Source organism: Monocercomonoides exilis (genome assembly GCF_001643675.1).
Source record: "Monocercomonoides exilis strain PA203 chromosome Unknown scaffold5-2102611, whole genome shotgun sequence".
Classification (NCBI taxonomy): domain Eukaryota; phylum Preaxostyla; order Oxymonadida; family Polymastigidae; genus Monocercomonoides; species Monocercomonoides exilis.
This window is the reverse complement of record NW_027150550.1, coordinates 1,757,944-1,879,839: the sequence shown is the minus strand read 5'-3', so window position 1 is coordinate 1,879,839 and position 121,896 is coordinate 1,757,944. Positions and strand designations below refer to the sequence as shown.

Sequence of the window (121,896 nt, the reverse complement as noted above, 5' to 3'; positions counted from 1 at the left end):
GAGGAGAATATTTTTTTGTGTTATTCGCCCCTGGGTATTGCAATGAAACATTGAATGTTGAGGGGATAATATTCTTCGCAATATCAATTTGAGCATAGGAAGAATTAAACGAATCAAAATCAAGAATTGTAATTTCAGAACTTTTCCCATAAATGCATAACTTCACTTCACATGGCAACAAATTTTTAATTAAAACAAGTAAATTGTACTTATTTGAATCACTTGAATTACTAGCTATTACATTCGTTATTATTGGTGAAAAAAATGGTTCTCTTTTCCCTGTTAATGATGGTCCAGCAGCTCTACATTTTCTCAAATCAAAATAATTCCCTTTGTCGTCTGCTCCATTATGTTCATAAGTTCCAGATGCATACACAATTCCATCGCCCACACATCTTAAAGGTCTTCTTGAAAAAAAACTGTTCTCATAACAATTTGTCGAAAACTGAACATCATTCAATTCAAGTGAACCTTTATCCATGAATAACGCTCCAGAAATCCCAGATAACTTAGAACTATATATCTTTGACGTACAGTTATTGAGTTCAATGAGACCATGACTCCAATCGCAAGCCTCATTGGAACTCAATTTTTGACTATTATCCCAATACAAAATATCAGAAAGATTAACGTTTCCGATTGAAACATTTGAGATATGTGCACTGATCATCTGATGAACTTCATTCAGCATTTTCCCTACATATTCGAACTGGACAGCAAGTCGTGTGCAACTCAGTGAAAAAGAGGCGTTATTCAAAATGAAACCAACAGGAAATACACTCTGCTTCCAATCCAACATAAAATCAACTTTCTCCATTGACAAAGCAGCACTTTCAACTTTGAAACAGTAATCATCATTATTATTGCGAATAAGGCAACCTTTATCCGAACTTTCGGAATTGAAAATACTAACTTCCCCTTTAAGAATATCAATCTTTCCTTCGGAATAATTCCCTAACCCTATTGTTATATTTCGATTTAAAATACTATCAGTCTTCTTTAACAAATACTGAAGCTCTCTGCATGGTATTTGCTCCGTTCCACAATCTTCGTTATTGGAACCATCTTTTGAGTTTACATAAAAAGAAGTTGAATTATCATCGCAAAAGACATGCAAAAAAAGTGTGAAAAATACAATATTACAAAAATGGAGAGAAAACATAAAGCTGATAATTAGTTACGGGTTAATAATGGCTTCAAAAAACTGATTCAGAAATTTGAAAAACACGAAAATTTGAAACAAAACAGATAACATCATGAAATCATCGTTTTTAAAGGACAAATTCTATTTGTTTCGGAGGAGATGTTGATTTGCTAACACACTAATCAATGATGTCATGAATCATCTTGTAGATATTTTCCGATGAATGGATGTGCCTTCAATAAATAAAACTTTCGAATGTGCATCAGTCGAATAGACACATGTTAAATTAAGTCTCATCAAAATAAACTTCTAAATACCTTTTGACAAACCCTCTGGTCAAAACATTCACAAAAGACAATCATTTTATTATCCAATGCAGAAAATATTGAAAAAGTTTGTTCCAGAAATAAATGAAAATAATTACAAAAAATGTTTTTAACTGATTTTTGATTTTTGAGAGTTCACACTTATAACGTTGAAACGAATGAACGCATTGGTGTGTAAATTGAAAAATGAAAACATTTATTTTTTTTCGAAATCAATTCTGAAAGAGAGATTCCAAACATCTCAACATATAAGCTCTATGCAAGTTCAAACAGATATAATTCAAATTATTATGAGAACATTTTTTTAATTGCACAAAGTTTATTCGCCTCCTTTAAAATCAACGACAATGACTGAATCTTTTTGAATGAACGAAACACTCAAATATATTTTTAAGTTCGAATGAATGCTTCTGCATTATTGACACGTCATGTGCGTAAAGAGAAGATCAAAATGCTTTCAAAATTGCAATTGCTTTCTAATATATATTGCAACTATCAATGCTTCATAAAATACAAATCTTATTCTTCGATTTTTGAAAAAATTTGACACGTTTTTCGGAAAACAATGAAGAGTTTCTGAAACTTTTCTGAAAGCTGAAAAAGAAGATCTTTTTGAATTTTCTCCGATAACTTTCGCTTTTAATTGTTTTCTCCCAGTTCCCAATCCATTATGAAATGAAAATTCTTTCAAGACTTCATTACAGAATTGCAGAAATGATATTTAACATCAAAAATAAACGAATTATCATTCTTCTTTTTCTGTAAACAATTCAAAAATGATTCACCACTTCCATTTGCAAACATTCAAATAAAATATGAAATGCACAAGAGTTTTGAGCTTTCATGAAAACAAATTTGGAAACATGAATTCATAAAGGAATAATACTAACTAGCATCAAAGGATTATCAACATCATTTCCTTTCTTTTCAATAAAGTGACGTTTTAACATCTTTCTTAAAACTTTCTAAAAATTTTTTGAAATCCCTTACTTTATTTGTTTTGGAGTTGAAAATTTGTTCATTTCGTAATTTGACAGAAAATAAGAATGACAACGGAACTGATAAAAGTTTATATTCAATATACATTCCATGTTCATTTGAAACAATTAATATATGTGAATCTCCTTTTATGATTGTTTTGCAATTCTTTGAACATACCAAAACCGCAAAAATGTCTGTTTCCAATGTATTTCTTTAATTACTGAAGGAGAACTTTTCAACGGAGTTTTGGGGTTTATTAACCATTCTCTTTTGTGCTTTCTGAGGTATCATTTTTTATTGAAAAGAAACTTTTTTTCAATTAAGACTTTGCAATTCCGATGATCAAAAACAGAAAATAGTAGAAATAAATGGGATGCTGGATGAAATGTGTAGAAAAGAGCAGGGATCAACATTCACGAATGAACTGTACAATGATATCGACAAAATGATTGTTGAAAAGAAAATATCAATGGAAAATGCCATTTTGATATTGAAACACATTGGATATTTCAAAATGATAAAAAATATATGGATGTGTGGATTTAACTATTCTTCATTGAGCAATATGATTCGGCTGATGATCATCGAAGAAGAAGAAAAGAAAGAAGAAATGAATGAAAAGCGACTTGTTGATCTTTGTGAATGTTATCTTTTGCATGGAGGAAGCAATTCATTTGTAATTGCTTCAATTTGCGTGCCTTGCCTTCTGAAAGTTGCATCGAACAAAGACGAAAACGAGGAAGTTCAAAAAGAAGTGGAAATGGAATTATTGGCATTGAGTTGTGTTCCTAAATATTATGTCTGAGCACTTCTATTTCACTTTTGAAGTCATTGTATCTTTTTTGTATTTTTTTTTTTAAAAAATCAGAAAGTTGAGCAAAGGCTTCATTTGCGTGAGATCAAAGATATCATAAAGCATCACCAGGAGCATCATAACCTTACACGACTTGCCTATCAATCCGTCTGGTTGTTTCTTGTGCGCCGTTTTGTTTTGAACGAAAAATTTGAAATGATCATTACTGATGAGTTGCATTTTTTGAGAGAAGCAAGAGGGGAGTTGGAAGATCTTGAAAAATGTGTGGATTGGAAGAGAAAGGAAATATTAAAGGAAAACGAGGAAAGAAAGAAAGACATGAAAAACGTATCAATGTTGATCAGATGGTTTGATGTGCTTGAAACATTTTTGATTTCTCAAAAAAAATCAACCAGAAAATGTGATAGATTGATTATGGGCATGGATCTATTGTGCAGAGCAGCAAAATATAATTTCAGAGATTTTCATGAAAAATGCATTGGAACATTTCAGAAAATGATAGAAAAAAGAACAGTTTACGTTGATGAACTTGTGAGGAGTGGAGTCGGTGACAGCTTTTTGGAGTGGATGATGCAGTCCACTTTGGACGACGGACTTATGAAATGCTATTTGAGATTCGTTGCGAAACTATTCAAACGACTTAATCAAAGAACAGATGACGATTTCAAAGAAGCAAGACAGAGATTCAAGAAAAGAAGAATGCTCGAAAGGATGGAAGAAGAAGGATTTGAAGATGAGATCTTTAGCATTTCTTGTGTTTTATTTTATTTTAAAGATTATTACGATCCGCCAAATAATCTTTTCGATTATATGCTATTCTGGTGAGCATCATTGATATGAGGGAATAAGTTATATTGTTTTCTTTCAATCTTTTTTTTTAACACATCATAATGCCGAAAGCAAATAGCAATTTATTTTCAAACCTTTTTATTCGGAAAAGGATAGTGAATGATATTAAACAAACAAGTTCCTGTCTGTTTAAATCATCTTTTCTTGACCGTCTTTTTCTTGCAGGATTGATCTTTGATATTGCAAACCCTTGGGGAAAAAATGATCATTGCTAAGTTGAAAGTTTTTATCAAATTCGTTTTTATCTGTGTCGAATGAATTTCTTGAAGCTTGAATTGCTCAAATGGTCCCATTCGTTCAATACTTGAACTGAAAACCAATCTTCTTTGTAACGATCTATCTTTTTGAAAGATTGCTAAGCTTTTTTTTCATTTTTAATTATCTTTTTTTGAGGAAACAATTTTCAAGTTTTTAACCAAAGAATTGCATCAATATTTTCATGTGAAAGTTCAAAATAAAGAATAGCTTTTGCAAATGCGTATGGTACAATAAAATACAAGAGCTAATATTTATCATTGCTTATGTTTTCATTCAATAGAATGAATGAAATGGACATATTCATTTCTGAAATAAAAATACATACTTTTAAAATGCAAAACACAAAACCATGAACAATTTTGAGACTTTAGAAGGTGATTAGTTATTAAAAAACTGCACGTTTTTAATGTTTCATTCGCAACAGTAATAAAATTCAAAAATAAAAGCAATATATTGAAAAAGACAACTTTAAAAAAGTGAAATAATAATATATTGGGAAAAAAAAAGAAGAAAAGAAAATGAAAAAAGTGAAAAAAAGCAACTATATTCTTATTGTTTGAAAGAAAAATAAATCATGATTCTTTTTCCAAGAAATACAAAGAAATGAGAACCAGCAGATTTAAAGAGAAAGAAATATATGATTATTTGCAACAGTAACATATAAATAGCATTAACACTAAGAGCCAATACTTTACATATCAACGAAAATGACACATATATTGAGAGAGAGAAAGAGAAGCAGAAAGAGAGAGGGAGATGGGGAAAGAGGAATAGGCACAAAAATGGGTAAAAAAGAAGCAAACATACACAAAGCTAAAAAGAGAGGCACTTTCACATATGTTTGAAGTGTGTAAATATACATTCTTTTAAGAAATCAAGAAATAAAATTAAAAAAAAAAGAGAGAGAGAAAAGAAAAATGAAAAAGAAAAATGAAAAGAAGACAATCTTTTCAAACATATACCCATTTAATTTTCTCAAAAACGGCAATGCAATAAATTGCAGCCAAAATCTGGGTAAAGCAAATATTATATGCATATAAAACGTACATAGTCTAAAGCCTTTACAGATTAATGTTGTTTTCTTCTTCATCAATTTTTTGCTCTCCCACATTCAATCCATAAACAGCTTCGGCACAGGTGATATCTTCGTCAGTAAAGTGCATATCAAATAACGAAATAACCTTTCTTCTTCCAACTGCTTTCACCGCATCGTTCTTTGAACAAAGCTGGTCTCCTATCAATGTCAACCTCTGCCTTATGAGAATGTGTTCTTTCTTGTGCTTTTCGATTCCAACGTAATTCTTAGCAGCCATTTCTTTTTCTTCTTCCGTAAATACAGCCAGCACTGTTGATGAAAGCTGGAAAAATGTTGCCATTATAGTTTCAATGTGCTCATTTCGCTTCACAGAAGCAAGAAGTTGCTGAGCGGCATCGAGAATTGATTCTCTTCCTTTGTCAAATGAAGCATGCCCAGTAACCATTGATGGTAACATCTCAATCTCTTTCTCGCCTTCTTTCATTGGCAACAGGTTAAACAACTTCTCTGATACATTCTCAATAAATTTGATTTCCTCAATCCATGTCAATCCGTTTCCAAACATCGATATGATGAACAGCAAACAAAAGCACACAATAACCACAATCAAAATCGTGATCGATTCCTGCACTTCTTCTTTTCCAGTAGCCAAAATCATGTTTGTCATTTTGTTTAAGCCCTGAACAATATCACTTCGAAGAGCGGTCATAACAAAACGCGCTTCCGTGTTCATAATCGTAACTTCACTCACATCCATCTTTGAAATCCTCTCAAGATTCACTCTCAGTCGTGCCAAAAGTGTTGTCAGGCCATAAATAGTTCCTTTCACCCCATACATCCGATACTCATCTGCTTGCGAACAGTCATCCGAATCAGCCAAGTAGCACTGTGCCTCCTTCAGCAGCATCTGGTGGTTAATCGCCGTCTTCATGCGTGTGACAGAAACTGTATCATAGGTGAAATCATCCGTCTGCGTATAATCTGAATCGCCAAAATGGCAGTCAAGATGCACAGCTTCGAAATATCTCGACATCGGAACCAGCAAGTCGCGTGCAACCGCTGGAGAGCCCGAGCAATGAGACGAGTTGTACAAAATGGGATTACGCGATGAAGGAAATGTGATTGACTGATCTGTTTTCAGAATTGGAATCGGCTGAAGTATTGTTGACAGTAAATATTGTATCTGAAAGAGAATCGATGCGCGCATTCCTGATAAGATGATGTTTGCAGATGTTGGTTTGAAGCTTTCAACATAAAATATCACCAGCACAACTGTAGATGCGATCGTAGCAACACCCAGAAGCACTGAAAGAACACTCGTAACAATGATTACTCCTGTAACCGGACTTGGCAGCTGTTTGTATGCTGCTTCGAGCTTCTCGATCTCCTTTTCCATTCCTTCTTCCCAAGCTGTATCGTCAACTGCATTTCTAACAAATCCCATCTGCTTGTATTTTTCAGATTCTTCGGAATCTTCATCATCAAATTGAAATTTTGTATCAGAAATTTTATTCTGTATTTGCTGATTATGAACAAGTGGTTCACTATCATCGGATACTTTTTGCATTATGTTCGATAATTTATTTACTTTAGGAGCCGCATATTGCTTTTCAAATTGTGAAACATGCGTATTCTGGCTATTCGGCAACGAGAAGCTCTTCCGATATAAATTTGAAGAAGCAGCAGGAGATATCACCCGCGCTGGACTGAAAACAGGGTTTGTGCCGCACTCAGAGATCGATTGCTGCGAATAAACAGAATATGAGGGAACTATCCCGGAATACAATTGACTCCCATTCCCAGGAAATAGCTTTGACAAAAGTGATGGCGACTGTGCAACGTTTGTCAGATCAATACCCTGATTGTTGGTCAGTTGCTTGTTCGACTGCATCGCAGAATTCACGTTCCCACCAAACGACGGAGACTGTTGAGTCTTTAAACTACTTCCAGTCTGTGCTGGAGTTATTCCGGTTGTTCCAACTGTCCCAGAATCTTCTGAAGCTCTTTTGTGATTAGCAGCATCTTGGGTTACACTTTCAATCTCAGATGTCTTAAAGACCACATGATCAGCAGTTGAACCATCGTTCCTCGAGCGATAAGATTGAATTTCTGATGCTGCGACTTCAGTTTCATGTTTTTGCTTGACTGAAAAGAGATCATCCAATGGAGATGTTCGTGCTGATTTACCAGATCCAGAATTCTGTTCAGATATTTGTGCCACTCTCATATTCTCTTCATCGATTCTGGGAGATTGAAAATGGAATCCTGGAGTCGAAGAGGTCGACATAATCTGTTCTCCAAACAGCAATTTCGGAGAAGGAAGCGAAAGTAATGCTTCCGATATTGACACAACTGAAGGCTCAGGCCCAGCAAGCAGAGGAGAATTCGATTCTTCAGAGTCAAGTTCCAACGCAGACGAGTTAAATGCCAGCGGTGTCTTTCTATGCGACAATTCTTTTGATGCACGTCTTGTGGAAGAAGAACTTGTGCTATTGTCAGTCAGCTTCTCTTCGATACACTTTCCACTGCGAGGAGTCCGAGTGCTTTTCTTTGGATGAGGACTTGGCGAGCTTTCGTCTGTGCCTTCATCCATAAACTGTGCTTCACCATCTTCCCAACGCTCATACTTGTCGCTGGAGCAGCTATCAGGTGCCTTTGCATCTTGATTCTCGTTCAACGCAGCTGACATAGAAAAATCATCATCGTTATCCTCGTCTCTCAGAAGTCGGCGTATCACGCCTTGCATCTTGTTCTTTGGCACATCCAGCATCGCATGGAAAGCCATTATCCGATTCTTCACAGCTGCTCTCGTCACTCTGACGAAGAGAATTAGCTGGATAGCAGTTAGAGGAGCAAGGCATATGGTTATTATGAGTACAACTACAGTTATAATTTCATTGCACCCTGAGTTAATAATATCAAAATATGACATAATCACTCTTTTCGCTCCGTCCAAGATCGGAACAGGGCAGTTGAACACCAAATACTGAATATTTGGCAGATAATCAGGGTTTTCAGGGCGCGCAGCCATGTCTGAAATTGAGAGGTGGTATATCATTTGTGACACTGTTGCAATCACCTCCAACATTGACGACGGATGGAGCACCTGTTGTTTGATGTCCACCACTTCCTCCACACTGCCATCTGACTGTGTCTCGTTCTTAGTGGTGAATATAAACGAGTACGTATCGATGCTTGCTGTCTCCCACGGCTCCATATTTGTGGTAGACTCGTGCACTCTGCCAAGCATCGATGCCAGGCTCTCTGACGTCTCCTTTAGCATCTTCAGCAGCTCTGTCTTCCGCACCATCGTCGACATCCACTCATCTACAATCGTCTGATTCACAAACTTGTACTTGATATCGTACACAAAGAAGTTATAGCTGATTGCAGCAGAACGAGCAGTGTGGTATGATAAGTCGCACACATTCCTCAATGTGTCCAAGTCTTTCTGGTATATATTCGACATCACAACATATACAACAAGCGCAATTATAAGTGCAGTTACATCAACTAAATGCAAACATATCACTGTGAACCTCAACAAGGAGATATTATTTGCTTGGCTCCCGCTTTCACCGCGCCCTCCCATCATCAGATCTACAATCATTGCATCTTTCTTCTTCTTCTTCTTCTTCTTTCTCTTTTTTTTATTGTATTTTTGATGTCTTCTGTCGTCATTCGAAGAATGCTGCCATTGCATCTCGCTTCTTGCAAGGGCATCTTGTTCCCCATCCAAATTCTGCAGGTCAGAAGAAGAAGGGCTCGCGATGGCCCCGCCTTCAGCCCCTTTACCCGAATCAGGGTTCTCATAAACACTCCCAGCTGTCACTTCCAAACTTCCGCATCTAACTGTACGAACATAATTCGCTTCGCTCTCAGTGCTATCTTCGCCTCTTGCGCTCGTTTTCACATTTCCCCCGGGTTTTCTATCTCCAGCGTCGTCTGTTTCGCCCACGGCAAGCAAAGCATCAGCAGATGTTGTTGCCTGCGTGTGCGTCAACGAATCGCCAGAGCTGGTAGACTCTTCTTCGATCCTGTCTGCTCGATTCAGAATCATCTCTGCCTCGTCCTCGTCGTCGTAGATGTCCAACAGCAGGCGCGCATAGCTCCTCAACACCGCTGTGTTCTGCCCGTGCGACGCAATCAGTTCTTCGTAGCTCTTTCGAGCAATGTCTTCATTCTTCACAATCGAATTCAGAAGTACTGGAATCGATTTGTAATCAGGCTGGATCGCTGTCGCATTCTCGAAAAAGTCCTTCATCGCACTCACTGCCAGCTCGTGGTGCTTCTCTGCTTTTGCTAATAGAGAAGTAAAGGCAAACGAATTCATGTCACTCGTCCCGTTCCCGCCGCTGTCTCCGTTGACTCTTCCGCCATTCTCCTTCGCCTTGCAGAACAGCACAAAGTTCAAAAACAAGTTAGGAGACAGTGTTCGTGCTTTCCTCAAAAGCGTGTTGGCCTTCACGTAGTTTTTGCGATACGATGCCAGAAAAGTCGCATATTGGAAGTACAGCATGCAGTTGCTCTTGTTCGTCTTCAGCGCTTGCGTGTACACATAGTCTGCAAATGTTAAATAAATCATTGTACGATACTCTTTCTTTTGGATAAAGCGCAGCGACGGCTCAATTCGATCTGGCTTCTTTAATGGAGGCAGGGCCAAAGACGAACTTTCAGAACAAATATCAGAAAGCTGGTTCCCAAAAGCAGTTAAGAGATACTTCTTCTCTCTCGATTTTCGACCAATCCTAGGCAAAAGCACGATACACATAACAATTCCAGAAATCACTCCAACGACTTGAAGAACAACTGTAACAATCCAATTGTGTGCTGCCCCTTCAATTGCATACCCAACTTCGCCAAACAGTCTTAAACACCCGAACATGCACCATTTGCATGCCATAAGCAAATTTCCATTCAGTTTGTATATTGGCTGAATATACACAAAATACATTGTCAAGACAAGAGAAGATCCAACAGTTACAACTCCGCGCCAGAAAGGCCAGCCATACAGCATTCTCATTGCAAACACACATCCATACACAAGTGATGAATCCAATGCTTGCCATAATCCGCAAGGAGATGACCATAATCCTCCATATTTCGGATTATGGTTGTAAATCATATTGTTAACAAAAAAAGAAGATAACAAAATATAAGCGAGAATAACAACGGAGATAACAAATCCAGAAATAGACATTGAATCGTTAAAGCAAATGCTTTCGAATCCGTGCTGAATCATTTGCCCTCCTGATTCATAGCAATCAAAAGAAGTTATGCAAAATGAAATTAACGGGATAAACAAGATCGTATATGTTACTCGCACAATCCAACGAAGTAATGATATTATCCATGGCTGTGAGCCAGAAATAGAACCTTGAAAAACGGCCACAGCCAGTAAGTACACAACAAGCAAAATGAAATAGCACATGAATCCCATTATTACAACTGAAACAGATTTTCCCACAAGATATCCAAGATATGTTCCATCAAGATAGCATAAATACTGCGAAGTTTTGTTGTGCATGTTCCATAAAAAATTGATAAGCATTTTGCAAAACATAGAAAAAGCATTTTTGTTTGTTAATTCAATTAATAAAAAATTAAACCAGCAAACCTGTGAAATCTTATTCACGTCTTGCGTCAAGATGTCGATTCGAAAGAAACTAATCGTAACCATTTGCAGCATTGTTATTGACCATATGAAAATTTCCCATTTCATGTTCGGATGTTTCGGTTGATCGTAAAGAGGAGAAAAAACAGAAAAGCCGACTGTTTCTATTTTGCTGAGCCCTTCTGACTGAGCATATCCGACTGAAACTCCACTTGTTATCGAACTCATTGATTTGTTGTCCTCTTTTATCATTTTAAATATCCTCCCAAAAGTATATCAAAGTTATCTGCAAAGGATGGTAAAAGATAAACCGATGATCTGTTGCCATTTTGTATTTTCAAAAAGGAAATGTTTGTTACATAATTATTTGTTTTATGAATTTTGTTCCACTTAATTGTTCCTTTTATTTTTTTCAATTTCTTTATTTGACTAAATTATTTTTCCTTGAGAATGCTACACTTTTTATGAAAAGAATGCAGAAAAAAATTGGTATAAATCGTTGCTTTTTTCATAAATTCAATTTCACCCCATTTGGGACTGAATTTTCGTATTCATGAAATAATCAATTACCTGTTCCAAACTTTTTCTGTAATCGTATAATTATAATTCTGACATTCTCGTGCATTATAATATGAAGAAATATTTAAAAGTTGTGGAAAATCTTTGAAAGCACTGTGTGGAACTAAATTCCTAAATAAAAAATATTTTCCAAAATTTTAATCACGATGTCGAAATTGGACCTTTGTTACAAGGAAAAATAAAGCGATGGTTGTCGGTCGAAAGATTAAACCCAAGTCGAGAAGTTTTTTTTTTTTTTTTTTTTTTTTTTTTTTTTTTTTTTTTGAAGTTTTGAACGACGAACCGGGTCATTGCACAGAAACTGAACAGAAACAGAAAATTGCAAAGATGAATTCAACAATAGATGAAATGGACAATGAAAGATTGCAGTCCTTTTCCAATATATTTTTATTTGACAGAATATCTATGATGACTGGAGAGAAGAGAACGCAATGGGGAAAAAATGTTTTATTGTTGAAGCATTTGGGATATCGTCGAGCATTAAAAGAATTGGCAGAATCAAGCTTTTCTTTTTCTGTGTTATGTGAAAGATATGAAAAGAAGATTGCTTTTTGAAAATGAGAAGAAAGAAGAAAAGGATGAATGGCTTCTGGTTGATCTTCGCGAATGCTATTATCATTAAGCCGTAGATTTTCACCTAAATTGATTTCAACTTTTGTGCTTTGTTTTATAAAAGTTGCATTGAGGAAAGATGAAAGCGAAGAGACACGAAAAGAGGTGGAAATGGCTTTGCTCGCATTGAACGGCTTTGGATATAGTGGACGTGATTTTTGTCCATTTTTATTTTATTGACTGGCTTTTATTTTCTTTTTTTAAAAGAAAATGTCAGAGGAAGTATATTTGAAAGAGTTCAGAGGCACAATCCAGAATCATCAAGAACATCACAATCTGACACGACTTGCTTATCAGTCTGCATGGCAGTTTTTGGTGTATGGATTGTTTAACAATTATTCACCTGTTGAAGTAATCGCAAATGAACTGCATTTAGCGAGAGAAGCAGAAAGAGAATTGGAAGAGCTGACAAGAAATGTGGATTGGATGAGAAAAATGGTGGGGAATAGAGAAAATGAAATGAAAGAAGAGCTTTTTATTTTGAGGTGGATGCGAATAATGAAACGTTATTTTCACGATTTCACAATGTGGAAAGAAGGAAATGTCGAACTTATCAACAGCCTTGTTCAGATATATCGAGCAGCAAATGATAATTGCAGAGATATTAGCTCTGAATGCGCTTATCCCTTGAGAAATGCATCAGAAAATAGAGTTGTGAACGTTCAAGACTTGTTTGAAGGAGGAGCTGTTGATACTGTTTTGGAGGGGATGCAGCGGCCAACGTTGGATGACAATGTGATGAGAAATTGCTTGTATTTCTTTTTGAATGTTTCAAAAAGACAAAAACACGAGGAGAAAGATGAAACGGACGAAGCTAAGCGAAATGCAACAAAAATGGAGTTGTTTGAAAAGATGGAAGAAGAAGGATACGAAGATATCATCACAGGCTTTTGTGAATTGATTCCATATTATTTAAGCCTTTCAGAAAATGACCTTCCGTTTGAAGACTCGTCTTATTATTTTGTGTATTTGTGAAGCGAATTCTCTATCCGCTTATATTCCTTTTGTTGAAGTCTCGGAAAAGAAGAAAAAAAACGGAATGAAATGGAAATAGAGATTCAAAAGATGCAGGTTGCGGAAAACGAACAAAGGGGAACATAATGCAATGAGAATAGAAGAAAAGAGATTTCATTCAGAAGCAAAGTCTTCTGCTTAACAATTAGCTATTCAACACAAATTGAAGATTTTTCATCCTTATGAATCATTCTTCTCATTATTACCTTCTTCATCTGCTTCGGTCTCACTTTTCGTTCACATTTTCTTTCATGCAGCATCAATCGACATTTCATCAATCAATTCATCATCTTTTTCTTGAGTTTATCTGTGAAACCACACTTTGCGTTGCATTCCATCAAATATCAATGTGTTTTGAAAGGACTCTTTGCAACTTCACTTTGTATTCAGCATCGTAACAATGTTCGTTATATAATATCATCATTATCATCTTCTTCTTCTTCTTAATGTTTTTTGTTTCAATAATCAATGTCATCATCATCACTTTCCACTTTCTCTTCTTCATCTTCAAATTCTTCTTCTGCATTTTGAAGAAGTGACTGCATCCTTTTGAAATGCTTCAAATAAAATGATGGAATCCAATGAAACTGGGCTATCAAAAAAGGATTCAAAAAAATAGAAAGAAAGCCTTTTGACAGAAAATATAAGCCAGTTTTTTGGAATATTGTTTCTTTGTCTTTTTTGTTCCTTGTGAAGTGTTCTTTTCTTTTACTCTTTCAGAATTGGTTGTTGATATTTTATTCTTGAAGACTGTTTGCAGAGGAGCATTGGAAGTAGAAACAGAGAGAGAAAATGCGAAAGAGAATGTTGGTATTTGGGTGTTGAAGTGAAAATCTACACTTCAATTACAGAAAAAATAACATAATTTTCTTTCAATTCGCACTCATCTCAAAAAATCCATTTTCGTTCACTGAGTTTTGGTTTCTCTCTTCAACTCTCTGAAATTACAATCAATTCGAGAAATTAGGAAAGAAGCTGGAAGGACACAAGACTGCTCAAAAGAGCAGGACCGAGACTTTTAAAGCTGATGAGTGAACAAGTTGATATTGATTCTTCTGCTTGAAACTGATGGGCAGACAAGTCAAGAGAGGAAGGCTATTGAAGAAGAAAAGACAAAAATGAAAAATGTGGTTCATACTATTTTAAGGATGATCATTTTCTTCACTTTGTTAAAATAAAGTCTTATAAAAAAATCTAATTCTTATTGAATAAGTTTCAAATGAATGTTTGCTTTCGTTTTTATGAATGATTTTCAAAAAAAGAAAATAAAAATTTTTGTTTCAAAATAAAAGCATTTCATTTCATCAAATATTCACAAAATAATCAGAACTATTAAATGGTAATATAGAACCAAATTGAAATCTTATGACAACAAGTATTTCACATAGACTTTCGATGATGTCTTCGAATCCTTCTTCCTCAATCTTTTCTATCGCTTTCCTTTTCATCTCTTTTCTTTTCGCTTCCTCCATTTTATTTTTTTCCTTTTTTTCCAATCGCCATGAAAGATTCAATAAGAACAATAAACAATTTGATACCGTTTCGTTATCTAGTGTTGTTTGCTGAAGTTCTTCCAAAGCAATATCAACTGTTCCACTTTTCAACAAATCGTCGGTCTTAACAGCTCCATTTTCTACTAATTTTATCAAGAAATAAGTGCTCCAGCTGTTAGCATCTCCGTTATTCTCTTTTGTTGCTCGAAGCACTTGAACAATGCTCCCAATAAGCCCCACAAATTCTTCGTCCCCAATTTTGTACGGGTCTAAGAAATTTTCCAGTGATTGGATCCATCCCTTAAAAGCAAAAGTGTCTTTTGTTTCTTTTTCCTCTTTTTCCTCTTCTTTTCTCTTCCAATCCACGCATTTAATCAGCTCGTTCAATTCTCTTGTTGCTTCTCTCGCATAATGCAATTCATACGCAATTACATATTCCAAACTTCTTTTACAATGGTACCTGTTGAACAAAAACTGCCAAGCCGATAGATATGCAAGATGAGTGAGATTTCGGTGTTTCTGATGATACTTGATAATCTCTGTGATCTCATTCAAATATAGTTCTCTATCTATTTTCTATTTTTCAATTTGCAAAATTTCCAATAAACCAAACAAAACAACTCAAGAAATCAAGTTATAAATAAATCAAACCTCCCATATACCAACGAAACTCAAAGCCAGCAAAGCTATTTCTACTTCTTTTTGAACTTCTTCGCTTTCCTCTTTATTCGATGCAGCTTTCACAAGACAAGGCACACATATTAAAATTAATTCTGAAGATGATCCATTGCCAAGCAAAAGATAGTATTCGCAAAGATCGACCAAAAGCTTTTCGTTCTTTTCATCCTTTTTGCTTTCTTCTTTAGCAATCATCTTCTCGAATCTTTTTCTCAATGAAGCTTGCTAAACCCATAAATACATATTTTTTTCAGAGCTTTGCAACATCCCAAATTTATTAACAGAGCAAGTGCATTTTCAAATGGCATTATCTTTTCTTTAATCATTTTATCCATTTTTTTGAAATTTTCAACAGTGAATACAGAATTGACTTCTTTGTTGTCCATTTTATCCATTAGTCTGTTCATTTCCTCGATTTTCTGCTTCTGTTCAATTTTGGAGCAATTTTCCAGTTCTTCGAACAATTCTTCAAAAAATTAAACATCAAGAAAGAAAGGAAGGAGAAACAGTAATCATTAATTCAAAAATAACATTTCTTGCGAACCATTGAACTTTTCGGTGATATTCAACGCCTATGCTTTTAAAAGTGAATTACCCAAAATGCATTCAACATTTTCATCGCACACAGAGATAAAGCAAAATCATTTGACAAAAAAAAATGAACGAAAAGGGTGTACATCCATCAATGCATCAGCGCTAATACCATCTTTTTTTGCATTTGCATTTGTGAGAATCAATTTTGGAGAGAAACAAAGATATTTCTTTCAGATCTGTTGTTATGGCTGTTATGATCATTGTCATTTCTTTTTTCAGAAATAAAATTATCATCCACAAAATGAGAGAACATCGGATAGAAATCATCTCTGAATTGTGAGAATAATTTCCGATGATGGCAGGAGAAAATGGAAGGAAATGAACAAATATGGAATTATTGTCAAGTATCTCACATGAAATAGTCTCGATGGAATCGCAGCAGACAAAAATGCATTGAATTCAAAATTTTGGATGAAAAATACTTGCATGTTCATTTTCATCTGGAAAAAAATCCAGCATATTTTTTTTCTTAAAAAACACATACGAAATAACGCAAAATCATTTTTTAAAAACCATTCAATTGGGTTGAAAAATTCTAAATAGAGAAACAATTGCTGATCAATTTCATTTTTTTTTTTCTTATGGAGCACGACTGTGCAATAAACACCCCACATTAAAAAAAAAATACTAAATGGCTATTCCTTTTCAAAATCAAATTTTCATTCGAGTTTTGATCAAAATTATTATCTCAATGAAATAAAGAGAAAATGAACGAAATCGGAAAATACACACATATTTTGACGATATAAAAAAGAATCATAATTTTTTTCTTTATCCCCTTGAGATTAAATTTTTGGTCAAAACTCGAACGAAAGCATGTTTGCAAAAAGGATCAGCTAAATGATGTTGTTTTGTTAAATTTATAAAAAAGAAAAAAACTGACAATTTTCTTCGAAATATATTTCTTCATTACAAACTCATTTGGAATTTGAGACATTCGTTTCCACAAAAACTGGATTTTGTGCAATTTTTTGATTAAAAATGAGGATATAGTTTGTGTCAATAATGGTGGTCACTTTCGATAACTGTGGACAGTTGCATTATCTTAACAATCGTTGACAGTTGCTTTTCGACAATCAACCCAATCATTCTTTCAACAAATATGAACTAATGTGAATTGCAAAAATCACTTATCCAACTCTGTGAAATTTTATAATAATTATTTTTTTCCCGGAGAAACTCGAAGAATCTTATTTTCCCGAGTTTCTCCGAGAATTGAATCTGTTAAGTTCTTGATTCTTGGGAGTGAGTTGTAACATTTCTGTATGTCTTATAAGTTCATATTCATTGAGGGAATAGTTGGGTCTATTGTCAAAAAGGAACAATCAATAGTTGTTGAGATAATGCCAATATCCACAGTTATTGAAAGTGTCCACCATTATTGACACAAACTATACATGAGATACCGAGTTATTTTTTTTAAGAATTTCTCTAATCACAGTCTATCCGAAATAGAATAAAAACGAGAAAAAAAAAAGCGAACTATTCTTTGCAAAGCACAGAAAAATGAAGCAATCTTTCAATTCATGTCAAACTTTTTCATTTTTGAATGCTAAGAAGACAGAAAAATTCAGAATCTGTTCCCCATTCTTTTCCAAATTCAACTGAATTGATAGAAATCAATAATCAATAAGGTTTTTTTTTTTTTCACAATAAAGATTGAAAATAAATCATTGTTTAAACAACAGAAAATATTAAATAACACATTTGAACGCATATGATCAATTTAAGCTTTGATTTTTAGAATTTTTTCATGCAGTTGAACCCATAATATATTTAGTGAACCATTTTGGAGACAAAATTTGCATATCCTACATTATGCACATTTTCCTAATGGTTATTCTTTTCTCACTTGAAAATGCAAGTGATAGCCTCGGAGAAGAATTTTTGATACGTCCAATATCTTCCTCAAAAGTTATTGTTCATTATCATATTGTTCAGGAAACTGAATACAGCACAATACATTCTTGTACGCAATCATATTTCTTTTAAATCATTAACTTATTTTATTTTTTTGAAGTGCAAGAATCATGGATATTTTCGCGGATGCTGAAATTTGATTTTGCACGTTCGAAGTCAACTTTTTTCCTTCAACATCACACAAAAGGAAAATGGAAAAAAGATTTCGGAAGCCTTATAAATCCTATTTCACCCATTGGGGCTGAACAAGTAATTACATTCCCTATGAAAAGGTATTTTGATATAATTATCAATTATGCAATTTTTTGATATTTAGAACGTATTGCGAAACTTCAAAAGTGAACAACTTGCTTGGCCAAGTTTTTGGATTTTCTTTTCCATCATTATTTTCTGACACAATAAAAACGGAGCACTTTTGCATGTCTAATTCACCACATTATGGTTAAAAAGATTATTTATTTAACTCGACAATATTAATATTATGATTTACAAAAGGGCATTCACATATTTTTCAAAATCCACGAGAAGTCATATCAACTGATGATTTTGCGACTTTTTTTTCATTTATACCAGGGCGTTCACTTTTACGTGAGAATAATTTACACAAAACATTTTTGAGCTTTTTATCGGTAAAAAAGTTGAATTCTGCACAATTCTTAGAAATGAATTATCATCTTTCTGTGAGGAAGGACCAGCATTTGCGCACAAATGGAGACAAAAATTCAACAAATAACTCAGATGGACCGATAAGAGATCAATCAAAGCAGCAACATATTCTTCACTTTGTTCAAACGCTCACGGCTGTTGTGGATGTGGGAGAAGAATCACTCAGATTCAATGCATCTTTGCTGCACAATCCATTTTCTACAACTGACACGCACGTCTATCTTGATCTGTCATTGCTGAGCTGTGCACATGGGCAAGAGAGTGAGGCAATGGAAGAGGAAAATAGAGAGAAGATTAGAAATTATTCCAATGATGACAAAGAGAATGAAGGAAAAGCGGCAACAGAAAATCAGAATACTATTAGCTGCTTGAAGCATTTGTGCAAAACACCGGGGGAATGCGAAAGAATATCATCTTTGGCAGAAATCAATCCATTTTCTCTAATACATCCTGTTGAGGCAAGTCAAGGCGATCATTCAGAAAACAAAGACAAGACAGCTTCTGGCGCAAAGCTATTGTATTCACTTATTGACATACCAGTTGGTGCGAATTCAACGCACACATCATCAGCCTCTCAGCAGGATCATCCATTTTTTTCGAATAACACTCATTTCATCAGCCTCCGTGACCTCCCAACAGAAAGCCAGGTGCCGCTCCACTTGCAGTCTCCGTCTCTTCCGCTGGTTGCACGCCGTTTTCTGACAGGAAAGCCGACGGGGCAGGAAATGCAAGTTGTCCATTCATTCACAAACACGAAAGCTCACTTCATTCAAGAACACTTCAAGCAAAATTCTTTGAAAGGGATGAAAGAGGACAGATCTTCAAGTTATGAATCCAAACATACATCACAAAAGACAAGTGGAAATTATGTCTTTTCCAATTCGATAAGCTCTTTTCGCAATGAAACTGCTGAAAATGAAGACGAAGCACTTCATTTTGTGTATGTGGCTGAATATCCAAAGTTTATGGACTTGTTTCTGCACAGAAGCGAATGCGTTCTTATCAAACACAACTCTTCTTCTCCAAACAGACTGAGGCAAACGCTGCAGGTCAACTGGACTCACGGAACGCAGGTGAACTGCGATGAATGTGTGAAATTTTGTTGTTCAGAATCATTTTTTAATGATTTTCTTTCTTTCTTTCTTTCTTTCTTTTTTGAATTATTTATTTCTCACTGTTATTTACAGACATTCGTGTAGCCTATGGCCAGCCAGACGAGAAAGATCTTTCTTTCTTCCGCACAAAAACAAACAAGCAGAACCAATCTCTTCTGAAGCTTGCACACACACGTCACACCCAAAAATTGCATCATTTGCATTCAGCTACACAGCAACCGTCTTCTTCTTCTTCTCCTCCTCCTCCTTCTCCTTCTTCTTCTTCATCCGCATCGCATCATTCCTCCACTTCAGCCTCTGCCCCTGTTTCGGCTCTTCCTTTCTCCCTCGATGAGTCACTTCCTTCAAGCACAATTCATTCCCATCCCCCAAACACAACTGCGTTTCCACAGAAGCCTCTTCCTTTGAAGCTCCACGTGGCACTTCCTCCTTCTTCAACGCTGCTTTTTTCTGTTCCCTTTCGCAAAGGCGGCATCAAATGCAAAGACCTGCCGTATGACCCGTATCGAGGCGTTGATGTTCCGCGCGGAGAAATATGGCTGGCAGACGACGGCTCATATTACTCGAAGCTGCTTCAGTTGCAGAATGGTTAGACAATGATTTTTTGAATATATTTGTTGTTTCTATTTATTATTTATTTATTTATTTATTTATTTATTTATTTCAATGCATTTTTATTCTTTTTAAAAATGCAATTTAAACTTTCATCTTCACAACTATTTCAACAGACATGCAGACGGAGTCAATTCGAGAAGCACTTGACAGATTTCATTCCACTTCACTCGACAGCACAAGCACTGAACATTCAGATTCACTTCAGCCACAAAAGCTCTTCCGCATTGTCGATGATGCATTGCTGGTGTTCAACATGCCGTGTGATCAGCCAATGTACTACAACGTGCCGATCATTGTGAGCTGCATTCTTTCTCTCCTCTTCGGAGCTTTCCTCGGGGCGCTTCAGACAACCGACCCGAATGCTAAATTCGCTGAGAGACGGCCACTGAAAGAAAGGATACGATGTTGGATCGATTCGAAAAAGAAAAAGAAAACTGAATGAAGCATGTTGCTTGGAAATCCAACGATAATTATTTCATTTTTTTTTTAAAAAAAAAATAATGCATTTATCATTAATGATTTGAGTTTATAAATTTTGTAATGTTTTGACGAAATGATCAACAGAAGTGAATTTTGATTTACAAAAACTAAAATCACTTTTCGCATTCTTGTTACTTTGTCAGAAGGCTTTACGTGCTTGATTTTGGTGACATGCTGGAAGTAGGAAAATTACATTGTTATATCTGAATCCTTCAACTGTTATTTGAAGTCAATCCAGAACAAGGAAATTAATGAAGTAATGTTGTTGTTTTCACAAAAAAGTTAGAAAAATTCAATTGGAACAATAAAATAATACGAATAATTATGACAACAACAGCAATAAAAAAACAAACCCCGTATTTTTCCTTCAAATAATCTTGTAAGTCAATGACAAAATCTCCTTGCATCACAAGCATCTCATTTCCAGTTCCTTCTTGCTTCACCACTGCGCATGAACAACTGAAACGCTTGCCCATCTGCTTTGCTGCTTCTGATAATTTCACTCCAAATCCTTCTAATCCGCTCACTTGAGTTAAATGCTTCCTTTTTGTTCTGTTCACAACACTTAGCTTAACTTTAGGTGCGATCTTTGTAAAAAAAATATCATTTGTATTTCAACATCAATTAACAGCAACAACAACAATAATAATAATAAAAGGGAAAGAATTTCACAAAAAATGTTTTTTAAAATTAAGCAACTTTTAATAATTTTTCATAAATACAAACTGCTTCTTTCCTTGCCTTTTTCCCAGTTGCTTTTGGAGCTGGTTTTGGATCGTCTTCTTTCTTTTCATCCTCCTTTTCTTCACCTTCATCATGTTTTCCTTCAGATGTTGAAGAACTTGGAGTTTTTGATGACGAAGCCTTTTCATCGTTCGCTGGGGATGTACTTGATGAATTGGATGATGGGGTTGAAGAAGAAGAAGCTGAACCAAATATTTCTGGATAAAGTTCTGGATGATGGTCCTTAAGCCACTCTTTGCATTGTTCGAATTTTGGAGAAAATTCGCAATATTCAGGTGGATAGCCACAAACTAATAGTTATTTTAAAAATATAAATAATCAACTTCAAATTTACAAAAAAGAACAAACCAGGGCAATATTCAATTTCCTCGAATGTTGCGGCTTTGGTTGCTTCGGTATCTGCAGATGCATCGCCTTCCTCCTTTTTTCCGCCTGCCTTTTTCTTATTCTTTTTTGATGGTTTTTTCTTTTCTCCTTCATCATCGCCCTGACTCATCATAGCCATAAGAGCAGCCATTTTTGCCCTCTTTTCTGCTCCGACATCTTCTTCATCGTCTGAAATATCAACGACTGTTCTCGACATTCTTTTCTTGTGGGTATACCCATAATAAGTATAGTCAACATGACGCTTCTTCTTCTTCCGACTCCTTTGGATGTTGCATCTGCTTTTATAAGAAAGTGCGTAATACGACTTACAGATGCTCTGCCCCTTACGGATTACAATGACTCAAAACTTCGGATGCTTTTGAAAAGTTCTGAATCTCAACAATTTTTTGCCTATCATTTCAGAGCTTGCTCCAGAAAATTAATAACAAGTAAAGCACGGTCAGATACGTTGGCATATGTACAACTTGCATCATTTATTTCTTTTGTGCTTGATGAAACAAAACGTCAAAGCACATTTTCTGTTGCGTTTGTGATTAAAATTATTTTATTTCAAAAAATGTTCAATATCATATATTTTATTCATAGAGCTGCTATTCTTGAATCTACAATTGACACTGATACAGATAGATCAAATGGGCCAGAATATGCAATGTATTGTTTAAATGTTTGTTCACTTTAATATAATATTTTTTAATAGTATAATGAAAACGGAATGAATTAATTAGCATCTAGTTAGAGAGCATTCCGTTTGGTCCGACGATCGCCTTTGGATGGATGCTTTTTATCAACTCAAAACACTCGAAGCTCGAAGCGCTGAAAGTAAAACCAGATTGGCTCAAATGTCACGAGATCCATTGGCCCTTGCTGCTGATTTCGAGGATCCGTCTATTCCATTAATTATTCACAGCCGAGATCTTCCTTATAACGAAGAAAACAAGGAGAAATTTTGGAATACGCTTGTGGCAGAACGTCTTGTATATGCAATGACGATGCTTGAAGTTTCGCCTGATGTGATAAGAGCGTTCATTAAGTACGTTGTTGCTATGGAAATTCTAGAAAAGCCTTATCAGGACTTTTTAGAGCAGTATTTGAAAGTGGTCAGAGTGAAAAGTCAGGAAGAAGGAGATGGAAAAGACGGGAAAGGTGAAACAGATCAAATTGATTTTAAAAAGGGATTTGAATGAAATAGAAATAAAGAGATTTTCAAATAGAGTATGATTTATTTCAACAGAAAATAGAAGATTGGTCGATACCACTTGATATAATTGAATAAATAAATAAGATGCTTTGAGATCATGTTCATTGGTACACTGCGATTTTGCTATTGAAGGATTGAACTGAGAAATTATTTATTTGTGACTTGTTTGTTTCATTTCAATTTTTTTGTGGATGAATACCATGAAAGTATTCAATTTCTGCCAGAGGCAGATATGATAATCCGAGTGTCAATTCGTTATTTACAAATTTAAAAAAAAAAATATCAGGTCATACAGGCATAACTTGATTCTTTCTTTTTCTTTTCTTTTCTTTTTTTTTTTTTTTACACAATCCAATAAAAGGAATACTTTTCATTATAGGGTCAGTAATTTATCATTCCCCCTTTTTTTATCGGGAACTTAAATTTCTGGCTCACAGGAGCACTTCTGTGTGAAGTATAACTTATTGGTTACGAAAGTTTTCATAGAAATCATCTAGAATTATTTCTAAAATATACTTCATTGTTGAAAATTCTATTAACAAATGTGTAATTAAGTTTCAACAATTTACAAATTGGTTGTGAATTTCAGTTTCATTACCAAAAAAAAAAAAATCAGAATTTTCAAATATTTATGAAAACATAAAATTTTTTTTCTTTCTCTTGTATTTTCTTCAATATTTAACTAAATTCATAAAATCCTCTAAAAAATAGTTGCTACAAACAGAACCTGAAGATTTTTCATCATCTTTTTAATTTTCTTTTCGTAATTAACAAATAATTTTTTAATAAATCTGTTCCACCTATTGAGTGTGAAGATTTAAAAATATAGTTCTGAAAGGATTTTTCGATAAAAATCTCAAATTTTTTTCACGAAAAACATCACTCTTCGAATGAAAAAATTCTGGCGTGATAAATTTGGTGAAATATTGATAATAATTCACAGTTAAAATCGTAACACAATATGTGAGATCTTTCCCTCTTCTGTTAGAAATGAAATAACAGGAAACCTTCAAAATGTTAATGTGTGCTATTCCAGAAAATATTTTTGATTTTTAAATTTTTGTGAAGAGATCTGGAGTTTTTTTGTTTTATTTTTGCGATCAAAGACTTGCTCATATTTCAACGAGCTTTTTGTTATGAATGTTATGAGTATTGTTATTGTTATAAGACTTCACTATTATATGTTTTTGGATATTTTTTTATATTAATCACTTCATTTTTATATGACTTTTTCCATTTCACAAAATTTCGATAAAGTTAAAAAAAATTGTGAAATTAGAGTTACCATGTTTTTATTCATTGAAAAATATTAAAAAAACTGATAGTTATGTGTGTAATTCTTTTTGAAAAGTCGCAAACGTTGAATTTTCAAATAGAATTTTTTTTTCATGTTTAGCTCACATTTTTGTTGACATCAACCAAACTATACTAATATGGAATCTATTTCCGAACAATGCTATTTCACACATTCTTGAGAAGATTCGTGAGTGGAAACAGAAATTTGAGCTAAACATGAAAAAAAATTCTATTTGAAAATTCAACGTTTGCGACTTTTCAAAAAGAATTACACACATAACTATCAGTTTTTTTAATATTTTTCAATGAATAAAAACATGGTAACTCTAATTTCACAATTTTTTTTAACTTTATCGAAATTTTGTGAAATGGAAAAAGTCATATAAAAATGAAGTGATTAATATCAAAAAATATCCAAAAACATATAATAGTGAAGTCTTATAACAATAACAACATTCAGAACATTCATAACAAAAAGTTCGTGAAAATATGAGCAAGTATTTGATCGCAAAAATAAAACAAAAAATGCCAGATCTTTTCACTGAAATTAAAAACAATATATATATATATATATATATTCATTCCGGAATAGCACATATGGGGGAAAATATGGACTTTCAAGTTTTTTGTGCACAAAACATGAAAAAATTGTTTCACTTATAACATTTTTTAACTTGATAAGATTTCAAAACAGATTTGATTTTCATATCCTTAAACAAACATCATTGAAATCAAAACAGAAAGTTTTCCAACATTTCACGAATGTTTGAAATGGACCTATTATTATTGTGTTTTTTGATCTCAAAAAGTTTATCAAAAGTGCATCATTTTTCAATGAAAATGCCTGCAGCCAAATATTTTGTCCCATATTAACATTTTGAAGGTTTCCTTTAATTTATTTTTTCTTAAAGAGCTCTGGAGATCCAAATATTTGATGTCCAGATTTATTTTTTAGTCACCAAAAAATTACAGATCCTAACAGAATTTGAATGATTTGACTACGTCAAGTATCATAATATCAATCAGCAACCAATAAGATCGATCTTGTGTCATTAAGATGGAGTTTAATTGGATGTGACTCTAAAGATTTTTCTTTCATTTGAAAAAAAAAAAAAAAACAACGATTTGCTCCAAACATTTTTTTTACGACATGTTCATAATAAGATTTTCATTCACATGTCAAAAAAATAAATTGAAAATTTAGAAAAATAAGAAAAACAACTCAAAGTTAAGAATGGAACTACAGTCAAAACCGGATATAATCACATCGGTTTTTGCACGACTTTTTGTGACTATATCCGATTGTGATTATACACGATGATGCTTTTCACAGAAGATAATAAAAATTAATAAATAAATTAACAAATTTTGGGTCAAATTTTTTATTTTTGAAAATTCTTTTCAAAAACACATTTTTCAATAGAAAAAACAATTATTTTTGTTTTATTATGTTATTCAGACTTATTTTAACATAATTTTGAAAAATCAAAAAATTGAGATTTCTGATCAAAAAGTCAATTTTTCAATGAAAAATCCACCCATAATGAAACAAAATGTGATTATATATTTTCATCCCTGTGATTATATTCGATGGAAAATGAATGAAAAATGAGCTAAAAATGTCGGTGCATGGAAAAATGTGACTATAAACGAATGTGATTGTATTCGATGTGATTATATCCGGTTTAGACTGTATATTCATGAATGAAAAACTTCGCACCATTCAGTCACATCCGATCATTTTCATTCTGGTTGTGATGTTCAGAAAGCTTTTAATATTTAATTCTTTTGGAAATAGATAATTTTCATATAATTTCAATTCAATATGTTTTTATTTATTTGTTTTTCGTGATTTTTTGTAACAAAAAATAAAAATATTGAAAAAAGAAAAAAAATTTGATATGAAAATGTTAATAATATATCATATAAACAATTTCATTTCAATTTTAGTGGAAAAGTTCGTTGCAGAATCGCAATGAAAATAAATCGTTTTCAAAAAACTGAAACAAACAAAGAAAACAACAAAAAAATCAAACAAATATCAAAAAAACGTATTTTAAACAATAATATATTGTAAATTCAACGTTTATGAACTTGTAATAATAAAAATATTAACAAAACAAAAAATTGTTCAATCACATGTTGTGATTATAAAAATCACAGTTTCGATCATAGAGAAATTGAATGAAATTCAATTAAAAATTGAGAAATTCGATAAATGTGACAAAAATTGATTTGGGTGAGTCGCGAAAACCGTGACTCAGTCAAATCAACCAAGTTCCAATGGTGACAATTAAAATAAAGATCAACAGAACCAAAGCTCTCAAACTTTAATTGTAAAAATTAAAAGATAGATATTTCAAATCTTAAATATTCAATTTATAAGTGTACGAGTTTTTGTTCCTTCCTTTGGCAGCATTATTTATTAGCAACCTGATAAATAAGCAGAAGCATTCTGCTAAAGGCTTCAACCACCATCTCGAGAAGCGCCTGCTTTGTTTCCCCAGCAACGTTGCCTTCAATGGCATTGCATTCAACCCACAGTTGCTCAAACACACACGCCAAAAGCACAAAGTCTCCAAGAGTGAAAAGATGTGCTTTGTCCAAAAACAGACTTGCACTTTTTTCTGTGTTGGCACCTTCATTCGTTCTTGAAGACAAATAATCAATCTCCGATTGAGATGCTCCTTTCTTCTTTTCTCCTTCTTTTTCTTCTCCAGGAACAAACAAAGGATTCAAATAAAACAACCCTGCCCCTCCATAAGACCCTCTTGCTTTGCCCTTTCCAATCTTCTGCAGCAGCTTTGAATAGCTCAGCTGGCCATCTTCAGCTTTCTCCTCCTCACTTCCACCTTCTCCCAGAACCTCCACGTGCTTTCCGTCCCATCCAAGCAATGTGTGCTCTTCAATCGCTGTCAGTTCTGGAATTGGCAGGAACGTCGGCTCGTTTTGCGAAGGTTTCGTCTGGTGCGTGTTCAGACCAAAGCGGAGGAGGAAAGGAGAAAGGAGCGTCGTCTGTTGCGGAAGAGGAAGCGACAAGAAGAGATTTATTTGGTTCAGAAGGTGCGAAGAAAAGACGGATTTTTGAGATGCAAGCGTTATCAACAAACAATTCAAGGGGGTGCAATTAGATGGCTGTTTAGACAACTCTGTAGATTCTCCAGCAGAACAAGAGCAATTTTTAACGCATTGAGATTCGCTTCCTTTTCCTTTCACATTGCAACTTGCTTGTCTGTGCGCAAATATCGAACTCTCAAAGACCCTCTCATTGACCGAATCGTGAATACATGCATGCAAATTCTCCTCCACAGAAAACTTAGGAGAATAAAGCAGTTCTGAACGGGATCGCTCGAGGGATGTGATGCAGATGGGAATGTCACCTGGAGGCGGTTTCACTGAAGCAACATATTCGCGCTCGAGAAGATATTGGAGCAAACTTAAAAAAAAAAAAGAAAAAAAGAAAAAAATCAGATATACATTTCAAAAAATGAAAAAAATAAGATGCATTCATTTTCCCAGAAAAAATAAAAAATATAAAGGAAAAAATAAAAAAAAAAAAGAAATAAAATATTTGACAATATTTGTATGTGAAAATATGCAAGTTCATTTACCAAATATCAAATATTCTTATGAACAACAATCAAGCAGAAAAATGAATGCAAACTCTTCTTCAGTCACTTCGTGCTTCACCTTCTCTTTAATAGCTGCAAACGTCTCCTTGCTGAACATCCCCATTTCCTTCGCTAATTGAACAATAAGCTGCCTCACAGAAGTCGAATGGTCCTCTCCCAAATTGAACACTCTCAGCAGCTCTTCCACTGTAATTGACGAAGAGCCTGACAAAGCCGAAGCCGAAGTTGAACTCGCTTCCCCGCCTTTTTCTTTGGACAGCGCCAATTCTTTCTCTTTCTTCATCTGCTCTCTCAACCTATCTGCCCTGTCCAGGCTGAGGCATATTCCATCGACAATGTCCCTCACATTCGTATAATCCCTTCTGAACGACCCGTCCCCATACATCGTCACTTTCTCCTTCCCTTCTGAATGCAGCATGCGTGTGAAGCAGGGAATTGCCATGTCAACACGCCCGATGGCTGAGCTGCCCAGCATATCGCCATCGACAGTGAAAAAGCGGAGCCCCGTGAAGACAGGAGGAATGGGCGAGTGTGCAAGCACTGAAGATGGAATGTATGTGGACACGGGAGGAGAAGGAGGTGCTGTTGTTGATATCATGGGGGTGTGGGTCAATTTGGACATATATTCAGCGGCTTGCCTTTCGTTTTCAACCTTTTGTGAAACAAGTTAGGAATAATGCAAAGTATTAAAAATGAAAAATGAAAAATGAAAAGAAAAATAAAAAAACAGATTCAACAATACGCTCAAGTTAATTTATAATCACAAATTAAAAAAAAAAAGCATTCAACTTTCTCACTTTTCACGTCTCTTCATACTTTTGTATCTGCGTATATGCATTCAGGTGGTCCCACACATAGATGCTCAGCGCAAAGTCCGTCTTTCATCTTTCCGTAGACAGAACTCGAAGAGGCATACACAATGCTCTGCGTGCACCACCCTTCTCCTCTCTTCCCGTTGCTCACCTTTCCCACCGCCAGCTCAAATATATTTCGTGTCGCCAGCACATTTTCTGACCTGAATAGCTCCGGATACAGCATCGACGAGCGTACACCAGCACGCGCAGCCAGATGGATGACATACGGAATGTGTACTTTGACTTTCGATTCTGAATGAGTCTGGCTGCTATCACCACTGGCTTTATCCTCTGAAACAGGGCACTTCACTCCAGTTACTAGTCTGTATGCTTTTTCAACTTTCGCTCGAAATCCTTCTTTGTCTCGCAAATCGTGGTATATGAACACAAAATTTGTCAAAAGCGATATAACTTCTGTTCCGTTACTGTCTTCGCTTGCTTCCTCTTTCTTTTCTCCTTCTCCTTTCTCTTCCTTCCATCTCTTGCCTCCAACTGCACGAGCCACTTCTTCCAGCCTTGCAATGGCATGCTCCTTGATGGACGACGAATAGAAATCGTTCAGCGAGTCAGCAGCAATCACAGCCACCCCGCTCATCAGAAGTCTGTGGCACACCCACGCGCCAATGAAGCCAGCTGCGCCAGTCACAAGAGCGATTTTGGGGGGATTGGTCGGCTCAGTCGAGGAAGGCTGGGCAAGAGAAAGGCTCTCGCTATTAAGAGAAGAAGATGCAGAAAGCGAAACTGGGAGGAAAGAAGAAGGAGGCGGAGTGGGGCGGAGCAAGAAGGCCAACGACTCCGATCCCTTCTTAATCGCTTCACTTTCATGTTGTTTGCCATTCTCCTTCTCTTCCTTCTCGGCTTTTCCTTCGCCTTCTTTTCCGCTGCAATCGTTTCCCCGCGCACACACACATGAAGGCAAGCGCAGCGCATTCACAGCTGCGCGCAGTTCTCTTAGCGAATCAAAAAAGCCTGGCTTTTGGCGTTCAGATGGAAGAATCTTGTCAAACATATGTGAAAGTGCATTCACATCTGATCTGATCGAGTTCAAGTCGGGCTCTTCCTTTGTTAATGTTTGACACAGCGAATAAACGTGTGAATGGAGAGTGGAAGAAAACGAAGAAGTTGAAGAAGAAGCTGAAGAAGCAGACGACGAAGAAGAAGGAGAAGAGGAAGAGGAAATATCAGCTAATTTCTGATTCCATTCGGAAAATTCAGATATCTTTTTAGATACAAGCTTAAGCAATGAAAGCGGAGCAACACAAATCCCAGATGAAAGAGGGAAGGCTTCATTTTCTGAGCAACAACATGAAGAACTCTGTTTTTGCTCTTCTGAACTCGTTTTCTCCTGTTTTTCTTCAGTGCATTTATCGCATGCTTCCTTCAGAGCTTCCACTTTGTATACGCACGTGCCATCCAGAAAGAAGAAAGAGCATTCATCTTGTTTCTCTTCAGACTTCTGTGGAATGGCTGGCCAATGAAACTCCGTCGCACCGCAGTCTCTGGCTGATTCACACGAACAAATTGCATTTTTTGCTTTTTCGTCGCTTTCAACCGCAGTCCAGGGCAACGCATTCACAGGCAGCCACGCATCGCATGCGCAGTTCTTCATGCAGTAGATGAACGGGTTGATCAGATCCAACGAAGACGAAAGAGAAGAAGACTCTGAAGGCGATTTTCCATCGTTCACAAGATATTGCTCAATAAGCTCGTCAATCAATGATGCAAGCGATGGATACGCAGCCTTTACAGCTTCAATCGTTGTGATGCAGCCCTTTTCGTCTCCTTCTTTTGCTTTGTTTTCCTTCTCTTCCAATGAAGATTCTGCAACTTTGATTTTCTTCTTCATTTCCTCAACCGCTTCCCATATGACTTCCATTCCTCCTACGCTTTGTGTGTTCTGCTCAGTCAGTGTGCCTGGATGCGTCATCTCATTCAGGAGAAAGGTGGGGTAATGATTTTGATGCAAGTTCTTCACATTTCCCAAAAATAAATAATAATTATAATTATAAAGTTCGATAATCACAAAATAACTATCACATAATTATTCACAAAAGAAGAACATACATATTTAACAAGAAGGAACGTAAGCTCTGCACTAAATTGAACAATTCTAAGCTTTTCAATTTCATCCTTCGGCAGTTCAGACTCTTTTTTAATCTTGAACAACCATCTGCCAGTTGCATTCTTTCCGTCGCTCAACGGAGCCTCACATGAATTTCCTTTGTTCAATTTGTCACATCTGCATTGCGCCCCGCAACGAAGGATATTTTCTGTGAGTGGGAAAATAAGAGGATATGAGTTTTCGCTTCGTGATGCCTCAAATGATGGAAGATGAACAATAGCATTTTGGCACCCAACAAAAAGCGCATCCAAATACGGAATGAGCCCTTCTCTTTGACGAGATATTGGCTTTAGTTAAAATTTGAGGTTGTGCAAATTTAAATATCAAATTATAAAATTCATTCAATAATTCACAAAACTATTTAAAAAAAAAATAGTATGAAACAATAAATACAAACTATTGCGCTCAGTAGCATATCCTTTATAGAACAAATAGAAGCTGTTAGGGAATTAACTTCTAGGACTATCAAAATTGCAGCTAACAAAAAAAGTTCTTTTGAAATCTCTATCTTTTGCTTTCAAATATTTCAAAAATATCAAAAATAAATCTAAATAAATGATAAAAACGAAACCACTGGAAGTTTATTTTGAGTGAATATTTTGAATGAAGACTCAAGTTTTTTGCGCGGAAAATGACTCTGGACCAATATCAAAGCTCTTTCAAAATACTCCTTTTCCAAAGCACCACGGGAATCTATTGTTCTATTAGATGAAATATCATTTGATTTGATTTTCGAAAACATTGCATCGATGAAGCAATCCACAAGAATAACATTTCTTGGCTTCGATGCAAATGCCGGCAAAAACGAAGTTTCTCTTCGAAGTTTGGATTCCAATGCAAATAAATAACATTTTAATAATAGCAAAAGTATAAATTTGGAGCAAACCTTAATTGAACTGGAAATGGCAAAGATAAATAATTCTGCGGATGCTCTCCAAATGCTTTGATGAATTGACTCAAAAGTTCTTCATTCATAATCAAGTCTTTACTGAAATTGAAACTTTGCAAATAATTGTCCATTTGATTTCACTGCACCGTTTTTTTAAAACTGCTGGTTGGTATTTATGATCTGAAAATTATTAATATTGTTTTCCAACGAAAATCACAGATCGATTTCGACAATCGCATCAATGAAAACATTAAAAATATAAACATTGATTGATTTATTTTGCAGTTTTCTTTATGATCATTCCCTTTATAGAGTTCATCGAGAATGTGAAATGGGAAGAAATTTTGTGTGTTATGAATTTTGTTCCATACAGTTGTTTCAAGATTTTTCGCAATTTTTTTATTGTTCAATATTCAATATAGCACTGCAATGTCAGTTTTGTAATTATACGATTGCAGAAAAAGGATGGAACAAGTCATTGAATTTTTCATAAATGAAAAAATTCTGTCCCAAGTATTTATTTTGATTCATTTTTTGAAAATTTTTTGTAAATGATATATTTCTATGCGAATGATTGAAAATGAAGTGGAATCACCATGCAGTTTTTCACATTGATTTTTTTTTTCCTTTTTTTAAGTGAAATTATCAGAGGCTATAACTATATTGTTTTGATTTTTTGGAAAATCAAACACCAAATTAACTTTTAATAATTAGCGTCACAATGCATTTGAAAAGTCAACATTTACATATGTGCCAAAATTTCACCATTGCTAGAACAATTCTTTCGTTGTTTCAAGAAATATTTGATTTCTTTCATTCGTCTTTATGATAATCAATAAGAAAGAATAATTCACATGTTTTTGTGAAATGAAATTTTTTATTTCTGTTGAATTTTTAATCCAATTGTGTTTCTTTTCTTAAAAATAAATTCAAATTCAAAAGAAAAAAGATAATGACAAAAGTGTATTATAACTCAGCGAAGAGAAATTGATTTCAACTGTTTTTTTCCCCATTCTCAAAAAATTTTATATTCTGATCGAAAAGAAAATTTCGTTTCAAACACATACATACAAACATTAATAAAAGCATGCAGCTTTTTGAAAACGGTGAAAATGTTTATTATTTCCATTCAAAAATCACCACTCATTTAATCGCATCTCATATTGCATTCTTCATTTGAACATATTCTGTTTCCACAGTCATTTCTTACTTTTTCTGATCGAGTGGCTTTCTCGCATCTTTCATTTTTTTTTGATGAATTCCCTGAAAATGCCACATACGATCCAGATATCAATAGTGCTTCATCATCTGTCTTGTTCTTTTCATTTTCTGTGCCATCCTCATCCTCAATCGCATCTGACATCGTTCGAATCATTGTTCCAGCTGGAAAGTTCAGAAATTGTTCTCTTCACAAATCATCCAAAGAAATGCGAATTGTACACTGCGATTGCCAGCAATTTTTCACAAGCTCTCCAAACCCACTTTCTTCAACAAGAGCTGTCATGTTTGGCCTCTCCCCATCTAAGATCTTACCTCCTGCCACCTCTGCAGGATACCCTCCAAATGGGATTTGAAGGATCAGACACTCCCACAGCATCATCCCAATCGAGAATGCCACTGACTCCTTTGTTGGCTCCATCTTCTTGTTCATCTGCAGCTCAGGCGCCTTCCACCTCAGGCACTCATATCGATTGTCCTCGTCATCCTCAAATGCTGAAGAAGGCAGAGAATCCTCCTCATCATCACCACTGGCAGATGTCACAACCGTTGATGATGAGATCGACGATGAATCAGAATCATCATCCGACAAGAAGTCAGAATGCACCGCAATGCAAATAACCATGTGTCCTGAAAATATCACAAGGTGGGGACTCAAGTTGGCCAAAGAGGAAAGCTCATTTTCCATTTCATCAAATGAGTGGAGAGCAAGGTTGGCCACCCAGAACAGGATCTGGGCAGCTGTTTGCTCCCTCTCTTGCAAACTCCCAATTGCCATTTCCTTTTTCTCGTTCCTCACATGCAGGAGCATGAACAAAGAATCCCTCAAGTCAACAATCAGCTTCTCATGAGGAGATGAACAGGCCATTGCATCCACCAGATTCGACATCGAAGAGGTGGTTGGGCACAGATCCTCACCCCGAACAAATGTTGAATCTGAATCAGTTGTGTCCGTTGTTGAAGTGGATGAAATGGATGGTGATGGAGTCTGCTTTCTAATTTCCTCTTCTTCAACCTTTTCCAGCATCCAATCAGGAATCTTGTCTGAATCTTTTCCCAGAATGTATTCAGTCGATCCATTCTCAGCCAGCAAATACTCTTCAGATTCTGAATGCACCATCTCCTTTCCATTTATTCTTTTCTTTATCTTCTCTTCGTTCTTTTTCTCTGCCTCTCTTTCTGCTCTTCTCCACTGCGCCTCTGGTGACATCTCCATCGTCACCATCTCAATCAGCTTCGGATCTTTTTTCACTGTATCTTTTACAATCTCCTCCAATTCCTCTGTCCTTTCCTTTGCCTTTTTCCATCGAACAACAAATAAAATAAATCCAATGAGGACAATCAAGAACAACACAGCCAATATAACAACAATTAGAGGCCATATCGATTTTCCTTCTTTTCCTCCTTCAACATTTCTTTCATCTCCTTTTGGCTCAACCTCGCTTCTGTTCTTCAGAATGAATGAATTTGTTGATGAAGGCGATTCTGCATTCCCAAACAGAATGCACACGCTCACCTCGATTTCATCTCCACAATTGCTGATTAGATCCTTTGCCACACTTCCTTCAACTTCTGTTTCTGATAAAAACCCATTTCCATCAAAATCATATTTTTCAATCTCTTTCTCTTCTCCTTTCCTCTTCACAACTGAGAATGACAGATTGCATGGAACAAGAAGCATCCCTTTGAATATCAGCTTCATTCTATCTGTTATTTCTTTTGCTTCCACACTTTCCAGAACAGGAATGAAGAATGATGAATCCCTCTCAGAAACAATCCCTTCAAAATTGCACCCTTCATTCAATATCCAAAGTGAAGTATTATCCTTCAATCCATCTCCTCCTTTCAAACTCATCATATTCAATATTTCTGAATCTGAACAGATGATATTCCTTCTCAATGATGGATATTCTTCAATTGAAGGATTGTTATTCATGAACTCTCCTTTCTCAATTATCACATTTCCTCCACTCATTGTTATTCCACCTTCGGCTGAATTTGTGATTGTTGTATCTTTCATTATCACTGAACTCTTCACAACATCCACAACAGATCCATCCCATCTGCAAAACTCTTCGCCTCTTCCATCATCCTCATTCTCATCCTTTCCTTCTCTTTCTTCTCTTTCCTCTCCTTCCTCTCCATCAAACACACACGATCCAACACTCACATCCACACACTCACATATCCTCATCACCCTTCCTCTCTTGTTTGTGCTCCAGCATTTCGCAAAGGAACAGTTCAGCACACTCAACCCCCTTTCAGCTCCATCCATCTTCATCACGCTTCCTTCAGAAGCCACTGACATATTCTCAAACTTCACTTCCTTCATCTCTGCCTTCGCTTTTCCCCCAACTCTCACAACTTCTCCCTCACACTCGATATTCAATATTCGTGTCTCAGCAATTGACACACACGATTCTCCACAGAACGACAGAAGTGGCACAGCTGAATGAATTCCACTGAACAACGTTTCGCACATCTTCACCTCTCCACTCTCCACATCAAGAATCATGCTCTCCATCACCAGATCCATTGTTGACGAGCTGAAAAGACACTCTGAAATCTCCAATCTTCCATCCTTCTCTTTCAAAACACTCTCCTCAACCCCTTCAAATCCCTCTCCAAACACAAACTGGCACCTCTCCACAACACATTCATTCACAAACACCATCATGCTCCTCTCCTCTCCTCTTTCCCCCATCTTCCCACAAAAATGGATTGTCGCCTTCTCTCTCCGAATCGACACCACCTTCACATCCCCAATCACACATCCCTCTCCCATCATCCCTTCCCCATCAATAAGAATCATATTCACAACACTTCGTTCGATGTGCTGCACAGCATTCCCAATGCTCTCACACGGATTGCTCTGTGCTCCACACTGCCTGCTGTCACTCCCATTCACACACACAAACACCTGTGAAGAATAATAGAATGCGATCAGCGGCATCAGGTGAACATCAACTTTCCCTTCTCTATCGCTCCCACACATCAAATCCTTCCACTTAAGCATCCCCTGGTTGAAGTCCAGTATAAACAGCGTTTTATTGATCTGCTTCCCAATCGAGTGGCTCTTGATGAACACATCCTTCCCCACAAACGCATCATTCATCATGAATCGGATGTTCGCAATCTTGAAATTCAGAGGCGGAATTTGACTTTCATCAGCATAATTGGTATTGGGATCTGCTCCATCAATAAACAGTCCTCCTCCACACCCTGTCTCACTCGAGCACTTGCACATCGAAAACGAGCTCCCATTCACTTTCAACGCTGACTCCCCACTCTTCAGCACCACTCTCATTTCCCCTCCTTCATCACTCAAACCGCTCTTGCAACTTGACATCGAACACTCATCCATCACACACTCCACCCCATCCTCAAATGATCCCACATCAATAACACTCGCTCCAATCCCTTCGTTTGTGATGTTCGCAAATGAACACCCAACAACCCTCAGAACTGGTCCGTTCCCATTTGAAAACACCTTCTTTTCTCCATTCATTTTGTTATCCTCATCTATCATCGAAATCAGACTTCTTTCTGTCACATCGGCAAATGAAATGTTCACATTCTGAAGTGTCACCTCACCTGCACTTGGGCTGAACGCAATCAACCCTTTCAACTCTGAAATCAAACTCAACGAACACCTCTCAATCACAACACTCCCCCCATTCACTCTCATCACACAATATCCAAAACTTTCTGCCACCCCTCTCCCTGGGCCAAATGAACAATCTGAAACTGACAATAATGTGTTTGCTCCAGAGGATTCAATCAACACTGAATGATGGGTTGTGATGGCTGGCTTGGTGAATGACACATTCACAAATGATAGACTCACATTCGAGGAGATCATTGAACCATCAGACAATTCATTCTCATCTTCGTCACTGATCGTCACTCCTGTCCCTTTCTTTGTTCCTTCAATTACCACTTTTGGTGACTCTGATATTGATGATGAAGAAAATGAAAATGAAGATGAAGATGAAAATGATATGGAATGAACCAGCATCCCTGATCCCACAATGGCAATATGCGTCTCCCCTTCTTCCAAGTGTTGAATATCGAAGTGATATCAAGTGGTCAATCGATGAGCATGGTGCTTCTGAATACCCACACCTACTGAAGTCTCCTCCATTTTCTTTCGAAACAAACCCATTCCCACTCCAGTTGCTCCACAAATACACAACCAGTAAAATCACATATTCTTCTCCTGTTGTCATCCTCTCCCGCCCACACAACTCATCCAATGATCCCAACTCCTCTAAACTCATCTCCCATTTCGGGTGATCCTCACTCACAATCTTTCTCAGATCCCATCCTGACACAAACACATTCTTCCCTTTCCACCCATCACATCCCTTTCATATCATCCCCTCCATCACAAATGTTCCCATCTCATCTGCCAGCTTCACAAACATCCCTCCCCCCATTCCTCTCCCTCCATCCTCAACATCCTCTCTTGGTTCTCACATCCTGAATATTTCACATTTTTCATTTCCAACCTCCCTCCCTTCCCCACTGATATCTTCATTCCTCCCCCTTTCATCCCACTTCCCCCTTGGCACAATGCTGACAAATTGCATTCCTCAATATTCACAATCCCATTCACACCCATTTCCACATTCAAACATCCTCCTCCTCCTCCCCACTTCCATCAACAACTTTCACTCCACTCATTCGGCTGTGATTCATCTCCAATGTCACTCCATTCGAAACAACAATTGGCGATTTCCCATTCATTCTCACTCCCCATTCCATCACAAATCCATTCACAATCGGGCCTCCTCCTTCAACACAAATCACATTGTATCCAATCAATTCATCATTTGCAAATGAGAGTGAACAGCTCGTTATTGTGATGGTTGATGATGAGGGGTGGATGAATGAACTTCTCTTCCCATTCATTTCTTCATTCAGCACAAATGATAAATATCTCATCTCAAGTGATTTTGTGCACTCAAAAAGCCAATATTGATTTATTTCTCCTCCATCCTTCACCTCAACTTTCATCTTCTTTCCCGATTGTTCTTCTTTTCCTGTCAAATTCACATCAAATGAAAGTACTTTCATTTCACTTTTAATTGATGATTCAGAAGAAACCTTAACTGTCTGCATGTTTTCCTTAACTCGACTGGTCACACAATAGTCAATCGTCAAACACCCAAACTCCTCAAATCCACAATGACTGTGATCCAATGCCCTCTTTCCTCTCCCATCAACTCTCAACTTCGAGCCAATTGAACACAAATACACAAACAGCGGAATGACTTCACCTTCTCTCCCATCTTCACTCCCACACAACTTCACAACATCTGATGGAATCTCACTCGAATCAAAAAATGAAAATGAACTCCCATTAACTTTCGACTCCAACATAACTCCTCTTTCAAGCAATCAACAAACACATCATTCCCATATGAAGCTTTGTTATTCCCTCCAAACAAACTCTGAATTCCAGATTCCATTTTCAATGAACCATCCCTGCCCTCCATCACAATCATCATCTCTCCACCTCTCCCTTCGCTTCTTCCTTCTGAACTCTCCCCTGATCCCATCGCCTCACACCCATCAATCACACAACCCCCATTCACAACAACACTCCCTTCACCCTTCACCCAAACACACATCCCTCCTCCTTTTCCATCAACACGCCTTCACCTCTTCACAACATACGACTCAATCACAGTTATCCCATTCTGCCCCTCATCTCTCTCTGCCCCAACCACTCCACTCATTCATCCTCCATTTCCATTTATCTTCTCAATATTATTCACCTCACATCCACAAAACACAACTGATTCCACCCCTGCACCAAACTCAATCAGTGAATGTTCTCCATATTTCAAAATCTCTGTAATCACCAATCTCTCCACTTTCATTTTCCCCCCAACCACATTCACAAAAGTGAATTCAAATGATTTTTCAGACGAACAAACAACGGAACAGTCAATGTGTGCGAGGAGTGTGGAATTGGATGTGATTAGAGATGATGATGCACCAGACAGAATAGATGGAATACAGAACTTGATGTTTCTCATTGAATATTTGCTCAACACCTCAATCAGACAAGATGAATCAAAATTCTCCGGTGCTTTCACCCCAACCTCCATCCCTTTTGTTACACTTGAAATTTCCCATTCATGGCCATCTGTCATTCCAACTGCCTCAGTTTGCTCAAATCCTGAATCCAATTCGATCTTCTTGTTTGTATCTGGGTACCTCACCTGCGCTGCGTGCGTGATGGTGGCACACGGATAATAGTCAAACCCACAGAACCACGAGTTGTATCCACCCTGCCCATCCTTCCCCTTTCCCACATGTGCTGCATTTGAATATGAATCCAAATACACGAACAATAGGAACAGTCCCATTGTTGAGTCACTCCGATCATATCCAACTAGCTCATTGCATCTTGAACTGTCATGCTGGATATTCAGCTTTTCTGTTGTTATTTCCCAGTTTGCAGAATTGCTCCCATTTACAAACACAAAATTTCCTCTCAATGAAGCAAAACATCCTGAAAAATCAACTGATGCAATTGAGAAGTCAATCGAGTTATCTTTCAGATACAGCATTTTCACTCCACCATTTCCACTGCATTTGCATCTGGTGAATTTTGTTGTTTCCATCTGAGGCTTGCTTGTTGGCGATAACAAATCAACTTTGATCCCACCACCACTCCCATTCATGCACTCAGAAGCCTCGATTGTCACATTCTTGACCACAAATGTCTCTCCTTCCTTCACACTCTTCACCACAACCACCCCATCCCTTTCTGTCAACTTCACATTCTTCACTTTCACATTCACCAGCACGCTATCACCAGATGCTGTGGCTGTCAGATACATGGAAGATGACGACAATGAAGAAGAAGAAGATAGATCCGGCTCAGAGAGCAATGGTTCTGACACATTCATATTTATGATCTCCACATCAACCATTGACAGCTGTGACAGCGCCACCACAAACACTGACGACGACATCACATAGTTTCCTGTTTTGCTCGTGGTGATCACAACATCCTCCAATGAGAGTGACCCACTCCCATCAGACACCACAACCACACTCGGCGAAGGATTTATATTTGAGTTGCAATCAACCTTCATGTGCAATAAACCAAGTTGGCCTGTTGTCACACTGAACAGCGTTCCAACAGATGAAAGTGCTCCTGTTCCAATCGAACTCTCCATCCTTCCCTTCCCAATGACTGAAATCTTCTTTTCTCCAATATCAATCGTTGCTGCTTCGCTTGTGTGATTTCCATCCAGCAGCGTGATTGCCAAGCTAATCTGCACCTCACACATCTCAAACGCCTTCTTCACTGTCAAACACGGATATGTTTCATTTGACCCGCAAAGCTCGTATCCATCACTCCCATTCACAGAAACATATATCGTCTTATCTTTCAGCCAATCCTTCTTTTCTGTGTGCTGATACACCCAACTCTCTGAGCTTGAATAGTTATAAACATAACATATCCTTTTATCATTACTGTTTGTGGTGTAGCATTCATAAAATGGGTTTGAGTGTAAATGTGAACTGTAATAGTCCACGTAATACACATCATGTCCATATGGTGTTGAAGTTGTTCTGCATTTGCATTCATGGAAGAACAGGAAATAACAATAGAATCCATCATCAGGCTTTTCTGTTTTTTCTGGTCTGAAGCATAATCCTCCTCCATTTGCAGCTGTTGAGCATGAAATAAACTGAATGCTCCTCATTTTGAATTGATAAGGAACTCCATAACAGTACATGCCTCCTCCCCAAGTATTAGTTATCGAGCATGAAGTGAAACTGCAGTCAAACACACACGCACTCTCCCCTTCTCCACTTTCTGTTCCAATGCACCCTGTTACTGAAACATCAAAAGTATGAAGCAAAAGCCCTCCTCCTTGACTGTTTGCTTTACAATTCTGGAATTCACATCCACTGATCCGAACACACGTTGAAATCGTAAAAGCATACATTCCTCCTCCAGCATTGCTTTGAGCATTGCAAGCGTTGAATAAATTGTTTGTTTTATCAACTGATTTGATTGAATGGCACATGATTCCGCCTCCACAATAATATACCGCACATCCATTAAAAGAACAGTGAGCGACCGATATTGTTCCATCCTTTTTGTTGTACATGAAAATGGCCCCTCCACTCGAGATCCCATCTGTGGTGGAATCAGCTTCTCCTGTTGTCCTCGGTCCATTCCATTCACACCATTGGAAAGTATTCCGTCCACCGGTTGTTTCATTCTGCCTCCCTAAATGTTTCTTCTCATCTTCAGCTCCAACTATTTCAACATTTTTTGTTCAACAACATCCAACAAAGTAGGTGTTTGAGGCAGACAATGAAGCCAAAGGGTTATTGAGGGAAGAAATAATCCCTCCATCATACACATCACAGACTGATGAGAATGAACAACTTTTCATCATACAAGTGGTTTGGGATGAGGAAGTGGTTGAAGGCGAGCATGCATCGTTTGCTATTGAAATGTTGAAAAATGATAATTTGGAGAGGGATACAAGGGAGATAGATGGTGAAGAGAGGAAAGGTGCTGAGGAAACACAAAAAGACGAAAAATGAGATGAGCAAACAGAAGCAATGCAATTTTCAATATTTTCCCTTTCAACAATTTTTGAAGATAAAAGAGTGGAAATGCCTCCAAAAACTCAGTTGAAGATGAACTGAGTGAAATGTTCTTGAAAACCCCATATCCTCCAGTGAAGTTAAATGGAGATATTCCATTCACCACAAAAAGGCGGCAATCTTCAAATTCAACAAAACTTTCATCCTCAACTTCAACAACATTTTCCTCATCACTTTGAATCAGCTTCAATGATTTGAACTTCACTGAAGAATTATACAGAACAAAACATCCTTCAATCTCGCTTATTCTAATTTTCTTCTCCTTTTCCTCATTTCTTCATTGCAAGAAAAATATGCATAATTCATTTTCTCATCTTTTCCTCATTCCACAATTTGGAGTTTTCTTTCGTTTGGCTATATTTGATCATTTTTCTTTGATTTTTGAGATTTTTTCTCTTCTTCAATTCCACGTTCATTCCCTTCAACAATCATTTCAAATGTTTTTATGTCTCGATTCTTATCATTTTGAAGGCTCTCAAACAAACAGTTGCTCAAATAATCTGTTTTTCTTTCGTTTATCGATTTCTCCACCATTTCTGCTTCGTCATTTGCAACACCATTGCATATACACTCCATCCAAATTGCATAAACAAAACAATAAATTCCTGACAGCATGGGAACTTATCCACACGAAGAAGACAATTTTCTTTTTTTCCAGATTTTGTCCAAATTAGAATTGGCACAACATTTTGAAAAAAAAGAAAGAAAGAAAATAATCTTTTCTTGTTTAAGTGTGAAGTGAGATTTTTCATTTCATTAACTGCGATGAATTTTGAATGAGTTTTATTTTGTTTTTCATTTGATCATTAGAAAAATTCAAAATGATTGACTGAAAATGTTGATGTTTTGATATTTTTCTTGATACAGACAGAAAAGCAGTTAAAACTCATTTTTCCTTTCATAATATTTAATTTTAAGCATCTGAGTCAGATTTTCATTTTTCAAGTGAAGTGAGCGTTGTTAAAGCATTATTCATTTTGGATGTCATTTATCCAAGGAACAGATGAGGTTTGTGCAGTGAATGTATTTTGAAAATATCTTTCATGTTTTGTTTTCTGGTGCTTGTGTGGTTTTTTCATTTGCAGTCACCAGAGGCATTTTGGAATTGTTATTTCTTGATTGTTCTTTGTTGATGCTCTGAATGTCCGAGATGGACATTCTCGTCCAATGAGATGGGCAGTGTGGAATTGATTCATATGAGATATTTCATTGGGTGTTTTATTCATTTTTTTGATTTTATTTTGCAAACAGGGCAGAAAATGATACGATTTGAGAGAAAAATGAAAATGGTGAAAGGCTGAACTGGCCAAAAATATCCATTTTTGGCAAAGGTGAAGGCACTTAAGAAAAGAATGCAGCAACGAATGTCTGTTGAATGAATGTTTTATTTAAAAATTTTCATGAAGAATCATATTGTTTTGTTTTTTTATTGAGATTTGAATGACAATTTCGAATCTGTTTTTATCTTCATGTTATAATATGACAGGATGATGGAATTTATTTTCTCTGTTCATGGCAGATTTCATTTTGGAGATGGTATTTTGAGGAAGGCAGAAAGACAGAGAAAAATTGATGATAAAGGAAAAATTGAGGGAGGGAAGAAATAACGATGGAAAAGGAGAAATGAGGTGGAGGAAAAGGTAGGTAACTGGGAAGAATTAGAATTGAGGATATTTTTTGAAAAAGAATCTGAGGAGGAATAGAGCAAACAGCAATGATAATTATTGTTGCACAATAAAAAAGTACAGCTCCAAAAGCGTTTTTATTGATTTCGGTTTTTGTGGGCCAATCTTCACTTGTATCGCCTAGAAGATAAAAGAATGCTAATTATGTGAACGAATTATTTCATTTGCTGACGTGACAGTATTTTGAAGGAAAAGAATTGAAGAAAATATTTTTGCTGGGGAAAGGTTTATTCTTCTTCTTATTCAATCATTTCTTCTATATATTCACCTTTAACATCAACAACCAACTTCTTCTGCAATCTTCATCATTAGCGTCGATAGAACAAGAAATACTTCAAATTCATTGCCTTTCTCTTCATCAAATTTTCTGCGAAGCATCTGTGCACTTGCCTAATGGTATGCTGGAGATTCAAACCGTATTGAAGAAATTGAACAGCAAGGCTGAAGAAGATCGAAAAGAGAAACTTTCAACGATTCAAACATCCATTTTTTCATCATCATTATCATTATCTTGTTTTTTTGTGAATCACTTAAAAAAAAAAGAAAGAGAGAAAAGGAAAAGGAAAAGGAAAAACGTTATTTGTTAATTTTGTTTCATTTTTGTAAATAAAAATACACCAAAGTTATTCTCCAACAGTATTTTCTTTTTCAACAAGAAGTCCCATAAAATTATATGCTTTATGGAGGAAACAGAAGAAATCAATCCTGAAGAAGCTGTATCATCGTTCTCCAATGATCTAGCGAATTTCATTAAAGAAAGTCCAAAATTTGATGTATGATGATATGACATTTGAAAATTATCGATGCTTAACACAATATTTATTTTAGCCTTCAGAAATTGAAAAAACATGCGAAATGGCTTTGGCGCGAATGGATGAATTTAACTCAATAATTTTATCATCTGTATGTTGCTTTACTATTATTTTGTAGAATATGAAAATCTATTAAATGAAATTTGCGTAAAGATCGATCCTGCAAATAAAGAGCTTGTAGAAGGGACCGTGACCCAACTTCTGGCTGCTTCGAGAGAACTTGAAGCTACTTTTGCAGCAATAGATAGAACAGAGGTATAACAATTATTTTTGTATTTGAAATTTGTTATTTATTTTTTTAAAGAGACTTGTTGGACAAATTAACCAAGCTCTTAATGGTCTTGAGAAATGCGTAGAAACTGAAGAAAATAATAGGCGAAGTACAAAATCTTTTTTCAGATCTATAACTTCCGCCATAAAACTTAAGACAAGCTCTCCTCAACCTTTTAGAAGTCCTCTTGAATTTACCATTGACGGAGATGGATTTATAGATCAAATTGGCTTAACCGAGAGGGTTACACTTCTGGCACAGTCTGATCATTTACAAGAAAAATGGTTTGAGCGAATGAAGCAAGAAAAAAAAGCACATTTTGAGCAGATGAACTCAAAATCTGACAAAGAAGGATTCGATAGTCCAATTCTAACATTTCTGTCTCCAACATACTTTGAATCTGAGAGTCATTCACACCAACAAGCCAATAGAAATCGATCGCATACCAGTTCTGCAACAGAACAACTCTCAAAAGCGCCAGCTCTTCCGAAGTTCCTTCCTCCCCCCACAAAAAGCTACGGTTGCATATCACTTTTCATATCTGAGGCAAAAGATCGAAAAGGCGAAAGCGAAGGCGAAGGCGAAGAGCAGAGCGAAGGGAAAGCAAAGAGAGAGGAGCTGTTCCCGGTGCCGTTCGTGACAGCCCGCTGGGGCATCTCTGCAAAAGGGAAGGAGAATACGCAGCGGAGCGAAAAGGATGCAAATGATGCTCAAAAGCCATCTGCTTCTTCTTCTTCTTCTTCTTCTGGTTCTTCTTCTTCCTCGCCTTCTTCTTCTTCTTCAATTACTTCACCAACAGACGTCATCTCTTCACTGATCTCTTCGTTAACGAAGCCATCAGCACCTTCTTCGTATTATGCTGGGCCTTCAATGCAACCTCCTTCTCCTCTTCCTTCTTCTTCTTCCTCCTCCTCTTCTCTTCCTGTGGCAGCCCCTGGAACATCCGTAGTACCTGGTCAACAAGCATCAATCAATGCTTCAATTCCCAATGGATCTATTGTTCCTCCAGTTGCTGTGACTTCTGCTTCCTCTTCTTCTTCTTCTTCTTCTTCTTCTTCTTCTCAGACACCTCCAACCCCACTTATCACTTCTGATTCTTCTCATCTTTCTCATCCTCCTCTTCTTCCTTCCCTTTCCTCTCAGCCTTCTGCTCTAGTCATCCCTCCCCTCACTCCCATCCCCAGGCACCTCATCGAGCAAGAGCTGCCCCAAATCCCGCAGCTTCCTGCACTCCCGTCTGCTGCTTCGCTTCTGTCCATTCCTGCTCCTCCTCCGCTCTTCCACTGCTTCCCTGTTCCCATCTCTGCTCTTTCACAGCAGGTTATCGATCAGAACGCGATGTTCTTCAGTCAAAAACAGACACAGTTTGTTGTGTTTGTGCATTTTTATCACCCGTACGACATTCCGTCTGGATCAAAGTGTGTTTTACAAATACATACAAAATACAAATAATTATTTTCTTTTTCCTCTTCTGTTTTCTTTTTAAATTTTTCCAATCTTCTTTTGAATTATTTTTTTTCTTTTCTTTTATTGTTTCTCTAATTAACATCTTTCTTTCTTTCTTTTCTTTTCTTTTCTTTTTTTTTCATCCTTTCTATTTCCATTCTCTATTCAAAAAAAAAATTCTTTTTTTCTTCAGGTTTTCATTGGACATGCATCTCTTCCAGGACTCCTTCAGCACAATTCCTGTTCCCTGTGAGTGTGTTTCGTCTGTTCCGCTGTCGCTTCCGCTTCCAACAACACTGAGAAGCGAGAGAGAGAGAATAAGAGAAGACAGAAGGCAAGTGCGAAAGCTGAGGGTGCAGATGAGGAAGAGGAGGTGGGAGGAGAGAAAACTGTGGAAGGAAGAAGCGAGGAAGAGGAGGGAGATGGAGATGAAGAGAGCGAGAGAAAAAGAAGAGGAGGAAGAGAAGAGGAGGAAGATGAAGGAAGAAGAGGAAGCGAAACTGAAAGAGGAAGAAGAGAAGAAGAAAGAGGAAGAAAAAGGGAAAGATGAAAGTGAGAAAAAAGATGAAAAAGAAGAAAAAACAGAAGCAGCAAAAGAAGAAGGCAATGAAAAAGAGGCAGAAAAGAAAAAGGAAGATATTCCCAGTGATAATAATAATACTAACAGCAATAGCAACAGCAACAAAGAAGATGAAAACAAAGAAGAAATCACGAAAGAAGAAGTTAAGCCAATGCCTCCTCCAAAGGAGGAAGTAAAAGACCCGATTGAAGATGACTCAGAAGAGCCAGAAGAAGCTATTGAAAACGAGGAAGAAGCAGAAGAAGATTACATTCAGATGTTTAGAACAATCGTCAAGGCGACTGTTGACATCGCGCCTTTTCTTGAGGCAGCCTCAAAAGGTGTGTGAATGAGTGTGAGCGCGAATGTTAGTGTAGTGATTGAAGGAATTGTGATTTGTAACATGTTTTTTTAATAAGATAATAAGAGAACCAAGAGAATTTTTCTGCATTCTTTTATTATTCTTTTTCTTACGTTTTTAATTGAACATATTTATTTGTATTTGAATCTCTACCAAATATTCAACTTACAATTTTGTTATAATTTTCCACTTTTCATTAAATACCGTATAATCCTCAACATTTAAACAGCGGCTCCTCCATCCAATGAACCTTCCGCCATTTCCATCGGTGGCTGCTTTTCTGACTTGTTTGTTCAGTTTGTGCTCAACGTTACACCGCCACCACCTCCTTCTTCTTCACTGTCATCTTCTTCCTCCTCTCCTCTTCCTTTTGCCTTTCCTCTGACAGTCGCACTTCCTTCTCTTGTCTTTCACTATTCTTCTCTTCACCCGCAAATCAAGCTTGCTCCTGCTTCTTCATCTCCTTCGATTTCTCCTTCTTCTCCTTCACCCACACAAAATTCGGATCCTAAAGCTAATCAACCTCTTGCTGCTGATTCTGCTCTTTCATCATCATCATCATCATCATCATCTTCTTCTTCTTCTTCTTCTTCCATTCCTTCCACCTCTGAGGTTAACTCCTCCTCCTCCTCTTCTTCTTCTCTCATCAAAATCTCCCCCACCCTCCTCCGCCACATCCTTCCCTCTGACACACTTTCCTTCGCCTCTCGTCTTCTTCTCTCCTTCTCCTCCAACCAAAATCTCCTCAACAGCCTCTCAAACATCCTCAGCCTCCCCGTGTCTTCGCCTGATGCTCCGCTTTCTCTTGTTTCGAGTGCTGCCACGTCTTTGCCAAAAGTCAGGCCACTCTTCCTGCCATTTGTGCATCGTGGTGCTTCTCATTCGCTCTCGTCGGTTGGATGGAACCAGGAAAGCGCATATTATTTGATGTTATCGTATGTTTATTATTTCTTTTTCTTTATCTTTTTTTTTTCCTTTTTTTCTGTTTATTTTTTATGTTTTGGAATGGATATATGCAAATGCGTGTATTTATAAGTTGAAATACTTTTTTTGTTATAAAACTTTGATAAGTCATAAAGATTATTTATTTATTTATTGCAATTATTGTTTTTATTCATCTATCCTTTTTTCATTCATTTATCGGACTTTTCATTCATCAATTAATTTATCTGCTATTTTTTTCTCCCTATCATTATTCAATCAGGCAAATTCCTGAGGTTCTCCAGCCACTGCCTTGCATTCAACTTTCTACAAAAACAGGATGCTCAAGCATATTTGTGAAGTCTGAAGGATCTCTTTTCTTTAAGGTGTGCTGTCTTTATTGAAAAATTATTGATTCATGCGTTTTCAAAACTTTTCAATTTCTTCTTTTTATTCTTCTTCTTTATTTTCCTTTTTGATGAAATCTCAACAATTTCATTCTAACATGCAACCTTATTGCAAATTTCCGCAATTTTTCTTTTAACCAACAGACTTTCTTCGGTTATGACATCCACCGTGATGCTGTTAATGGAGCAATTTCATTAGACAAGATTACCCCCTCTCATCCAATTCTTATCCATGCTTCGCCAATTGCCTTTGGTGCATGCGATTCTGTTTGGGGCGAGTAACTTAAGAAAATTCATCTCGAATTTCATTTAATCTTATTCATAGCCTCCAATTTTTTTGATTAAAGATTGGTTAAAATCTTTCAAGTTATTTCTTTCGATATGTTTTCTTTTTTACAATTCTGCTGTTTTTGAAGAGAAATATTGATAAAAGAGGAATAAATTGAATCATTGTTTGTTTTCTCTGTTGTTTTGAGAATAAAAATTTTTTGATAAATAAGATATTTCAAAACTTTACAGAGTCAAATCTATGACTTGTTTTTTGTATTTTCAAACGATATACATAAATCTGAAAAATGAAGATTGAATTGCTTCTTATCTTCGAATTTGCCTATAAATTCCAATAAATGACTCCAGTGGCATAATGAAATCAAAAAATCGTTATTTCAAGTTAAACCTAATGATTTTTTAATCTCCAATAAATTTGGAAGTCAGAAAATGACTTTTAAACATAAAAATTTCAAAATAAAATATCCAAACAAAAAGAAAAAGAATCTATTCAAAAACAAAATGCATTTTATTACAACAATGAAGAACAACTCAAATTACAGAAGAAGACATTTTCTTTCCCAAAAAAAAACCTATCGATGTTAATTGTAATCATGACTCTTTAATTTTTGTTATAGCATCATCTTTTTGCTTCTCCTTTTGCTTTTCGGAATTGAAATAGATTCGAGGGAGTGCAAATTTATTCAGCAATGAAGATCTTTTCTTATCTTCCACCGAATTTGTTGAGTACAAAAAAGAACCAGTTTTGAAGGTTTCTGTTCGTTTAATTGGATTATTTGAACTAACGGTTAAATCTTGCTTTGAGAGAGAAGAAACAGAAGTTGAATCAGAAGAAGGTAATGATAAAGATGTACTTTTATTGAACTCTGGCAAAAGAGGAGTAGATAGAAACAGAGCTGAAGGAATTTGCACGCTTGGTTTTTGTGAAGATTTGATATCTTTATCAGAACTGATAAAATCTTCAGTCTGTATGGAAGTATTTATCTTTTCTTCTGAACCAATTGTTGGAGAAAATACATCTGCACTTAATTTTTGGTCTGTTGGAATTGTATCTGAAGAAATAATTTGGCTATCAGCTGGCAGATCAGTGCTCTTGTTAAGCTGTTGATCAGTTTCAGTAACGTATACAGGAGAATGCTGTGATGATGTGGCCTTTGATAGATCACTATATTTCTCATCACTAATTTTAGATGTACAAGAAGAAGGAAATGTATCAGAAGTATTGAGCCATTCTGAAAGCAAGGGCGAAGAAAGAGGGGAAGCATAGAAATTAAAGCGATTCTGAAGGGATGCTTGCTGATTGTTGAGGAGTTTTGTGGATGAAGATCTTGAGGCAACATGAATATCTGTTGTATTTACTTGTTTTGTTAAAGAAGAATTGGAAGAATTGGAATATTCCTTTCGTGATTGCATCAAATAAGCAACTTCACCATCTGTTTGCATAGGTGGCTGAGTGTGGCACATGGATAATGGCTTTGATGGGAGGGGAAGAAGAGAAGAAGATAAAGTTGTCGGTTTGGAATTACTCGAAGTTATTGACGAAAAAAACGCTGATGTTCGATCTGTTGTAGGTTGTCTGATAAATAAATTATAAAAAAAATAAAATAAAATAAAATAAAATAAAATTCATGAACGGAATCACAGTTAAATAACGAAATAAATTGCATTGGCAAACAATATGAAAAATATCATAAAAAATCATTAAAATATGAAATGAAAATAAAACTTTTTTTTCTGTTTCATCTTAGCAAACTTTAATGTTTGTCCATCAGTCGCAAACGAATGCCATCTGGGTATCTTTAAGGAAACACCACGGCTCGAGCTTGAATCATTCACCATTCTCATATTTCGCTCTTCCGCGAGCACAATGCTATTCGGAAATGTGTCATAGAAAATGCTGTAGCGATATGCCATCTCTTCGTTCTTATCCAACATATCTGCTCTTGTTAGCTTTGAGCCATTTAATAATTGATCCTCCATTTTCTTTTGCATTCCATCGTCAAAAATTGCCTCAAACGCTTCTTCGTCAATTCCTCGTTCATTGTCTAATCCAAAGTTTTCTTTGATTCTTTGATCAATCTTTGTGTTGAACTGAGTATTTATTCCTCTTCTATGAAGACCTTTGCCTAACTTTACTCCTTTTGTCGTGTCAGACAGAACTCCGACAATATCAAAAGTCGATCGCTCTGCTTTGAGAGCCACCTGTCTCAGCAAACGATCAAAAACTTTGTGTTCAGCAGCCTGTGCAACGGTCGCATCACCTGACCATCCACTGTTCAATGGCTGTGACATTGAATGAAAAGCATCAATTGTCTTGGCCTCTGTTGCAGTTGGTGTTTTGTCCTTGTCTCCTATGGCTTCCAACATCATGTTGGTTAAATTCGTTCTTTCGCTTGTTTTTGCAATTGCTGTTGTTGGAAATGTGCCAGTCGCCAAAGAAGAATGCGATTGAATTGCTTCGTTTGAATCCCTCTGACGAAGAAATGCTGCTTTTTGCAAAGTTTGCCTTTGTTTCCTCATCCTCATTTTGTTACGCCAATCTTCAAATGTTGCATAATGCAGCATCTGCCGTAATCTCATTGAATAATACAAATGGTGATTCTCCTCCAAAAAGCGAGTAACTGCACTTGAAGACAAAAAAGTGTGAAGAAAAGAAGTTGTCCCGATTGATGCAAGAGAAAGAGATGGAGTTGAAAATGAGAGATGATGCTTAACAGAGTTCAAAGCGAAGGAAGCAGCGCTCAATGCAATTGCAGATGCGCGCTGGGAAGAAAGAGCGAATGGATGAAATGAATCTTGAGATGATTCCTCAGATGATGGAAGATACAAGCCAGAGGAGGAAGATGAAGAAGAATATGCATTCTGCACACTTCTTTTCTGAGAAATTTGAGAAAGTTGTTTTTTGAATTCGTTCTGCTTTGCTGTGAAACCGGATTTCAGATAGTCTTCAATGGTAGAAGATGAAAATGGCTCAGAGGCAAAAAAAGGTCGATAGCTTGCAAAAACAGGTGACAGAAAGGAAGTTAGCGAGCAATTGAAATGGAAAAAGGCTTGAAGCATTCGAGCTGTGAAGTAATTGCGTTTCTCTGTTGAAAGGATAAACGGAAAGATACGCGGAGATTGAGACCTGAAGATAGAAGTCGAATTCGAAGAGACAGAAAAAGTCACAGGAGATGAAAGAGATGATAATTGCGTTGACCAAATAGAACGAGATTTTTGTTTGGGAAGAAATGAATGTAAACAACAATCTGAATGTGACTGCTTTTCATCTGCGCCTTTTATGTTATCATTACTCTTCATTTCCTTTCTATCAATTTTCTGTGTTCCATTTTGCTTGCTTCTAACAGCACGAGATTTTCCAGAGCAAATAGTTGACCATTTCCCTGCCTGTATTCCCCACACAGCTTCCACCACTCCGTCAATCACCGTGTCCTTCCCTTCCCATTTGCCCCATGGATGCTGAGTGCACGGCTTCGATAATCTCTTCCCTGTTGCATTGGATCGCTTGGGATTATCGCAAAATTCTGAGATTTTTGTACTATCCGAATACTTGCCATCAAGTGCAAGTTTTTCTTCTTCTGTTGAATGTTCATTTTTATCATTGTTTTCATCTTCTTTATTATTTGCATTCTTCTTGTCTTCGCTGCTCTTTTCCTTATTATAATCCTTTTCCTTTTCCTTTTCCTTCTCTTCTTCTTCTTCAACTTGATCATCTTCATCATCCTCCAACTTTGTAATTCCAGCATCAAACAAGATCGTCCATAAATTCCGTGCAAGCTCATCCAATCCATCTGGATATGGAAAGCAACTCCATTGTTTCTTTTGCTCATTCTGTTTTGATGAAGATGATTGTGTTTGTGAAGAATTCATTGCTGTAGGAACTTTCCCGCTTGAAGATGGCATTTGACTGCCTGAAGATCCCTGCTCAAATGAAGCTCCAGATGAATTAGCTGTTGTGAATGGAGTCGAATTGGGAACAGTAACTTTCTTTTCTGAAAGGTCAATCACAAGAGCACAATCAGGAAATATTAGCGAATCTGAATCATGTTTCGGCTTCAAAAACGCATATAAGCACGCAAATATGTAGCCCACAGACCCAAGGATTCCTTTTGATTCTATAAGAGGTCTAAATTTGTCGCTATAACGAAATGGTATGAAAAGATCAAGAAATGCAAATGAAATTGAAGTTATTTGTGCAAGTGTAGATCCCATGATGAACACTGGCTTTGAAAGAAACAGATACACATAAACAGCGAGAACAATAGATGGTGGCATTTCAGAGAATAGGATCGAAAATGAATGACCATCCATTGAAATTCCACAAAACGAGAAAGGAATTGTGAAAGAAAAAGTTGTGCTTAAGATTTGCTTTTTAGAATCGCATAAATGTTGACATAATGTATCATTAAGCGGAACAAGTACCGTAATCTCTTCACCTGGTAAAGGAGATGTAGATAAACTTTTTAAAGGTTTCAAAAGGCTTAAAAAGAAAAACTGCTCATCATCCTGATTTGGCATGTCAACTTCTGAAAAAAGAGGTGACAACTCGTAACAATGATGAAGCCAAATTAAGATTTGTGGGAAGATGCTCTTCCAATTATGATGCGTTAAAAGGCAAAAAGCTTCTACTGAATTGCGTTTGAAATTATAAAATCTAAAGCACCATCCAAATGCATCTTCATTCTCGCTTATATTTAATAAAAACTGATATCCGTCATTTGTTGAGGAGAATTCAGAAGGTTGTATTTCGCTTTCAGGAAAGCAACATAAAGAAAGTTTCAATGATAATTGACTTTGTGATTTGTATATTGGAAATGCAACTACTGGCTGAGGTGGTAGTAGTACGCAAGATGGAGTTAAAATAAAATGCCTAAATTCATCGAAAAGTTGAAATGACATTTAAAAACACAGAAAAACAAAAAAGAAAAAATAAGATCATTTGAACAATAATTTTTTTCATTGAGAAAAATAAAACGAAGAAATATTCCATGCTATTTTCATATACGCCAATAAAATGTCATCTTTCACCAAATCCGGTTAATCCAAGATCAATAGCTTTTCGCAGCTTCTCTTCTAACTCGTATTTTGTCCAATATTCAGGGAGATCAAGTTGATTAAAGCATGTATGTGCAATTGGCAAATATCTTCTGGAATGAGGAGAACGATTAATATGAAACTTTCGAGGTCCTGTGCTTGCAATAAGATTTGCGAATCCTATTTAAAAAAATGAATGGAAAAAAAAAAATAGAAAAAAAAAAATTAAAATATTTTTTTGCAAAAATATATTAATAAATAAATAAATAAAAGCCAATTATCCTTTTTATATTTTTCATTGGAAAAAGCATCCAAACCTCCAGGCGGGACCTTCGTGGTCCCCGTGACAAACTGGAACACCTTCACTCTCTCCGCGTTGTTCATCTCCCTCAAAACCGCCCAGAACCACACAATGTTCTCCGACTCCTCTGTGAAGTTAATCAGAACTGTGTTCTTCTTCCAGTCGTCAATGTCAATCTCTGCCACTCCACAGATCAGCTGCTCAATCTCCGCCGACGTGAAATCCACCAGCAGAGACGGCGGGATCAGGTCGTGGAAACCTCTCCGGATGCTCTCCATCTGCTCTTCCGTCTGGCCCTGCAGCAGAAACCGCGTCTTCAGCGCTATAAAGCGGTCTTTGTTGGCTAATGTTACTTCCACGTTTCGCCCGTTCTCAATCAAGTCGATCTCTTCGAACTCGTCCCCATACCCGCTGGCGTCTGAAGAGGAAGAATATGAAGAAGAGGAAGAGGAAGAGGAATAAGATGATGAAGACGAACTGGGAAGGCTTCCGAAGACAGAAGAAGAGAAAGAATTGCCTGACAAAAAAGGAGCAGAGCCAATCTGTGTCGACGGCGCAAGTGAAGAATAACCAGAGTCATAAGCAGAACTGCTGCTTTCTGCTTCTCTCCGCCTCTTCTTCCGCTTCACAATGACTGAGAATGTGAGTGTGAGCGCCTCAATGTCCTCTGCTTTGTCCATCGCTGCCACTGCCAAAAGAGAGCGGTATGCTTCCGGGTCAACACACTTCAAGTCCTCCATCCTCAACGCACACCCTTTCAGCTGCCGGAAAAACAGAGGGATGAAAAACACACTGATCAGAAAGCGGTCAAATAGCGCTTTTGCCAGCAGCCTCCCCACAAAATGATACATCGGCAGCAGCTTTTTATTTCCCTGTGAGGCTGGGTTGATCGTATACACGCCCGGATTCGCCTCCGACGGGGTGAATAAGCCGCAGCGGGGCTTCACAATCTCCTTCGAGATGAGCTCAAACCACTCTCTCGTCAGCCCGCCGTAGTCGATTCCTGTCTCCCCAGCATACGACACGTCCAGTCGCAGCCGCAGCCGCGATGGAGGGGCGCGCATGAGGTCGCGCATAGAGTCTGCCAGCAGGTGCTCCCTCCGCAGCGTCATGTGCAGCCGCGGTTTGTCCCGCCACGTCTCGGGCTCCGGAATGTGCATCGCATCGAGCGAGCGGCGTAGCTTGTTGCAGCGCTCCACGAAGGAGCGGGGTCGCTTGTGGGAGGAGAGGAAGAGGCGTGAGGTGAGGAAGGAGAAGGGTGAGGTGAATGAAGAGGAGGAGGAAGAGGAAGATGATGATGAAGAAGATGAGGAGGAGGAGGAGGAGGAGGAAGAGCCTGAAGATGGAAGTGAAAATGGCGAAGTGAATGAAGTGCGATGAGAGGAAAGCGAAGCAGCAGACGATCTTGTGGATGGCAGCAGCACAGTAGAATGCACCTCACACTCCACATCCGTACAGCACCCGCTGCACATCTGCAGCTTGCAGCGCGAAGATGCCATTCTTTCACAGTTCGGGTTGGAGCACAGCGCAATCGGCGCAAAAATGAACTTTCGCAGCCGCAGGCCGACGCCAAAGTCGTCGCAGAAGCTCCATTTGTTTCCTTCGCTTTTGGACAGCTCGCTGAAAATGCTCCTTTCTCGCTCTTTTTTGCTTTCAAAATCTTTCTCTTTCTCAATTTGTTGCTTTAAAAAATTGCCGCTTTTTGAAATTCGTCCTGTGGAGTCGTTTGCATTTTCATATGAATCCACCGCTGCTGCTCCGCTTTGCAGCTCATTCCCTGCTCTCTGCTGAATGCCCATCTCTCTCTCTTTCTCTCTTTCCTTCCAAGTGTTGTCTGTGTAGTTCATCCCAAGCACCACCTCTTCGCCGATCAGGTTTGCCACCCCCACAGCGTCTCTGCTCATGAGCTCTGGCTCGCCGTCCATGTTCAGCCTTCTCTGGACAGCCACCGGCAGCGTGTGCACAAAGCTGAAGTACCGCGGATCCACCCAGCTTGTGCTCTGCAGGAGATGATCGGCAAAGAAGGGAACATTCCCCGGGGTTGCCAAATGCATCGTCCAGCGCGGCAGCAATATGTGGCTTCTGCGAAAACGGATGAACGAGAGAACTGTTGAGCAGCAGTTTCCATGACCAGCAAGGCGGGACAGTGATGGGACCAACTGCCCATTGTCCTCCAAAGTGAGAACCATGAGATTCAGTTCACCAAAAGAATCAGGGAGATCAATAATTAGGTTTCCATTGAGATGAAGAGTTTGCAGGGAAACAAGCCCATTAATCTTTGGAGTGATTGTAGTTATTTCATTGTAACTCATATCTAGATAATCAAGATTCCTTAGGGAGCAAATACTGTCTGTTACATATCTCAATTTGTTAAAAGACAAAGTCAGTCTTTAATTAAAATATGCAAGATGAAAATAAAAGTTTATCGTCCAAAGATATTTAAAAAATGGAAGTACCTTCTAAGGTTCTTCAGCAAGCTTACGCTTGACGGTAAAGAAGATATAACATTGCAAGAAAGATTCAGAACGGAAAGTCCACTAAAAGGTTCCAAATCATCGGGTAATTGATCGATTTTATTGCACGATAAATTCAATTGCTGAACATTCTGTTTGTTAGGTGGAATTGTTGGAAGAGTTGTTAAACCAGCATTTGAGTATGATAATGAATATGAAGCAAGCTGGACACGAGGATCAGCTTTTGAAGTATCTGGGCCCTAAAATACAAATTCATTAAATAAGATTAATTTTGAATGCTAACGAGTTTTGCTATATTTCGCATACCATGAATCACAAATGATACAATTATTCAAAAACGAAAACTAAACTTTTAAAATGCACTCCCACTCTTGTATGCACGCGTATCTTAAAAATATTTCTGTATAGAATAATTATTCCTTTAGACAAGTCAAAGGTCACAAAAAAAGGCTCTCCAAAATAAAAAAATATTTGATTATTTTTTGATCAGGACAAAGTGCATGTAAGAAATATCACCGATTATGACTCAAAATGGGGATTATAATCATTTGAATCTATTGTTTAAATTTACAGATAAAAGTTGAATGACTTTTATTTAAACTTCGTCAAAAACAGTTTATTTGTTTTTGAGTTTTTTCTTTTCGATAAATCATTTTCTTCTCATTCATGACTGAATGAACAATTTAGAATTTTTTGAACATTTTCTTAGAAAGAAAAAAATAAAAAAATAAAGAAAGAAATGTGATTTTTTTGTGTTGTGAATTGTTTTGAATCCTGTTTTATCATGCAAAAATTAAATCTGAAGCACTCAAACGCAAATTGTAACGGTTATAACCAATATTTTCGACGGTTTTCCAAAAACATGAAATGATATCTTCAGATCCTTCTTCTTCCATCTTTTCAAATATCTTTTTTGATTGTAACTTTCTTTTCGATTCTTCAGTTTCGTTATCCTTTTTTCTTTTCAATTTCCTTGAAATTTCAATAAAGAATCGCAAGCCTTCACATACCATTTCGTTATTCAATGTTGGTCGCTGCATCCCCTCCAAAATAGCATCAACTGCTCCACTTCTCAAAAAGTCATCAAGTTTCACGCATTTGCTTTCTGCAACATTTTTAAAGGTACTTATGCATTGCTTGATTACTTCAAAATTTTCATCCTTTGCTGCTCTAAACACTGTTGCAATATTGTCAATAAGTCCAACATATTCTTCATTCCACAAATGAAAGTAGCGAAAATAAAACTCCAACATTTCGAGCCATCTCAACAAAATAAGTTCCTCTTGTTTTTCCTTTTTCCTTTTCCCTTTTTCTTTCTCACTTTTCCAATCCAAACGCTTTGTCAGCTCTTCCAGTTCTCTCGCAACCTCTCTTCCTAAACGATACTCATTCACGATCATTTCTTCCAAATTTTTATCGAAAAATAATCTTTCCATCAAAAACTTCCAAGCTGATTGATAGGCAAGTCGCGTCAGATTGTGATGTTTCTGATGATATTGAACAATTTCTTTGATTTCATTCAAATACAGTTTTTGTTCAATAAACTTATTAAAAAAAGAAGGGGAAAAACCATAATATTAAAATAAAATTTAAATATTCATACATTATGTCCAGAATTTCCCAGAGCCAGCAAAGCCATTTCCACTTCTTTTTGCGTTTCTTCGTTTTCATCTTTCTTCAAGGCAACTTTCAGAAGACAAGATACGCAAATTGATAACAATTCAGGTTCAAAATTAAAGTTCAGAGAAATATAGCATTCGCAAAGATCAGCCAAAAGTTTTTCGTTCTTTTCATCTTTCTTTTCATTTTCATTAATAATCATCTTCTTAAATCGATCGTTTAAAAATGAACAATAAAATGCCATATCTATAAGGCTTCTCAGCATTTTGTAGTATCCAATGAACTTCAAAAATTCAATGGCATTTTCCAAAGATATTTTCTCTTTTTCAATCATTTTATCAATTTTGTTGAACGGTTCTTTTGTGAAAACAGATAAGTATTCGTCTTCATTCATTTCACTAATCATCTCATTTATTTCAAGGATTTTCTGCCTTTGCTCATCCTCATCGCACTCTTCAAGTCCATCAAACAATGCTTCAAAATTACAAAGAAAGAAAGAAAAGCAATTTCCAAAAATTCAAATGGAGCAATAGATGCAAACCAGTTAACTTTTCAGTGACGTTCATTTCCCTCGACTTTTTGCAAAACGCATCATTCAGAATTTAACATAATTTTTTTCATTCATATCGAATGAGCATACGAATGGTTAGAAGAAATAGATGAAATATATAAACTCAAAACAGAAATTAAAAAAATCAACTTTCACACCGTTTTTCCTTTTGTTGACATTTTTAAAAAAAGATGGCAAAGACAAAAAAAAAGGTTTTAACAATGATTCTTTATTTATTATGGATTCATCGATCATATATCATTTTAAAACTGGAAATAAGCATTGACAAAATGAGAGATCGGGAATGAGTGTTGACTGATGTATTAAAAATATTAATTCGATGTGGAGCAATGGACAACAATGGAAAGGCATTGATTTTGGAATTCTGCAGATTGAAAGGATTATGGATGATTATGTAATGAAGAAGAATGGTGGTAGACCTGTGCGACACGACATGCTATTTTTGTAGCTGTCGGTCACTTAAAAAAAAAAAAAAAAAAAAAAAAAAAAAAATTCATTCAAATTTTGAGATATGAAATCGCTTTTGTTACATGAAATAATTTTATCAAGTTTATTTAAATTTTTTGAATATTATTTCAATCATTTGATCATTTAATCCATTATAACATAAATGGATTCATTAAACATTATTTTCTAATAAAATGCATTGTTACTCATATTTATCCTTTTATGAATAGCACTCACACTCACGTTGTTAAACACAATTTTTGATTCGATTTCACTTCAATTCATTAAATCCAAACATGTTCAAATACAATATTTACGAAGAAATTTTATCGTTTCCTGAATGAAACCAATGATGAAAATGCAAAAGATATATGCCAAATTAAAATAAAATGGTTTGCATTCATTGTCGCTATTGAATTCTTGATTTTTGTATTTCTTTCTTTATTTTTTTTGAAGAATTGCATGATGAACTGGAAAATTGCGTTGAAGATGAACAGAAACTGAAAATTAAAGAAATGATTGAAGCAATGGATGACATGGACAGAGAAGAACTCAATTCTGTTTTATCGACAAAGCTGTTCGACAAAATTTGCGAAATGATTGAAGAAGAGAAAATGTCAATGGAAAATGCATTGTTGTTGCTGAAGCGCATTGGATATTGCAAAAAAATGAAGAGCATTCAGATTTGGAGCTTTTATCATTCACAGTTGAGCAAAAGAATTATGAAGATGATTATAGAAGAAGATAAGAAAAAAGTAGAGAAGAATGAAAAGCTTTGGGTTGATCTTTGTGAATGCTATATTTTATTGAACAAGTGGATTTCTCAGGAATTTCTTTCAATTTGCGTGTCTTGCCATTTGTAAGTTGCACTGAATAAAGATGAAAGCGAAGAGGGACAAAAAGAAGTGGAAATCGTTTTGCTGGCTTTGAGTTGCGCTGGCATGATTTACGTATGAGCACTTCAATTTCCTTTTTGATGTATTTTTTTCCACCCCATCTTTTTCTAATCTTTGTAGGTCGAAAAAGAATTGTATCTGAATGAAATTAAAGAAATCATCCTCCATCATCAGGTACATCGCAACATCACTCAACTTGCTAATTAGTCAGCTTGGCAGTTTTTTATCAGGAGATTATTCAATGACAGCAGCTTGGTGGGAGTGATTGTTGATGAGCTGCATTTTGTGCAGAAGGCAGTGAGAGAATTGGAAGAGCTGGAGAAGTGTGTGGATTGGAAGAGAAGGCTTGAGGGAAAAGGAGAAAAAGAATGGAAAGAAGTGAATGCAATATGGAGATGGTTGAGCGAAAGAAAGTTTTTCTTATTTTGTAGAAAATTGATTGATGAAAAAATTATCAGGCTTATTGACAGCGTTGAAAGAGTATTCCGACAAGCAAAGGACAATCGCAAAGAAAATAGGTGAGATAAATATTAATTTTTTTTGAAATAGCAGTATATTACAGAGCTTTGAAAATTGATGGCTTGTTGAAAAAGGGAACTATAAATGTCATTTTGTTGGAGATTCAGCAGCAAAAATTGAAATAAAGAATGATATCAGAATTCTTTCCTTTTTCTACGAACATATAAGGCAATAAAAAGAAAAAAAAAGAAAATGAAAAGGACAAAGGGGAAAGAAAGTCAACAAAAATCGTACATGTTTGAATAAATGGAAGAAGAAAAATTCTACCACTTTTATATAAGATGACAAGGAATATTTTATTATCAAAGCGGAAAATATTTCGATAATTTATTATGAGATGTCTCTGAATATTTTGTGAATAATTAACAAAAATATTTTTATTTTGTTTGTGACTCAAAAATTTCTTTCTTCTTGTTCATTTCACAAAATTGAAAACATGCGCTTGAGGGTTTGAGTATGCTTTCTTATTTATTATTATTTCTCAAAAAAATGAAGTGAAATCTAATTTCATTTATAATAAAAAAAGTGCTTCGGATAACATTCCACAATTCTCTTTGCTTCTTCTGAAAACTTCGAAAAGAAACATATTGATTCAATCTTCCGGGAAAAAAAAACACGTTTCATTCATCATCTTTTTCTCATCATCTCAAGCTGTCTTTCATCTTCTTCGATTAATATTTCTTACTATTCTGCAGTTTTTTCTCTGTTCTTTTCAATTGTAATTTTTTCTTCAAGCGTTTCCCTCTATTTTCATAGAGTCTTCGTATTTTCTCATTGAAATAGAATAAAGAGTGTTGAGAAAGAAATATTGTTTCGAAGATGATCCAAAATAGGATGAAAATATCGAAGCTGACATGAACCATGGAACGTGAGTGAAGAATTTTGATTAGAGGAATGAATGTTCTGTAAAATATATCAGTTTGTCAGTGATCGTTAAAAAAAAAACTCAGCATGTTCCTGAAGAATAAAGAATGATCATTATTTCATTTATTTCATTTATTGACCCGCATTTTAATGATAGAAATTCAGCAATTGCTGTTCAAACGATATGATGAGCATGGCCAGCTTGTTGCATATGAACAAAAAAGAATAGTTCATTGGTTCAAGTAGCTGCACACACTTTTTTCTTCATCACTAGTTCAAAAGCTCCATAAAGTCATTCATATTGCTTGTCACTTCCATAAAAAAATTGTAATTTCATCCTTTATTTCGTAAAAGATCCGGAACGAACATTCAAAAACTTTGAAAGTTTTGTTTTAATAATAAAGTGTGAAATGCATTTTCAAGGGACAAAATCACATCTCATGAATAAAATTGGAAAATGACTCGAACAAACAAGAATAATGAAATAATGAAATTAACAAACATATCCATCTTCAAACAATCGTAAAAAGAAAATGTTTTCCCACGTGCATTCTTCACATATTTTTTGAATATGTATTTGCTTTTTTCTTATAAAAAGAAGGACAACAAGATATCAAATGAAAAGTTATGGTTGCAATTGATGGAAAAATTAAAGTACAAAGTACCTTAATTCTAGAGAAAAACCGTTATCTACAACACCTCTTTATTAAGGGAGTGAGCTCTGCATTATGGGCTCAGCCGATCACAAAATTCGAAAGATGACAACTTTGTTGGAAGGACCTGCGTCGGGACTGAGCGGGATATTCCCGCAAAGCGGACCTACAGGCGGTATGGGAATGGCGCCTCCCATCTCCATTCCAACTACAGATGCCCCAGGATCCCAATTCCCAGCCATGTCAGCTATGTCCTCAACAACCTCGACAACCTCAACATCAACTAGTTCAGTTGGCTTGCCTCATTCCCCAACACAACCTCTATTAGAGGCAGCTAAATTATACTTTGGAGAAAACTTGCAGAGTACAATATTTGCTTATCGTGTCGATCAAGCAGATCTACTCCAGACATTACGAGATTGCGAATCCTTATCGGTCCCCCCGTTCCTGCCTGCTACGACCCATCCACATTCGCGATCGCAAAGTTGGCTTTCCGATGCTTTAGACGAAGGAGCGTATAATGTGGAATCTTTATTAATGCCCGCTTTGAAAGCGATGTTAATGGCAACACGAGGGACAACAGAAGAAGCACAACAACACCAGGAAGATGCAATGATGCTTACAGTCGCAGCTCTCCAAGCGGCTCGCCACATGCGCATCCAAGCCAAATTCGGTTTCAAGGCCGCCAAAACACTTCAAGAAGAAAAGGATGATCCGTTATTGACCACAGAGCAGCTGGAGAGGATAAAGCCAATTTTGCAGGCCAGAACAGAGCGGAGACATGAAAGCTCTGCTTCACACTTGTCACAAAGAACAAGGAGAATTGGTTCATGGAAATCAAGATCTACAAGCTCGGGAACTGGAAGATCAACACGTGCAGCATCGAGAAGCAATTTTTTTCGGAGAAAGTAGGGGGCCGGACCCAAGCCTTTGCCGAGGAATGGAAGAAGATCGGAGTGACCAATTGGATAAAAGACGGGATAAGACCGATTTGGAAGGGGAGAGCAGCAAGGGACAGGTTGAAACAGGAAAAGACGAAAGGCAGAGGCTTCCTGGGTGGCACAGAGGAGAAAGAGGCTTGTTCAGAATGGATTCAAGAAGGACTCAGGACAGATATCTTAACACAGTTACAAGAAGGAGAGGTCTGTTGCTTGAACAACATATTTTTCATAAAGAAAAAGACAGGGAAGTTCCGTCAAATCCTCGATTGCCGTGCACTCAATTCCGCACTGAAAGATATTCATTTCAAAATGGAAGACCATCGCACTGTGGAGAGACTGATCCAAAAGGGAGATTTCGCAACCTCACTAGATCTATCTCAGGCTTATTTCCTGATCCCAGTTCACAAGGACTTCACCCCATTCCTAGCCTTCAAGTTCGAAGAGAGATTCTACGGGTTCAAAGGCATGCCCTTCGGATTCAAAGACGCACCGAGAATTTTCACGAAAGTTATGAGAAAAGTTTCGCAAGAAATCCGAAGAAGATGGAAGGTCAGGTGCATTTCCTACTTGGACGATGTCCTATTGCTGGATCCAGATCAAGTCAAGCTGAAGACAGCAACTCAAGAAATTGTCGAGTGGTTTCAACAATTGGGCTTAATCATCAACAGGGAGAAGAGCGAGTTCTTCCCCAAGAAGAACTTCAACTATCTCGGATGGACGTGGAATACGAGCCGGATGGTTGTCTCAATGGAACAACAGAGACGCAGGGAACTGAGGAAAGAGTGTATCAAATGGATGAAGAGGGTGAGGAAGAGCAGCTTTGCAAAGACGAGAGACTTCGCTTCATTCATAGGTCAGCTCAGCGCCGCACGGTTCGTGTACAAAGACGCCTCTTTATACATGAACAAAATGTACCATTTACTGAACAAGCAGGTCAAGAAAGATGGTTGGGAAGGAGCGTTTTTCTTGAACAGCAGCATAAAAAGACAATTGGACTTCTGGATTCAAAGGCTCAAGGAGAATTACATCAGAGAACTGGTGGACTTCTCGAAGCCCGACGCCATATTAACGACAGATGCTTCCCCTTGGGCTTGCGGAGCAACCTTGGCAGTTGGAGGAGAGAGATTTCACTTTCACAAACAGTTCAGCAACATCACAAGGCTCCAAACATCCAATTTCAAGGAGCTCCTTGCAGTTTTATTGGCTCTCAACAATTTTTCATCACAAATCACTCACAACCATGTGTGCAAGATCCTTCTCCGTTCCGACAACACCAGTGTAGTGTTCAACATCAACAGGTGGGGTGCGGGACCCAACCTCCTGCCGTTATTGAGAAAGATCAAGGCCACATGTCAGTCGATGAAATTGACGATGACAGCAATCCACATTCCAGGGGAGAAAAACACAACTGCAGACGCATTGTCCAGGTTGGAGGTCGCAGGAGATTATATGATAAGGAGTCAACGTCTGAAGGAAGCGGAGAGGGCTCTCGGAGTGATAGCAGAGATAGACGGTTTCGCAAACGAAGGAAACAAGAGGAAGGAGATATGGTATGGTCCAGGAAGTCCGTTCGCTCAAGATGGTCTCACGGCAGATTGGACAAGGAACACAATGCTCATTCACCCTCCAATTCCGTTGATTCTTCCGAGTCTCAAGAAAGCAAAAGCAGAGAGAGCGAGAGCAATCATCCTTCTTCCGGCATGGAGGAATCAGATATGGAGCAACTTACTGGAAGAGATGATGTCTCAATATTACGTTTGGAGGAACTCGAAAGCGGTTTTAATCCCGGGAGCAGGCCTGAGGAGAACGGGTGCAGCACTGCCTCCCGGGGGATACATGGCAGTAACAATCAATTGGTAAGAGAAGTTGGAGAAGAATGGTGGTGGAAAAGCCTCAGGATCTGCGGAGTCCCTGACAGGATCATTTCCGTTACGAAGGAGAGCATAGCAAAGTCCACATGGAATCAATACACCTTTGGCTTTGCGCACTTCAGCAGGGAATGGGAAGAGTTGAAACTGGGGCCGTTCCCGAAATATTTCGATGAATGGTCAATGGATTGTGCAAATTGTCTACTATCCATGAGAGACAAAGGTGGTAAATATTCATGCCTGTGTGCTACACGGTCAGCGATTTCACTCTTCTCCAAGACGGTATATGGTAAGGACTTGAGTAAAGTTAGTTTAATAAGCACAATATTCAGATCGTTTTCATTTTCCCAAACCCATCGAAAGCCGTACACAAAGATGTGGAGCCCCGACATCGTGCTATCTTATTACGAGAACTACGGGCTGAACGAGTATCTTTCTTTTTTTGACCTGACTGTGAAGTGCATTTTGCTGGTTATGCTGTTCACTTCATGTCGATTCCATGAGCTTGAGCAGATATCAATGGCTAACTCAATATTCGAAAATGATGCGATTTATCTATCCACAAGACTTAAGACTTCCAGATCCAGGGAATACATTACTGTTCCATGCCTGGAGGAGGTTCACAAACGAATATGTCCTGCAAGAGCTATTCACACCCTTTGGGAGAGAGTCAAAGCAACGTATGAAAATAGAGATACGTTCCTTCTTAATACAACGCACCATACACCGTTAACTGCAAAGGGGATAAGAACGCTTGCTAAAATAGGTTTGCGGAAAGCAGGAGTTCCTGATGAATACAGGCCATACACGATTAAGCACGCATCGATATCCAAGCTGGCATCAAGTGGTATCCCGGAGGTGTGCATCGCCAAACACGCACGCCTATCAACAACTGCTCACACTCCATCCAGATCATACTACAAAGCGAACCTGGCAAACCGGATGGCCCGCGCACTCCTTGCCTCAGAGGAAGATAGCTCCCAACAAGATGAAAGCGCAGTTGTTGAGAAGAGCCGCATTTCAAAACAGATAGAGGGCATTCCCTTCTGTGCCACTCAGCAAACAACAACCATAATGTTTGGTCTTCCTCCGCTTCAACCACTTAATCACGCGGATTCAACAGCCGAACCATTTTCGACACAAGCGCCTTCCCCAGATCTTCCATCGCAGCAAACTTTTGCAGCGACACAGCCTAATCAAGCGATAATACTTCCAACGAGTGTTGAAGAGCCAGAGGACAATAATACTGCAAAGAGGAATGGACCAGATATTACCAGAGGAGAACCAGAGACAGATAGGACTGATATACGCACTGAAATATGTAAATGCAAAGATTTGCCCAACTATGAACACTCCCTTAATAAAGAGGTGTTGTAGATAACGGTTTTTCTCTAGAATTAAGGTACTTTGTACTTTAATTCGCGGAGAAAAATCTATCTACAACACCTCTTTTCCCTCCCAGAGCATAGCTCCTCCCTCCGCTTCACACTTCGTGTTTTAAATAAATTATGTTCCACCGAACTACGTGGCCCAATCATTCCCGTTTTTTCCCAAGCCAAGACCTTTAAATAATAATTCACAACCTGGAATAATGGAAGAGATATTCAAGGAGAAAGAAAGACGATAAAATAAATTGAGTCAAAATAACACAGATATCACTGATAAAATCAACAGAACAAGCCAAAGATAAAGCCACACCAAAGGAATACCAAGAACGTAAACAGCTAGCCAATACAAAGAGCCTATGCTGATAGCCGTGTGCTATTGCCGATGCCTAAATCGAGCGCCATTTACAAAAGGCCAAAACTACGTCCCAAGCCGAGCCAAAGACAATTGCCAATCCCTGCAACGCCTCAGTATGCCATTAGGCACAGAATATATTTATTGTAATGTTATTTTAACACTTCATCCATTTGAACACATCACTTTTGTGACCGGCTGAGCCCATAATGCAGAGCTCACTCCCTTAATAAAGAGGTGTTGTAGATAGATTTTTCTCCGCGAATGAAATCTCAAACATTTCATTTGCTCGACAAATTATTTTGTTATTGTGTTTCTTTTTCAAATATGTTTATTTCATTGACTAAACGGAATGTCAGTGACAGAAGTGACATCCAGTGGCATATTAAATTCCATTTCTCACAGATCTTGTCAGCGAAAAATATATTTTGGAAAATTTGATTAATTGATTTTTCTAAAATATTGGAATAAATATTTTATATTTCTTTATCAAATATTTTTTATCATTTTTAACAAAGAATAAAAAAAAATACTATTGATTTCTTTTCTTCTATTTCTGTTTTCTTTCTTTCTTTCATTTTGTTGAAATAAATATTTCCTGCCATGTTCCAACAAAATTTTTAAATTTTGTTAAAACATGAAACATTCCATCAATAATTTGAAAAAAAAATTGTTAGCACATTTTTTTTTCAATTCGAAAAAATACTCTTAAAAAATGAAATAAATAAAAAAATAATTGTTGTAATCAGTAAAAATTGTCCTGTCGGTCACCTGTGTCAGTTACTGACAAAATTTGCCACTTGTCGCACAGGTCTAAATGGTGGAGAAAGAATATGATAGGAAAGTGAAAAAGACAAAGTGCAAGATATTTAGAGATATATAGCGTTGGGTTTTGATGAAGTGTTTTTTTTTGAAGAAAGTTAATTTGAGTGAAATGTGATAGGGTCAACTTTATAATGGGACTTTTTTCTTTATTGGCACATTTTTTGTTTTTGCATGCCAATCATTCAAAAAAGCTAGATGGACCTCAACACTCGGATGAGTGTGTTTATAAAACAAATACATTAAATTACCGGTTTGTTTTTTAAATTTTGTTTATTTTTCGTAGAGATATTGGTGATTATTCAAGAAATCATATTTTCCCATACAAAAAATTCGTTTCAAAATTTTCTCTTGAATATGAATCAATGAACTTTGAAAAGTGAAAATACAAATTAAAAATATTTTCTTCTTCATTTCAGTTTAAACATTTGCTTTTGAAATGGTTTTCATGAAATTTATCAATAAAATACTAAATCTCAATTCAATGACAAACAACCTTTGAAAAAACAACACTCCGAAAAAAGTTATGATTTCAAAAATAATCACCCATATAGCAATTTTTTATTCATTTTGAAGTGACTTTTTTCAGCCGAAGAAGCGTTTCACAAAATTTTGAAATACATTTTTAAAAACTACTAGCATTATCCTTTTAAAATTCAAAATCTTAACTTTACAACTTGTTTTTTCTTGATTTTTTCACATTTCAATTTTTTCTCAACATTCGAACACAATTTTAAAAATTTCTTTGTTGTTAAAATGAAGTGTTAAAAATAAAAAATATGATATGAAAAATGCACACTCTTATGAAGAAGTGTGAAAAATGTTGAACAATGAAATTTTCTATTTGCATCAAACACATCAAAATGGAATAAGTTTGATCTCAGATCATTCAATTTCGTGACCATTCAATTGTTTGATGCAAATATAAAATTTCATTGTTCAACATTTTTCACACTTCTTCATAAGAGTGTGCATTTTTCATATCATATTTTTTATTTTTAACACTTCATTTTAACAACAAAGAAATTTTTAAAATTGTGTTCGAATGTTGAGAAAAAATTGAAATGTGAAAAAATCAAGAAAAAACAAGTTGTAAAGTTAAGATTTTGAATTTTAAAAGGATAATGCTAGTAGTTTTTAAAAATGTATTTCAAAATTTTGTGAAACGCTTCTTCGGCTGAAAAAAGTCACTTCAAAATGAATAAAAAATTGCTATATGGGTGATTATTTTTGAAATCATAACTTTTTTCGGAGTGTTGTTTTTTCAAAGGTTGTTTGTCATTGAATTGAGATTTAGTATTTTATTGATAAATTTCATGAAAACCATTTCAAAAGCAAATGTTTAAACTGAAATGAAGAAGAAAATATTTTTAATTTGTATTTTCACTTTTCAAAGTTCATTGATTCATATTCAAGAGAAAATTTTGAAACGAATTTTTTGTATGGGAAAATATGATTTCTTGAATAATCACCAATATCTCTACGAAAAATAAACAAAATTTAAAAAACAAACCGGTAATTTAATGTATTTGTTTTATAAACACACTCATCCGAGTGTTGAGGTCCATCTAGCTTTTTTGAATGATTGGCATGCAAAAACAAAAAATGTGCCAATAAAGAAAAAAGTCCCATTATAAAGTTGACCCTAATAATTCTGGCATTGCTGTGCAATATGGAATAAAGAAATATAATAAAGACGAGAATAATCTTTGATACGACAGTGTTGAACAATATTCATTAAGCCAAAAATATCGTCCTATTAAGAAAAGTGAAATTCCAACCTGGAATGCTTGAAATAGCAAAATTTGAAAAAAGCTTCTATGAAGTAATTTCTTCTCAATTTTGGATATCTTTTTGTTGTGTGCATAATATTAATATCCAAAAAGCTAATTTCTGTTCTGTTCATTTCCTCAGAAAATTTTTGTTCAGAGAAAAATATTTGATTTTTTTAACAGTTATTATGAGACATCGAATAGATCATTTTGGGAGAATTTCGAATTATTTGAAAAATGAATTCAGAAAATTTTGGGATTTATCTCAAAAACCAGGAGGTTTGAAAAGCTGATTTTGCTTATGAATGAATGATAAGCAGTTGAACAAATGAAAATATAGACTTTGAATTGTGGTGCGTTGTTATCCAATTCCATAATATTCATGTAATAAGAACTTTTAACCATGGACAAATTTTAAAGATTGTTTTACTGTTTTGTATACACTTCAAATGAAATCCGATTGACTGTCACTGAAAAAAGTGACTGATATTTGCATCAGTGTGGCAAATACTATTCCGCAAATATTGATATATGATCTTATCATGGATCATTTGAATGCGATGAACGAATGTCTTTCATTTTAAGAGAAAAAATTTTGTTAAGAATCTTCATTTTTCCAAGTTTCATTTCGAATGTCTGTTAAAGAAAATTGTGAGTGCTCCAAAAAGTGAGAATATTTCGGAAAATAATGAAATATTTTAAATAAATAAATAATAAAAAAGTTGAAATGAAAAAAGGAATAATTCACAAGAATAGTCTAAAACTTCAAATGAGCTACATCATAAGTTGAAATGAAGATTTTTAAAAGTGCCAGTTCAGCGGATGATTGCATCGCGTTGAATACTTAAAGAGAAGAAGAGTAAATAAAAAAATACAACGAATTCTCTGCTGATAAAAAAATAAAAGAAGAAGAAGAAAGTCGGAAAGAAAAGGTTGGTTATTCGCTGATTATTCATTTCTTCGAAGAAGGACGCTCCACTCGCCTAACCATTGTTGGAAGGCACACGGCATTTGAAGGCGGCGCTAATTTTTTGCTTTCTTCCCAATCAAATAGATCTTTTTGATTCTCCTCTGCCCTTTTCCTTTCCAGCCTCTTTTTCCTTTCCATTTGGATCTGCCTCTCAAACATGCATTCATCTGCTTCAGGATCAATGCCTCTTCCACAATCGTAGTCGTCCTCTTTCTCAGCCATCATCTCTTCGCCTTCCCATTCGCCGCTAATTCTCTCTTCATGTACCGAGTTCATTGAGCGAACAGAGCTACAGCGAGACACTTCAGACGCAGCTGAAGGAGAAACCGTCTGATACGGCGATGCAGCAAAAGTGGCTGAAGAAGCATTATAATTTGGAGATGAAACAGAAGAAGATCGAGTAGAAATCGGAGAAATGCGTAAAGAAGACGATGCAGTAGAAGGGGCAGCAGAGGCAGATACAGAATACAGCTGGCAATCTTCCCAGTCGTCAATGCGCAGTTGCCTCATCATCTTCAAAAACCGGAAATGGAAGCGAGTAAACGAAAGGCGGTCGTAATGGACATAGGCTGGTTGAGAGACAGAAGAAGAAGAAGAAGGTGATGATGATGATGATGATGATGAAGTTGCCGCAAGTGAAGTTGAAGTTGCATTAAGAGAAGCAGTCGAAGATTTCAATCGGCTGGAAGGTGTGGATGAAATAGGACGCATTGATGCATCCTTTGGAGAAGATTGCATAGCACTTCTTCTATTATTTGGTGAAGGGCGACTGGAATAATACGAAGAATTTGGGGATTGAACAGTCTGAGAGAGATTTGGATTGAATGAAGATGCAGACAGCATGCTGGAGGAGGAGCTGTTGGCTGAAGCAGGCAGCGTCGAACTGAGCGAATCTCGAGAATTCTTCCTCGAATACCCAGGCTCCACCTGGGTGCTGCTCAGATAGCCAGTTCTTGAATTAGCCAGCCGTTTGCTGCTTGAGAGGTTTCTTGATGTGGACGAAAGAGAATTTGCTTTTCGCTTTTTTTGCTTGTTGATTGCTTGGCTCACACTGAACGGAAGCTGCTCATCAGATAGAACCTGCTTGGCCTAAAAGATTAATACACAATGTCAAAAGATTCAGCAAATCATAACGTTTTTTGATTATATAAATAAATAAATAAATAAATAGCACACTTTTTCGACAAGAAAGTTGTGACAGAGCGAAAGAATATGTTTCGAAAAAAATGGAGTCAGTGTCCTTTTCAAAAGATCTTTTTTGAGCTCAAACAATGGAGCACCTAGCAAATCTGTGGTTTCTTCTCCTGACAATTCAGTCGTTTCTTCTGAAGAAGTCGCATTTAGCCTCTTTTTCAACATTTGCATTTGACTCGAGCCCAATTCATTTGTTTTGTCTTCGCATTTTGTTTCCTCCGCGTCTGCTTCCTCTTTCTCTGTATTCTCCACCACCTCCATCACTTCTAACTCTTCTCCTTCTCCTTCCCCATCTCCTTCTTCTTCCCTCTTCCTCTTCTCGTTTCTCTTCGTCTCTTTCTCTCCAAACGCCCTCACAATAAGCTCTGCTCTTTCTTCAACTTCCTCCTCAGTCAAAGCAATCCGCCCTCCTTCACAACACAGCTGAACTGCTGCAAATAACAGAGATGTCGTTCGAAATTCAGCGTTATTTTCTGCCTGTGATTGCTTCAAGTACGCTATCTGCTCCAAAGTCGATGCAAGAATGTTTGAGAGCTCTTCGAGATTGTTTTTGTCTGAAGCGTCATTTGAAATCTCATTTGACACTTCATTTGATGTTTCGTTAGAAGTTTCATTTGCTGTGTCATTTAAAGCTTCATTTGATGCTTCGTTTGAAGTCTCGTTTATTTCTTCAGTTTGGTTATCTTCTGTAACTTTGCTTTCAGCCTCCGTTGATTCTGCTTGGTCAGCGCATTGGGCAGCTTCCTCTTCATTTTCGCTCTTTTTTTCCTCGCTTTCTTTTTTCTCTTCATGTAATTCTGTTGCTTCATCCATCGCAGGTGCTTCTTCAGAAGATTCTTCGCTCGAAGACTTGGACATATCAGATGATTGAGCTTCTGCCTCTGCGTGCTCTGATTCGCTTTTTTCATTCTCGAGTTCTCTATCTTTAGATTTTTTTCTGTCTTCCGTCTTTTTCTTATTCTGTTCATTATCCCCTTCATTTTGATTAGTGCTATTTGTTGCATCTTCAGTCTTCATGTCATTATTGTCAATAGCATCAGAATCATCAAGGTCGCATGTGTCTTCTTTTTTAATGTCTTCTTCTTTGGATGAAGATTCGTTTTCCTTTTTTAAATCTTCTTTTTCTTTTTTCAATCTTGCCCTTTCAGCTTTTGCTTCAGACACTTTTTTCATTTCTTTCCAAGTACTGATAATAATTTCTGCTGCGCGCTTTTTTTCCTCACTGATATTTGGTTCTTTGTCAGCGGTTTCTTCTTTTTGATTCTCAGGATCAATTTCAACCTGAGAATCGGAAGGCTCCTCAACTGAAGATTCTTTAAGATCAGCGTCGTCTCCCTCTTTTTCAAGGTTATCAGATGGATGTGGTTTTTCTTCAGCTTCATTCTTCTCAACAGATTCTTTTTCCTTTAAAAAAGATAAATATAATTTTTTGCAAGAAGAGGAAAAGATATACCATAAAATTAAAAACAGCAGGCGAATCTAAAATAAAATTATTGAGAAATGGTTCGAAAAAATAAAACGCAGTATTTATTAGAACTGAATAAAAGCAAAATAACTGATTAAACCATCATTTTCGGAAGAATTATGTTGTTTTACTGCAATTTTTTGCATAAATGTGTAGAATTCATGTTCGTCCATATGCCCATCTTTGTTTATGGAAGATTCCTCGAATAATCTTTCAATTTCTCTGTTCTCAATGTTTTGAAATTCAATTTGAGATAATGATTCAAGAGTAATTTTTCCATCCTTTTCAAGCTGGCTAAATGCTTTCTTGTAGCATTCCTCTACATTTTTATCGCAATTGTTCTGCTCTTCGGTTTCCATTTCGAGAAAAACGTTTATCGATCAAAATGACCCATAGTATCATTTCAAAGAATTTCTGAAAACAATACCAACAAGAAATTTTAACATAAATATTACAAAACTAAACTGCATAAAATGAAATGCATGAAACAAAATTGCACAATATTTTTAAAAAATCCACGAATAACTTCCCCAAATTAATGTAATCAACAAAAAGAAAGAAAAAAGCTAAAATAACAACAATATCTATGTACCGAAAATGGTGTGTATTTTTGGAGCAGGTTTTGAATGTGTCTTCGGATTAACCGCTCTTTTCTTTGGATCCCCCAAAGCAGGAGGATGATAATACGCCCTTGTTTTTGGCTGAGCAATCACTTTCGCCGCTGGCTTTGCCACAGTCTTTGGAGCAGCATGAGAAGCTCTTGCTATTTTTTGATCTCGATTCAGTTCGATGTTGTGTGTTGCCGGCGGCACGTATAAATTCTGGCTTCGCACTGGGCGCGCTCGTATCGGAACTGAAGCTGCTCTGTCAACGCCCAATCGATGTGCACTTTTGTACAAGTCGCCTCCATGTTTCTCTATTTCTCGCGCAAAACGAGGGGCTGGTTGCCTTGGTGGAGCAGGATTTCGGCCTTTTTGAAATGCAAATTAAATAATTAAATAATTAAATAATAAAAGTATAAATGGAAAAAAAAATTTGAATTTAGAAAAATAAAGAGATGCCACAAAATTATCCAAAAAATAGACAAAATCAAATTAAGAGTACAACAATTTATTGATTATAACAAATAAACCCCAGAAAAATCATCCAAAATGACAAATAAAAAAAACTCTTTAAAAAATTGCAACTCCAAATTCACAGTTGCTTTTCGCATGCCTCTTTGAGCAAAAAACCGTTTTTCTCTTTCCTTTGCAGCCAACAGCTCTCTTGTCGACATTCCCGTTTCTTCAGACAACAACGTTATTCTGTCTCCAACCACGTTCTGTCTAACAGCAGCGCGTCTGCCAGCTGCTCTCTGATTCAATGAAGTGCCTCTTGAAGCGTCTCTTCTTATCCCTGCTCCCCTTCCGACTCTGCTAATCTGAGTTTTTGTCTCATTCTCTTTGCTCACTTTTGTCTTCGCAATGTCTTGTGGAACAAAAACACGTTCGCCTTCTGCATCGACTGTGAATGGAAGCGGAGCAGCTTTTTTCCCATTCTCTAACTCCCACTGCTTCAAATAATCCTTCAGAAAGCATTCATGTGATATATGCACTTCAGCTTCTTTCCGAGTGCTAAAGGTGGCTTCTTGGCAAAGTGGACATAAAAATGAGAAATCTTCGGCTGACAAAATTCCGGAGCTTTTTAGCCTTAAGCCTTGCCGGATTGGACGAGGTTGAATACTTAAATATTCTTTGCATCCAGATTCTAAATGACGATCCATATCTAAAATGAAACATAAAAAAGAAAAAAGAAATAAAAATATGGAAATACAAGAATTTTACTCACAATTGCACTTGGTTGTCATGATATACCTTTCAATTTAACTCGATTATTGCATTGTTCGCAAATATCTGTTCTATTTCCACAATCCTCAACATGATCTATGCAATGAAAGAAAAAAATAAATAAATATTTCATTAAAAACAATAGCAGAAGCATAACTTGGAGGACTGTCAAGGAAAAGATCAATATTGCAATAAGGGCATTGTCCAATAACCCTATTTTGACATTCATCCTTTTTGTGCTTTTCCAAAAAATAAGCATCTATGAGCATATCACATTGTGGGCAAGGAACCTTTTATGGAACAAGAAACACAAAATATTGTGATAAATGTTTTTTGTTAATGAAAAAAGCAAACTTCTTTATGAACAGTGTTTTGATGTATTTCCACTTTCTAAAAGAATGTGAAAAAAACAAAAACAATAGCAACACACATCGTTTTCCATAACCTGACCGCACTTGTCGCATCTTGTTCGATGCCTTGAACAAAAATTGACATGAAGATCAAAATTCATTGCAATTACTTCAAGACAATTTGGGCATCTCTGCTCCATAAAAACAACTATCCATTAATAAATTAAAAAATTCAAAACATTAAAAAAAGAAATCCTTTTTAAATAAGTCGGAAAAAACGAAAAAACAAACTTTTAAAAAATTATAAAAATAAAAATATGGTACAGCAATGTTTGAGGTTTTTAATAACATTCTGCAAATATCTTAATTGGAGAAAACAAGAAGAATTTTTCAAGTGAAAATTATTATTCAACTAGAATTTCTTGCTCATGTTGAGAAAATTTAAAATTTTTAAAATTATTCTGAACAACTTTCAATTTTGATTTTCATAAAAAAAATCGAATTCAAAAAAGAAAGGAGCACAAGGCATTAGAGCTAAAAACTATTGTTGTACTAAAAGTACAATAGAATCTTCTTGAGAGGTGTTTTGTGAAGCCACCAGAAATACTCCTGGGATTAATGGATGAGGAGCAATAAATGTTGGGCATGAAAAATCAAATGCTTCTTCAGGAAAATTGAAGAAGGTCCTTTGAAAAGGAGGAAGTGGCTGCATGGGCATAATATCGATTGTTGATGGAACGGTTGTGTTTGATAACGGTCGAAAGCGGCTTAAGCCAAGGGAAGAATTATTCATTGAAACTTTGTTTTTGTTTGACTTAATTGTTCTAATCTGTTCGCAGCAATGAAGAAGAGTGTCATAGACAAAAAGGCTTTGGTTGACCAAATCGCGAAACAGCTGCAAAGCGGTGGGGGACGCAAATGCAGGATGAAGGCAGGGCCAAAAATACGAAATGGGAAGGTGAATTGGAAAAGAATGAAATGAACTCAGAAATTGAAGTGAAAATGATTCAGGGAGTGAAGATGAAGAAGCAGAAGAAGTTGATGGAGCGTTTGTCATTGAACTTGAAATGGACGAAGGCGAAAGAATGATCGGACGAGGAGGAGACATCGAAGAAGTTGCTGTTGGAGATGATTGTGGATTTGAAGTTTTCATGATTGCTTCCTCTGATTTTAATAGGCTTGTTTTCGAAAACTGAGCTGTTGTATGCTTTAAAAAGCTGTAAAACAAAGCCATCGGCGAAGCAAAATTCAAAAGCTTGGCTGCTTTAACGCTTTCGTTTCTGGCATATGCTTCCAGAAATAGAAACATTGCTTGGAATATGTCCATTTGCTCAAAGTTTATTGCAGCAATCGGCTTATCCTTTTTCTGAGCATTTTTTGAAGCTGTTTGTTTTTGCTCCGATTTAACTGGTTTTTGCGGCTGAAAATACGATGTGATGAGGCTGTTCTTTTGCTTTGTTGACTTTTTTGCTTGTGGCTTGGATACTTCTTTGTCTTTATGAATGGATTCTTTGTCATCTGATTCTTCAGTAGCATTCGTAGCTTCTTTGTTGCCTGGTGATTGCTGCCTTTTTGTGTCGAAACATAACAGAGAATCTGTTATTACATCAGAAATCTGCTCGGCTTGTACCAAAGATGAAGTTGCAGAAGAAGATGTCGTTGAAGCTGCACTTTCAGAAGAATTGGATGTGTCTCCTGGGACTGAAGAAGGCAAAAGCCTAACAGATCCGTCTTCATCTTCAATCAGCTCTTCAAAAAGATAATTCTCATCTTCGCTTTCTTCTTCATCGCCCGACTCTTCTTTTTCATCATCAGAATGATTCTCTTCCAGCAAGTCAACGTTTCCCAACTTCAAATCTGTAAATTTTATTGGCAGCTGAACTATCTTCTTTGAAACATCAGCAGTATCGATCCGATTTGAAGGCAAAGAAACAAAACGAGGAATTTCCTTTGGGCGAACAGTTAAATCTCCCACCAGAAATGTCACTTCGTTCTGCCGGCTCCTACGAGCCATTATTTGCCTTTGCTTTCTTCGGATGCTGGCTCTTATTCTCTGAATGCCCAGAATATCATCGTTTCCTTCTGACGCTGCATCAAAGTCATCAGGATCACCGTTTTCATCATCTTCAGTCACAGATTCCACATCTTCATCGGCTCCATCAATGAAATTATTAGCATCGTTTAATCCTTCCATATGTCCGTCCCCTCTTCTTTCTTCCTCCTCCTCGTCTTCTTCTTCGTCTTCCATATCATGACTGTCATTTGCATTCCATTCACCCCATTCGGACGATCCAGCAAAGCGGCGGGAACGCCGATTCAGCCAATTCATTGAGTCTGCTAATTGACCAGCTAACTCCTTTTCACCAAATTGATAAGCTGCTTGGTGGATATGGAAGAGGTTAGTAGCAAACTGTGAGGAAAAGAAACTTAAAAGAAGAAAAGGAAAGTGATTATTAAACAGATGAAGAGATGAATTGGATGGATATTGAGTTAATGATGAAGGAGATAAGACTTCATTGGCATGAAAAGACAGATTATGTGGAGCAAAATTATTATAAACAGATCTATCTGAAAATGAAGTTATTTTTGTTATTTCATTGCTTTTATGAAAGCGTTGTGATGCAACTTCATTGGAGCTTCCCATTTTCCTGAACAGTTCCAAAAGAGAAGTTTTTCCTTTTTCGCTTGACTGTTTATCGCATGACAGACAAAGATGTGAAGCAAGGTCACTCCATACAATCCCAACAGTCGTTGGAACGCAAAGAATCGAAGAAAAGCCGAGAGAAGAAGGAAGAGTCGAGAAAGAAGGGCACAAAACAACAGGCCCAGACAGAAATGTCTCTGACAGCGGTATGTTCACTGAAGAAGTAAGGGCTATTGACGATCGAGAAGGCAAAGCTCGTTCAGATGGAATGAAAGAAGAAGAATTAGCGGATGTTTCGGGGGATAGTTGAGATTGTGCCAGCCCAAGTGAAGAAGAGGATAATGAGTCTGAATTATCCTGATTTTCACTTCGGCTTTGGAATTCAGAAAGCAGCCAGCTTTCGAGTACAACACACAATGCGGTTGCAATACTTGACTTGGAAGCTGACAACGGAGAAAACTCCTTCACAATTTTCTGATAGTCGAAAGTGTCACTCAGAGAAAGATATCGCGAAAGTGTTTCGGTCAGATAGATTTTTGCGATGCAGCTGTTGAACACAACAAAAAGGTGATTTGTGTTTTCTTCCACGATAAGCTGGCTAATCTTCGTTGAAAACTGACGGCTATATCCTGCTACGGAATCGTTTTTCTTCACTTGCTCGCGCTGTGGCTTCACAGAAAATCTTGCTTCTCTCTTCTTTAAACTCGCAAATACTTCATCGTATAGTTTCGTATCGAAGCAATTGATGCTGGAAAATGGAGGAATAAGCAGCCGAATAAACGGACGTACAAGCTTTGCTGAATCAAATAGGTATATCAATCCTTCGTCTGTTCCTCCAATGATTATTGTTTTGCTCTTGCTAACATTTATCGATGCAATTGCCGTAAACTTGCCATAAACTTTCATTCTGACAGCTTTTGACAAGATAGCTTGACATGGCTCACTTTGATCCAATTTTAATTTCCCTGTTGATGGAAATTGAATCTTCCACTGATGGAGTTGACTGTCCGCATCAAATCCATAAACATTGAGAAATTGCATTTCTTGTGGCTGATCAGACTCTTTCATGAAATTCTCTTTCGCTTTGACTTCAGTTAACTCTTTAACTTGTTCGGTCAGATCCTCAGATGTTTTATTTTCAGATGGCTCTTGTTCTCCTGATAGAGTCGATAAAAATGCAGACAGCTTTGAGAAATACAATGGAGCTGATGATGTATCCTTTGCCTTTGATTCAGCGTTTAATGGGAAATGAATCTCCTTTGTCAAAAAATACGTTGAACAAGTCAAAGCACTACCAGAACTTTTGAGGTCAATGACTCTTGTAATCTTGCGCGAAGGCTCTAATAAAAGAGATACACTAACCCGAATTAAATTCAATTTGAAAATATGCACTCATACAGGCAAAAAGAATTTCTATTTGGAAATCGAACAAGGATATAATATGAACAATTCGTATGCATTTCTATCCATTCGAATGATGCGATATGATATTCGAATGATGTTGATGAAAATGGCCTTATGGCACAGTTCATTCCACTTTCAGACTATCAAAAAAAAATGAAAGATTCAATATAATGAAGAAAAAATGCATATGCATTTCAAACATCGCATTGCAATAAATGCTCGTTGTCGAAAAAAAAGATATCTAATGTTTGCCCTCGACTTACAGCAAAAAATAATCCTGATTGATGAAACTGAAGATTTGAAATGTGGTAATAATTCTGTCGTGAGGTTCTAAAATGTTACAATAATAATAATAATTTAATTAAAGATATAATGTGCATGAAAAATGCATACGATTGTACTTCACTAAGCATAAATTGAACAGAATTTATCTAAAAAATAATTTTTAATGTAAATGCTAAAAATTTGCTTATATATATTTAGCGCTAACCAATTTTAAATTATTAAAACAATTATGATATTTTCTGTTGCGGAGATCCATTTGATTCATTAAACAATAAATAAAAAATGATTCATCATAATAAATAATAAATTATACTTTTTCATATCCATTGAATAATTGCTAAATTCTAATATTATAACATATCTACATTTATATATGTATTAACAGAAATTTTTTGATCAACCAAAATTTTGACATCTTTTTATAAATCTACGAAGGAGACTAGAAATCGAGAAATTTTCTACACACTTTGTACTTGTTAACTCTCCATGGAGATTGGTGAAGCAAAGAAAGCTGATTGGGCTTCTTTATGGCAATATCAAGAAGATCTTAATAAACAAAAACAAAAAGAAATAATCGAGAAAAAAGAGATTCAACAAAAAACCCAAAAAGAAAAACAAAAAATACGAGAGATTAAAATGCTTCATCATCGACTTATTAGGGAAAATAGCTTCGCTCATTTTGCAGAAAATGAACAAGATGAATTACAAAGTGATGATGATGAGCAAGAGCAAAGAAGCGTTGAGCAAGAGACACTTATTCCGTCTCCTCCTCAAATTCAAAGAAATCACAGTGTATCGACGAGATCTTCTCGCTCATCACTTGAAAAAAGTCCTTCATTTCATTTTCCGTTAAAGAAGCCATCATTAGTTCAAAGCAGTTCAACTTCTGAGATCGATCATTCACTGAAAATATATTTATCGCAGCACGAAATGGAAAGGGTCAAACAAATCAAACTTTCACCAAAGAAGCCATTTTGTTTTGAACAATCACCAAAATCGTTAATATTGAAAAAATCTGCAACCACTCAAGAACTTTCTCATTCTATAAAAGGCATTTTACATAATCGTGGTCAAGGAATTTCATGTAAGGAAATGCAAATCCCGTCAGATTCCTCAATCTTTCAGAATTCTCTACCAATATCAACTTTAAATAAACCTACAAATGCAACACCAGAAAATAGTAACTCGTCCTTGGATTTTCAGACGAATACAACGAACGATTCCTGTAATTCGCGCATCGATAGTGCAATTACAACTCCTAATCGATGTTTATCTGATACTCACGAATCCAATTCTTCACCATTAAATGCCTCAGAAAAGGATTCTCAATCATCCATTTCAACTATTCCTGTAGCTTCTACACCAGAGCTTGTATCTGACTTCGAAGAACTACCTTTAGGGTTTTCAAGTGAGACGCAAACAAATATGTTGTCTTCATCATTGCCAACTCTCAGTATGACAAATGAATCGAACAGAAGCATCGCCTCTAATGATTCACTTGGTAATTCACAAAATTGTGAAAATACTATTTTTGATATCAAAAGCATTGATATTGAAAGAAGCAGCGAGGAAAATAATGAATCTCAAACAGAACAAGAAACAGTGCCAACAACATTCCAAAGTGTTTCACATACTTCTGAAGATGAAGTTAACCTTTCCGATTCTGTTGTTCTTGATGAAGCAAATACTTCGTTTGAAAGCTCTTCTTCAAAACATTTGTCAGAGGCTGAAACTCCACTTGAAGAAAAGCCTAAAAAGGATTTATCATTTAATGTTGTTAAAGAAGATTTTAATAATAAAAAATCTGATGAGATTTCTGGAGAATTATCTAATAACAAAAAGCAATTAGATAATGATGCAAACGCATATTCTTCCGATTCCTTATTAACGTCAACTTCGGAATCATCTCCGCTATCATATCCATTTTCGTTTTCTTCTTCCTCATCACCCTCTTCCTCGTCCTCCTCCTCCTCCTCCTCCTCCTCCTCCTCCTCCTCCTCCTCCTCTTCCTCTTCCTCTTCCTCTTCCTCTTCCACTTCCGCTTCCGCTTCCGCTTCTTCTGATGATATTCCTTCTTCTTCTTCCTCCTCTGAGCAACCATCATCATTGTCATTACCTTCGCAGGCTGCTTCTGATAAGCCTTCCAGTAGCTTATCCTCATCAACAACAAACTTTCTTCAGACAGCGACAGACTTCACTTTTGTTTTGTCTGCTTCTGTTAATCCTTCAAAGACATCAGCCGCGACAACTGCTGCACATTCATCTTCTTCTGAATTGCGTGAAAATGGCACTGATGAACCACAAAGTGCAAATATGAGTCGTGGATGCTCTTCATCTTCGAATGCTGATGAGCAGTGTTGCAAGCCTCAAGAAAATACAGAAAATAATGTTTCATCAGAATCAGGAAGTGAGGGTTCCTCTGTTTCTTCCTCTGCACCTTCATCTACAGATTTGTCTTCCAAAGACGCTACAGTCATTTCTGAATCATCTTGCCTTGCTGAAAGTCTGCCAGAAAAACCAATATCTAGTTCCTGTTCCAGTTCAATGGATGAATTAAGATCATCGCCTTCTTCTTCTTCTCATTCTTCTGATGCTTCTTCTTCCTCTTCTTTTTCTTCATCATTGTTGTCTTCTTCCTCTTCCTCTTCCTCTTCGTCTTCGTCTTCGTCTTCTTCCTCTTCTTCATTTTCATCTTCTTCTTCTTCAACAGAAATATTGCTTCCTCGAACTCTCGAAGGACTTCAAGAGGCTATCACAGCGCGTGCTTTCTATCATTATTCACAGCGGAAAAAGGCCACGGGCCGGATTGACAGCACACAGGAAGAAATGATAAGCGATTGGGTTTCTGCTGAAAGAGAAGTACTTTCTCGTCTGCTTGATGTAATAAATAAGTTGATTCAATAAAAGCATTTGATAAAAAAACCATTTTTCATACATTTAAATTGTGAGTTATATTTTTTTTGCGTGATGGCATAAATGCGTTTTTTAAGTTTGGCCACAAATTAAGAAATGCAAAGCGTAAAAAAAAATTTTTTTTTTGATTTTTACGAAGCTGTGAAGCCACTGTTATTTCTATAGTGATTTTTTGTTTGATTTTTTTATATTTATATTTTTTTATTTCAGGTTTTGCATATAACAATTTCAAAAACAATCTTCTTTAAGTAATTTTTATTAATAAGTATTTTTTTTTTTTCATTCTTAACACATATTCATAGGTATTTTTGAGTAAAGCAAGACAATAATTCTCATTGGATGAATTTCATATCGCTGATCCTCTTTGTAATCACACATTCGTCTGAGTTTTTATCATAATAACTGTTTTTATGGGAATAAGAATAAACTTTCTTTCTCAATTGATTAATAAGAATATATGTATTATCCTTTTGGAAATTCATTTTCGTTTGAGTTTTGATCACAATTGTTATCTCAATGGGATTATGAAAAAATGAACTTCATCGGATTCTTCAGACATTTTCTAAAGATATTTTAAAAGAAAAATTTTCTTCTCAATCTAATTGAGTTCATGATTTTCGACCAAAACTCGAACGAAAGAATGATTTTTAAATGGATAAGCCTATGGAATTCTTTTGAAAGTCAAATCTAATAGAAATTAACTAATTATTCGAACATCACAATGATAAATATGAAATTGTTATTTCAAAATAAATTGATAAACATTTGATGTTATTAATAAAAATGTTTTTTTGAAATTTGAAATTTCAACAATGACAACAACAAATATTTCAAATTGCTTTTCATTTCATTGTTCCATCAAGATGAATTTGAAAAATAGCTATTGCTAAAAAAATTGGATTTTTTTTTTTTTAAAGTTGCATATCATCAGTTATGAAAATAGCTTTTTATATTAATTATTCCGTAATTAACATGGGTTATTCTATTTGAAAAGTCGCAAATGTTAAATATTCATATAAACCAAAATATCACATTTTGATCAAATTTCTGTTTCAGCTCACAAATCTCCTCAAGACTGTTTGAAATAGCATTATCCAGAAATAAATTCTATATTAGTGAAGTTTGGTGAATGGAAACATAAATATGAGCAAAATATGAAAAATATAAGAAAAAATATTTTTTGAAAATTAAACATTTGCGATTTTTCAAAAAGAATAGCCCACATCGTAATTTTTTAAAAAGAAAATGGTTATCATTCAAAAAGAAACAAGTGAAACAAAACAAAAAATTCAATTTCACTATTGATTGCAAAAATATGAAGAAACTCCAAATATGTGAGCAACAACGAAAAAAATAAATTGAAATTAAAATTGACTCATTTTCATGGAAAAGAATGTTGTGCTCATTATTCTTTCTGCAAATATTTATGTGATTATTGAGAAACAAAATATATAAAAAAAATTCAAAAAATCACAAAAAATCTATTTGCCCCGAAAACTCCAAAAATCTTTCGACCTTTTAAACAATAAACAATTTGGGCATTGTTCAATTATTTTTTGAAAAATTGCAACGAATAATTCACCCATCTGTTGAATTTTGACATTTTTTCATATGGGACAAAAATTACGCTTCAGACATTTTCATAGAAAAATTATGCAATGCGGATGAAATTCGTGTGATCAAAAAATAAAAATAAATTGGATTTATTTTTTGAAATACGTTTGAGGAAACAAAACATAATGCTGTAATATCAATAGTTCCTGTTTATAAATTTGACAAACGAAATTATTTTGAAATCTGAGAGAGTTTAGTGAAGTTATGAGTGAAACATTATTTTGTGCCTTGTGCAAAAAAAGCTTGAAAATTCATATTATCCCCCAAATAATGTGACTTTTTTTCAAAAAGTGACTGAAACAAAAAATTTTGGTCGTGAATAGAATCACAACTTTTCAATAAAATTTGAATTGCAACTTTCAATTCAAAATAATATTTCAAACAAATGTTCCTTTCCTTTTTTTCCACAAAGACATACCATGAGATTTTCTTTTAAGTTCATTTATTTTTTCATATTATTGTAGCTTTTGTGATTCAGACGATAATTCTTGAAATTACATTTATTTGACGGTTGCATATCATCTGTTAATTTCTTTGTTAAGAAAATGACACATAAAGCTGAAAGGCCTTTCTTGCAAAATTGTTCAAAAAAAAAAAAATAGAAAAAAAAATTCACATTTTTTGAGAATGAATATGAACTTCAAAATGGTTGATGTTCTCCTTGAAAGGAATTCCCTTGAATATCTTTCTTTTTGATTTTTTGGAAATATAATCATTCAAAACTTGTAATTTCAAAATGTATCTCTCCTATTGATTCAAATTCTTGTTATTAATTTTGTTTTTTTCACTTTTTAAGAATAATAAAAATAACACTTGTGCAAATATTAAGTTAGTTGATGTTCAGCATACAAATAAATACGAAAAATGAAAAATAGTCAACAATAAAAAGAAACTTTTCACTTAAAAAAATTAAGGTGTCGATTTATGAAAAGTGATAATTCCATTTTTAAATATCAAAACTTTGAAATAAAAAATATCACACAAAACAAAATATATAAAAATTTTAACGAAAACAAACAAATATATTTTATATAAAATAGAAACTTGATAAAAAAAGGAAGACAATTGAATTATATAAGTAAAAAAATTAGAAATCAAAGAAAAATTGATTTGAAATTAATAGTTACGTAGTTATAAAAATTTGATATAATAGAAAACGTAATAATAGCTGAGGCAAAAAGTAAATCAACAACAGAAGACTTCTTAATTACAACAAATAAACATTTGCTTTCAATAAAAAAATCAAAGAATTAAAAACTATAAAGCACATGAATAAAAATTCTTTTTATTTCTTAATTTCTCTGAGCAACTTGCACTCACTCTAATTTAAAGTATCTCAAAAAACATTAACCATTTTTTTCAATTGCTCATTGACATATTGAAATTATTTGCAACAGCAGCAACACTTCTTCAATTTCTTGCGGCAACAGCACAAAACGATGATTAGCACAACAACAAGAATAACCACCACAATACAGACAACAACCACCACAACATATTCCCATCTCAAATATGGAACTTTCTTCAACCAATCATTAAATTCGCCTTGTGATTCAATCTGAACTTTCGGTGTGGAACTGTCAGAATATGACTCTACAAACGATGATTCTGTTAATGCATCCTTCCATCCTTCTTCGGCAAATATATCATTTCCTCCATATTCAGCCTTGTTCTCCCCAAAAATGCATCTGACAAAATAAAAGTCAGAAAACAAAAGTGGAAGACCACTTGTTGTTTCGGCCAAAAACACGCCTCCTCCCATTCCACCAACAGCTTTGCACGACGCAATATAAACATCACTCACATTAAATTTCGGTCTGATGAAAGTGGTTAATAATCCAATCCACAACCCTCCCCCGTCTTCTGTTGCTGTGCAGTGTGTAATTTCTCCACCATCAATTCCTCGCAAGGTCCCTTCTGGCACGACATTGACTTCGCTTGGATGAATATACATTCCACCTCCTTCGACAGAAGTGCATGATTTGACAACTGGGTTCGTTGCAACTAATATTCCAGTCGCACTAATGGCACCACCACATTTTTTTGCATGACACTTTATAAATTTACAGTCTTTTGTGTAAAGACTAGCCAAAGGTACGCTCGTTCCAATATAAATCGCTCCACCCTGGCTCGTAACCCCTCGCGCTTCACATTTTTTGAACTCGCAATTCGTAACATTCAAGGAACCGTAATCAATTTTTGCTAAAGCGCCTCCGTTTAACCTTGTTGTGCATTCAACAAACTCTGAGTCTTCATATGTTTGATTACCAGTGCTATTTTGCTGCTCTCTGTATGTGCTTTTGCTTTTGACAATTGTCAGATTTGTTCCTTTAAAGTCGGTTCCTCCAACCATTCCAAGTGCTACTCCCCCATAAAAATCATTTACATTATTTTGCAAGGTGCAAGAACTAAATTTGATATTTAAAGAAAATTCATTATTGCTATTAATGTGTTCCAAACAATCAAAGGTTGTAATATTTTCGAAATAGGAATCCTTAACTTCAACAAATGAAGTGTTAATATTTCCTATTAACGGACTTAATCCCGTCAGAGATAATGAAGTCATGGAACTTTGAAACAGCTTCAATGAACTAGAAATTGAGTTGCTTTTCATGATTGCTGTAATTCTAGTGTTTGGAGCTTGAATTATCGTAAAATTATTTAAAAATAGAGAGCCACCATCATTCAAAATAAAGAAATCCATGGAATCTGCATTAGTAAGAGTGCAACTTGTTATAGATATATCAGAAAATTTGTCAATATTAACAAAACGACATTTCTTCGTGCACATAACTGAAAGCTCTGACAAACTTAAAGAAGCATTTTCAACAGCGAATAATGATTGGAGTTCCGATATATCATTCGGACGTAGTTTTGTAGCATCGGAACCTTTTATGTGAACAACAGAATCCATAATTTGAGTTCCAAAGCTCACATAAGAACCAGAATTTAGCGTTAACATTTCTGAAAGCGAAAACATATTCCGAGGCAACAGAAGGACATCATCAAGTGCAGAAAATTCTTTGGACATGCACAAATCCATCAAAATTGCAAATGTAAATATGTGAAAGTTCATGAAGATTGTTGTTCACCTTGAAATAGTGATTGTTTTGATCATAACCATTTCAAAAAATAGATAATGTTTTTTGAAAGAGAAGAATTAAAAAAAAGCAGTCCATTACACACTGCAAAAAAATAAACAAAATAATAAATCAAAACATTCGATCATTTTTGATCAGAGACTTAATATTGATCCAAAATGCAGACTGATCCTAAAGAGCAAAAGCTTCTTCAAAAGAAGCTTGTATGACTTTATATTTTTAAAATCTGTTTTCTTGAAAAAATTACATTTTTTATTCCAAAGGGTGCGAATTTACTCTACACATCAGGCATTGACGATATTATCTCAAAACTCGAGCCTCCACGCTCGCCATCAAATTCATTTCAACGTCAAAATATGTTTTTACCATCTCCTAAATCATTACCCCAATCACACGATTTTGGGAGAACGGTATGTATTTTCTTTTATCTATCATGACAAACATGTTTAATATTAAATTTTTTTCAAAGACTTCTGGAAAACCATATCCACAACAACCAAAAATTCAAAGTCCAATTGCATCCCCAGGGAAAAATTCATTTGTAACGTCAGTTATTGATAAATATAACTATAAAAAAGGTTCATATGCTCGCCCTCCTCAACAAAAGCCACGTACAAACATTAACGAAAATGTTCTTTCTGAACACAGACCAGATTATTGGCCATTTGCAATGTTAAAGAATAAGGAGGTTCTTAAAGCAGACCAAGAAAGAGTGAAAATGTATGAAATTCAAATGAGACGCGAAAAGCAACTTGCAGAGGAGTTATCATTAAAATCTGAAATAGAAGAGAAAATAGAAAAAGACTCACAAATTATTCGTCGCTCTAAAGAGATTGACGAACTTTTTGCGAAGGCAAAAGAGCATCAATTAGTTAAAAAACATGTTATATTAAGAAAGAAAAAGAAAAAGTTACTAAGCGTATATGATGATGGGAATTGGCAATATTTTAAAGAAGATGTCGAAAAAGCGAAATCATTTGAAGATGAACAGAAATATGAGAAAAAAGATCACGACGAAAAACACTCATCAAAGTATGAAATTCAAAACGAAGTTAATGAAGAAGATGATGTGAATGCAAATGAAAGTGACTATGAAACAATAACAGAAACCGTTGAAGTTTCCACCGAAGTCGAAACAGAAGTAACAGAAGATGTCGAAAAGGAGATCCAAGTCGAAGAAGAGCTGGGCCCAGAATCCGAGCATGCATACAACGCCAGCACAGGCAAAGATTCACATTCATCCAAATCGAGCTCAAAACCGCTGTTCAAAGAAGTTGGCGCCTTCTTAAGCATCCAAGCACCACACATCTCAGCTAGCGACAGTTCTGCCTCCGATTCTGACTCTGAGCCAACGCCTGTGCCGACGCCTGGCCATTCGCAGCCAGCCACACCCAAATCAGCAGCCACTCGTTCTTATGACAGCACTCAATCTTCTGCCTCTCCACCTCCTCCGCCAATACCACCTGTACCACTGCCTGCTGATGACTCTTCAAATGAATCAGACAACGCGAATGATTCAGACGATAGCTCTTCTTCTTCTTCTTCTTCTTCTCCACCGCCTCCTCCGATTCCTGGTGCGTCAATGGGGAAAATAACAGCTGCCGGTAAATTTGGGGAAGAATTGTCGAGTGATGAAGAACCAACGCCCGTTGAGCTGTCGCCAGAGCAGGAGATGGCGGTGCTGGATGAAGGGCAAGGAGAAGTGGTGGCACAGCGGAGGAGGAAGATGGTGACGAAGAAAGTGATTGAGAAACAGAAAGTGAAGAAGCTGGTGAGGCGGATGAAGAAGGTGCATCAGAAGAGAAGGGTGAGGAAGGAAGGAAGGAAAGAGAAAGAGAAAGAGAAGGAGAAAGGAAAGGGAAAAGAGAGAGTTAGCAACACGAGGAGGAACAAGGAAATCCAGCTGCTTGTGGAGAAAGAGAGGCAGAGGGAGAAGGAGAGGAGAGAAAGAGCAGAAAGAGAAGATTGGATTATTCTGACAGCAACAGGAGCAGAAGAGGAAACCGAAGAAGTTCTGATAGAGAAAATGTCGTTACCAGCAGAGGCAGCAGCGAAGCTGGAGGAAGAGAAGGAGAGCTTGATGAAGCAGCACAAACAGCTGCAGGAGGAGAAGAAGGAGAAAGAGATGCAATTGTGGGAGAAAGAGAAAGAGAAGGAGAGGAGAAGGGAGATGAAGAAAGCGAAGAGGGAGGCGGAGCGAAGGGCGAAGGAGAAGGCAGAGGAAGCGAGGCTGGAAGAGCTAAGAAGAGCAGCAGAGAGGAAGAAAGCAGCAGAAAGAGAACACGAACAGAGCAGAATCACAGATAGAATGAAAGGGAGAGAAGGAGAGAAAGAAGGAGAAAAAGGAGGAATACAAGGATTAGCACTATCAACGTCATTATCATCAACATCGTCACTTCTTCAACCAGAAGCAGGGAAGATGAATAACAAAGCATCATCATCATCATCTTCTTCTTCATCTGCCACTGCTCTTTCTCTACTGGATGACGTTGTAACACTCACACCTTCCAAACCTTCGACTTCAAAAAAGTCTTCTTCTTCTTCTTCTGGGATTGCAAGAGCATCTCCATCTTCCTCTTCTTCCTCTTCTTCCTCTTCTTCCTCTTCCTCTTCTTTTCTCCAATCATCTCAAAACTATTCCCCTGCTCATCACTCAACCGCCTCTCTTTCCTCCCACGCATCCCGCCAGCCTTCCCTTGCCTCTTTAGCTTCTCTCAGTTCCATTGGCTCGCTCATCTCTCCGCATTCAAAGACTTCTGCCTCTTTCTCTTCTTCTCCTTCGTTCCAGCTCCGCCCTGCCATGCCTCGCTCAGCGTGGTCAGAGGCAAAGGATTCAGAGCACAGGAGATTGGCAGCAGAGAAGCTGAGGCGAGAAGCAGCAGAGGCAAAGGAGAAGGCAGAACTGGAGGCGAAGAAAGAGCAACTGCTGATGGAGGCGAGGAGGAGGATTGAGGCGAGGAAGCAGGAGCAGGAAGAGAAGAAGAGAGAAGAAGAAAGGATGATGCGAGAGAGAGAAGAAGAGAAAAAACTGAAAGTGATTCTGAGGCAAAAGGACAAAGAAGCCGAGGCGGTGCAGCGGAGAGAGGAAGAGAAGCAGAAGCTGAGGGAGGTGAGGGAAGAGAAGCTGAAGCGGCTGGAAGAGAGGAGAGCTCGCAAAGCAGCAGTCGATTTCATAGAGAACTGGTGGTGGTCGCGGACAAGAGGGAAAGAGGCAGTGAGGGCGATGGTGTTGCTTGCACAGGAGAGGAAAGAGGAGCTGAAGAGGAAAGCGGAGGAGGAGGAGAGGAAGAGAGAGGAAGAAAGGAGGCAGGCAGAGGAGGAGCTGGAGAAGGAGCGGAAGAGGATAGAGGAAGAGGCGAGGCAGATTGAGGAGGCGCTGCGGATGGAGGAAGCGAGGAACAACGAAGAGAACCTGATGAGAGAAGAAGAGGAGATGCTCAGAAGGAGAGAGAGAATTAGACAGGAAGCGATTGAGAGAGCGAGGAGAGAAGAGGAAGAGGCGAGGAAAGCAGCAGAAGCAGAGGCAGAGCGCATCAGAAGAGCAGAAGAGGAAGAAATGAGAAGGAAAGAGAATGTGCTGAGGGAGAGAAGAGAGTATGAGGAGCAGAGGATGATGAAGAAAGAGGAAGAGATGATGAGATTTCGAGAGAAGAGGCAGAAAGCACTGTTTATTGCGGACTGGTGGAAAATGTGTTTGAAAGTGAAAAAAGCGAAGCTGATGCTGAAAGGGCTGAAAGTGGCGAAGAAGATGAAGGAGGAAGAAGAGCAGAGAGAGAAAGAGGAGAGAATAAGAGAGAAAGAACGCATTATGAAGCTGGAGACAGATCGACTGCTGGAACAAGGGAGGAAAGAGAAAGAGCTGGCGATGCTGGCATTAGAGCAAGAAAAGTCCAAAGAGATGTTAGAACAAGTGGAGAAAGCAAAAGAAGAGGAGAGGAGGAGGTTGGAAGAGATAAGGAAGGAGCTGGAGTTGCAGCTGAAGCAGACGGTGGAGGAGAATTCGAAAGCGAAGGAGAAGGAACGGGCGATTGAGAAGGAGAAAGAGAGAGAAAGAGAAGAGAATCTGCGGAAGCTGCTGGAGGAAGCGAAGGAGAAGGAGAGCATCGCAGCACAGCTGGTGGAGGAGGCGACGAAGAGGAGGGAGGCATTTGAGAAGGAGAGGCAGAGCGAGATGGAGAGGATCATGGAGATGCAGAAGGAGAGGGAGAAGGAGCTGGAGCTGGAGCTGCAGATGGAGAAGGAGAAGGCAAAGGAGAAGGAAGAAGAGAAAGAGAAGGCAAAGGAAATGTCGAGAGTTAGAGAACAGGAGAGGAAGCAGAAGGAAGAGAAAGAGAGAGAAGAAAAAGAGAAGGCAATAAGAGACGAAGAAGAACAAAGATTGAGTGAAATGAGGAAGATTGAGAAGGAGAAAGAAGAGCTGAGGATGAAGATATTGGATGAGGAGTGGATGCTAAAGGGGAAAAAAGAAGACGATAAAAAGGAAAGAGAGAGAAAGAAGAAAGAAAGAGAAGAAGCAGAAAGACAAAGGAAAGTGGCAGAGGAAGAAAGAAGAAGACAAAAAGCAACAGTAGAAGAAGAAAGGAGGAGAAGAAAAGAAGAAGAGGAGGAAGAAAGAAGAAGGAGGAAAGAAGAAGAAGAAAGAAGAATCGAAGAAGAAGAAGAGGAAAGGCGCATACAAAGAGAAGAAGAGAGGAGAAAACGAGAAGCAGAGGTCGAAAGGATCAAAGAAGAGGAAGAGCGATGGAAAGAGGAAGAAGAAGAGCTGATTGAAGAGGATTCTGAGATAGGGCAGATCAGAGTGAACCAAGAGCTGAGGGAGGCAAGAAGGAGAGCGCTGATGAAGGACGAAGACGACGATGAAGAGAGAGTGAAGGAGAGAGAGAGGAAGAGAAGGAGAAGAAGGCAGCTGGAAGAAGACGAGGATGAGAGAGAGAACGAAGAAAGAGAGAGGAAAGAGAAGGAGAGGCAGAGGAGGAAAGAGGAAGACTACGATGTGGATTCAGAAGTGGAAGCGCAGTGGGAGAAAGAGAGAGAGGAAGAAAGAAGCAAAATGGCGAAGAGGAAGAAAGAAAGGCTTTTGTTGCTGGAGAAAGAGGAAGAGGAAGAGGCAGAAATGAAGATGTGGCTGAGGAAGAGGACGGAAGAGAGAGAAGAAGAGCTGAAGAAGATGCTGTTGGAGGAGGCAGCTGATAAGAGGAAAGAGATAAAAGCGAAGCGGAGGATCAAAGAGAAAGTGCTGAGGAGGAGGAAGAAAGAGGCAGAGAGGAGAAGGAAGAGGATTCAAGAAGGGAAAGACGAAGAAGATGACATGTATTCGTTTGCATTGGACGATATGGTGTCAATTCTGAATGAAGAAGAGAAAGAAGAAGAAGACAAAGGCGAAGACGGAGAGAAGAAGAAGAAAGATAAAGAAACCACGCAAGCTGTGAAGGAGAAGGAAAAAATGGAAGCAGAGCTGATGAATCTAACAACGATGCTGAAGCAGACAATATTGAGTGCGCAATCGATGTCACCAGGAAGAAGCGGAGAAGAAGAAGAAGAAGAAGATGATGATGAAGAAGGAAGAAGGAAGAGGAAGAAGAAGACGAGGAAGAGCAAGAGAGGGAAGAGGAGGGGTGATTCGAGCAGTGAATCAAGTGAAGAAGAGAGGAGGAGAGAAAGAGAGAGGAGAAGAAGAATTGAAGAAGAAGAGGAGGAAGAAAGGAGGAGGAAGAAGAAGCAGCAAGAGGAGGAAGAAGAGGAAGAGAAAAGAAGAAGAAGAAAGAAACAAGAAGAGGAGGAGGAGGAGGAAAGAAGACGAAGGAAGAAGAAAGAGGAAGAAGAAGAGGAGGAAAGAAGAAGGAGAAGAAAAAGAGAAGAAGAAGAGGAAGAAGAAAGAATGAGGATGAGGAGGAGAAGAGATGTGGATGGTTACTATTCAATTCCAAGGGAATCAGAGATGGATATGAGGAGGAAGAAGGAGAGAGAAAGAGAAGAAGAAGAAGAAGAAGAAGAAGGAAGGAGAACAAGAGGAAGAGATTCAGATCTTTTGAGGGAGAAAGATTTGGAAGTGGAAAGAGAGAAGGAAAGAGAAAGAGAAAGAGAAAATTTGGAGCAAGAAAGAAGAAGAAGGGAAGAAGAAAGAGAGAAAATGCAGTGGGAGAATGAGAAAAGGATGAGAAGAGAAAGAGAAAGAGAAGAAAGGAGGAAAGAGAAGGAGAAGGAGAAGAAGGAAAGGGAAGAAAGAAAGAGGAAGGCGAAGGAGGAAAGAGAAGCAAGATTGAAAGAAGAGAGAGAAATGAAGCTGTTAATGGAAAAGGAAAGAGAAGAGAAGAAGAAAGAGAAAGAGAAAGAAGAAGAAGAAGAGAAGAAGAAGAAAGAAGAAGAAGAAGAGGCAGAGAAAGAAAAGATTGAACAATTAAAAGAAGCCAAGGCAAAAGGAAAGAGAGAGAAAGAAGAGGAAGAAGAAAAAGAAGAGGATAAAGAAGAAGAAGAAAAAGGGAAAGAAAACGAAAGCAATTTAGAAGCATCTTCAAGAAAATCAGAGGTTGAAGCTAAAATCGAAGATGAAGAGAAGGAAGAGAAAGATGAAAAACAAGAGAAAGAAGAAAAGGAAGAAGGAGAAGAAGAGAAAGAAGAGAAAGAAGAAAAAGAAGAAAAAGAAGGAGAAGAAGAAAAAAGAAGTCAACATGGAATAATTCCAGTTATTTTGGTATCCAAAACATCAGACACATCTTCTCCTGAAGCAACTCCAAAAGAAGGAAAAGAGATTGAGAGTTTGAGAACAGGTGGCATTGAAAAGGAGGAAGAGGAAGAGGAAGAGGAAGAAGAAGAAGAAGAGAAAGAAGAGGGAAGAGAAGAGAAAGAAGAAGAAGAAAAAGAAAAAGAAGGAATAGAGAACGGAGAAGAAGCAGAGGAGGAGGAAGAAGAAAGAAAATCTAAAAAATCAATAGCATCACCAACAACACCTTCAGAAAAAGAAGAAGGTGAAGAAGACGAAGATAAAGAGAAAGAAGCAGGTTCAGAAGGAGAAGGAGAAGAAGGAGAAAGAGAAAGAGAAGAAAGAGAAAGAGAAGAAAGAGAAAGAGAAGAAAGAGAAAGAGAAGAAAGAGAAGAAGGCGAAGAAGAAGAGAGAAGTTACAATAGCAGTGACGTTGTTCCATTGCTGCCAGAATCAGCTGAATCGCCTTCGATGGAGACAGAGAAGTCAATGGAATCAGTTGCTAATTCACCAATACCAGGATATGAAGAAGGAGAAGAGGAAGAAGAAGGAGAAGAGAGAGAAGAAGGAGAGGAAGAAGAAAAAGAAGAAAAAGAAGAAAAAGGAGAAGGAGAAGAGGAAGAAGAAGAGAGTTTAAGCGAGAAAGATGAACAGCTTCCACCAGAAGTGGTGGTGCTTATGGGTTCCACACCTCCTCCTATTCCATCTTCTGCCTCTTCTTCTGAATTTCCCTCTCCTTCTTCATCTCCTGAGCCATTTCCTTTGCCTTCTTCTGCTTCTTCTTCTTCTGATGCTCCTCCAATACCTTCATTGGAAGAAGACGAAGAAGAAGAAAATGAAGAAGGAGAAGGAGAAGAAGAAGAGATTAAGCTTGACAACATTGAAGCAGCAGAGGTTGATATAGACATTGAAGGTTCAGATGAAGAACAACAAGATGATGATGCTGTGCCACCACCAGCAGTAGAAGATGAAACACATTCTCTTTCAGAATTGCTTGATGCACCTGCTATTCCAGATGAGTCTGAAGAGGAAGAAGGGGAAGAGAAAGAGGAAGGAGAAGAAGGAGAATTGCAGATTGAAGAGTTGGATATTGAGAACATTGAAGAAGGAGAAGAAGATGAGTTGGAAGGTCTGAAGACGCCTGTTGATGAGCTGCCTTCAGATTTAATGGCAGAAGAATTGGATAATGTTCCATTGGATATGAGTGAGGAGGAAGAAGAAGACGAAAGAGAAAGAGAAGAAAGAGAAAGGGCAGAAGCAGAAGATCTTGCAAGGCGAGAAGAAGAGGAGAGAAAGAACAGAGCGATCGAAGAGGCGAAGAGGAAAGCACAAGAAAGAGAAGAGAACAGGCTGATGGCATTGGGAGATGAAGAATCGAAGCAGATGAATGAAGAAGTCGAAGAAGCGCTGAGAAGGAAGAAGGAAATTGAATTGTTTGAGCAGATGAGCGAAGAGGAGAGAGTGGAGTATGCGAAGGAGAAGATGGCGAAGGAGAAAGCAGAATTAAGAAGTGCTGTTGTGAATGTGATAGTAACAGCGAAAAGGATTGTGGAAGAGATGAGGGAGATGAGGAAGGACAAGAAGGCAGAGAAGGAGAGGGAAAGAAAGGAAAGAAAGGAACAATTGAAAGAAGAAGAGGAAGCTATTGCGAATGAGGAAGAAAGAGATGCGGGGAGGATATTGACAGCTGAGCAGAGAGAGAAGAAGGAGAGGGAGAGAAACGAAAGAAGGGAGAGGATTCAGATGGAGTTGGAGGAGATTCAGATGGAGGAGAGGGAGGAAGAGGAGAGAGAGAAAGAAGGAGAAGAAAGAAAGAAAGAAGAAGAAGAAGGAGAAGGAGAAGGAGAAAGAACGAAACCTGCGAAAATCAAGCCGCTTCCAGAGATCCTGAATGAAGCGATGGCCGAAGAGAAAGCGATTGAATACAACCTGAAAGGAAGCGAAATAACTGAAGAAGCACAAACCGAGCTAATGCCACGCATCGAGAAAGAGAGGCAAGCAGAAGAGAACGAGTTCATTCACGAAGCAGAGGCAGTGATGATTGCATCGAAGAAATATCCTTTCCGAAGAGTTTATTCGGTCGAAGAGAAAGTGCAAAGAGATGTGAAGGCGAAGCTGATCAAAGCGAAGAAGGCAAAAATATGGAGCCTCTATGAAACACAGAAGAAGCAGGTGATGAGGAGGAAGAAGACAAAGAGGCTGATGAAGATCAAGAAGATGATGGCACTGACGATGCGGAGGGAGGAAAAACTGGCTGCGTTGCGAAAGAAAGCAGAAGGGAAAGGGCAGGTTTTGGCTGAGGAATCGTTTAAATCGCTGGAAGATTTTGGGGTTTATGAGAGCGAAGTGGAAATAAGCGATGTGGTGCTGTCGGAGGAGAGCAACGATGAGATGATGGTGGGGGATGGGAAGGAGAGAGAGAGGGAGATGGAAGAAGAAGAAGATGACGAAGAAGAAAAGGAAGAGAGAGAAAGAGAAAGAGAAAGAGAGGCAAAGGGGGAAAAATATGATGAAGAGTATGAAAGAGAAGCAATAAATGAATGTGGAGTGTGTTCAGGTTTCTTTGATGATTTTGAGATGTCGAATGGAGAAAAAACGATGAAGAGAAGAGAACTGACAGCAGGAACGCAGCTGTGCTTGATGAATATATCCGCACTGCCTTCATCTGCATCAGCTTCTGCTTCTTCTGCTTCTTCTTCATCTTCTTCATCTTCTTCTTATTCTTCCTCTTCTCTTCGTAGAATTGATCCAGTTGAAATCAAGCATCTTCTTCCTTCTTCTGAAAAGCCGAAGATGAGAAGAAAGTCAAAAAGAGAAGAAGGTGATGTCGAAGGGGAAGGGGAAGGAGGAGAAGGAGAAGGAGAAGAAGACATTGATTATGAAGATGAAGCTGTTGATAGAGAAGGGTTACTTGAGTATTTGTATGGAGAAGATGAAGAAAAACTGAAGCCGCATCGAGAAAAGCTTCCATTCAACTGCACATTGAACAGTCAGATTGAGAAAGATAAAGCGAAAATGGCAAAGTTTTGCATGATTGGCGATGAGGAAGAAGAGAAATGTCTGATTGAGGTGAAGCTGGATGAAGAAACGAAGATGAGGGAGAAGTGGAAGAGAGAAGAAGAATGGAAGAAAGAACATCCAGGGCAGAGGTATGTTTGCACTGATGTTCCTGAAGAGATCGATGAAGAAGTTGAGCAGTTGGATAAAGAAGATTGCATTGACTTTGCACAAATGCTCTTCTTGTCATCATCTTCATCTTCCTCATATTCTTCCTCTTCTTCCTCTTCTTTCTCCTCTCATAATTTATCATCTTATTCTTTCTCCCCATCCTCTGATCTTTCCTCCACACCCACCGAATCTCTCCTCACCCCTTCCAAACTTGTTGAAGTAAACTTAGCTTTCTCTCCTTCGCCTTTCGTTCCTTTGCGCCCTCCCATGCCCATCCAACAAGACAATCCCATCTTGCTTCCTCTGCCTCTGCCACAAACAGAGGAGCAACTGGCTCTTTTCCTCACTGCCTACAAAGCTGTTCTCAGAAGAGGAGTCAAGGAAGAGTGCGAAAGAATGGACGGACTGTTCAATACGCTCTTCACAAACAGAGAGGTGGCAAAGAAGATCGAATTGCTGGCGGATCCACAGCTGGTGAGGCTGCTGTTGGGCTTGGTGCATCCAGACGAGCCTTTGCCTTCTGAGTTATCTTCATCTTCATCTTATTCTTCATCCTCCTCCTCCTCTTCTTCTTCTGAATACAACCTCTTCTTCTCCCTCAGCCTCCTCATGCGCGTTGAAAAGAACCACTTCGCCTTCAAGCGCTACGGCGGGCTCGAAATGCTCCGTTCTTTCCTTTCTGAGCGAAAGCCAAACATTCCTCCGCTCGCAGCCGATGAAATGATTTTCCATTTGTGCTCTTCTAAGCCCATGAGAACAAAGCTGTTTGAATATTCTGCTGCTCCGTTCGTTGTGCAGCAACTGGAGCAGTCTTCAAAGGAGAAAGTGGAAATGGAAGCAGTTCGCTATTGCGTCTTATTCATGACTTACTCTGCAATCCACGAAAAAGAATTAGATTTGACACAGACAGTGCAGAATGTCAAAGAAAACATCAACAGAATAAGAAACAAGCACAGAATGCGTCCACAGACGGATGAGTTGAGGAGGCAAGAGGCAGCAGAGATTGAGCAGGCATCGCAGGCGCTGAAGGGAGTGATTCTGCCAACATATCAACTTCTGAAGGGTGTGGAACCGCTTTTACTGCTGCTGGCACGTGATGATGTGACAGGAGAGATCAAAAGAAGTGCGTTGCTTGCACTGCAGGTGATGTCAAGGTTGAAAGGATATGCAGCAGAGATGGAGAGCAAGTTTGGTATTCCGATTATGATGGACTTGCTCACATCAACACTGGAAGAGGCAAACAGAAGCAATGCAAGTGCTTCTTCATCATCGTCCTCATCATCTTCTGCTTCATCTTCAGCTTCTTCTGCCTCATCATCATCCTCCTCTTCTTCCTCTTCCTCCTCTTCCCATCTCCTCACCATCTCCTCCCTCACTCCTCAAGCAGGCACAACCCTCACATCCATCTTAACCATCCTCAACCACATCGCCCGCTCTACCCCGTTCAACAACTTTACCTGGATGAATGCAAACTCCATTGAAACACTCATGTCACTCGCTCCTCTGTTCGCCAACCCAATCGGCTCTGCCCCGTCTTCCTTGTCTCGCTCAGCCGCCGCCGAATTCACAGCACGTGCGAAGCAGCTGTCTCTGTCGCTTGCGAGAAAGACACTTGACTTGCTCTCATTCCTGGCTACACACCCGTCAAACACACACCAGCTCATCCTCAACGGCGCAATACAGCTGGCGAGCAAGCTGCTGAAGAGAGACGGGATTAGCATTCCCGATGACGATGACCAGATCGAATTGAGGAGATGGAAAGAGAGCGCGGAGAAATACAAATTCTCCGAAGATCCGGAGGAGCGGGTGATGGTGGCGAGGGAGGCAGAGGCAGTGAGGGAGATGGAAGAATTAGAGGCGAATGAGGAAGAAGAGACCAACGAAGACTCAAGAGCAGTAATATCGAAGATGCTGGCAGAGGTGCGAGAAAAGGAAAAAGCGATTGAAGCAGCAGCGAAGGCTAAAAAGGAAGCGAAGAAAGCGAAGAAGGAGAAAAGAAGCGGGAAGAACAAAGAAAAGAGCAGAGAGGAATATTCAGAGACAGAAACGGAAGAGACAGAAAGAGAAGAGACAAGAAGTGAAGTGGAAAGCGAGGCAACAGAAACTGGGTCATCGAAGAAGTCGAAGAAAGGAAAGAAAGAAGGGAAAGGAAAGAAGAAGAAGAAGGAAGAAGAAGCAGCAGCAGAAGAAGAAACAGAAGGAGGAGGAGAGGGAGAAGAAAGTGAAATGAGCAGAAGTCGATCGAGCATAGCAATTGAAGAGTCATCCATTGAACCAAGCGATGCAGAAGGAGAAGGAGAAGAAGGAGAAGGAGGAAAGAAGAAGAAGAAGAAGAAAGGAAAGAAAGCTGTTGAAGAAACTGAGGAAAGCGAAGCACCTGCTGAAAATAGCGAAGCTGTGGAAGAAGAAGGAAAGAAGAAGAAGAAATCGAAGAAAGGAGAAGAAGAAGGAGTTGAACCGTCAGAAGCAGAAGGAGAAGCAGCTGAAGTTGAAGAAGGAGAGAAAAAGAAAAAGAAGAAGAAATCAAAGAAAGGAGAAGAAGAAGTCGATGCATCAGAAGTTGAAGGAGAGGGAGAGGGAGAGGAAGGAGAGAAGAAGAAGAAGAAGAAGAAGAAAGGAAAGAAGGAAGCAGAAGAGGAGCAAACAGAAGAAGCAGGAGCAGCAGATTCTGAGGCTGTTGCAGAAGAAAGTGAAGCAGTTGAAGGAGAAAAGAAGAAGAAGAAGAAGGACAAGAAAGCAAAGAAGGCAACAGAAGAAGAAGTTGAACCGTCAGAAGTTGAACCTGAAGCTGTTGCAGAAGAAAGTGAAGTTCCAGAAGAAGAAGGGAAAAAGAAGAAGAAGAAATCGAAGAAAGGAAAGAAGGCAGCTGAAGAAGTGGAAGTAAGTGAAGTTGCAGAAGCAGTTGAAGGAGAGGCAACAGAAGCTGAGGAAGAAGGCAAGAAAAAGAAGAAGAAGAAATCGAAGAAAACAGAAGAAGAAACAGGAGCAGAAGAAGAAGTTCCTGAAGGAGGAGAAGAAGCAGCTGAGGTGGAGGAAGGAGAAAAGAAAAAGAAGAAGAAGAAGAAGGATAAGAAAGGAAAGAAAGCCGAAGAAGAAGCAACAGAAGCAGAACAAAGTGATGAAGTTCCAAAGGCAATTGAAGGAGAAGAAAGTGAAGCTGTTGAGGAAGAATCAAAGAAAAAGAAGAAATCGAAGAAAGGAAAGAAGGCAGCTGAGGAAGAAGGAGAAACTGAGGCACAAGAAACTATTGAAGGAGAAGAAGCTCCCAAAGAAGAAGAAGGAGGAAAGAAGAAGAAAAAGAAGAAGTCGAAGAAATTAGCTGAAGAAGAAACAGAAGCAGAGCAAAGTGATGAAGTTCCAAAAGCAATTGAAGAAGGAGTGGAAGGAGAGGAAATGAGTGAAGTTCCAGAAGAAGAAGGGGAGAAGAAGAAGAAGAAATCGAAGAAATCGAAGAAAGCAGCAGCAGAAGAAGAAACAGAAGCAGCATCTGAGGTTGGAGAAGCACCTGCAGAGGAAAGTGAAGCAGTTGAGGAAGAAGGGAAGAAGAAGAAGAAGAAGAAATCGAAGAAGTCGAAGAAAGGAGAAGAAGCCGAAGAGCAAACTGAAGCAGAAGCAGGAGCAGAAGAGATACCAGAAGGAGAAGGAGAGGTAGTTGAAGAAGAAGGAAAGAAGAAAAAGAAGAAAGGGAAGAAGGGAAAGAAATTAGAAGAAGATATTGAAGCATCAGAAGCGGGAGAAGCAGTAGAAGAAGCAACTGAAGAAGTGCCGGAAGAAGAAGGAGAAAAGAAGAAGAAGAAGAAGAAGTCAAAGAAGGCTGAAGAAGAAGGAGAAGCAACTGAGGCAGTTGAAGGAGCAGGAGAAGCTATAGAAGTTCCTGAAGAAGAAGGAGAAGGAGAGAAGAAGAAGAAGAAGAAGAAAGGAAAGAAATCAGAAGAAGAAATTGAGCCTTCAGAAGCTGAAGCAGAAGTACCAGAAGGAGAAGAGGCAGCAGCAGAAGAAGAAGGAAAGAAGAAAAAGAAGAAATCAAAGAAAGGAAAGAAGGCAACAGAAGAAGAAGGCGAATCTGAAGCAATAGTAGAATCAGAAGCACCTGCCGAGGATAGTGAAGTACCAAAAGAAGAAGGGAAGAAGAAGAAGAAAGGAAAGAAAGGAAAGAAAGGAGAAGAAGCAGAGCCTTCAGAAGTGGAAGGAGAAGCAGCTGAAGAAGGCAGTGAAGCAAGGGAAGAAGGAAAGAAGAAGAAGAAATCGAAGAAGTCGAAGAAAGGAGAAGAAGAATCAGGAGTCGATGGAGAAGTTGCAGAATCTGAGGCAGTTGCAGAAGAAAGCGAAGCAGTTGAAGTAGAAAAGAAGAAGAAGAAGAAGAAATCAAAGAAAGTTGAAGAAGAAGAAGAAGAACAAACAGGAGAAGAGGTTCCAGAAGCAGCAGAAGGAGAAGGAGAAGGAGAAGAAGGTGAAAGAGAAGGCAGATCAAAGAAAAAGAGCAAAAAGAGCAAGAAAGGAAAGAAGAAGAGAGGAGAAGAAGAAGCAGAAGGAGAAGAAGAAGGAGAAGAGTATGCTGAAAGCACAGCACAGCCAGTCATTCTTCCTCCTCTGAAGATGCCAAGCTCCGACTCCAATGCAGAAGACGATACAGATCGCATGCTTTCTCGTTTCACCTCTACTTCTTCTTCTTCTTCTTCCTCATCTAATTCATCCCCCAAAGCCGCTGACCTCTGCCAGCCAGTCTTCTTTGTGCACATTGCACATTCATGCTTGTCTATCCTGAAAGAGCTGAGCTCAGACGCTGGCTGTCAGGAGAAGATAGTTTCATCGGGTGTGATGGATGTGCTCACGCCAATCATCACTGCGTTTGATGAGAAGGCACAGGAGAAGCAGGAGGCGATGAAGGCGAAGAAGAAGGAGAAGAAAGGAGAGGAGAAGGGAAGAGATAATGATAGCTCTTCTTCTTCTTCTTCTTCTTCCTTACAAAATGACTCACATATCTCACCAAACACTCAATTCGACCTCCAAACTGATGCTCAACTCCTCCAGATGGAGGCCGAGCTGCTGGAAGGCGGCACACTTGAGCGCGAAGCTGTCGTCGATGGCATCAAAATGCTCTCCGACTTGTCTATTTCTCCGGACCACGCGACGGCTGTTGCGAATTCGCAGCCGCTGGACATCGCTCTGAAGCTGCTGGAGAACAATGCGCTTACCCGTTCTATTGATAGAGATGTGGAACACTGGGCAAAAAGTGTCTATGTACCGACGCTGGATACGGCGGAAGAATGGGCAAAGAACGTGGCAGAGGCGTTTGCACACGGGTTGGGACGCAATTCGAGCCCAGAGCCTGAACAGGAGTCATCTTCATCATCTTCATCATCATCATCATCATCATCTTCTTCTTCTTCTAGTTATCCCTCACATCTCCCTCTCCCTTCTCAAAAACATGGAGTCATCCTTCATTTAGGCCCACCTGCCCCGTCTTCCTTGAGCCATCCGTCGTCGCACAACCTGCTTCCGATGGAGCTGCTGCACGGAATCGACACAACATACACACCTCCATGGATCAAGCCTACTTCCCTTCCAGTCATTTCTCCACATATCCTGAGCTCTTCTCTTTCTCCTGCTTCTCCTTCCTCTTCTTCTTCTCTTTCTCCTTCTTCTGGTTCTGGTTCTTATTCTTCTTCTTCTGGCTTGTCTTCCTCTCTTTCACAGACAAACTCCCCAACGTTCACTCCAATCTCTCCACCAATGATGCGCTCTCCATTGCAAAGATCATCAACATATGCTGAAGTGGAAGAGGAAGACGGAGAAGGAGAAGAAGGGAATGGTTATGTGCCTTCTTCTCTTTCATCTCCATCGAAGAAGAAGAGGAGGAAGAAGAAGCATGCAGAAGAAGAGGAAGAAGAAGAGGATGAGTTCAATGAGATTGAGATGGCAACAGATTCGGCTGTGGAAGAATCAGAAGGAATGGAAGAAGAGAGGAAAAGTGAGAAGAAGAAGAAGAAGGGGAAGAAAGGGAAGAAAGAAGCAGAAGAGAGTCCAATTGAGCAAAGCGAAGGAGAAGAAGCAATTGAAACAGAAGCAGAAGCAGAAGAAAACAAGCCAAAGAAGAAAGGAAAGAAAGAGAAGAAGAACAAAAAGAAGGAAAGTGAAAGCGAAGCGAGTGAAGTTGGAGGAGAGGAAACGAACACACCAGAACAAAGTGAGGTTGAAAATGAAGTTGCATCAAGTGAAGCAGAAGGAGAAGGAGAAGAAAAGAAGAAGAAGAAGAAGAAGGATAAAAAATCAAAGAAGATAACAGAAGAAGATGTTGAAGCATCAGAGTCAGAAGCACCTGTAGAAGATAGTGAAGTACCAGAAGAAGAAGAAGGAAAGAAGAAGAAGAAGAAGAAAGGAAAGAAAGCTGCTGCAGAAGGGGAAGAAAGTGAAGCACCAGAAGAAGAAATGAGTGAAGCGCCAGAAGAAGGAAAGAAGAAGAAGAAATCAAAGAAATCAAAGAAAACAACAGAAGAAGAAGGAGAAGCAACAGAAGGAGAACAGAACGATGAAATTCCACCTATGGAAGCAGAAGCAGGAGAAGAAGCAGGAGGAGAAAAGAAGAAGAAGAAAGGAAAGAAAGGAAAGAAGACAATAGAAGAGGAAGGAGAATCTGAAGCAGTTGCAGAATCAGAAGCCCCAGCAGAAGAAAGTGAAGTGCCAGAAGAAGAAGGAAAGAAGAAGAAGAAGAAATCGAAGAAAGGCAAAAAAGCAGCTGAAGAAGTGGAAGAAAGTGAAGTTGCAGAAGCAGTTCCAGAAGAAGGAGGAGAAGAAGGCAAAAAGAAGAAGAAGAAGAAATCAAAGAAGAAAGAAGATGAAGCAGGAGCTGAAGAAAGCGAAGTTCCTGAAGGAGAAGTGAGTGAAGCACCAGAGGAAGAAGAAGGAGGAAAGAAGAAGAAGAAGAAGGACAAGAAAGGAAAGAAAGCAGAAGAAGCAACAGAAGGAGAGCAAAGTGATGAAGTTCCAAAAGCAATTGAAGAAGGGGCAGAAGGAGAAGAAATGAGTGAAGTTCCAGAAGAAGAAGGGGAGAAGAAGAAGAAGAAATCGAAGAAATCGAAGAAAGCAGCAGCAGAAGAAGAAACAGAAGCAGCATCTGAGGTTGGAGAAGCACCTGCAGAGGAAAGTGAAGCAGTCGAGGAAGAAGGGAAGAAGAAGAAGAAGAAAGGAAAGAAATCGAAAAAGGGAGAAGAAGCAGAAGGAGAACAAAGTGATGAAGTACCTCCGATGGAAGGGGAAGGAGAAGCAACTGAAGAAGAAGGAAAGAAGAAGAAGAAGAAGAAGTCGAAGAAAGGTGAAGAAGAAGTTGAGCAATCAGAAGCAGAAGCAGAAGCAGGAGAAGAAACACCAGAAGAAGGAAAGAAGAAGAAGAAAGGAAAGAAATCAAAGAAGATATCTGAAGATGTTGAAGCATCTGAAGTTGAAGGTGAGGCAGAAGGAGAAGGTGAGGCAACAGAAGGTGAAGGAGAGAAGAAAAAGAAAAAGAAGAAATCAAAGAAGGTTGAAGAAGAAGGAGAATCCGAAGCACCTGCTGAAGATAGCGAAGCTGTTGAGGAAGAAGGAAAGAAGAAGAAGAAATCTAAGAAAGGCAAAAAGTCAGCTGAAGAAGTAGAAGAAAGTGAAGCAGAAACACCAATTGAAGGAGAGGCAACGGAAGAAATGCCAGAAGCTGAGGAAGAAGGAAAGAAGAAGAAAAAGAAGAAGTCGAAGAAGAGTGGGGGAGAAGAAGGAGAATCAGAAGCAGCTGAAAGTGAAGCGGTTGCTGAAAAAAGTGAAGCACCTGAAGGAGAAAAGAAGAAAAAGAAGAAGAAAGGAAAGAAAGCAGCAGAAGAAGAAGCAACAGAAGAAGAGCAAAGCGATGAAGTTCCAAAAACAATTGAAGGAGAAGAAGAAGTGCCAGAAGAAGAGGGAGGAAAGAAGAAGAAGAAGAAGAAGGGAAAGAAAGCAACAGAGGAAGAAGTTGAAGAGGCAGCAGAGGTTCCTGAAGGAGAAGGAGAAGTGGCAGAAGAAGAAGGAAAGAAGAAAAAGAAGAAATCAAAGAAATCCAAAAAGGGCGAAGAAGCAGAAGAAACTGAAGCAGAACAAAGCGACGATGTGCCACCGATGGAAGCTGAAGCAGAAGGAGAAGAAGCTTCAGAAGAAGGAAAGAAGAAGAAGAAGAAATCGAAGAAAGGAAAGAAATCAGAAGAAGACATAGAAGCATCAGAAACCGAAGCAGCTGAAGGTGAAGCAGAAGGAGAGGCAGCTGAAGCTGAGGAAGGAAAGAAGAAGAAGAAGAGCAAAAAAGGAAAGAAGGAGAAAGCAATGGAGGAAGAGGAAGAAGAGGTTGTTCCAACAGACTCCGAAGAACAATACATGGAGCAAATGGAAGAAGTCGCTGAGAAAAAAGAAAGGAAAGGAAAGAAGGCCAAAACCGGAGAGCAATCACAGTTCATCGCGCCATCAGCCTCGATGCCTTCTCTCCTCACGCTCACCCGCCCCGTCCGCTCCACAATGCACCGCTCAGCCACAGTTGTGTCTCTTCCTCTTTCCTCTCCTGCGCCTCTGCCCAGGAAGAAGCCTGCTTTATTCCCTGTCCTCTCTCCCTCTGCCTCCTCCTGTGTGTTAGCTCCGCCTGTCATGTCTTCCAGCTCTTCCTCTTCTGCTGCAGCGTCTGCCTCTGCCGCGCCTTCTGTCTCTTTCTCCTATCGCCAGAAGATCCCCACGCCGCAGCAAATGGCCATCACTGCCTCGCAGACTGGGCAAGTGCTGTGTCGAAGAGAGTTCGAAGGAAACTCTTCTCTCATCGTCGCCTTCTCCGCAGCCCGACTCATCCAGAACCTGATGACACACGACGCCACGTGGATGGAGAGCACAAGAAGGATGCTTCAGAGAGACGTCGTCACGCGCTTCAGCAACATCGCCATTGAGCTCCTGGAGATTCTGAACCCGCTCTACGGCTCCCGCTTCACCCACAGCGTTGCCAATGCCATTCCACCATTGTTTGACCAGATCTCTGCAGACAAAGCGAAAATGGCTGCTCTTCAGCCGCTGGAACCATCTCAGCTGACAACATTTGGGTCAAACAGATCAGCCATTGCGCTTCCACAGCTGTTCTCTTTGTCCTTCGCGATTGAGACAGGGGCACAGAACGCTCCTTCGTCAGCTATCTTTGCACTTGGATTCAAATATCTGATGGAGCGCATACTCGAAACGCTGGTGGCGTGCACATCACTTGCCTCGCCGTCTGTGCCAGAGTCGCAGAAGAAAGTGTTTCAGAACAAGAAGAACCGCACGCAGCTGGACTTTCTGGATATTATCTCTCATTTCATTCAGAAGAAGCACTTTGTGATTCACGTGCCGCTTTCTGCGTTTAGTGAGGAAGCGAAGAAGATGGTTGAGTCACTTGAGAAGGAGAAAGTGGAGTCAGCGAAGGAGAAAGGAGACAAGAAGAAAGGAGCAAGTGCAGAAGACGGCGAGTGTGTTGTGTTTGCGTCTTCTCACGCCCTGCCAATTGCCGAACAGGCAACGCTGACGCTGAAGAAGATGGCTGTCTCAAAAGGAATGGGCACACCTTTCCTTCCTGTACTGAAGGCAGCTAAACTCGCTTTCCCCGATTCACCGTACTTTGAGAAATCAGACAAAGGCAGGTTCTTATCTGAGAAGTCTGTGGATGTACCAGCATCTTCAGTGGAGCAGGTGCAGAGGAGCTAAAACAGAAAATTTGTGATGCATTGGATTTGTATATTCTTGTTACTTACAAAGCTAATCTTTCCTTCATCAAATGTTATTTGTGTAATGATCAAGATCTTTTGAACAGTTGGTCATTTAAAAAAAATACTATGTGCTTGATTGCGTTATTTCCTTATTTCACATCACTGAATCGATATTGTTGTGTTTAATGATAAAAATAATAATTTTCTTTGCATTTTATTTATTTGTTTTTATTTTTTCCCCCTTTAACTTGCCATTTTGATATCTTTTTCAGTTAACTTGTGTTCTCTGTGTCTATTTTCTGATTCTCATCAATACATTTATTTGTTATGTTTTTATATCTTTTCCTTTCTCCCCCCACATGTTTTGTTTGTTTCTTTGATATTTTTTCTATTTTTTTATTTTATTTTCAAGTCAAACGAATTCATATTTTTCTTCTCCTTTCCAGCAATGAAAAGGAATCCTTTCTTACGGTACGTGCACAATAAAAAGAAAAATCCTGAGCTCTTTCATAAATTTCACTTCCATTATTTATGTGCCCCTTTTGTTCTATTATTTCTCAAGCTTTATCTTTTTTTTTCGTTTTGTTTTGTTGAAAATGTTTTATTTTTCATTTGTTTTATTTTTCAATTAGGGAATTCATTTTATTTATTTATTCTGCACATCACGTGTTATCGTTTCTATTTTTTTGGTGTTTTTGATAAAAATCATAAAATTATAATATTCCATTAGATTATCTTTGATATTGCGAATTTTATCGAAAGAATCTTTTCAAAAAATAATTTTGTGAAAGCTGTGCATATTCCAATAAAATCGATGAAAACATTGAAGCTTAAGAGGAGGGGAAACATGTGAAAAGACTTTTTATAACAACATTAATTTAGTTAGCTTTTTATCATTTTAACTTTGATAATATAGCAAAAATTAGTTTCATTTTCATTAATATTCGTTTATTTTTTGAAAAAATTAAATTAAAAAACTTCTTTTTCAAGTTGATTGCATAGATTTAAATTTGTGTCTTTCTTTAATAATCTCAGCTATCGTATGCCTAATTGAAAGTACCTGCTCATCTTCTGATCCCTTCAGCACCTCCAAAGTATCAGCTGCTGCAGAATAATCGCCAATAGCCTCGTCGTATTGGTCGAGTGCCAAATGAGCCGCACCAAGTGCCGTTAACGAAGACGCTGTCTGCAAATGCACAGCGCCAAAAAGCCTTTCTCTTATTCCCTTTGCTGATAAGAAATGCTGAAGAGCCTGTGACACTGAACCAAGAATTAAATATGTGTTTCCCATGTTCATGTGAACAATCGCAGTGCTATTTGTTTAAAAAAACGAAAGAAAAAGAGCAAAATAAAATTTGATAAAAAAGAAAGAAAGAAGTTCTATTAAGCAAAAGAAAAGCAAACCTTGCATCGTTTGTGCCACCAATTCTCTCATATATTGCTAATGAACGCTCATAAAACTTCAGCGCATCTTCATAATTACCTCGTTGCCTGTGTGCATTTCCAATTCCATTCAAAACAGCCGCTTCATTTAACGTTGACTCATCGTCTTCATCTTCATCTTCTTCATAATAATTGTCATTGTCCGTCCTCTCCCTTTCTCTCCATCTTTCCCTCTCCCTCTTTTCTCTTTCCCTTCTCTTCAATTCCCTCTTCTTTTTCTTCTTCGCTTCCATTTGACTCAATAAATTCTCGAATATCGCCAATGCGTCTCCAGATTCACCTTCTGTCAAGAATGCATTTGCGATCCTTGTGTCAATCTCTTTCACATCATCAGCATGCCCAGGCATGACTTGGAATAGTTCTTTGGCCTATAAAAGTTAGAAGAATTACAGTCATATGGGAAAGGGGGAATTGATATGTTCAGATTGAAGAAATAAATTTTCGCAAAGAAAAAGGTTAAAACATAAATTTGTGTAAAATAACGGTACAAATTATGAAACAGTGTATTTCAAATACAGTTTTAGCAAACATTTGACAAAAAAAAAATAAAATCACACCTCCTTGAAATGGAGTCTTGCTTGGTCGAACATCTTTTTCGAGATGAGAATCTGACCAATCAGCATTTGGCATTCAGCTATCCCAGTCAAAACTGAAGGTGTTACTGTTCGTGTCCCATCGTCAGAGCTTGATGCCATCTCAACTATCTTCTTTGCTTCACTGTCTTTATCATTTGCAGTTGCATATTCTCCTCTCCCGTCTTTGCTTCTATCTCTGCTTCCTCTCTTCTCTCCTTTACCGCTTCTCTCTGTTGTCATTCCACCTTCACCGCTTCTTCCTCTGCTTGTCTTCTCATCAGGAAGCTGAAGCAGTGGCATCTGTACAAAGCGGAAATCCTGCCCAAACTCGTCTGCTGTCTCACGCTCTTGTGACGGGCTGAAGGAGATTGACGAAGTGCGTGAAGGAGAAGGAGATGACAGAGGCGAAGAGATTGATAAACGGCGGGAACGAGGCGAAGATCCAGGAGTTAAAGGGGTGCTGGCACCTCCTCTTGCGTATGGCGTTGTTGACCGAGGAGAGTACGTGGCTGAAGGAGTATACGTGGTTGACTGAAGAAGCGTCTTTAAATGAGAAAGAGACGGCTTTCCCCGCTGAATAAATCTCAGAGCAATGGCAAAGGCCTCCTCAAATCCCGGAGGGATCAATGCTCCAAAACGCAGAGATGATTCTGTCTTATTTGAAGAGATTGACCTTCTTGGTGATTGAGAGGAGCTCATCGATGTGCGAGTTGGTGATATAGAAGGTGATCGCGATCTGGATGTATTGCCTTGTATCGATGAAGTCACAGTCGCATCCAAAGGCTGATTTATTCGCTCTATCTCTGTTTGATCTCTTTTTTTATCCAGCTGCTGTGCAGTGGACGCTATTGACATTTCCAAAATTGCCATTGCGCGATTCAAATGTTGCTCAGCCTCGTCGTTTCTCCCTTGTGATTGCAGCTGACGCGCAATGTGAATGTAAATCTCGGCCGTCTCTGGATGTGTCATGCCCCTCTGCTTCTCTCGAAGCACTCGCGCCCGCTCAAAATGAGCAAGTGACTGTAATCATCAAGAGAAATAATGATTTTATGCATTACAAATAAGTTAATCTGGCAATTCTGAATTCAAAGAATTTGAAATTACTCAATCCTTGTTTCTTTCTTTCACTCTATTATCAATCCTTGTTTACACCATTCTTGCAAACCTCTTCCCATCTTTCGAGCTTTCCTATGGCAATCCCCAAATTGCATTCAGCTGCAGCGATATCAGGGTGCTCTGACATTCCATTCGCCTTTAAAATCTTCACTCCCTGTTTTAGTGTCTGCTCTGCCTCTTTCCATCTTCCCGTGCACAGATAAACTCCTCCCTGATGGAGTAAATTAGATCCAACATACATACTATCCGATCCGTAGCACTTTGAAAATGAAGTATTCGAGAGCACAAAACACAGATTTTATTTTTTTCAATGATGAAATGAACGTTGTCAAACAAAGTCAGTTAAAGAAAAAATGATCAAAAAAGCAAACATCTTCATGAACGGATAAAGCATATGCAAACATTTGAAGTGCACGAGTATACTGTTTCATCATCTTGAATCATTAAATAAATAACTTCATAAATAGTGTTAATACAATAAAAAGAAACCTTTAACGTTACTCCAAGGTCAACCAATGCAAGTGCAGTATCTGGATGACGATCTCCCTGATAAATTCGTCTTGTTTCAGCCACCTATAAAAGAAAAGGAAAGATGGAAGCACAAATATTGAACAAAACGCAATGTTAATAAAAACAAACTCGTTGAAAATATGGCAGTGCTTCTTCAATTTTACCTTGAATGCGAAGTAAATTTCCTAAATCTCGTAAATAATACACTCGATAAATATGACCATCAGTTATTCCTGGGCACCCTTCAAGCAAAGCACCAGCTTTTTTAATAGCTTCAAAAGCTTCGCCATATTGCTGCCTGGACGTATATGCTTCGCAAAGCATTATGTAGACATAAATTAATTCTGGGCTTTGAGGACCAAGAGAAGATATTATTTTTTTTCTGCATTTAAAACAAGATTCAATTGTTCTCTGCCAATCTCCTTGAAGCAAATAATCATTTGCTTCAACTTGAATTGTTTTATAACTTTTAAAATTTAAATGTTTTTGGATAATTCACAAAAAATTAAAAGTATTGGAATCTCAAGGAAATACCTCTCTCCTCCTCCTCCTTTCCCAAGATGTTCTTTTAACACAACAGAAATTGGAGGGTCCTTTGCGGGACTATCTTTCCATTCCTCTCCAATTGTTGATAACTTCTTTGAAGAAAAAAATGCCATTCAAAAAGTTATCAAAATATTTTTATAATAATAATTCCGATCTTTTTCAATTGGTTAATATGTGACCAAAACAAGAAATTAGAATACAAATTCGCTATTTTTAATATTAAATTATACTTTAAAGAAAAATATCCCAAATAGCCACAAAAATCAATATATTTCAAATAAAATGAAATTTGTTTAGATGAAATTATCTAATTCAACTGAATTCTCTTCGCTTAAGGTCGCTTGATGTTGTTGTAAATATTCCTGTAAAGATTTCAACAAATTCAGTTTACGTTGTGAAATGAACATTTGTTCAATATCCTAAAGTTAAAATAAAAACATTTGAAATAACGAAAAATGCAATATAAAGAAAGAAAAGAAAGAAAGAAAGAAAGAAAGAAAAGAATGCAAAAAAGAATGTACATTTAATTCAAATCTCAAACTTTCTGAAATTGAGTTGCATTTTCCTCTGGTGAAATGATATCTTTTGTTTGTAATTCGCATCGGTTAATTTCGTCTTTGAGACGTAATTCTAATGAATTCTCCTTCAAGTTCTATGATATTAAAATATAAATATAATAAAAAAAATATGAATGTTAGCATTTCTCATTTGTGAGTAAAAAAAAATATTTGTTCAAACTTGGACTCTCAATTTTAATTCTTCTGAAAGCGTGTAAAATTCTTCCAGTTTTTCGTGATATTCACCTTTTTTTGTTGTTATCCTTGACTCCATTTCCGCAAGTTCCATCCTTTTGTCCTCAACTTGTTCTTTCAAAAAAGTTAAAATACCAATTTGAATATTAGAGAAAACCAAAAATTGACTTAAATTCTTGTCTCAGAGTACAAAGTTGTTCTTCAACTTTTCTAAGACTCGCGGATGTGCAAACAAAACGGTCATAAGTTTTAAATTCCTTAGAAAAATTTTGAAGTTGTTCAATTGAGCAACTATGGTGAGAATTAAAAATATATATGTTTATGCAATAATGTCTCTAACCTGTCAAATGCGTGAGTATAATCCGGAGGTGTAAATGGTTGTATTTCAATCATTTATGAACAAAAAAAAAATCCATCCTCCTGTACCCATACTATTATTTTTTAAAGCAATTTTCAGTTTTTTGAAAATGGAAAATTAACTTTCTATTCATTATTAATCCATTCCTTTGCGAAGTGTTAACAAAACATTCTCTTCTATCATATGTTTTCCAATGGTCTTTTTTTTTTTTTTTTTTTTTTTTTTTTTTTTTCTGTATTTATGCATGTGGAAATGATGAAAATCACAAACAATGAATCAGAATATGAAAACTTCTATTTAATGTATATACAAAGATTTTCAAAAATATGAAGGTTTTTTCGATTTTTGTCATTTTTTTTAATATGTGATAAAACAAAAAAATTAAAAAAAGGAAAAAGATATTAATATTGAGCTCTTGACTTTTTGTTTCTTTTTTTTCTTTTTTGGAAATCAATCTTAAATGACTTTTTGTCTGTTGTACAAATAAAAAGATATTGAACAATTTGTTTTGCTTGCTTGATGTTTGTTCAATTAAAAAGCAAGTCAACTCGAAGAAATTAATACACCATTTATTATTCGAAATTATTAAACTAATTATTCGATTTTGGAAAACTTCTTATTCAAAATTAATAAAATTCAGTATTTTTTATAGAAAATTTTTTTGATATAATATGATCACTGGGTGAGTGTCAGAAAGTGATTAAAATGTTTTGTTTTTTCATTCTTCCTAAAAAGGATGAAAAATTGAACCCCGATTATTATTATTTGGGAATATATTTGAAAATTTTTGATTATTCAGAAAAAAATCATCGCCATGGAAATCGGATAATTTTCAAATGAATTAACATCACATTGTTTGACAACACATCATTCAATCAAAATAAATTATTCGTAATCAATATAGTTAGAATATCAATAAAAACAAATGAAAAATTCTGAAAGTGCATTAATATATTTATTCAATAATAAAAAATTCTTGTTACATGTTTGTCAAATTGATGCAAAAAACTTTTCTTGATTGAATGATGTGTTGTCAAACAATGTGATGTTAATTCATTTGAAAATTATCCGATTTCCATGGCGATGATTTTTTTCTGAATAATCAAAAATTTTCAAATATATTCCCAAATAATAATAATCGGGGTTCAATTTTTCATCCTTTTTAGGAAGAATGAAAAAACAAAACATTTTAATCACTTTCTGACACTCACCCAGTGATCATATTATATCAAAAAAATTTTCTATAAAAAATACTGAATTTTATTAATTTTGAATAAGAAGTTTTTCCAAAATCGAATACAGTCAAAACCGGATATAATCACATCGAATACAATCACATTCGTTTATAGTCACATTTTTCCATGCACCGACATTTTTGGCCTATTTTTCATTCATTTTCCATCGAATATAATCACAGGGATGAAAATATATAATCACACTTAAAATTATAATGGGTGATTTTTTCAATGAAAAATCGGTTTTTTGATCAAAATTTTCTAAAAATCGATTTTTCAAAATAATGTTAAAATAAGTCTGAATAACATAATAAAACAATAAAAATTGTTATTTCTATTGAAAAATGTGTATTTGTCAAGTTTTTTCAAAAATAAAAAAATTGACCCAAAATTATTTATTTCTAAAATAAAATTTCATTTTTTTCTGTGTTAAGTCACATCGCTTATAATCACAATCGGATATTGTCACAAAAAGTCCTGCAAAAACCGATGTGATTATATCCGGTTTTGACTGTAATTAGTTTTATAATTTCGAATAATAAATGGTGTGGGACAAATACACAAATCAAAAGTGCAAACAGATATTTACATAAACATGCTCAGAAATAAGATACAGAAACATCATTGGAAAAAAAGTGGAAAATAGTTCCATAAAAACGTCAGAGGTTGTGCTATTTCATTCAGTGCCAACATTCAATCTCAAAATTCCACTTATTTTTCAATTTCTTCAACACGTGACTTTCTAAAATTGCAAACAAATAAAGTTATAACTTCTATTGCAACTAAGAATATGGAAAAACATGTCTTTTCTGAATATTCGCATTTTAACATTAACAAATTGATATTTTTTCATTTTTTGAAAATTTGTTTCAGTTATTTTCTCAAAAATATTGAATACTTTCTTGAAATGAAGAACCAAAAATAAATTGGATAAACATTCATTGATTTTTCCCCATTAAAATGACATTCACATCAATTAATGAATGCGGTTCGTGAATAAAAAAAATTGATGATTATTTTCATGAAACAAACAATTATGCCCCATTCATGGACATAATTGCAATGTGATTGAAAGCGATGAAAAATGGTGAAATAATGAAAACAAAAATGTTCTTGCACAAAATAATAATAATAATAATAATAATAATAATAATAATAATAATAATAATAATAATAATAATAATAATAATAATAATAATAATAATAATAATAATAATAATAATAATAAACAAACGTGATTATTTTCAATGTAATTATGGACTTTTTTGACAGCTTTTTTTATGAAAACAAAAATTTAATCAACAATAAATAATGGCTCATTAATAAATAAATAATATTAAGATCAAAATAGAAAAAAGATAAAATTTTCAGCGATGCACAACGAAATGTTTATAATTTCTTGTACATGTTTTATAAAATTAATTATCACAATGTCAGATATTACAAATAATGAATTAAACGTTCTAGAAGGACGAACATTCTGCCATATGCATTACATTGATTATTTGCACAGAAAAATCATAAATGATTCACAAATAAAAACAAAGTGTGTATATAAAAAATTTTTGATATTTGATGGCAAACGACAAGATGTGAAAAGCACAATAAGATGTCTGATTGGAGCATGGAATTCTTCAGTTGCAATGCACAAAATGGAAGTTGTAGGATCAGAGAAAGGAAAGGGAATTGATGTGGGAAGAAACTCGTTTTTGCATTTCGCGCATGTGGAGATGATAGTGGAATGTGCAGATGAATCGCCAATTATGTGCGTGAGAGGAAGAATCCTTCTGGAAAACACAAGCCTGAAAATAGAAGGGGAAGAGAAAACGATGCCTCCAATGTTTCATTTTGAATCATGGAGCAGAAGTGAGAACGAGCTTGGAGAGGCAAAGATAAGAGCGTGCAGCTTTGAATCGTTCTGCTTGTTAGGATCATCACCGTTTATTGTATCGCCGGCACTTGGGAATGCTGAAGTGATCGGCTCGAGATTTACGAACATCACAGTTGGGGGCCAATGGATGTTCGTGGATGGAGGGCAATACAATTGCAAAACATGGCTCGAATGTGTGGAATTCATGCGAGTGGAGGATGTGCTGGATGGGGCTATTGTTCCTCCGCTGAGCATACCTTCCTCGTCTGTTGTCTCACGAAACTGCACCTATCAAGGCAACATCAGACATCCGAACAAATACGATATTTACAAGGGAAGCGAAGGAAGAAGAGTACTTGATGGATCGGCTTCATTTGAGGACGACACATTCGAAGGCTGCAGAACTGATTCTGGATTAGGAGGGGCTTTAAGTGTTAAATCTTCTTTGGTGTTGCTGAACATTACAAGATGCAATTTTACAGGATGTTACGCACAAGAGGGGGGTGGTGCCGTAGATGCATCAAATTCAAAAGGAGCAATGGTTATTGAAACATTTTTCCTAAATAACACAGCAAATGTCTTTGGGGGGAGCTATGTTATGGTTGGAAATAATGGATGTTCACTAACTCGAAAATGTCTGTTCAAAAACAGTCAAGTCAACGAAAAAGGACAAGGAAGTGCTATTTGCTCGAGCGTTTATCCCATTGATTCACAAACAAGCTTTATTGGAGAGGATGATGGAAATGGGGGACAGGCCCAGATTATGGATTGTCAGTTTGTTAAATGTACAAATAAAGGAAAGTATGGTTGTATCATGTCTTGGTCACACTCCCAACATTATGCTTTGAGAAGTTGTCAATTTATCAAATGCACGGCTGCTCAACACGGAGGTGCAATTCGCCATCATTTTGTCAAATGCCCAGGCGATCAAACGAATTGGAAAGCATTTTTCTTTTTGTTTTTCCACGACTGTTCTTGCACAAATAGTGAGAAACCATTGGGGCATGATGTTTTATTAACTGCTTCATATCCGGATGTGAATCTAACATCAACTCCATTCAAAGAGAGTTATTCAACAAATTTGAATGAAAAAAGATTTTATTGGGAGGTCACAGGTAAATATGAAAAAGATTGGCTTCCAACAACGAAAAAATTGTTCACCTCTTGCTTTGTTTCAACAAACGGGAACGATGGGGATGAACTGTGTGGGCTGTCAGATGAATCAGGATGCAGAACAATTTCACATTCGCTTGGGAAGTGCATGACTCAGTTTGAGTCGAGAATATTTTTGGGGAGAGGAACACATACGTCAGAGGCGGGAGAAATAAGTACTAGAAATCGAGAGCTGAGTGTGTGCGGGGAAGGTGTGGAGGAGACGGTTGTGAGCACAAGCAGCATGACGAATGGAGATAGTTTGTTCAGTGTGACTAGCGGAAGAGTTTTTGTGAGCTTGTTCACAATCGAGCACTCGCACGCAAAACACGAGATGAGACTGTTTGTTGTGAGGGGTAGTGGAAGCGTGGAATTGAAGAGGATGCGGATGCAGCCATCAAACGGACATTCATCTCTGAATGCACTTGGTGCATCGTTAATCGTGTCTGAAGCAGGAGAGGGGAAGGTAGGGATGGAGCAGGTTGAGATTGGAAACTTTGTGCTGGAAGATGCGCCAATTGTTGGTGTTGAAGGGAAATGGAAGGTGACAATGTCATACACCACTTTCACGAACATTGAGAGGTTGATGGGAGATGGGAGTGTGATTTCGAAGAGCGTGGCAGAGGGTGAAGAACTGCTGATGAATAATGTGACGATGCAGGGATGCAGATGTGAGAGCGGGGACGGAGGAGGAATGGCAGTGAGGATGGAATCAGGAGCATGTGTTCGTGTGGGGAATGAGAGCGAAATGTTGTTTGGTGGATGTGAGGCGAGAGAAGTGCAGAGCAGTGGAGGAGGGTGTGGAGGAGGGATGATGATTGACGTGAAGGAAGGAGGATTTGATTTTGTGATCGAAAAAGTATCCTTTGCAGGATGTGTGGCAACAAAGGCAGGGAGCAAGCTGTTTGTGAGAGCACCCCAGATGGCAGAGGTGGCGAAGAGAGAGAAGCTGAAGTTTGCGATTGATGAAAGCAATCTGAGTGAGGTGTGTGGATATGAGAATGGGGATGAAGTGAATGTTATTCCACTTGTGGTTTATCTGCGGAGCAAGCAAAGCGAATACCATGTTGGAGGGCTGAACAAGAGAGACTGGGAGATGTGTGGATTTGGAGATGTGCAGTGTGCGAGTGTGGATTATGCGATCAGGAAGCATGGAACTGGGGCAGGGATAACAGTTGTGGCGAACAGCGGGGCAGTGGTGAAAGGTGAGGTTGAACTTATGAATGGAGTTGTTGCGGTGAAAGGACAAGCATCTCCACCTCGAGTGGTGATAGAGAGCAGAGAGAGTGGGAGAGCAGAGGGAGTGATCACAACAGCTGGAGCAACAACATCGATTGTGAATCTGGTGATATCGCTTCCAGCAAGTGTGGGTGAGGGAAGAAGCGTGATTGCGTGCCGAAGTGGGAGTGTGGATGTGAGACAGTGCAATTTCGAGGGAGGAGAAGGAGAGAGGATCGGATATGTGGTTATGCAATGCAGCGGAGGCAAGATGAGCGTGCAACAAGTGGAAGCGAGTGGGTTGAGCTTCGGGGGGAGCTGCATGGTCTGTGTGAGCAATAATGGAGAAGGATTGATTTCCCAGACAAACATTAGTGGAGGATCAGTGGAATGCGAAAATGGATTGGTATATTATGCATCGAGTGGGAAGCTTGTTGTTGAGCAGACGAAATTTGAGGAGATTGCATGCTCGTTGAGTGGGATTGTGGTTGGACGAGGAGGGAGCGATCTGGAGATGGAGAAGTGTACATTCAGCGGGATTGAGAGCACAGCAGGGAATGGGAGTGGAGTGCGGTGTGTGATTGGAGATGGAGAGAGTGTGGTGATTGGGAACAGCAGCTTTTCTGGATGTTGTGTGGAGAAAGGATGTGGAGGGGGAACGCATGTGGAGATAGGAGAAGGAGGATATTTTCGAATGGGGAGGATTGAGAAAGAAACACTGGTTGAAAAGTGCAGGAGCAGTTTAAGTGAAGGAGTTGGAGGTTGTGGAGGAGGGATGTTTTTGAAAATGAAGAGAAACAGCGGATCAAAAGGATGGAATTATGAGGTGTTTGGGGTTGTGTTTGGGACAGGTGTGGGGAAGAATGAAGCAGCGAGAGGAGGAGACAATATATTTGTGGAAGCTGGAGATCTGAGTGAAGCAGTGGGAAGTGAAGAGTTTGTGGGAGTGATTACGACTGATAAAGGGAGAGTGAGAGAGGCGATGGGGTTTGAAGGTGGTGATGAGAGTTTTCTGATTCCGCTGATGTTTTTCATGGTTGAAGTGGAAGGCATTGCAGGGTATGTTGGAGGAGTGAATGAGCGAGACTTTTCAGGGTGTGGGTTTGAAGAATATGGATGTGCGACGATTGTGAAGCTGGTTGGATTAAGGTTTGCGAACAGTGAGAAGAAGATAATTGTGAATGACGGGTTCAGCTGGAGCGAGAAGGTGGAGATGAGCGGACAGAACTGGGAACTGAAGGGTGTGGAGAGAGGAACGAATGTGAATGTGGTGTGGGGAGATGCGGGAGTTGGAAATTGGATGATTTGCACAACAACAGAAACACAGATGGCAAACTGCACATTTGGTGTGTTGGTGAAGAGTGAAGGAGTGGGGAGTTTGATTGAGTGTGTGGGAGGTGATTTGGAGATGGTGTTGTGTGTGATGAGACTATCTTGTGAAGAGGGGTTGGATGGAGTGAATGGTGGGCTATTGAAAGTTGAGGGAGGCGGAGTGGCATTGGATGAGTTTGTGGTTGAGGGAAACGGGGAAATAGGGTTTATGGGAGTGCCAATTGAGATCGGAGGAGGCGGGAAGATGAAAGTGAACAACAGTGTTTTTGGCTGTGCTTGGCACAGAGGAGGAGATGGAGGGTGCATCGGAGTGGAGAGTGGAACTGGTCAATTGCGAGATGTTCATGTGGAGAATTGCACGATCAAAGGAAAGTGTGGAGGTGTGAATGGGCTTCGAGGAGGAGGGATGATTGTGAAGCAGGGAGAGGGAGCAGAGGTGGTGATTGACGGGACAATGTTTGAAGGATGTGAAGTGCCTGAGGGAGAAGGAGGAGAAGGAGGAGAAGGAAGGGGATTGGGAGGAGGTGTGTATTTGTTGTGTTCGGATGGAGTGAGTGGGTTTGAATTTAAAGGGCTGGAGTTTGAGGGGTGCAAAGCGTGGAAGGGGAAGAATGTATTTGTGGAAGGGAGGAATTTGAGTGTTATTGTGAGTGGAGACTCATTGAATTTCGAGAATGGTGGGATGGAGATAGGGGATCTGATGGGATATGAGCGTTGTTCAACAGGTAGTGCTTTTGGAATTCCACTTGGTGCATATCTTGATCAGTTTGGAGGAGCAGCATATGTTGGGGGAGATTCAGACTGGGGATATGATCATTCAGGTTGTGGAATGGCATATGCTCCATGCCGAACAATTGAACAAGCGCTAAAAGTGCGTTTTGGAGGAGTGGTTGGAAGTGGAGAAGTGGTGGCGATGGAATCGTTTGAGCTGAAAGACCATGTGGTGCTTGAGTTGCAGGGAGTGAAATTGAAGGGTGTTGTTGAGGGTGGAGAGACAAGTGTTTTTGTGCGTGATGATGGAACAGGGGAGGGAGAAGGGCTGTTGGAAACCAGAGTGAGTGTTTTTGTGAAAAACATATCGTTTGCTGTTCCCAACGAGTTTTTGGCAGCCAGATGGGAGTGTCTGTTTTCGTGCAAGGGGGAGGAGCTGAAGCTGGAGAACTGCCAGGTGGAGCAAGTGAATGGGCAGTTAAAAATGAAGTATTCATTGATAAAAGCAAGTGGAGGAAAGGTAGTTGTGGATGGGTTGAAGATGGCAAACATGAACACAGGGGGATTTGAGTTGTTTGAGCTGTGCAGAGAAGAAGGGGTATTTGGAGGATTGGAGATGGAGAATGTTGTTAGTGAAGCAGAAAGTGGGCTGATTGGCGTGAGGGAGGGATCGGCACTGAGGGTGGAAAACAGCACAGTGAAGGGAACAACGATGGATGATGGAAGTGTTGTTGTGTTTGAAGAAAGGGCGAGTGTTGTTGCGAAGAACATCAGCGTGGAGGGGAAGACACGAAAGAGCGGGAATGGAAGCGTGTTTGCAGGGAGAGTGGGAGAAGGGCAGAAAGTGGAAGTGAAGGAGAGCACATTTGTTCAGGATATGTGCATGGGGAATCCGTCTTGTGGAGGATGTGTGTTTGTGAGTGTTGCAGGGAAAGGGGAGTTTGCGTTTGACTCGAACAGGGTGGAGAGGTGTGCGGTGGTGGGAACAGCAGGATATGGAGGAGGGGTGTTTGTGGAGCTGGAGGACAGGGAGGCGAAGTACTCGCTTCGAGAGGATGTATTTGAGGGGAATGCTGCAGCAAAGGGACTGGATGTGTTTGTTGTGTGCGGAGAGCCAGAGGTGATGCTGCGGGAGGATCTGTGGATGGGGACAGTGGATGAGGAGAGCACGCCAGAGGTGAATGTGTGGGTGATGGACTCTGTGACAGACACAGTGATCAACTTGTCAGTGAAGAAGTATCTGTTCCCTGTGGAAGGGGCGATTGTGTATGTGGAGGCAGGGAGAAGCACAGCAGCAGACTCGTGTGGAAGCGAGATCTCGCCTTGTGACAGGTTCATTGATGGGTTCACGAACATGGGAGATGAGAAGACGACGATCCAGATGAACAACGGGAACTGGATGGATAATGTGATTGATCGGAAAGGGAAATCGCTTGCTGTGCGGGGGAAAAGTGCTGGATGCAGCTTGGAGGTCAGAGAACATGGGTGCTTCAGGCAGAGCATCGGAGACTCGCAGACAACACTGACGCTCAGCCTCCTGGATTTCAGACTGCCAAAGGTGGCATCAGCGGAAGTGGATGGGCTGATCAGTGCGAGTGTGGGTGTGATGCTGGTGATGAACTGTGTGTTTGGGGCAGGTTCAGGAACAGATGCTGGAGGAGAGGAAGTAGGAGCTGATGCGAGGTGGGAGACGGGAATGAGGATAGTGAGGGAAACCGGAGGAGAGGTTCGGATGAATCAAGTGACGGTGAAAGATGTGAATTTTGGAGTGGATGGAGGCTTTGTGAGGATGGAGGGTGGAATGCTCATCATGAACAACACGAACATATCGAATGTGGGAGGAACGGGGAATGGGTTGATTGAAGGGAGTGGAGAGGCTGAGTTTGGGATGCACAAGGGATGTGTGGAGGAAGTGGATGTGGCAGATGGGGGAGTGGTGTGGATGGAGAATGTGAGAAGTGTGGAGATTTCAGAAGGCAGCACATTCAATGGATGCCGATCGACACATGGGAATGGAGGAGGAATGCACTGCAAAGTGAGTGAAGGAAGCAGCTTGTGCATCACAGATGGAGTGTTTACGAGGTGTTGTGTGAATGGTGAAAGTGGAAGAGGGGGAGGAATATATTTGAATGTTGCAAGCACAAGAATGGGAGATATGAATTTTGATGGGCTTGAGTTTGCAGAGAACGCAGGAGCATGTGGAAGAGATGTATTTGTTGAGTGCGAGGATCTGAACAAGACAGCGACTCGATCTCGATTTCGGTTTGAAGTGAAGAACGGAGAAGGGGAGGTGATTGTGGATATGAAAGGAGTGGATCTTGTGAGATTTGTTGAAGAGGCAGTGGATCTTGTGGTATTTCTTGTAGAGCATAAGTGGGGAGAAGTGCATGTGAGAGAAGGCGGATGTGACATAATAGGATGTGGAAATGAGAAAATGCCATGTGAGACATATTGGAGAGGAGTGAAAAATGCAGATTGTGAAACAGTTGAGGGAGCTAAGATCTTTGTGAAAGGGAAGATGAGGGTTGCAGATTGGTTTGATGTGTCAGGGATAAGAACGGTATGCAATGGCGTAGGAACAGGAGCAGTCACAAGATGCGTGATGGAGATTGGGGAGGAGATCAGTGGAGGAGATGGGAAGTGTGCGTTTGAGAATAGAGAGAGAGCAGGGTTTGAAGG

General features: G+C 37.9%; 23 protein-coding genes across 23 annotated transcripts in view; 10 read left to right on the top strand and 13 right to left on the bottom strand.

Moving 5' to 3' along the window:
* The first annotated feature begins 2,458 nt into the window (after positions 1-2,458).
* On the top strand, positions 2,459-4,589 carry MONOS_690 (uncharacterized protein). The gene is made up of 4 exons (XM_067877175.1): positions 2,459-2,537; positions 2,678-2,735; positions 2,804-3,250; positions 3,320-4,589. Exons 3-4 carry the CDS (start codon positions 2,825-2,827, stop codon positions 4,088-4,090), a joined length of 1,197 nt encoding a protein of 398 aa, XP_067734458.1. The 5' UTR covers positions 2,459-2,537; positions 2,678-2,735; positions 2,804-2,824; the 3' UTR covers positions 4,091-4,589.
* Positions 4,590-4,617: 28 nt separating this feature from the next.
* On the bottom strand, positions 4,618-11,342 carry MONOS_691 (uncharacterized protein). The gene is made up of 2 exons (XM_067877186.1): positions 11,026-11,342; positions 4,618-10,914 (listed from the first exon to the last, which is right to left on the bottom strand). The coding sequence occupies exons 1-2, from the start codon at positions 11,272-11,274 to the stop codon at positions 5,434-5,436; spliced, it is 5,730 nt and encodes a 1,909-aa protein (XP_067734457.1). The 5' UTR covers positions 11,275-11,342; the 3' UTR covers positions 4,618-5,433.
* Positions 11,343-12,423: 1,081 nt separating this feature from the next.
* Positions 12,424-13,188, top strand: MONOS_692 (uncharacterized protein; the record flags this gene model as incomplete). The annotated part of the gene is made up of 1 exon (XM_067877197.1): positions 12,424-13,188. One exon carries the CDS (start codon positions 12,424-12,426, stop codon positions 13,186-13,188), a length of 765 nt encoding a protein of 254 aa, XP_067734456.1.
* A 4,576-nt stretch (positions 13,189-17,764) lies between these two features.
* Positions 17,765-20,750, top strand: MONOS_693 (uncharacterized protein; the record flags this gene model as incomplete). Its single annotated transcript, XM_067877208.1, has 6 exons — positions 17,765-17,961; positions 18,013-18,184; positions 18,229-18,353; positions 18,408-19,667; positions 19,766-20,281; positions 20,422-20,750. Exons 1-6 carry the CDS (start codon positions 17,811-17,813, stop codon positions 20,748-20,750), a joined length of 2,553 nt encoding a protein of 850 aa, XP_067734455.1. The 5' UTR covers positions 17,765-17,810.
* A 63-nt stretch (positions 20,751-20,813) lies between these two features.
* MONOS_694 (putative density-regulated protein) lies at positions 20,814-22,128 on the bottom strand. The gene is made up of 4 exons (XM_067877219.1): positions 21,881-22,128; positions 21,515-21,822; positions 21,142-21,375; positions 20,814-21,004 (listed from the first exon to the last, which is right to left on the bottom strand). The coding sequence occupies exons 1-4, from the start codon at positions 22,113-22,115 to the stop codon at positions 20,978-20,980; spliced, it is 804 nt and encodes a 267-aa protein (XP_067734454.1). The 5' UTR covers positions 22,116-22,128; the 3' UTR covers positions 20,814-20,977.
* Positions 22,129-22,141: 13 nt separating this feature from the next.
* MONOS_695 (uncharacterized protein) lies at positions 22,142-23,487 on the top strand. Its single transcript, XM_067877230.1, has 3 exons — positions 22,142-22,444; positions 22,505-22,583; positions 22,645-23,487. Exons 1-3 carry the CDS (start codon positions 22,155-22,157, stop codon positions 23,101-23,103), a joined length of 828 nt encoding a protein of 275 aa, XP_067734453.1. The 5' UTR covers positions 22,142-22,154; the 3' UTR covers positions 23,104-23,487.
* A 2,739-nt stretch (positions 23,488-26,226) lies between these two features.
* Positions 26,227-32,084, bottom strand: MONOS_696 (putative NAD dependent epimerase). The gene is made up of 7 exons (XM_067877244.1): positions 31,908-32,084; positions 31,593-31,836; positions 31,419-31,535; positions 30,964-31,308; positions 28,862-30,868; positions 28,078-28,697; positions 26,227-27,849 (listed from the first exon to the last, which is right to left on the bottom strand). Exons 1-7 carry the CDS (start codon positions 32,039-32,041, stop codon positions 26,832-26,834), a joined length of 4,485 nt encoding a protein of 1,494 aa, XP_067734452.1. The 5' UTR covers positions 32,042-32,084; the 3' UTR covers positions 26,227-26,831.
* Positions 32,085-33,318: 1,234 nt separating this feature from the next.
* On the bottom strand, positions 33,319-37,272 carry MONOS_697 (uncharacterized protein; the record flags this gene model as incomplete). The annotated part of the gene is made up of 3 exons (XM_067877255.1): positions 33,319-34,706; positions 34,860-37,181; positions 37,254-37,272. The coding sequence occupies 3 exons, from the start codon at positions 37,270-37,272 to the stop codon at positions 33,319-33,321; spliced, it is 3,729 nt and encodes a 1,242-aa protein (XP_067734451.1).
* A 488-nt stretch (positions 37,273-37,760) lies between these two features.
* Positions 37,761-38,513, bottom strand: MONOS_698 (uncharacterized protein; the record flags this gene model as incomplete). The annotated part of the gene is made up of 1 exon (XM_067877267.1): positions 37,761-38,513. One exon carries the CDS (start codon positions 38,511-38,513, stop codon positions 37,761-37,763), a length of 753 nt encoding a protein of 250 aa, XP_067734450.1.
* A 359-nt stretch (positions 38,514-38,872) lies between these two features.
* MONOS_699 (uncharacterized protein) lies at positions 38,873-41,385 on the bottom strand (the record flags this gene model as incomplete). Its single annotated transcript, XM_067877278.1, has 2 exons — positions 38,873-41,123; positions 41,213-41,385. 2 exons carry the CDS (start codon positions 41,383-41,385, stop codon positions 38,873-38,875), a joined length of 2,424 nt encoding a protein of 807 aa, XP_067734449.1.
* Positions 41,386-44,145: 2,760 nt separating this feature from the next.
* On the top strand, positions 44,146-48,689 carry MONOS_700 (uncharacterized protein; the record flags this gene model as incomplete). The annotated part of the gene is made up of 8 exons (XM_067877291.1): positions 44,146-44,238; positions 44,294-44,368; positions 44,431-44,532; positions 44,582-45,966; positions 46,188-46,894; positions 47,144-47,849; positions 48,119-48,221; positions 48,387-48,689. 8 exons carry the CDS (start codon positions 44,146-44,148, stop codon positions 48,522-48,524), a joined length of 3,309 nt encoding a protein of 1,102 aa, XP_067734448.1. The 3' UTR covers positions 48,525-48,689.
* Position 48,690: 1 nt separating this feature from the next.
* Positions 48,691-53,048, bottom strand: MONOS_701 (uncharacterized protein; the record flags this gene model as incomplete). The annotated part of the gene is made up of 2 exons (XM_067877301.1): positions 48,691-50,106; positions 50,284-53,048. 2 exons carry the CDS (start codon positions 53,046-53,048, stop codon positions 49,122-49,124), a joined length of 3,750 nt encoding a protein of 1,249 aa, XP_067734447.1. The 3' UTR covers positions 48,691-49,121.
* Positions 53,049-53,318: 270 nt separating this feature from the next.
* On the bottom strand, positions 53,319-56,787 carry MONOS_702 (putative linoleate diol synthase). Its single transcript, XM_067877312.1, has 4 exons — positions 56,646-56,787; positions 56,322-56,578; positions 53,882-56,253; positions 53,319-53,744 (listed from the first exon to the last, which is right to left on the bottom strand). The coding sequence occupies exons 1-4, from the start codon at positions 56,646-56,648 to the stop codon at positions 53,548-53,550; spliced, it is 2,829 nt and encodes a 942-aa protein (XP_067734446.1). The 5' UTR covers positions 56,649-56,787; the 3' UTR covers positions 53,319-53,547.
* Positions 56,788-57,072: 285 nt separating this feature from the next.
* MONOS_703 (uncharacterized protein) lies at positions 57,073-58,688 on the bottom strand (the record flags this gene model as incomplete). The annotated part of the gene is made up of 4 exons (XM_067877322.1): positions 57,073-57,883; positions 57,943-58,433; positions 58,501-58,534; positions 58,668-58,688. The coding sequence occupies 4 exons, from the start codon at positions 58,686-58,688 to the stop codon at positions 57,122-57,124; spliced, it is 1,308 nt and encodes a 435-aa protein (XP_067734445.1). The 3' UTR covers positions 57,073-57,121.
* Positions 58,689-61,984: 3,296 nt separating this feature from the next.
* On the top strand, positions 61,985-62,821 carry MONOS_704 (uncharacterized protein; the record flags this gene model as incomplete). The annotated part of the gene is made up of 1 exon (XM_067877333.1): positions 61,985-62,821. One exon carries the CDS (start codon positions 61,985-61,987, stop codon positions 62,819-62,821), a length of 837 nt encoding a protein of 278 aa, XP_067734444.1.
* A 28-nt stretch (positions 62,822-62,849) lies between these two features.
* Positions 62,850-66,095, top strand: MONOS_705 (uncharacterized protein; the record flags this gene model as incomplete). Its single annotated transcript, XM_067877344.1, has 1 exon — positions 62,850-66,095. The coding sequence occupies one exon, from the start codon at positions 62,850-62,852 to the stop codon at positions 66,093-66,095; it is 3,246 nt and encodes a 1,081-aa protein (XP_067734443.1).
* A 3,633-nt stretch (positions 66,096-69,728) lies between these two features.
* MONOS_1548 (uncharacterized protein) lies at positions 69,729-73,040 on the bottom strand (the record flags this gene model as incomplete). The annotated part of the gene is made up of 4 exons (XM_067868358.1): positions 69,729-71,111; positions 71,199-72,620; positions 72,670-72,695; positions 72,782-73,040. The coding sequence occupies 4 exons, from the start codon at positions 73,038-73,040 to the stop codon at positions 70,005-70,007; spliced, it is 2,814 nt and encodes a 937-aa protein (XP_067734442.1). The 3' UTR covers positions 69,729-70,004.
* Positions 73,041-73,265: 225 nt separating this feature from the next.
* On the bottom strand, positions 73,266-79,511 carry MONOS_1547 (uncharacterized protein; the record flags this gene model as incomplete). Its single annotated transcript, XM_067868347.1, has 13 exons — positions 73,266-73,651; positions 73,897-74,445; positions 74,535-74,603; positions 74,665-74,797; positions 74,862-74,897; positions 74,938-75,065; positions 75,137-75,147; positions 75,400-77,283; positions 77,317-78,758; positions 78,794-78,841; positions 78,932-79,045; positions 79,106-79,235; positions 79,504-79,511. 13 exons carry the CDS (start codon positions 79,509-79,511, stop codon positions 73,266-73,268), a joined length of 4,938 nt encoding a protein of 1,645 aa, XP_067734441.1.
* Positions 79,512-79,826: 315 nt separating this feature from the next.
* Positions 79,827-82,094, top strand: MONOS_1546 (uncharacterized protein; the record flags this gene model as incomplete). Its single annotated transcript, XM_067868339.1, has 1 exon — positions 79,827-82,094. One exon carries the CDS (start codon positions 79,827-79,829, stop codon positions 82,092-82,094), a length of 2,268 nt encoding a protein of 755 aa, XP_067734440.1.
* A 2,377-nt stretch (positions 82,095-84,471) lies between these two features.
* Positions 84,472-86,835, bottom strand: MONOS_1545 (uncharacterized protein). Its single transcript, XM_067868328.1, has one exon. It carries the CDS (start codon positions 86,791-86,793, stop codon positions 85,102-85,104), a length of 1,692 nt encoding a protein of 563 aa, XP_067734439.1. The 5' UTR covers positions 86,794-86,835; the 3' UTR covers positions 84,472-85,101.
* Positions 86,836-86,965: 130 nt separating this feature from the next.
* On the top strand, positions 86,966-107,137 carry MONOS_1542fu1543fu1544 (uncharacterized protein). The gene is made up of 4 exons (XM_067868305.1): positions 86,966-87,021; positions 87,082-87,228; positions 87,288-91,331; positions 91,422-107,137. Exons 1-4 carry the CDS (start codon positions 86,977-86,979, stop codon positions 106,395-106,397), a joined length of 19,212 nt encoding a protein of 6,403 aa, XP_067734438.1. The 5' UTR covers positions 86,966-86,976; the 3' UTR covers positions 106,398-107,137.
* Positions 107,138-107,321: 184 nt separating this feature from the next.
* MONOS_1541 (putative kinesin light chain) lies at positions 107,322-111,435 on the bottom strand (the record flags this gene model as incomplete). The annotated part of the gene is made up of 11 exons (XM_067868283.1): positions 107,322-107,712; positions 107,804-108,210; positions 108,400-109,437; positions 109,583-109,744; positions 109,905-109,967; positions 110,023-110,106; positions 110,173-110,509; positions 110,578-110,681; positions 110,907-111,008; positions 111,131-111,241; positions 111,328-111,435. 11 exons carry the CDS (start codon positions 111,433-111,435, stop codon positions 107,385-107,387), a joined length of 2,844 nt encoding a protein of 947 aa, XP_067734437.1. The 3' UTR covers positions 107,322-107,384.
* A 3,142-nt stretch (positions 111,436-114,577) lies between these two features.
* Positions 114,578-121,896, top strand: part of MONOS_1540 (uncharacterized protein) — a gene marked incomplete at both ends in the record, with an annotated part of 11,712 nt that continues 4,393 nt past the window's right edge. Inside the window, 2 exons of the mRNA XM_067868273.1 lie at positions 114,578-115,578; positions 115,792-121,896. The exon at positions 115,792-121,896 is cut by the window's right edge and continues 4,393 nt beyond it. Coding sequence (XP_067734436.1) covers positions 114,578-115,578; positions 115,792-121,896 — 7,106 coding nt within the window. The remainder of the gene's footprint in view (positions 115,579-115,791) is intronic.

Excerpts from the sequence above, each read along its gene's own strand:
- MONOS_696 (XM_067877244.1), bottom strand. The coding sequence starts at position 32,041 with ATGGACAATTATTTGCAAAGTTTCAATTTCAGTAAAGACTTGATTATG. Across the intron at positions 31,536-31,592 it reads CTCAAAATAAACTTCCAGTG|CAAAAGATAGAGATTTCAAA; the intron begins GTTTCGTTTTTA and ends AATATTTGAAAG. Across the intron at positions 30,869-30,963 it reads CGTTCCTTCTTGTTAAATAT|AACTTGCATCAAAATCATTA; the intron begins GTATGTTCTTCT and ends GGAAATGTGAAG.
- MONOS_1545 (XM_067868328.1), bottom strand. The coding sequence starts at position 86,793 with ATGAACTTTCACATATTTACATTTGCAATTTTGATGGATTTGTGCATG.
- MONOS_702 (XM_067877312.1), bottom strand. Across the intron at positions 56,254-56,321 it reads TTGCTGAAGAACCTTAGAAG|ACTGACTTTGTCTTTTAACA; the intron begins GTACTTCCATTT and ends TTTTAATTAAAG. Across the intron at positions 53,745-53,881 it reads CACGAAGGTCCCGCCTGGAG|GATTCGCAAATCTTATTGCA; the intron begins GTTTGGATGCTT and ends TTTTTTAAATAG.
- MONOS_1542fu1543fu1544 (XM_067868305.1), top strand. The coding sequence starts at position 86,977 with ATGCAGACTGATCCTAAAGAGCAAAAGCTTCTTCAAAAGAAGCTT. Across the intron at positions 87,022-87,081 it reads AGCTTCTTCAAAAGAAGCTT|GGTGCGAATTTACTCTACAC; the intron begins GTATGACTTTAT and ends TTTATTCCAAAG. Across the intron at positions 87,229-87,287 it reads CACACGATTTTGGGAGAACG|ACTTCTGGAAAACCATATCC; the intron begins GTATGTATTTTC and ends TTTTTTTCAAAG.
- MONOS_690 (XM_067877175.1), top strand. The coding sequence starts at position 2,825 with ATGCTGGATGAAATGTGTAGAAAAGAGCAGGGATCAACATTCACGAAT. Across the intron at positions 3,251-3,319 it reads GTTGTGTTCCTAAATATTAT|AAAGTTGAGCAAAGGCTTCA; the intron begins GTCTGAGCACTT and ends TTAAAAAATCAG.
- MONOS_694 (XM_067877219.1), bottom strand. The coding sequence starts at position 22,115 with ATGTCGAGAACAGTCGTTGATATTTCAGACGATGAAGAAGATGTCGGA. Across the intron at positions 21,376-21,514 it reads AAAAGGCAAGGAAAGAAGCA|ATCGCACCTAAAGTTAAGCT; the intron begins GTTTGTATTTAT and ends TTTTTTACAAAG. Across the intron at positions 21,005-21,141 it reads ATTTGAAGGAAAAATACGGG|TTGAAGGATTCAGATATAAC; the intron begins GTTTGTTTTTTT and ends TTCAAATAACAG.
- MONOS_695 (XM_067877230.1), top strand. The coding sequence starts at position 22,155 with ATGACGCTTCTTCTTCTTCCGACTCCTTTGGATGTTGCATCTGCTTTT. Across the intron at positions 22,445-22,504 it reads CAAAGCACATTTTCTGTTGC|AGCTGCTATTCTTGAATCTA; the intron begins GTTTGTGATTAA and ends TTTTATTCATAG. Across the intron at positions 22,584-22,644 it reads ATGCAATGTATTGTTTAAAT|CATCTAGTTAGAGAGCATTC; the intron begins GTTTGTTCACTT and ends TGAATTAATTAG.
- MONOS_691 (XM_067877186.1), bottom strand. The coding sequence starts at position 11,274 with ATGATAAAAGAGGACAACAAATCAATGAGTTCGATAACAAGTGGAGTT. Across the intron at positions 10,915-11,025 it reads ACGTGAATAAGATTTCACAG|TATTTATGCTATCTTGATGG; the intron begins GTTTGCTGGTTT and ends AAAACTTCGCAG.